Source organism: Haliotis rufescens, unplaced genomic scaffold (genome assembly GCF_023055435.1).
Source record: "Haliotis rufescens isolate VD_foot unplaced genomic scaffold, xgHalRufe1.0.p SCAF_4, whole genome shotgun sequence".
NCBI classification, from domain to species: Eukaryota; Metazoa; Mollusca; class Gastropoda; order Lepetellida; family Haliotidae; genus Haliotis; species Haliotis rufescens.
In genome coordinates, this window is record NW_025964112.1 from 62,464,116 (window position 1) to 62,575,788 (window position 111,673).

At 43.1% G+C, this 111,673-nt stretch overlaps 5 protein-coding genes across 8 annotated transcripts; 3 read left to right on the forward strand and 2 right to left on the reverse strand.

Annotated features, from left to right (window-relative positions):
* Window positions 1–2,067: 2,067 nt before the first annotated feature.
* Window positions 2,068–39,312, forward strand: LOC124116777 (bifunctional purine biosynthesis protein ATIC-like). 2 transcript variants are annotated; one of them, XM_046478280.2, is made up of 19 exons: window positions 2,068–2,200; window positions 8,979–9,105; window positions 9,667–9,743; window positions 10,382–10,448; window positions 16,632–16,720; window positions 18,172–18,250; window positions 19,191–19,263; window positions 27,292–27,448; window positions 30,069–30,194; window positions 30,688–30,792; window positions 31,231–31,316; window positions 33,042–33,131; window positions 33,936–34,064; window positions 34,625–34,717; window positions 35,597–35,670; window positions 36,794–36,902; window positions 37,535–37,594; window positions 38,320–38,415; window positions 38,839–39,312. In XM_046478280.2, exons 1-19 carry the CDS (start codon window positions 2,083–2,085, stop codon window positions 38,956–38,958), a joined length of 1,875 nt encoding a protein of 624 aa, XP_046334236.2. In that variant the 5' UTR covers window positions 2,068–2,082; the 3' UTR covers window positions 38,959–39,312. The 2 variants fall into 2 exon arrangements, with proteins under 2 accessions (XP_046334236.2, XP_046334237.2); XM_046478281.2 differs by lacking the exon at window positions 2,068–2,200 and adding an exon at window positions 7,217–7,350 and having other exon boundaries at window positions 38,839–39,311.
* Window positions 39,313–42,079: 2,767 nt separating this feature from the next.
* Window positions 42,080–46,777, reverse strand: LOC124116775 (ATP synthase subunit C lysine N-methyltransferase-like). 2 transcript variants are annotated; one of them, XM_048382426.1, is made up of 4 exons: window positions 46,389–46,777; window positions 45,461–45,598; window positions 44,978–45,028; window positions 42,080–42,453 (listed from the first exon to the last, which is right to left on the reverse strand). In XM_048382426.1, exons 1-4 carry the CDS (start codon window positions 46,650–46,652, stop codon window positions 42,271–42,273), a joined length of 636 nt encoding a protein of 211 aa, XP_048238383.1. In that variant the 5' UTR covers window positions 46,653–46,777; the 3' UTR covers window positions 42,080–42,270. The 2 variants fall into 2 exon arrangements, with proteins under 2 accessions (XP_048238383.1, XP_048238384.1); XM_048382427.1 differs by lacking the exon at window positions 42,080–42,453 and adding an exon at window positions 42,725–44,251 and having other exon boundaries at window positions 46,389–46,775.
* Window positions 46,778–51,794: 5,017 nt separating this feature from the next.
* On the forward strand, window positions 51,795–64,279 carry LOC124116773. Of its 2 annotated transcripts, XM_048382671.1 has the most exons (11): window positions 51,795–52,034; window positions 52,298–52,389; window positions 52,789–52,948; window positions 53,573–53,634; window positions 54,100–54,259; window positions 54,929–55,095; window positions 55,504–55,615; window positions 56,765–56,779; window positions 59,718–59,886; window positions 60,458–60,542; window positions 64,168–64,279. In XM_048382671.1, exons 1-11 carry the CDS (start codon window positions 51,932–51,934, stop codon window positions 64,171–64,173), a joined length of 1,131 nt encoding a protein of 376 aa, XP_048238628.1. In that variant the 5' UTR covers window positions 51,795–51,931; the 3' UTR covers window positions 64,174–64,279. The 2 variants fall into 2 exon arrangements, with proteins under 2 accessions (XP_048238628.1, XP_048238627.1); XM_048382670.1 differs by lacking the exon at window positions 56,765–56,779 and having other exon boundaries at window positions 59,685–59,886.
* Window positions 64,280–66,441: 2,162 nt separating this feature from the next.
* On the forward strand, window positions 66,442–82,652 carry LOC124116772 (von Willebrand factor A domain-containing protein 7-like). The gene is made up of 17 exons (XM_046478270.2): window positions 66,442–66,732; window positions 72,070–72,192; window positions 72,981–73,154; window positions 74,629–74,692; window positions 75,120–75,217; window positions 75,590–75,781; window positions 76,394–76,606; window positions 77,686–77,805; window positions 78,178–78,339; window positions 78,490–78,581; window positions 78,742–78,895; window positions 79,217–79,266; window positions 79,388–79,541; window positions 80,082–80,248; window positions 81,097–81,208; window positions 81,425–81,623; window positions 82,478–82,652. Exons 1-17 carry the CDS (start codon window positions 66,480–66,482, stop codon window positions 82,566–82,568), a joined length of 2,418 nt encoding a protein of 805 aa, XP_046334226.2. The 5' UTR covers window positions 66,442–66,479; the 3' UTR covers window positions 82,569–82,652.
* A 925-nt stretch (window positions 82,653–83,577) lies between these two features.
* Window positions 83,578–105,961, reverse strand: LOC124116765 (von Willebrand factor A domain-containing protein 7-like). The gene is made up of 20 exons (XM_048382085.1): window positions 105,402–105,961; window positions 104,024–104,146; window positions 103,613–103,786; window positions 102,017–102,080; window positions 101,809–101,906; window positions 99,430–99,621; window positions 97,447–97,662; window positions 96,066–96,191; window positions 95,708–95,881; window positions 94,964–95,082; window positions 93,836–94,004; window positions 92,505–92,584; window positions 91,910–92,066; window positions 91,099–91,268; window positions 89,378–89,489; window positions 88,961–89,162; window positions 88,256–88,349; window positions 85,575–85,813; window positions 84,729–84,918; window positions 83,578–84,260 (listed from the first exon to the last, which is right to left on the reverse strand). Exons 1-20 carry the CDS (start codon window positions 105,652–105,654, stop codon window positions 84,093–84,095), a joined length of 3,120 nt encoding a protein of 1,039 aa, XP_048238042.1. The 5' UTR covers window positions 105,655–105,961; the 3' UTR covers window positions 83,578–84,092.
* Window positions 105,962–111,673: the final 5,712 nt, after the last annotated feature.

Consider the following 111,673-nt stretch of genomic DNA (forward strand, 5'->3'; position numbering starts at 1 on the left):
ACAAACGAAACATGTTTCTTTGTTGCATATGGTAGAAGGAATCCCGATTTCCCCGTTGTAACATATGGCCCCCAAAGACACCTGTACAAGGATTAAGATTGGCATTGCCATTTTACATTTCACAGTCACGTCCAATCCAGGTCCGACAACACATATAAATTTCTATGATTATCTTCAGATTTATTTTCAGAACATAAGATCTGTGTACAAGCAGGGGTGGCCCAATCGCCTCCACTATTCGCTGTGCAGAGTTGCGTCCATTAGGCGCACCAGGAACCTGTGATCATGCTTAGAATCCCAACTTCGCCCTGATTATGATCCTTGGGTTGCTAGCACCATATCAGTGCGCATGGATTTCACAATGTTGTATACTAAGGCCTATATACCACTTCGGGCTTTCATCTCACATTAAGCCGACACGCCGTGAAATATCTGGAACACTCTTTAAAGTGACGCTATACCCAACTAAGTCACTCACAGGATATAGTAGATGCACGCAGACCAGAGATCAGTAGTTCATTGCAACAACCTGTGTTGCGTCCTTCTTAGATGTCACCTGATATTGGTCCACGTACACCTAAAGCTGTAGAGTTAACGATGGACCAGGCCTGTGCAAATTGGCAAGTCAAGCACGTGTGGGCGATGTTGATCTACTCATTTAAATATTAAGTTTCTTTGAGAGGCATTTAGAAGTTGGAGTACTAAGTAAGGATAAGAAATAAGGATGAACAACTTATACAATTAGGAGCTGTAGGTACGAGGGGTTTGTTGTCTCTGCATCGCATCAGGAACGTAACCTTGTTGGAAGAGTGGATGTACAGTAAACTACGGTTATTACGAACTCAAAGGGACTACTAATTTTAGTTCGTTATAACCGTAGTTCGTTATAAACATATATACAGCATAACTACAGCAAATAGTCGGGTCCAAAAAGTAAGTTCGTTATATGCGTCAGTTCGTTATAAGCGTGTTCGTTATAACCGTAGTTTACTGTACTTGTTCTCATGGTTGTTGAGTCGGTTGATGGTTGCGATTGCCACGTCTCGATGAAGACGACGAATAAATTCTTTGAGAGTGAGTGAGTATGGTTTTACGCCGCTTTTAGCAATATTCCAGCAATATCACGCCAGGGGACACCAGAAATGGGCTTCACACATTGTACCCATGTCGGGAATCGAACCCGGGTCTTCGGCGTGACGAGCGAACGCTTTAACAACTAGGCTACCCGACCGCCCCACTTCTTTGAGAGGCATTTAGAAGTTGGAGTAGTAAGTAAGGTTAAGATTTATGGATGATCAATTTCTTTATTACAATTAGGAGCTCCTAATTGTAATAAAGAAGTTGTTCATCCATATATCTTATCCTTACTAAATATTAAGTTGCAATAAGTCTAACTGTTAACGAATACCTTAATTACACAGATACTGTCTCAGATGCACACTGGGCATAATTACAACGTCGTGATAAAGATCAGGGTGTGGGGCACCTCTTTAAGATCTGTTTGACGAGTCTCGCTCTTTCACTGGATAAAGAAGCTTCATTTTAGGAACGATTCTTTCGAATTTTCTCTGTTAAAGGATATGAAAATGAAGTTGTATAGTGCTAGCCCACTGAGATACCATGCCGCAGTTTAACATAAATACCCCACACAGACACAGTATTCAGACTCCGAGTCCTTGATTAACCCCTTAATTCCGGGTGCCAGGCAGGGCAACAACAATTCCAATCGTATTGCTTCTTGTTATGACGCGGCCGAGGATCGAACCACCGACATTCCGCTCTCCATGCATACGCTCTACCAACTAGACCACGCAGGTGGTATTTCTGTCTAACATACCATAACACCTATTCGAAATTCGGCCACACTAAATATGAACTATTTTCGCCGAAACAAGGAGTTAATACGATTTCAGTGACAGTATGTAATGTCACTTCACCGGTATTGCCCGAAGTATTGTGTGGGTAGCGGAATAAGCCGAGGGCATCCGAGTGGATCCGAGTGGTGTCCTCGCCAGTGCGAGGCAATTTCATAGCTTAGAATTTATTTAAAAACATCGACAGTGCTTCATTGTATGAAATTTAATGAGGAAATTTCCCGGGGCACCGTGTCACAACTTTCTGTGCGGTGTCAAGTTACACGGAGACAAGATAGTGACCCACATTACACAACACAGCATTGACTCGTGGGGCCGCGGTTGGGGTCAGTATCAAAACCTTCATAGTTCTTTATTAAACAAGATGTGTAATAAGGGAGAGGTGTCCATTATCCGTGTTATGTAAATAATATCACAGTCCTACGTAAACCAACTATAGATTGTAACGTCAATATGTCTCAGAAAAGGAACACATTACGTCTTTACAATCTAACCAAAAGCGCATTTAGGGTAGGACTATAAAACGTATGGGATGACCCCGTTGTATTGTCATCTTTCACACGTTCTACTGGCCACGAAATTACCTTGAAAAAAAGACAGTGTTTATTTATTGTTATTACAACTCCCCATGACTGCTGGCCCCGTAATGCAAATGTACAATCCATTCATAAAAATTGCTGAAGGCGTCACGTGATAATGTCGACACCTTTCCCTTTTGAAAAGCGTTGACCCCAGAGATCCCCCGCCCGTATACTTATAAATATACATATGTTTTGCTGTGCTAGTTAAAATATGTATTACTCTCGGTGCGGGCTGAATGAAGCTGTGCACTGGGGGTCGTTGGTTAGACTTTCTCACGACTTCAGCCTCGGGGGAGGCAATCACGCACAACGGTAACACACATTTAATAAGTCTGACAGAACGGTGCCTACAGTCATCATGTCATTAAATCGTTTGATAGTTTCTATACGAGCTACTTAGTCGGATTGATTGCAAAGTGTGGACAGACCTTGTATGACAGTGTAACGTTGAAGAAGTGGAAAAATAAAAAGTGGAACGGCAGCACTGCCATACGTACGCTATTAACAGAACTTTATTAATAAAAAATGGTGTCGTTATTTTATTACTTGTAGACCGGATATATGTAATTGTGTTTGAGGGCAGAACACCAGACAATACCCTACACGTGGTATGTAGACACTGAACATGTCCAGGGCCCACTTGCACAAAGCGATCTTAGCGCTAAGACTATTTAAGCCAATGTTAAAGTATGGGCGTTACGATCATCTTAGCGCTAAGATCGCTTTGTGCAAGTGGGCCCAGACCTTGAATTGATCTACATTCCCTTACAATTATGACAGACCAGTAACTCAAATGTCGCCATGAATAACACGGGTTTGGTATTCGTTCTCCAACCACGAAAAACTTGATTACATGCTCACACAATTAGCAAATGAGTACGGGAGTAGAAAGGAAAGTGTGAAAGGACATTTTCTAAATCTTCATAATTATTTGATGTGCACATGAGCATAATATGGAAGTTCTAGTACAGAAAAACAGACCCGTGAAGATCCGGTGTAGAATAGGTCTTCAGCAACCCATGCTTGCCATAAAAGGCGATTATGCTTGTTGAAAGAGGCGACTGACGGGATCGGGTTGATGCATGTCATCGTCTCCCAATTGCGTGGATCGGTGCTCATAATGTCAATCACTGGATTATCTGGTCCAGACTCGATTATTTACAGACCACCGTCATATAGCTGGAATATTGCTGAGTGCGGCGTTAAACAAAAAAACAGAAAAACTGGACAAAATGCTACTGGATGGTAATGCTTTCATTGACGATGAACTTCATTTACTTGCAGTTCTATTTGAATTAAATTGATATTAACTGGTAAATATTTAAGTATCAGCTGTAGTGCGAATGATTATTGTTTATTTCCCCGGGGAGTGAAGCTGTGTTGGCGGCGAGTGAGCCTTGTGAAGCGCCGTAAAATCTCATCCTTCAACACGGTATTCTCACTATCGCGCGTAGACGCCCGGCAGTACCTGCTAATTTTATATTCGGTTTTATCTTTCATACTCATTACCAACAGATATCAACTTTGATAAGAGGTTATCTTTCCTCGACAAACAGCCATTATGTTAGCGTAAAAAGTAGCTATGCATCGTATATACGATATGAATGCCCAAGGCGCTATAGCTGAACAGCTTCACGGCGTTGGACGATATTCACTACTGTTACCTCTGTATATACAGTAGGTTTATCGTGTTTGCATAAACATTTGCGAATGATTAAAGTTGTGTGTTTGTTTAAGTGTCATTATTGATAAAAATTTAAAATGAGCTATTTCAGTTATTAATATTCATTTTAAATATTCAGTTTCAAATCAAAAATAGAGGTTTCGAATCTACAGTGAAGCTATCTCAAATTTATTTATCTCCTAATTGGGCCAACTCGATCACATTAATCAATCACATAAGTAGTATTTGCCCATGTCGATGGGCCTATTAGTAGCAAACATAGCTCTGATTAAGAAAAGAGTAACATAAACATATCACAAATGTCCCCGTTAAATAACGGCTTAACTATTAGTCTTAACTGATAGTAAATATATCATTTTAATTCCACATCATTTCTTCAATGTCGCCGTGGCAGAGGACTACATTCGTTCGCCTTCGGTGCGGACTTTGCGGGTTCGAATCCGCTGACGAAACACGCTTGGAAATTGTTCCATCATCAAGTAAACTTAAAGGGGGAAAAGAAGTCTCGCCTTTGCCAAGTGGTGTTTAACTAACTATCAGTTAATGCACAATCAAAGACAAGGTGCCATGGTTTAAAGTACAGATAAAGTGGCTGTTTCCTTTGCTTCTCGTGTGGTACACTATCTCGGCGAGAAACGGGGAGAGTTGGACAATGATATCATTGTAGTCGGCGTGATAGCCATCAGTTGCATGCGGTTTTGTCAGTCGCGTGTTTTGAATTATTCATTTGTGCACCGAAACCAGTGTCAAAACATTAACACCTGCTCAGCGGGATTGAAACAAGATCACACCCACAGCAAGGAGTCTTCCTGTTATATAGAGACATAGTATGCACGCGTCAAAATAAGAAATTAACAGTGACATATTAATACCATTAGAATATTTATGCGTATAATTTGAAACTGTAGATAAAATATTCTACCATGACCCAGAAAACAACATACATCGGTTAAGAAAAATAACAGGATGTGGTTTATCGCCTTGGCGGATGTCGGGAGTTTTAGTCTTTTAGGAGTTCGGTAGTCCAACGATCCAAATATGCATAAGAAGAACTGGATGAAAGATAAAACACTACAATATAATATGTATGGTATTGAATATTAAATGAACACTGAATGTTGTTTTACTTCCAAACAGCATCGAGTTCTTACATAATCTATGTTTACATCAATCGGAATGGTTGTACAGTGTCTGCAGGACGACATATGTATCATGGTTTGTTTATTTATTTATTTGTTGTTTAACGCCACACTCAGCAATATTCCAGATATATGACGGCGGTCTGTAAATAATCGGGTCTGGACCAGACAATCCAGTGATTGACATCATGATCTACGCAATTGGGATACGCTGACATGCATCAACCAAGTCAGCGAGCCTGTGGATTTTTTATAGAAAACATTTTTCCTTGTCAAATATAATTAACTACGGCCTTGATGTGGAATGCCACTTGTTAATAACGTCCTGTGTTCATCATGGATTTGAACTGAACATAGTCATTACATTGGAAAGATAATTCCAAAAATGCCAGTTGGGATAGAGATTATCTGTTAGTCTTTGCTGAAATTCATTTAGGAATAATGTTATACTGCCGTTTTCCTGTTGTATCCAGACCGTCCAAAACCTCAGCTGAACGAAATGTTTTTTATTGATGTAGCCCCTTGCTATCTGAAACAATGTTGATTACGAGATACATGAAAATATCATGTCAAAGAGTTCATCTTGAAATTTGAATTTGACCATGGGATGTCCAAATGTCCAAATGTCACTTACGGGTCGCACCCGTGAAAATCCGGGATAGAATAGTTCTTCAGCAACCCATGGGATCGGGTGGTCAGGCTTCCTGACTTGGTTGATGCATGTCATCGTATCCCAGTTGCGTAGATCGATGCTCATGATGTCAATCACTGTATTGTCTGGTCCAGGCTCGATTATTTACAGATCGACGTCATATAGCTGGAATATTACTGCGTGCGGCGTTAAACAACAAACAAACAAACAAACAAACACACACGGGTTGACAACCTTGACCAATGTGGACAGAGTTCAAACCCTTGGGTTACACGTGTGTCACTCCGTCCAAACTCGTGTTTATGTTTTGATGATACCACTATGAAATGATCTTTAATATCCTGTATAGATAAAGTACGTGATTTATTACTTCGACTGACTTTGAACATTTTGTCGCCACAAGCTCCCAATTCTCCAGCGGCTCTTGTGGTATCATGTGTCAATTACCGCGAGATTTGATTGATCGGAGAATTGCGTCAGTCCTCCTACGCAAGAACTGACATGTTTATTTTGATGAGTGGGTCAAAATAACAAGGACGTCGAAGGTGTTGACGAGAGAACCCATGGGTAATGGCTTAGTGGCCTTATGTAAACACGTGTTTTTCCGATATGATATGCGACTCTTACAATAACAACAACACACACAGCCACGCATGAACACAACATGGAGCAACGTTGATAAACATTTTCTTGACTAAAAAACTACAGCATCACTAAATACATGATTTTAAGAGTAGCAATATAAACTACGACTTTGCCTACGTTAGCCTCGTTCTTGTTTAGATATGAATATTCATGAGGCCTCATTAAGAATGGTCTTATTGTTTCTGTTGGACAATGTGTTAATTGGTACCAATACAACGGTATCAAGTGACTTTAATACATGCGATCCTATTGATTTCCCGGAAACTTACACACACAAAATAACACACTAACTAAAATCAATTGCTCGTACAAGTAATGTATTTCAATCAGTAAATCTTGTATATTACATTTCACCCAGCTCTGATTAATAAACCTTATCAGGGGCGTTGGGGTAGCCTCGCGGTTCGTCATGTCGAAGGCCCGAGTTCGATTTCCCCACATGGGTACAATGTGTGAAGCCCATTTCTGGTGTCTCCTGTCGTGATATTGCTTGAATATCGCAAAAAGCGACGAAACCTATACTCACTCACTGATAAACAAAACGCACCGTGTTAATACGATGGTAAAAGGGGAATAACTCTATTATAGTGCATGCCCATGATGGTTGAACGCAGAGAATGGTTTTGATTGGTGGATATTGAACAAAGGCGGGTAACTCTAAATCACTGAAAGTTGGTAGCACGTGGTCACACGTGTTGGCTGTGTGATCGCAGTGTGTGGCAGGGGGTAATCGACGAGCTTTTTCACATTCCTCTCACTATGGCTGCTAACCTTGGTAATGTATTCGTCATAAGAAAGAGAATATTATCAAATTTTATAAGCAGCAATGCTTGTCATTTGGAATTGAACACTGCGTTTATTTTCGTTAAAGCTCATATATAGGCTATATAGCAACGTAAATACTTACACCTTAACTATGCCGTATCTCTTTAATTTAACAAAATAAAATAAAATCATTTACTTTTCTTGTTCTATAATCAACCCTGGAGGCAGTACACATGCATAAGCTAACGTTTTCTATTTTTTAATCCCACATCAATGCCCTTATGTATTGTCTCTCGTTTTATTTTGAGATTTATGTAATGTATTGATGTCACAGTTAATATTTGTTGTAAATCAAATTCTTGAAATCAACATATGCGTTATTGGGTGGATGGTCAGACTGCAGTAGGTAGTTCAGTAGTTGGTCACGCTAGGCCATCATGACCGAACCTACCCGCATAGATCCGGGGCAGAAAAGGTCTTCAGCAACCCATGCTTGTAAGAGGCGACTAACCGGGTCAGGTGATCAGCCTTGCTGACTTGGTTCACGAATGTCATTATGTCCCAATTTCATGGATCGATGCTCCTGATATCAAATCACAGGATTGTTTGATCAAGGCTTGATTATTTACAGATCGCCCTCATATAACTGGATTAATGCTGAGTGCATCGTTAAACAAGAAACAATCGAACAAACCGAAATAAGAGGATTGCTGATTGAATAACTTTCATTGTTTTAGTAAATTGTTTTGGTCCAGACTTTATTTTTAACACATTGTGTAACAGATTACCTTGCTAATTGATGTGCGTTAAATCATTTACTCACTCACTACTCATAGATAGTTCATATCCCGGGTCACCCCGATTATATTTCTAGGTATGTCGGCATGGGAACTGGACAAACCGTCCCCATCTGTACCCAAACTTTTGTTGGATAACCTGTACTCTTTCGCACCTAATCAAGTGGATGACTCATACCTAAAGAAGGGAATCTGTACCCAATGAAAATATATATGATCTGAAACAATAAACATGTTTTCAATTAAAACTTTCTTTGTTTTGGGTTTCATATAACTACACATGAGTAGTCTAATCACCGACTGTGTAAACTTCTTGTTACACTGGCTGACTTACAAGAACTTATTATCTTAAATACTAAAACAACAACATGCCACCAGTGCCAATTCAGTCAACTCAATCCTCATGTTACTGTGTATTAGCCATTTTCGTTGAGTATGAATTTCCGTGGGTGCTGATCGTCTAGTATACGTCATCACCATATCCATGGTCATGGGTTTTACCAAAGTAGTAAATGTCCGAGACCTGCATCTCTTCTGGTTCCGCCCACATTTAGCTGAACGCCGTGTTATAACTGGAATACTGTTAAAAGCGGTGTAAAATCAAACTCACTCACTGATTATATGTCATACAGAATAAATAAATTATAAACCAGGATCTCATTAAGTAAGATAAGTTGGGACTGTTTAGTGTTCTCATGCTCTGCTGTATGGATCAGATGGGAATAGGGTGATAAAATCTGTTCATCACAACACTAGATTTTAGTGGAAAGCTTCCTTTGTGAAGAGAAACTCATGATGTTTTACTTGCTCCTCTTCTAATGGAGTTGTTTTACACAAGCAGCCCTGCTGAGCGTCTCTGACAAGACTGGACTGGTGGACTTTGCTAAGAAGTTGTCTGCCCTTGGTCTGGAGCTGGTAGCATCCGGCGGAACAGCCAAGGCAATCCGGGATTCTGGCCTTAGCGTCAGGTAGGATTCATTCAAAATGTCTGTTCCTCTTACTACAGCTCTCCTGTACATGGTACTCATGTTCCAACCACTGATGATACCAAAATGTGTTGTAATGTTCGAGTTGTTTCATACTTTTTATTTTTTGAAAACTGTCAACAGCTTTAGAAATTGGCACTAGTCCTAGAGTCCTTGTCAAATTGCCTGATATTTAAGGTATCATAAGGACTAGTAGAAATGTGCCATTTTTAAGGGTTTTGTTATGTGTTATCATTATTTACAGACTGCCATCATATAGCTGGAATATTCCTGAGTGTGGCATTCAACAACAAACAACAAAAAACAACTGTACCCAGCCACATACAACAAATAAGGGGTGTCCAATGTCACAGGGTGGCTGCAATATATTAACCAAATATCCAAAAGAATTTCTAGTATATAATATATAAGATGATGCCTTATGTCCCTTAATAAGTTAATATGTAACTGTTGGTTAAATAAGATCTATAGTATGCCTTTCAAAGTTTGCAACAGTCATTACGCTGCTTCAGTGACTTAAGTCGTGATATAATCTTGTTGTAGGGATGTGTCTGAGGTGACCGGCGCCCCGGAGATGCTGGGTGGCCGGGTGAAGACACTCCACCCAGCTGTACATGGAGGTAGGTACAAGAGACCACAAGATCCGGGCTAGAATAGAATGCTTGCTGTACGAGGCGACTATGCTTGTCCTAAAAGGCGACTGACGGTATCAGGTGGTCAGGGTTGCTGACTTGATTAATGCCCGTCATCGTGTCCCAATTGCGTAGATAGATGCTCATGATATCAATCACGAGATTGTCTGGTCCGTCATATAGCAGGAATATTGCAGAGTGAGGCGTTAAACAACAAACAAACAAGTAAAGGGACAATATCATGAATATGTCCCCAGTGATTTGTGCTAGTTTCCCCCTGCGATTGTGGAGCACCTCATGTTAGCTTGACCTGGGGATTGTGGAGCACCCCATGTTTGTTTCACCTGGGGATTGTGGAGCACCCCATGTTTGTTTCACCTGGGGATTGTGGAGCACCCCATGTTTGTTTCACCTGGGGATTGTGGAGCACCTAACCATTGTGCCTTGGTACCTGATGTTTGTCGTGAATGCTATTTCCAGGCTGCCAAGATATTGCAGATCTGTTCAGGCTCAAGCTCCACAAAGCAATGTTACAACTTACATCATGACATCCTTGCTTCTACTTATTTGAAATTGACTATTTATTTCTTCTTTTCGAATGTGAGTATTGTTGTTTGATGTTGTAGGAATCCTGGCCCGGTGTACTGAGTCTGATCAGGCTGACCTTGACAAGCAGGGCTTCAAAATGATCAGGTACCTACTACCTAGGCCAACTGTGTGCACCATCAGACGCCCACCGTCCATCCCTATCCACCCCCTATCCACCATCAGGCACCCCCGTCCACCCGCTGTCCACCATCAGGCACCCCCGTCCACCCGCTGTCCACCATCAGGCACCCCCTATCCACCATCAGGCACCCCCGTCCACCCGCTGTCCACCATCAGGCACCCCCTATCCACCATCAGGCACCCCCGTCCACCCGCTGTCCACCATCAGGCACCCCCTATCCACCATCAGGCACCCCCGTCCACCTGCTGTCCACCATCAGGCACCCCTGTCCACCCGCTGTCCACCATCAGGCACCCCTGTCCACCCGCTGTCCACCATCAGGCACCCCTGTCCACCATCCGGCACCCGCTGTCCACCATCAGGCACCCCCGTCCACCTGCTGTCCACCATCAGGCACCCCTGTCCACCCGCTGTCCACCATCAGGCACCCCTGTCCACCATCCGGCACCCCCGTCCACCATCAGGCACCCCCGTCCACCCGCTGTCCACCATCAGGCACCCCTGTCCACCCGCTGTCCACCATCAGGCACCCCCGTCCACCATCAGGCACCCCTGTCCACCCGCTGTCCACCATCAGGCACCCCCGTCCACCATCAGGCACCCCCGTCCACCATCAGGCACCCCTGTCCACCCGCTGTCCACCATCAGGCACCCCCGTCCACCATCAGGCACCCCCGTCCACCATCAGGCACCCCTGTCCACCCGCTGTCCACCATCAGGCACCCCCGTCCACCCGCTGTCCACCATCAGGCACCCCCGTCCACCATCAGGCACCCCCGTCCACCCGCTGTCCACCATCAGGCACCCCCGTCCACCATCAGGCACCCCCGTCCACCATCAGGCACCCCCGTCCACCCGCTGTCTACCATCAGGCACCCCCGTCCACCATCAGGCACCCCCGTCCACCCCCGTCCACCATCAGGCACCCCCGTCCACCCGCTGTCCACCATCAGGCACCCCCGTCCACCCGCTGTCCACCATCAGGCACCCCCGTCCACCATCAGGCACCCCCGTCCACCCGCTGTCCACCATCAGGCACCCCCGTCCACCATCAGGCACCCCCGTCCACCCGCTGTCCACCATCAGGCACCCCTGTCCACCTGCTGTCCACCATCCGGCACCCGCTGTCCACCATCAGGCACCCCCTTCCACCCGCTGTCCACCATCAGGCACCCCCGTCCACCCGCTGTCCACCATCATGCACCCCCGTCCACCATCAGGCACCCCCGTCCACTTGCTGTCCACCATCAGACGCCCACCGTCCACCCCCTATCCACCATTAGGCACCCCCGTCCACCCGCTGTCCACCATCAGGCACCCCCGTGCGTGCTTGCTGTAAGAGGCGACTAACGGGAACAGGTGGTCTGACTCAGTGACTTGGTTGATGCATGTCATCGTATACCAATTGAGTGGGTTGATGCTCATGATGTCAAAATTTGGATTATTTACAGACCACCATCATATACCGGTAGCTGGAATATTGCTGAGTGAGGCATTAAACAACAACAAAAAAAACCAAACAAACAAATAGTTTGGAATCCTATGTCAATCTTTGCTCCTTCATCATCATCCCCCCGCCTCCAATCTTATATTGTAACCTCCCCCCTCCCCTCCTTCCTATCTTGTCAACCCCTCTATTCACTCACCATTCCCTCTGTCCTTTCTTCTTTCTTGTCACCTTCCCCTTGCTCTTCCCTCCATCCCATCTTGCCACCGCCTCACATCACCGTATCACCCCTTGCTCTTCCCTCCATCCCATCTTGTCACAACCTCACATCACCGTATCACCCCTTGCTCTTCTCTCCATCCCATCTTGCCACCATCTCACATCACCGTATCACCCCTTGCTCTTCCCTCCATCCCATCTTGCCACCATCTCACATCACCGTATCACCCCTTGCTCTTCTCTCCATCCCATCTTGCCACCGCCTCACATCACCGTATCACCCCTTGCTCTTCCCTCCATCCCATCTTGCCACCGCCTCACATCACCGTATCACCCTTGCTCTTCTCTCCATCCCATCTTGTCACCGCCTCACATCACCGTATCACCCCTTGCTCTTCCTTCCATCCCATCTTGTCACCGCCTCACATCACCGTATCACCCCTTGCTCTTCCCTCCATCCCATCTTGCCACCGCCTCACATCACAGTATCACCCCTTGCTCTTCCCTCCATCCCATCTTGCCACCGCCTCACATCACCGTATCACCCCTTGCTCTTCCCTCCATCCCATCTTGCCACCGCCTCACATCACCGTATCACCCCTTGCTCTTCCCTCCATCCCATCTTGTCACAACCTCACATCACCGTATCACCCCTTGCTCTTCCCTCCATCCCATCTTGTCACCGCCTCACATCACCGTATCACCCCTTGCTCTTCCCTCCATCCCATCTTGTCACCGCCTCACATCACCTTATCACCCCTTGCTCTTCTCTCCATCCCTTCTGTCACCGCCTCACATCACCGTATCACCCCTTGCTCTTCCCTCCATCCCATCTTGCCACCACCTCACATCACCGTATCACTCCTTGCTCTTCCCTCCATCCCATCTTGTCACCACCTCACATCACTGTATCACCCCTTGCTCTTCCCTCCATCCCATCTTGCCACCACCTCACATCACCGTATCACCCCTTGCTCTTCTCTCCATCCCATCTTGTCACCGCCTCACATCACCGTATCACCCCCTGCTCTTGCTTTGTATTTTATTTGGGTATAGATCTTTTCTGAGCAATGATGAGTTTCTGTCTCGTTCGTATGAACTGCCCTTGATGGTTTGTTCTGATTTGAGTACAACATCCTGAGCCCAGTGTTGATGAGATTGTTTCATCAATATCAAGTTCCCTTTAGACTTGTTGCCAATGTCCACTGAATTTTACAGATATATTGTGACAAGCAATACCTCTAGTGTTTTTAGTTTGGATCGAAGAGTTGGTACCTGATGTTGCAGACATTGAGCTTGATGCACAAGCAGGATCAACCAAGCCTTCTATGACCTAATTTAAACATGACATGATCCTGAATATCTAACACTACATTTCCATTGTTTCCAAAGTACTTGTAGTTGTACGCTCAACATCTGTGTGTGGTAGTTGTCTTTCTTCAAAAGGGAAACAACCTGTGAACTTCTGGGTTAGAATTGGTTCAATGACTATGCTTGTCGTATGAGGCGACTAACAGGATCGGGTGGTCATAATTGCGGACGTGGTTGATGCATGTTATCATATCCCAAATATGATGCTCATGATGTCAGTCACTGGATGGCAGTAAATGGGTACCTGGTAGGATGAGATGGCGATGTGGTTGTTAACATTCTAGTGCCTAACAGGCAGCATAGGCTGTATACTCCCCATGGAGCTGAGAATGATTTTTGAGTGCACATTGATCCAGTGACCAGGGTAATAATAGTGCTTTGAGCATGCCCCTCTGTTGTGTGGAAATATGCACAATATAAATGGCCTATTAATATTGTCTGGTCTTCTCATTTATTTAGAGACCACTGTCATATAGCTGGATAAATCTGAGCTTAAACAACAAACTAACAATGGGAGAGTGTGACAGTGTGTTGACCTTGTGGTTAAAGTGTCCGACAGGTTAAACGCAGGTGTGGTGGCAACTCATGGTAGTTAGTGCTTTGATGGTAATAATACAGAACTAAGACTCACATTTCAATAACAGGAATAATCAACATGCACACAACAAATGCCAGTGTGGTTGGCAGGCTTGTATTTTGCTGTCATGTTTTGTGGTTGTCTGGTAGAGTCACTTCTTGCACCTATACATGCATAGTTTATACAGTGTTGACAAGTTATTTCAGGCCCCAATAGAAACTTGCCTGTGCATGACCCACCACTATAAACTTGACTCAAGGACTCTTATGAGATTTCTATACTTTAAATATTTTTGTAATTGACGCATTTTGACAACATGAAAAACTTTAACTGTTTATGATTTTCTGAGAAGTATCTGAGCAGTGATGAGTCTTTGTCTCGTTCGTATGAACTGTCCATGTTGGTTAGTTCTGATTTAGCAATAACAACCTGAGCTCAGTATCGACAATGTTTTGTTCAAGATCAAGTTCCATAATTGTTGCAAATATTACTTACTGGTGCACAAGTGGTCTAAACGAGGGGCTGAAGTACCGGGGCTGCTTTTGATACAAGTTTCTAGTGTGTGAAACCTAATCTTGGTGTCTAGTGCCATGATATGGCTGGAAGTGCTCAAACTCACTCATACCATTGGCTAATTAGGTTGGTTGGTTTGTTGTTTAACGCCGCACTCAGCAATATTCCAGCTATATGATGGTGGTCAGTAAATAATCGAGTCTGGACCAGACAATCCAGTGATTGATATCATGAGCATCGATCCACGCAGTTGGGATCGATGACATGCATCAACCAAGTCAGCTAGCCTGACCGGCCGATCCCGTTAGTCGCCTTTTACGACAAGCATTGTCACCTTTTACAGCAAGCATGGGTTGCTGAAGACCTATTCTACCCCGGAATCTTCACGGGTCTAATTAGGAGATAACGCTACTGTGTTTTCAATGCAGAGATCAGGTACCTGTACGTTCAACCATGTTAAAGTGATTCTGGAACCGTACACACTGAACACTGACAATCATCATGTGCTACAGATGGCATTCTGCCTTGCATGTTATTACTACCTACACTGTTTGCGTACCGCACATTTCAATAAAATAATACCCCAACAATATTATGATTTTTTTAATGACAAACTAAATGTCAATACTATGTAGATTATATAACAATTATGTTAGTCTAGCATTTGGATGCAATCGGAAAATTGCATATTTTCAACAGAAGCTGTGTCAAAGAAAGAACCCTGCACAAGGTCTTGAATGTTGAAATCTCAAATCTTAACTGACTGCCTCTGTTGTTTAGTGACAAACCATCCGCCTGGAGAGCGGCTGCATCATTCCAAAGCCGTTTAAAAAATGGTACTTGTTGTTACCCTGCCTGGTGATGGTCATTAAGTGGCTTAAACAAGGACTGGTCGGCTCAGAGTTTGTATACTCTGTCTAAATGGAGTATTCATGTTAAACTGTGCCATGGTATCTCAGTGGGCTTGCACTATCAATCGGCATCAGTCCGGACAAGTACAAACAGGCACCCACATGTGCATGCACGTTGCTATATAAGTTCAATAATTTTGGACGCATCGTTAAACCCCATTTCACCTCACCTCACCTCAAAACTTAACTGCCCATATAAAGAAATGAACATTTCATAGATGACCCCCAGCCAGGCTTTGTCATTAACAGCACTCAAGGAATGCTGGGAAACCTGTTCTATATTTAAGCCTTTGCCTGTGAAAATTGTTGAAAGAATTATCGGAGCAATGATGAGTCTTTGTCTCGTTCGTATGAACTGCCCTTGTTGGTTAGTTCTGATTTAAGCAAAACAACCTGAGCTCTGACTGACATCATTAGGAGTAGACTGTGTATGGGTCCTTGTACACAATATCAGTGTTCGCGGTAGGTTTTTGTACAGTGCGTGCAGAAATGAAATAATAAATTTTCAATTCAAATATTTCGCGTGTGAAGTTTTTATTTCAATAAAATCAGTACTAGTACAGCTAATAATTATGACCAAGCTTTAACTTAAGGTCCAGTTTTGATATAATGAACGTTCAAACATTAATAAAATAAATATGACTGTTGTTAGCACATGCCCATGTGTGGAAGTTTTCTTCCATCCCTCTGTTCATGATCGTTCGTATTACTGACTATGACTTGTAAGCTGGGCTCTGATTGGATGAAACGAACGACTTCCGGGGAATTCCATCGATAGTAACGAATGACGTCCTGTGTATGAGATTAGTTATTCCATTGCCCAAAGACCATATATGGAAATATAAAGGACGTGATTGAAAGCGCCGTCTGGCCACATTCTATTTTTAGCAATGGGAATTTCCAGGTTTTGATTTATTTTCGTCTGAACATCGTAAGCAGGCTATCAGCTTTGAATAGTTTTTTATTTTATGGTATTAATACAAAATTAAGTATATCAAGCAAAACACGCATGCAAAATATTTTTTTTGTGTTTATATGATTTTAATGAGTGAAAAACGCAGGTTTCTGCGTTAACGCGAACACTGAATATGTCTGTATGTCATTCCAGAGTTGTGGCGTGTAACCTCTACCCCTTTGTGAAGACTGTAGCCAACCCCGACACCACTGTAGCCCAGGCCGTGGAACAGATCGACATAGGTGGGTCTTATTGCACCAGAACACAGTTTCTGTAGCTGCACATGCTTTCTGTAGATTCAATAGTAAACACTTTCTGTAGATACCCAGGACCGATTCCAACACAGCATCTTTCCGTTAACTGACTATGAAAGTCCAGTTTCCACCCTTGCCAAACTAAGCTGGAATTCCAGAGTTACATTTTGGCTGGAATAACGAGTCTATGCATAGTCCAATCAAAATTATGTTACGAAATCGACATCCAGTTAGTACACTGCAGTGCAGATTTCGGTCGATTACGGGATTTGCAAAGCATGTATACCGTCAACTTAGCATCAACAGATATTTTTCAAATCTTTTCATGTTTTTAATCAAGGTTCTCACCTGATTAGACGCACTTCTCAAAGTAAGACCCATTTTATTACAAATTGATCTTGATTATCAATCAGATCGTCTTCACTGGGCGCCAACATTATGTTTGAAGCAAATGCAAGTGATATGAGGGGTGGAATCTGATTGGTCAGTAGGAAAGGCATAGAAGGGACATAACTCGAAAATAGCCACTGGTGGCGCTACGATCGAAGCCAGAAATTTCAGCCTAGTTTGGAAAGGGTGGAAACTGGACTTTTTCAGTCAGTTAACTCCCTTGCCCACACGGGTCCAGCGTGTTAAGCTTGTTACATGGTTGATATCAGGTGATTGTACCCTGAGTATGATAGTGTTGTTACATGGTTGATATCAGGTGATTGTACCCTGAGTATGATAGTGTTGTTACATGCTTGATATCAGGTCATTGTACCCTGAGTGTAATAGTGTTGTTACATGCTTGATATCAGGTCATTGTACCCTGAGTATGATAGTGTTGTTATATGCTTGATATCAGGTCATTGTACCCCGAGTATGATAGTGTTGTTACATGCTTGATATCAGGTCATTGTACCCTGAGTATGATAGTGTTGTTACATGCTTGATATCAGGTCATTGTACCCTGAGTATGATAGTGTTGTTACATGCTTGATATCAGGTCAATGTACCCTGAGTATGATAGTGTTGTTACATGCTTGATATCAGGTCATTGTACCCTGAGTATGATAGTGTTGTTACATGCTTGATATCAGGTCATTGTACCCTGAGTATGATAGTGTTGTTACATGCTTGATATCAGGTCATTGTACCCTGAGTATGATAGTGTTGTTACATGCTTGATATCAGGTCAATGTACCCTGAGTGTAATAGTGTTGTTACATGCTTGATATCAGGTCATTGTACCCCGAGTAAGATAGTGTTGTTACATGCTTGATATCAGGTCATTGTACCCTGAGTATAATATTGTTGTTTTTGCTTTCAACCACTTGTTCACCTGTCAAGAATACATTGACGTTAGGCCTTGTGAGCAGCATTAGCGACATTCACTCACTCATCCTAACATTCATTTATTCCAAGAAGCGTATTTATGGTATGCATCATGTTTCCAGGGGGCGTCACCTTGCTGAGGGCGGCTGCCAAGAACCATGCACGCGTGACCGTCGTGTGTGACCCCACAGATTACAGCAAGTAAGGGCAACCTGACTAATAAACATGTCTGAATAAGTGAGTTTGTTAACATACCATGCTGTGCCGGGTGTATGTGGAGGGAAAGCCTGAAGGTATTACAATCCCAGGTTGTGCTTCATGAGGGCAAATATATGTGGGCAACACCGCCATTTTGTTTCTACAGTTCATGTTTCTGTTTCTGGATGGGTGTTGAAGACAAGTTAAGTTTATTTTGCCTGGGAGAATCATCTTCTCGAGGCAAGGGAGTTAACTGACTCTAAAGTCCAGTTTCCAACCTTGGCGAACTTGACTGGAATTCTGGAGTTACATTTTGGCTAGACTAACTAGTCTGTGCATAGTCCAATCAAAATCATGCAAGGAACTAGACATCCGGTTTGTAAACAACATGGAATTCAATGTGCAGATTTCTATGCAAATGCAAGTGAGGTGGATTCTGATTTGTCAAAAGGAGGGACATACAAGCGACATGACTCATAATAGCCACTGGTGGCAATATGATCGAGCCCTCAAATGCCAGCGTAGTTCGGCAAGGGTGGAAACTGGACTTTTGTAGTCGGTTAACATCCTTGCCTCGGGAAGATGGGGAGAAATCAGTCAAAATGACAGAATTTACATTTACATTCACATTCAATTCTGGCTTTTTTTGTATGTGTTTGTCCAGCAATGGAAGATGATTGAATATCCGTGAACTAATTCTTTGTGATTCTTGTTCTGAATAGTTACTAATTTAATGCAATTTTTCGTTGTTATTATGATGGTCTTGATTTTGTTACTTTGTGTTGACCACTGTGTGACCTTGTGTTGACCACTGTGTGACCTTGTGTTGACCACTGTGTGACCTTGTGTTGGCCACTGTGTGACCTTGTGTTGGCCACTGTGTGACCTTGTGTTGACCACTGTGTGACCTTGTGTTGACCACTGTGTGACCTTGTGTTGGCAGGATCTGTGACGAGATGAGTAGCTCCAATAACAAGGACACCACAGAGGTCACGAGGCAGCAGATGGCAGTCAAGGTGAGCGGATGATTAGCAGGCTGATACTGGGTACAACACGCACGTATATACACACACGCATACACCCACACACACACCACACCCTGACGCATACACTCGCCACACCCACACCCATACGCACACCCACACCCATACACACACCCATACACACACCCACACGCACACCCTGACGCATACACACACCATGCGCACACGCGCGCACACACACACACACACACACACACACACACACACACACACACACACACACACCACACAAACACATACTGTATATCGCCTCTATAAAGCGACACCACGTATAAGGCGGTCCCCCTGTACAAGCCTTTAAAATCGATGATAATTTATATACCCCGTCTATAAAGCGAATCGGAATGAAGCACGTCACCATCGTATTCACCATCCCAACATTTGCAATAAGAACGTTTTTGTCTTCCGCAGAAAAAAATGCATCGTAGATCTAGCCCTTCAGCGAATCCAACGATCATAAAGTTTTAACTTGGTCAATACAAATTGGATATGTGAGATTAAACATCACTAGACATGACGATTTACTGATTAAATTGTATTTCCTGTTTTGTTGGGCAATGTGTTATATGCAGAGATTAAGATTATCGTTTGTATTTGTCTCTAAACTAGGCTGGAAGTAGCGATCAGCTGTGCACACGTTTCTTGGAATCTACCAGTGATTCGGTTAAAAATTACCCAATAATATAACTTTAAAGAATTTTTTAGACAATGATTGGAAGAATTGTTTTTGAAACTATTATTTTATCAGGCATAATTTCTTCCAATTTCATGTTATTTTAGTTGCAGCTTTTCTATATATATGTGAAATAAATTAAAAACCATAAGCATAGCATTTTGGTACAGCTGATCGCTATTGCCAGATATTTTTTCATATGGAACAATTTAACCAATCATCGTCAATGCTCCTGCGCTAGCGAGAGCGAAAATTTTATGTTGACATATACCAGTCAAACTACAACAAATATGACTTTCAACGAGTCAATGTATGGCATTTAGGATCTTTATATCCATTCTCTATCCACTAAAGTATGTTTCAAGGCGTCAATAGCAGTAATCTGACCATGGTTGTTGTAAATAACGGTGAGTTGTGCGATCTTCTAATCACTTCACATACGATTTCACCTTAATGAATGAAACAATATTGAATGAAATTTTGAAAAAAATTGACAAAATGTGTTGCAAACATAAGTCCATCTATACAATGAACATTTTTTATAACCAGGCAGTGTAAATTTTTTAACTTATCCTGCATTACTCCGTATTGCATTTACTGCTATGTTTGACAGAGAGACGAACTGTGTGAGATCCAGCTGCTGAAGAAAGTTGTCCCAACCAGCCCAGGAGGCAGCGCCCTCTCACAGTCGGCACGTGACCCAGATGTCATGACGTCACACCAAAAGACATAACTGCTTTGTCACCTCCACGGACGGACGTACTTTGTATCCCTTGTGGAAATTAAAGCTTATTATTTGTTTTTTATATTTTGCGTGTTTCTACATTCATTATATGCTGCTACATTGTTACCTGTTATGGGCCGTGACCTTAGGGTCTTCCCATTCGTAAATTGTAACGTTTATCGCTCGTCTGTGGCTCACGTCACAGTAATTTACGGGCGCAATGTTGTTCCCGCCATTTTGTTTTCTTTCCCGCCATTTTGGCCATTCACCACGTGGCCACGTAATGTCGTGTTCTGCGTTTTGAATTCTCTCTTTGGCTTGGGTAATACATTACATTTATGTATGTTGTTTTGGTGTGCTTAAAGCCTTGCCTTTTCGCTACCTCTCAGCGTAATTGTTTCTTCTCATAAACTTCAATATAATACGAAGTTTATGAGTTACATTATGTCTCCCGTACTCTGTGGTTTTGCCACATGGTTACGTGTTTGCTTAAGGCTTTGCCTTTTCGCTCCCTTTTAGCGTACTTGTTTATCTCATAAACTTTAATAAAATATACTGTTTTTGAGTTACTTTATGCTTCCCATACTTTGTGATTGGCCACACATTATGCTTCCCGCACTTTGTGGCTTTGCCACATAGTTATGTTTTGCTTAAATTCCAGATTTTCTGCCTCGCTGCACTTGTTGCCGCGGGAACAAATCTGGTCGGGGCCGCCCCTTTCTGCCGTGATTGTACGACGCCCTGTACTTTCACAAGGCAGTGCCGATGTTGCAGTCATTCGTCGCTGTGATCCTTCAGCTCATGCGAGTATCCAGGACACACCTCGCTCACGTTGACGGCAGCAGTGCTCAGCGGAGCTTCACGGCGGCTCCCAACGTAGAGTCTGCCTCCCATGGCACGACATACGACCGTTCACGGTCTCCTACTCCACTGGCGGCTCCAGCGCTCCCAACGTAGAGTCTGCCTCCCATGGCACGACATACGACCGTTCACGGTCTCCTACTCCACCGGCGGCTCCAGCGCTCCCAACGTAGAGTCTGCCTCCCCTGGCACGACATACGACCGTTCACGGTCTCCAACACGGTCAACGCTGATGTCTCCGGCGCCCCCGGCGCCTCTGATGACACGGCGCCTCCGATGTCTCGGCGCCTCCGATGACTCGGCGCCTCTGATGACTCGGCGCCTCCGGCGCTTCCAATGACTCGGCGCCTCTGATGACTCGGCGCTCCCGGCGCCTCCGATGACTCGGAGCCTCCGGCGCCTCCGATGTCTTGGCGCCTCCGATGACTCGGCGCCTCTGATGTCTCGGCGCTCCAGGCGCCTCCGATGACTCGGCGCCTCTGATGTCTCGGCGCTCAACAAGCTTCATGACTTGTTCATGACAAGCTGATGACTCGGCGCTCCCGGCGCCTCTGATGACTCGGCGCCACCGGCGCCTCTGATGACTCGCTGATGTCAACGCTGATGTCTCCGGCGCCTCCGATGACTAGGCGCCTCTGATGACGCGGCGCCTCTGATGACACGGCGCCTCCGATGTCTCGGCGCCTCTGATGTCTCCGGCGCCTCTGATGACTCGGCGCTCCCGGCGCCTCTGATGACTCGGCGCCTCTGATGTCTCGGCGCTCCCGGCGCCTCCGATGACTCGGCGCCTCTGATGACACGGCGCTCCCGGCGCCTCTGATGACTCGGCGCCTCTGATGACTCGGTGCTCCCGGCGCCTCCGATGACTCGGGGCCGCTGATGTCGCGTCTGATGTCTCCGCGCTCCGGCGCCTCCGCATCCTCTGATGTCTTCGGCGCTCAACAAGCTCAGATCAACGAGCCGACCATCCGATCTTCTACTGCGGCTTAAGGGGCACCATCGGCAATCGCCTCCCCGGCGCCACTGCCCTCTTCTCTTGCTGCCGTCTCATAACTCGTCACACGGAGAAGCATGGTGAAACAACTGTCGCCGCTCCTGTCGCTACTCTCCCGTCGGTCTTCGGGATCGTGACTATCGTTCTACTTCCTGGGTGGAATCATTTCAACCAATAGACAGTTGGTCTGATTCAACTTGCCCACTGAGACGTTATCCATAATCCCGTCGTTTAAACCGCTATGATTCCGGAGAGATGACCTGCGGGTTTCCATCGAAACAGAGCGTCATGTGAACAGCGTCTGTATCAGATTCGACGACGACATCCACTTACAAAGAGTTTACTTCGTCGACATCGCAGACATCAACGCTGTTCTACCCTACCCTAGCGCCAGCGTTCCTGAGAGAGACTCTTCCTCGGCGCTCCCCGGGTTTTCCACGACGCCCATGGGGTTCCGTGTTTTATCGCAAAACTCGGGTACACCACTTGATCGTCTCTCACACAGTTCATTGAGGATTGTCTGTGTGTGGAGTTTGCACCTCAGTTCCGACTCCAAGGGGGTTTTCTCGGCTACTGCGCAGAGTGATTTACATGTCACGTGTCAAGTACTCGGACTGTCAACAACTCCGACCGGATTTAGGTCAACTTACCATGGCAAGGGGTGCCATGTATTTCTACAGATTGGTTTCCATGTCTACCTGTACGCTTGGTGATACCACTCAACCAGGCGCCTGTCGCAGTCCATCCATGCACGGATGTTGGAAACAATAGACCTCCTCTACCAACACGGCTGTCACGAGGAACCTTGTTTCATCAACCCTTCGCTATAAGAACGATAGCGCCTATAGGCGTTCAAGGGATGGAAAAGATCGCCTTCCTTCGTCCGGTTTGATCTTTTCGACTACGACACCTTCCTATCTTCCGCCTTGACTACCGGACACAGTGTCGATTTGATACTTAAAGTCCCTCGGCCGTCCCACTGACCCCTGTTGCATACCTGCCTCGTATCGTGTTGTCGTCCTCCATCGTCACCTCGATATAAGAACGGGAGTACTTATACGCCGCTTCAGGGATGAAAACGATCTCATTACTTCGTGCAATGGCCATATTGCCTCGACTTCCTACTACCCGGTTACGTCGATGCCCCGGCGGTCGATTGTGAAGCTGGTTTACTTCGTCTACTTGAGGTTGGCTCGCAGGCGATCACACCTTTTTCCGAATCGTACCGACGGTACGCAATCGCAGACCCCTGTTGCTGACTACCTCCCCTGCCACCTTGTCAGTGGCTAGTGGCCCACGCCAGCCCACATTGTGACCACCTGTGATCCAGAGATCAACACCATTGGCACAGCAACAGCCTCGAGATAAATGCTTATCCAGGACGGCACTTGCTGACAGTGCATTCTCGGTCACGCCCTGTTGATCGTGTCCACTGACGACGTCATCGTAGTGTGGTGTTTGCGGACCCAGAGTTCTCGCCCCTCTCCCGGCGCTACAAACTCGACCGGCGCCCCCGAGAATCACCATCTTCGGCGTTCCAGGCGCCTCAAGCTCTCCGACGCCTCACGCTCTCCGGCGCCTCGGGCCAGACTATGTGAAACAGTCGACACCCCAACCCTAGATCTGTTTGCCTCATATTTGAATGTGGCCAGCTGTCGTCTTCCATTCCACCTGTGCCGGATACGACCGCTGTGGCAGTCGAAGCCTTCCATCGTTCCTGAGAAGGATTACGCGCGTACGCTTTTCCGACTCCGGTTCTCCCTCCCACGGTTCTTCAGAGATCCAGGCCACTCGACCCCTGCCATTGACTTTGGTCTCGCCTTATTGGTCAGCCAGAAGTTGGGTTATCGACCTCCGAAACATAGCCAGAGACAACCCCTGGAACTTCCGGTGTGGTCCAACCACACGGTCTGTTGCCACACCCTCATACCCGCATGTTATCGTCTGCACGCCTGACACGCATGCAGAAAGCCAAGGGCTATTCGGCTAGAGCGACCAAGGCTATTGCTTCAGCCCACCGTCCATCTACAGGGGGGCTGTATGCTGATAAATGATGCTTGTTCCAGGCATGTTGTTCTGACAAACACCAGGATCCGATGACAGCGTCACCGCAGATCCTGGATCAGTTCCTTCTGTACTTGTGTAGCACCCGTCGGTTGAAGGACTTACCACCCCCACATACCTGGTCGCCATCTACTCCGTTCTGGCCATCCCGGACGATCGGAGAAAGACGAAAATTCCCGACCTACGGGCCTGGCTGCGCTCGTTCAGTCTTAAAGACCTGAAGACCAAGTTCGGACCGCCTGCGTTGGATCTGAATGTGGTCTTCAACGCCCTTCGAACCACTCCTCTCGTCTTCCTTCTACGACCTTAAGTAGAAGACGGGTGTTTCTACTGGTTTTGACTACTGCCGCTCGAGTCCATGTACAGCACGCCCTCGACGTCTCCCATGCCCGGTTCGAATGCGGTACCCAGGGCGCCGTTCATCATGGACCGTACTGGGACGTCAGCGTAAAGACTCAACTCCCAGGACAGCCTGATAGATCATTCCTTGTCCCCTCCCCCCTCGTCCAGTGTGGGTGCCGAGGATGAGGATGAGCGTCATTATGCCCAGTAAGGGCACTGAAGGTTATTCTACGATCTAAAGACTGCCGCAAGTCTAGGAAACACCTTTTTCTGCCGGTCTCCCCTTCGTCGCTGTCGTTGGTCAGCCGGAATACTTTTCCCTGTGGCTCCGGGCGGTCATCCTTAAAGCGTATGAGCCGCCGGATTGGACCCTCCCCCCAAAGGCTATTACCTGAAATAAAATGAGATCAGGGCGATCGTATTTACACTGGTTCTTCACGGTATACTGTTCCATCCCGTCGTTCAGGGAAGCCTGTTCGTGGCGATCGGACACCGCCTTCACCAACCACTACTTCCGTGATGTAGCCTTGAAAGTTGTCGCCGGCGTTCACAGTTTTGGTCCCTGGTTGTAGCCCAACAGGTCATCTATCTCCGACGCCACTGATTCTCCGATACCCTGAGCGGGGCCCGTTGACCTCTCTGGTGTTTATCACCCCAGACGAGACGGCTCTCTTGCGTTCCGCATTCGCTCTTAGGTCAGTTTTAGTTTTGGGTTACCCGACTCATTCTATTGCTGTCACCTATCCGGGTTTTACTTTTTGCATCAACTCTCGTTTCCTGACGACAGGAATGGTAGTAGATGTGGACACCGGCGCCGACGCCAACGCCGCTGCTCCTCTGGTACCTGAGCGGTGCCCGTCGACCTCACCGGTGTTCCTTGCCTCCAGCCTAGAGGGCTCTCCTGCGTTTCGCATTCGCTCTTGGGATTGGTCGTAGATTTTGCCGCCGACGCCGCTGATTCTTCGATTCGTCGAACTCTCTGGTGTTTATCACCTCAGATTAGAGGGTTCTACTGCGTTTCGCTTTCGCTCTTCGGTAAGTTATATATTTTGGCTACACGCCTCATTGTATTTCGGTTACCTATTCGGGCGTTTCGTTTTTGCAGCGACTCTTGTTTCCTGAAGACAGGAATGGTCGTAGATGTTCCGGTCATCACTTGTATGCGGTGCGGATTCATCGGACCTTGACGAGGGTTTAATATGGTTCACATCTGCAGGTATGCCCACCGGCCATGCCGTCTGATAAAGATGCAATACGGAGTAATGCAGGATAAGTTAAAAAATTTAGTAAAATCTAAATATTTTTAAATTTGTATACTTATCCTGCATTACGAAGTCTAAGTGCCCTCCCTTTCGCTACGCTACCTCCCCACGAAGTTTCAGATGTTATGTTTAAAGCAGTTATGTCTTTTGGTGTGACGTCATGACTTCTGGGTCACGTGCCGACTGTGAGAGGGCGCTGCCTCCTGGGCTGGTTGGGACAACTTTCTTCAGCAGCTGGATCTCACACAGTTCATCTCTCTGTCAAACATAGCAGTAAATGCAATACGGAGTAATGCAGGATAAGTATACAAATGTAAAAAATATTTAGATTTTACTAATATTATGATTAATTTGCGTACTTCAGTATGAATTTGTCGACATGGTATTTCCGGTGTTTCATGCTTGTAGTAATGTCATTGTGTTGGGGGGGGGGGAGGAACTATCAAAACTTTTCAACCCTGTGTATAAGACGACCCCCCTCCCCCATTGAAAGCCCCCTAATTCTAGGTACAAAATACTCGCCTTATACACAGCGATATAAGGTACTTCACAAACACTAGCACACACGCACACATGCACGCACACGCACACACACACACACACACACACACACACACACACACACACACACACACACACACACACACACAATACAGACACACATCAGTGATATTATTTTGTTAGTTCTTCTGTCGGTGTCAATTCAAAAGAAATCAGAAGACATGTTACCCTGCACGTATGTGTATGCACGTTGCTTTATAAGTGCAATAATCTTGAATGAGATATTAAATCCCATTTCACCTCACCTTATTGTATTACTGTGACTTGTTCAGATGGGCGATTGTGTTTAGAAAAGATAAAACAAGTCGACAGCTATTTTAGGAATGACACACATAATACTGGGAACAATCACTAACACTGAAGCACCTAGGGTATCCTTGCCTAAAGATATTTGCTGACAATTTGGACCCATGACTAATTTTTGTTTATTTGTTTGCTCTTCAACGATCATGTTTGTGCATACACTCCATTTTAATATTTGGTGAAGCAAGTATGGCAAATAGTAGTTCTCTTGTTACAGGCATTCAACCACACAGCTGAGTACGATGCGGCCATCTCCGACTACTTCCGACGGGAGTATGGCAGCGAAAGCTCCCAGCTGACACTCCGGTATGGGATGAATCCTCACCAGAAACCCGCTCAGATCTACACCCCCCTGCCACAGCTACCTCTCACAGGTATGAGGCCCCTCACCTGAAACCCACTCAGATCTACATCCCCCTCACCAGAAACCTGCTCAGATCTACACCCCCCTCACCAGAAACCCGCTCAGATCTACACCCCCCTGCCACAGCTACCTCTTACAGGTATGAGGCCCCTCACCTGAAACCCGCTCAGATCTACACCCCCCTCACCAGAAACCCGCTCAGATCTACACCCCCCTCACCAGAAACCCGCTCAGATCTACACCCCCCTCACCTGAAACCCGCTCAGATCTTCACCCCCCTCACCTGAAACCCACTCAGATCTACACCCCCCTCACCAGAAACCCGCTCAGATCTACACCCCCTCACCAGAAACTCGCTCAGATCTACACCCCCCTCACCAGAAACCCGCTCAGATCTACACCCCCCTCACCAGAAACCCGCTCAGATCTACACCCCCCTCACCTGAAACCCACTCAGATCTACACCCCCCTCACCAGAAACCCGCTCAGATCTACACCCCCCTCACCAGAAACCCGCTCAGATCTACACCCCCCTCACCTGAAACCCACTCAGATCTACACCCCCCTCACCAGAAACCCGCTCAGATCTACACCCCCCTCACCAGAAACCCGCTCAGATCTACACCCCCCTCACCAGAAACCCGCTCAGATCTACACCCCCCTCACCAGAAACCCGCTCAGATCTCCCCCCCCCTCACCAGAAACCCGCTCAGATCTACACCCCCCTCACCAGAAACCCGCTCAGATCTACACCCCCCTCACCTGAAACCCACTCAGATCTACACCCCCCTCACCAGAAACCCGCTCAGATCTACACCCCCCTGCCACAGCTACCTCTCACAGGTATGTGACCCCTCACCTGAAACCCACTCAGATCTACACCCCCCTCACCTGAAACCCGCTCAGATCTACACCCCCCTCACCAGAAACCCGCTCAGATCTACACCCCCCTGCCACAGCTACCTCTCACAGGTATGTGACCCCTCACCTGAAACCCACTCAGATCTACACCCCCCTCACCTGAAACCCGCTCAGATCTACACCCCCCTCACCAGAAACCCGCTCAGATCTACACCCCCCTGCCACAGCTACCTCTCACAGGTATGTGACCCCTCACCTGAAACCCACTCAGATCTACACCCCCCTCACCTGAAACCCGCTCAGATCTACACCCCCCTCACCAGAAACCCGCTCAGATCTACACCCCCCTCACCTGAAACCCACTCAGATCTACACCCCCCTCACCAGAAACCCGCTCAGATCTACACCCCCCTGCCACAGCTACCTCTCACAGGTATGTGACCCCTCACCTGAAACCCACTCAGATCTACACCCCCCTCACCTGAAACCCGCTCAGATCTACACCCCCCTCACCAGAAACCCGCTCAGATCTACACCCCCCTGCCACAGCTACCTCTCACAGGTATGTGACCCCTCACCTGAAACCCACTCAGATCTACACCCCCCTCACCTGAAACCCGCTCAGATCTACACCCCCCTCACCAGAAACCCGCTCAGATCTACACCCCCCTCACAAGAAACCCACTCAGATCTACACCCCCCTCACCAGAAACCCGCTCAGATGTACACCCCCCTGCCACAGCTACCTCTCACAGGTTTGTGACCCCTCACCTGAAACCCGCTCAGATCTACACCCCCCTCACCAGAAACCCGCTCAGATCTACACCCCCCTGCCACAGCTACCTCTCACAGGTATGTGACCCCTCACCTGAAACCCGCTCAGATCTACACCCCCCTCACCAGAAACCCGCTCAGATCTACACCCCCCTGCCACAGCTACCTCTCACAGGTATGTGACCCCTCACCTGAAACCCGCTCAGATCTACACCCCCCTCACCAGAAACCCGCTCAGATCTACACCCCCCTGCCACAGCTACCTCCCACAGGTATGTGACCCCTAAATCGTCTAAACTCCTCAGAAGAGGTCCCCGGCAACCCATGCTGGTGATGTAAGAAGATACCAAATGTATCGGGTGGACAGACTTGGTGGCTTGGTTGATTATATGTTATTGTCTCGAGACTTGATCGTTGATATCAATATCAATTACTGTATTGTCTTGTCCAATCTTGATTATGTACAGGTCGCCATCATATGGCTGGAATATAGCTGGAGTGCAGTGTTAAGCAAACGAACGTGAAACAAAAAACCCATTCAGATCAACTCACCCTGCCACACGTGCCTCTCAGATAATGTAGTGAACCCTCAAAAGAAACCCTCTCCCACCACACTCCCTTCCCCAACACACCCAGTTCCCAACCAACCCTGCACACAATCACCCACACACTCTTCCCCCGTTAATCAATGCTCCAGCTGCCACTCACAGGATTGTAGTGAGCCCTCCGGAAGTCAACCCTGATTCCACTTGTCTCGTCTCCCTACATGCAACATCCAACCCACCACCCACCCACCAACCAGAGAGTCAACTTTACACATTTTTGTCTTGCAAAGGGTGTGAAGCCCATTTCTGGTATCCCCCACCATGATATTGCTGAAATATTGCTGAAAGCCTTGTAAACCACTCACTCACTCTTGCAAAGGTGTGACTTAGTTGTATCCAGATTTCGTTGCTACATGTGAGTGTTTAACACAAGTGTGTGTTGTCCTCCAGTGCTGAACGGGGCCCCGGGCTTCATCAACCTGTGTGATGCCCTCAATGGCTGGCAGCTGGTCCGGGAACTGAGGCAAGGTCTGGATCTCCCTGCTGCCACGTCCTTCAAACACGTCAGTCCGGCAGGTAAGTCGAGGCATCACCTGGCTCCATTTCTCAAGTAGTCAGTCAGGGATCAGTTTCCACATGAAGAGAGTATCCAGATTGTCAGTTCTTCTTAATATGTGTCATCGCTTTAACTCAAGACTAGAATATAGCATGTGATGTGTTGAAGAAAGTTGTCTTGGCATTGAGCTATTTAAGCTTGGGAACACATTTATGTTACAATACTGAACTGCTGCGTTTTATAATAAACCCATTATATCCATATTTGTGTCACTTCATGGTAGTTAACATTTAATTTGGATACAGACTAATGTCGAAACCGAATACATCCACAAAATGCATTGATATTTTCAGTGAGAAACTTTCATGAATTATTTTCATGAAATGTTTCTTTTGCTGTTCAATATATAACAATATATCAAAACCTGGGTGTAAAAACCCTATATAGAAACCAGTCTAAAAATCAATGTGATATTCTAACGTTCTTGAAGTGTCCATGGCTGTCTGTCTGTAGGTGCGGCTGTGTCCACTCCACTCACACCAGAACAAGCACGACTCTGCATGGTGGATGACATGGCAGAGTTGTCTCCCCTGGCTATAGCATACGCAAGAGCTAGAGGTACGTATTGTATTGGAAAGGGTAAGGATGGGTACTACAGGTGAGAACTGGGTGGTCCAGTCATCTAAGGTACCACAATTGGTTGTGCAGAGTTCGTCCCTTAGTTGTGCCAGAAAGCTTTGGTTGTGGGTTCCTCTTACATCAAGCTGACAAGCCGAGATGTAACTGGAATACTGTTCAAAACGGCATTAAACCAAACTAACTGACTCACTCAATTCAAGTTAGTTTTAAAACTGATTGTGTTCATCTGTAACCATAAGTGCTTTTCATCAGCTGAGAAACCAAGATATTACATTATGGTGTTGATGTAAGTTAATTTGATGAACTGAGACATGAAACAACATATGCAGTCACAAGACAATCAAAGAACACTACTTCATGTAGGATTTCATCGCCTTCATTAAAAAACATAAAATGATAAAGATGTCTCATTCCAAGGTGCCGACAGGATGTCATCTTTTGGAGATTTTGTTTCCCTCTCTGATGAGTGTGACGTATCTACAGCAAAGATTATATCTCGAGAAGTAAGCATCAGGTTTGGATGTTATTGAAAAGAACATTAATGTTGTTTTGTCAATGAAATTAAAGTAAATGTGAATGAGGATGGTGTAAATGTGGATGACAGGGGTTGTAAATGTGGATGACGGAGATGTAAATGTGGATGACAGTGGTGTAAATGTTGATGACGGAGATGTAAATGTTGATGACGGAGATGTAAATGTGGATGACAGGGGTTGTAAATGTTGATGACAGGGGTTGTAAATGTTGATGACGGAGATGTAAATGTTGATGACGGAGATGTAAATGTTGATGACAGGGGTTGTAAATGTGGATGACAGTGGTGTAAATGTTGATGACGGAGATGTAAATGTTGATGACGGAGATGTAAATGTTGATGACAGGGGTTGTAAATGTTGATGACAGGGGTTGTAAATGTTGATGACAGGGGTTGTAAATGTTGATGACGGAGATGTAAATGTTGATGACGGAGATGTAAATGTGGATGACAGGGGTTGTAAATGTGGATGACAGGGGTTGTAAATGTTGATGACAGGGGTTGTAAATGTTGATGACAGGGGTTGTAAATGTTGATGACAGGGGTTGTAAATGTGGATGACAGTGGTGTAAATGTGGATGACAGGGGTTGTAAATGTTGATGACAGGGGTTGTAAATGTGGATGACAGGGGTTGTAAATGTGGATGACAGGGGTTGTAAATGTGGATGACAGTGGTGTAAATGGGGATGACAGGGGTTGTAAATGTTGATGAGGGGGTTGTAAATGTGGATGACAGGGGTTGTAAATGTGGATGACAGGGGTTGTAAATGTTGATGACAGGGGTTGTAAAAGTGGATGACAGTGGTGTAAATGTTGATGACAGGGGTTGTAAATGTGGATGACAGGGGTTGTAAATGTTGATGACAGGGGTTGTAAAAGTGGATGACAGTGGTGTAAATGTTGATGACAGGGGTTGTAAATGTGGATGACAGGGGTTGTAAATGTGGATGACAGGGGTTGTAAATGTGGATGACAGTGGTGTAAATGTTGATGACAGGGGTTGTAAATGTGGATGACAGGGGTTGTAAATGTGGATGACAGGGGTTGTAAAAGTGGATGACAGTGGTGTAAATGTTGATGACAGGGGTTGTAAATGTGGATGACAGGGGTTGTAAATGTTGATGACAGGGGTTGTAAATGTGGATGACAGGGGTTGTAAATGTGGATGACAGGGGTTGTAAATGTTGATGACAGGGGGGTGTAAATGTGGATGACGGGGTGGTAAATGTGGATGATGGGGGTTGTAAATGTTGATGACGGGGATGTAAATGTTGATGACGGGGATGAAAATGTTGATGACAGGGGATGTAAATGTGGATGACAGGGGGTTGTAAATGTGGATGATGGGGGTGGTAGATGTGGATGATGGGGGTGGTAAATGTGGATGACGGGGGTGGTAGATGTGGATAAGGGGTGGTAAATGTGGATGATGGGGGTGGTAAATGTGGATGAGGGGGGTGGTAAATGTTGATGAGGGGGTGGTAGATGTGGATGATGGGGGTGGTAAATGTGGATGACGGGGGTGGTAAATGTGTATGAGGGGGGTGGTAAATGTGGATGACGGGGGTGGTAAATGTGGATGAGGGGGGTGGTAAATGTGGATGACACTCTGCAATATTACTGAAGTACTTTTATTTTTGAAGAATTAATCCCCAAATTGAAAAAAAATAACTTTGTCTTGATTTATTTCAGGTTTCTGATGGAGTTATCGCCCCAGCTTATCAACCTGCAGCACTGGAGATTCTCAAAAAGAAGAAGGGTGGAAAGTATTGTGTTTTGCAGGTAATTGAAATGTGGCAGATTATCCAGATACGTTAATCACAAATTTATTGTAAAAGATGACTGAAAATAGTACTAGTGAATCAGGGATTAGGGGAATGAAACTATGTTGTTACCATGAGAAGCTAGTGTGACAATTAAGTCAAACAGCTGCATGTGAGTTGCATAATGTCATGAACGAAAATTGTTTTAGCACAAAAGAGGATTGTCATGTAAAGTCCATCTAAGATAATTAGGCATAGTTATAGCTAACTGGCTGGAGGCAGTGCTAACTAGTAACTAGTAACTATTCACGGGGCACGGGTGGCCCAGTCGTCTAAGGCGCCGCAATTCGCTGTGCAGAATTGCGTCCCTTGGGCAGGCCAGAAACCTATGATTGTGGGTTCGAATTCCGGTTCGCCCCAATTATGTTTCTAGGTTTGTCAGCACCATACCTGTGCTCTTGGGTTTCCCTGAAGTGGTAAACGTCCGAGACCTGCATCACTTCGGGCTTTCTTCCCACATTAAGCTGACACGCCGCGATATAACTGTAATACTATTAAAAGAGGCATTAAACCCAACTCACTCACTCACAAGTAACTATTCAGTACAACAGCCTGCAGTGTGTGTGAGGCATAATTTGAAGCAGTTGTAAGCAGGAACAACTGGGCCATGATGAGTTTGTCTCGTTCGTATGACACGCCCTCCTGAAGGGTTGATCTGATTCCAACGTTTCACCTGAGCCCACCTGCTACACCACACGACGTAGTTACTGTATTGAGGGTGGTTCACACCTATCATACTTCAAGATGTGTTGATATATTTCAGATTGACTGGACGTACAACCCTCCGGAGCTGGAGACCAGGACATTATTTGGGCTCCAGATGCAGCAAAAGAGGAACGATGCTGTTATTGACAAGAACCTCTTCTCCAACATCACCTCTAAGAGGAAGGAGGTAGGGTTGTGTGTCCATGTACACAGGACTTGTGTTGAGCATCCATTGTCGGAGGGGGGCGGCAGGGTAGCCGAGTGGTTAAAGCAATTGCTCGTCATGCCAAAGACCCAGATTTGATTCCCCATGTGGGTATAATGTGTGAAGCCCAATTTTGGTGTCCCCCACCGTGATATTGCTGGAATATTGCTAAAAGCGGCCTAAAACAATAATCACTTACTCTTCCATTGTGGGAGGGGCCTTGGGTGTCAGTCATCACAGTTTCCGCAGTTTGTGATGTCGAGTTGTGTCCCTTAGTCGAACAAGGATGTTATGATTATGGGGTTTCCTTGATTAATGAATTTATTAATGAAATGATTAATTAGAGGCCATCATCCAATGGCTAGATTAGCACGGATGCAGAGTTATCCAGCAAACAAACTAAAGCTACTCTCGGTTATCCTCCCACAGTAAACAGAAGCATGACGTGTTTGAAGTATTGTTGAAAGTGACATTGAACCCAACCCACTTGCTCTGTATTGAAAGGTGAGCCCAGGCCTGAAGTGTTGTGTTGAATGTTTCAGCTGCCGGAGGAGGCTGTGCGAGACCTGATAGTGGCCAGCATTGCTCTGAAATACACTCAGTCTAACTCTGTGTGCTATGCCCGAGATGGTCAGGTAGGACTTTCTAATCAGTCTAAAAATTAACCTGGAAATGCTTGTAGCTTAGATTAAGAGGCTGAAGGTATTTGCCTGTTCTGTATTGTAAACCACTGAGAGAAGTTTCCAAACTGTCCTGTGAGTTTTCATAATTTTTTAAGTTGAAATAGTTATTGAAATAGTTGCTTGCAAAATTCCTTAAGTCCATATTAGATAAAATTAGGCATGTTTTTGGCGAACTGGCTGGAGGCAGTGCTAAGTAGTAACTTGTCAGTATAGCTGCCTTGCGTGTCTGTGAGATGGAAGAAGTTGTTAGCAGGAACTGCTGGGCCATGATGAGTTTGTCTCGTTCGTATGACACGCCCTCCTGGAGGGTTGATGTGATTCCAACATTTCACCTGAGCCCCACTGCTACACAACATGGAGGACAGTAACTACAAGCCTTGTTGATATGTGTTAAACTGACCCTTGCCATGTTTATGTATAAACAGGATAATCCCATATATGTTGTTTCAGGCACAAGGACTCTAGCTTGAAACTATTTCTACCCTTTTTTATGTTAAGATGATGCAGCAATCAATATATACTACTCAAAAGAAGTTAAAGAACACCTTATTCTTTCATATTGCTATAATTAATCTGTCATTGCGAGACAGATTAACTACAGTAATATGAAAATATTGGTTAATCTGTCATGTTGTGACAAAGCTTATACTACTGAAAAGAAGCTTAGAACAACATGATTCTTTTCATATTACATGACATGACAGATTAACTTTAGTATGTGAAAGAATCGGGTGTTGTTTAACTTATTTTGAGTTGTACATTTAGATCATAATAGAATGTTGAGGTGAACTACCAGACAGGTTGTTGAAGTTTATTGTGGTTGTTCTCCAGGTGATCGGTATCGGCGCCGGCCAGCAGTCTCGCATCCATTGTACCAGACTTGCAGGGGAGAAAGCCAACAACTGGTAACTAGAACACTGGGTCTTGTCTGTGGACACACAGTCTATTAGCACACTCATGGACCCCTTTGGGGGGCGGTCGGGTAGCCTAGTGGTTAAAGCATTCGCTCGTCACGCCAAAGACCCGGGTTCGATTCCCAACATGGGTACAATGTGTGAAGCCCATTTCTGGTGTCCCCCGCCGTGATATTGCTGGAATATTGCTAAAAGCGGCATAAAACCAAACTCACTCACTGGACCCCTTTGGGATATGGAGTGATTGAGTGAATTGGGTTTAACGCCGCTTTTAACAGTATTACAGTCATATCGCGGTGTGTCAGCTTAATGTGGGAGGAAAGCCCGATGTGATGCAGGTCTCGGACGTTTACCACTTCGGTGAAACCCACAAGTATGGGTATGGTGCTGAAAAACCTAGAAACATAATTGGGGCGAACCGGGATTCGAACCCACAATCATAGGTTTCTGGCCTGCCCTAGGGATGCAACTCTGCACAGCGAATCGCGGCACCTTAGACGACTGGGCCACCCGTGCCCCCCTTTGGGATATGGGTTAGAGTAGGTTTCTGTCAACCTGAGCTGGTCGTAAGAGATGACTTAAGGATCAGTAACTTGGTTGATTGCATGTCATCGGACCAAGATGGAGTGGATCATTGCTCATCATACCAATCACTGGATTGTCTGGTGGGTAGGATTATATGCTGCTTTTAGCAATATTCCAGCCGTATTATAGCAGAGGGACACCAGGGGCGGTCGGGTAGCCTGGTGGTTAAAGTGTTCGCTTGTCACGCCGAAAACCCAGGTTCAATTCCCAACATGGGTACAATGTGTGAAGCCCATTTCTGGTGTCCCCCGCCATGATATTGCTGGATTATTGTTAAAAGCGGCATAAAACCTTACTCACTCGCCCAGAGGGACACCAGGCATAGGCTTCACACATTGTACCCACCAACCGAAACAATGGGTTCACACAGAAGACTCGGGGATCATATCCCCGCGTGGGTACAATTTGTGAAGCCCCTCCTAGGGAGTTGACGGCCGACTTGATGATGTACCTCGCAGTGGACCTGTGGTACCTGGCCGGACTGCTTAGTGCTGTCTTGAGACAATGTTATGTTTGCTCGTTAACACAGGTGGTTGAGGCAGCATCCCAAGGTGCTCGGGATGCAGTTCAAGAAGGGCGTGAAGCGAGCAGAAATCTCTAATGCCATTGATGTCTACGTATTGGGAACAGTGGGTCAGGTAAGTCGCACCTGTAGTATCTGTGTATTGAACGAGTTGGTCAGGTGTGTCTTGCCTGTAATGTCTTTGTATTGGGAACAGTTTGACAGGGATGTCACCAGTAGCCATATCTCTTTAGTTAAACAACTAATTCCCTTTCAAGATAGGGTAGACATTTTGTCTTACACCACCAAAACATTACCTACCCATTAAATAAGAAACTTTCATTTGGAGGCTTGAAAGAATTTCCAATTTCTTGTTACAAATTACTCATATGAAAAGACATTAACAATTCACCACTACTATAAAAGTGTGAAGACCGTGATGACAGGGAAATGCAGTTCAGATGCAGCTCGGGTATCTCTGCAGTCTGTAACAAACTGTGGAATTGTTAGACATTCTGTCATTAAGTTAGACATTGTCATTGTTAGACATAGTCAGTCATTGTGAGACATTGTCATTGTTAGACATTGTCATTGTTAGACATAGTCAGTCATTGTGAGACATTGTCATTGTTAGACATAGTCAGTCATTGTTAGACATAGTCAGTCATTGTTAGACATAGTCAGTCATTGTGAGACATAGTCAGTCATTGTGAGACACAGTCAGTCATTGTTAGACATAGTCAGTCATTGTGAGACATTGCGCTGCAGGACATGGACCAGGCAACATGGGAGAATCTAATGGAGAATCCACCAGCGCCACTCACAGAGGTGAGACTTGCTGGAGATTGACATTAACACTCAGGGCTCACGTTAAGGAACCTGATTTAACTTGCACCAGGTGCATGTTGACCCGAAAACCTAACTGCACCAGACAAAACCAGGTTGCACCCTGGTCCCATTCATTTATCAAAGTTGAACACAGATGCATTAACTAGTCTGAATAAATAAAACGTCAGTTCTCTGACTGTCATGAATTACACAATACACAGGGGTTAGTGAGTGATGTGGTATGGTAAATCAAGTTTAAAGGTATTGATTGTGCTCGGACAAGTAACCGTTATTCAAGGGGTGGGGGTTGATGATTTTCTTTTACATGCACTTGGTGCATGTACACATTAATATTAGGTTGCATTTTTCAAAATAGATTGCACTGGTGCATATTTTACATTGCTAAATCGAGTCTGACACTTTATCACTCGTGAGTAACAGTTGCACATTAGGAGCCATAGCTGTACGATTTGTTTTCGCCATGAAACAGGATCTTCCTTGACTTTGTTGATTGAAGTACTTGCTAAGCAGAACCATAGTGTACCATCGATCACAAATAGCTGCTTTTTTTTAGTTGCTCAGGTCTTGACCAGTAAAATTGTATTGAAGTAACGTGACGTCACTTACACTCTGCAATTACATAAAAAATATTCCGAATAACCATTGTTTGGTTCCCGCCCAACAGCACGTGTCTGAATGTGTGTTCCAATGATGCTTGTTTACAGGAGGACAGGACAACGTGGGTCTCAAAGTTGAAGGGCGTGTCACTCAGCTCCGACGCCTTCTTCCCCTTCAGAGACAACATTGACAGAGCTTTCCAGGTGATCATATGAAGCTGATGTAATAGTGATGTCTGCATCAGTTTGACTTGTACTGTAGTGAATGTCCGTATCATTGTGACTTGTAATAGTAGCACCTGTGAAGATCCGGGGTAGAATAGGTCTTCAGCAACCTATGCTTGGGGTAAAAGGCGACTGTGCTTGTCATAAAACGTGAATAATGTGGTCAGGTGGTCAGACTCGGTGACTTTGTTGATGCATGTCATCGTATCCCAATAGCGTGAATTGATGGTCATGATGTCAATCACTGGATTGCCTGGTCCAGAGACGATTATTTACCAACCACCATCATATAGCTTGAATATTGCTGAGTGTGGCGTCAAACAACAAACAAACTTGTATAGTAGCCGTCATTTTGACAATGTTTCTACTTGTTGATTTCTAGCCCTGAATTCCTTTTTTCAGAGTGGCGTGGAGTACATTGCCTCTCCCGCCGGGTCCACCAATGACCCTGCCATCATCCAAGCTTGTGATGACCACAACATCACCCTGGCCCACACAAACCTTCGTCTCTTCCACCATTAGCGCTGACTCGGCATGAACATCCGGCTGGGATAGTGAGTCCTTCTTTGGGAGATGGTGCTGCCAGTTTTGTCCAAGAGGTCCAGATCTGTCTCGTTAATCCAAAATATATTCTGTGTATTCATTCCGCAGAAATGGTGTCTGTTTTCACATTCCGAGTTGTCATGATTTAAATGAAGCGGTGTATTTTATGACAGCTGTTACTGTGCTTGGCTTTTTGCAGACTACAGGTTACATGTTATTATCCCCCGCCACGAAGTGGAAGGGGGATATAGGAATGGGTGCTGTCCGTCCGTCCGTCACATTTCGTTTCCAGAGCAGATCTTGAAAACCATACTATATTTCTTCATCAAACTTAGCACATAGATAGGTCTAGTGGTGAACTGGTGCCTTTTGATAGTTTGGGACTTTTAGAAAAATTAAATTTTGAGTTTCCATGGCAACGACTTTGATTTAGACTGAAAATGGCGGTAGTCCTCGTTTCTGGAGCAGATCTTGACAACCGTACCATATTTCTTCATCAAACTTGGCACATAGATGGATCTAGTGGTGAACTAGTGCCTTTTGATAGTTTGGGATTTAAAAAAAAATTTTTTGAGTTTCCATGGCAACGACTTTGATTTAGACTGAAAATGGCAGTAGTCCTCGTTTCTGGAGCTGATCTTGAAAACCCTACCACATTTCTTCACCAAACTTGGCACATAGATAGGTCTAGTGGTTAACTGGTGTCTTTTGATAGTTTGGGATTTAAAAAACAACAACGTTTTTCGAGTTTCAATGGCAACCAAACTTGGCACATAATGTCATCTCACAGTATTGAATACATTTCCTTTTCTTGTTGGTAAGTTCTGGATTGCTTGAGTGTATGTTCCTCCAAAAGTGTCATGGACACAGTTGTTGCATTCACTGACTAACTTCATGCAGAAACACAACTCATTACAAATACAACAGTGTAACTGATCTTAAACCTACTCAACTGTATAAACACTATATATTCTTGTCAACCATACTCTGTACTTCACTTGCTTGATAACGGTGTTACAACCTACAATGAAACCATCGCTCCTAATTGTAATAAAGAAGTTGTTCGTCCATATGTCTCATCCTTACTCATTACAAATACAGTTACATATTCTATCATAATCTGCAGATGGCAAAACAACACCAGCAATAACCTTTTTAGTGCAGCAATTAGGCCATTACTAAAAGGCACAGTGAACATAGTTCACAGGAGCTAATGCATTGCATACAACCGGACATGTAATATTGGTGGGGGATATGAGTATTTCATGCTTGTTCAATTTAATTCAGCACCCATGGTGGTGTTCCGGGGATGCCTTGTGCTAGGGTCCTCCACTGGCATGTGAGTATTTCATGCTTGTTCTGTTAGTTACCAAAGTCATTTGACAGGATTCATATGAGCATATAGAATCAAATGTTGTTGTTTTAAAGATTTGAGATCATGACGAAACATTTTGTCAATTCACCTCTGTGACAGGAATAATCACATGTTGCTGCCAATGTGTTACAGTATTCCAATGTGTTACAGTATTTGTTGCAATGTTCTATGTTCTTGAGATTATTTTATGTTTGTTTCTTGATGTGGATATCATGTCAGAATTGTGCATGTTGTGAGCTTCAGTGCTTATGCAACTTTGAAATAACAGGCATAAGTATACAGACTGTTATCCATACATGTACTTGATTTCAATAAAAATAAAATATTTGTATATAGATGTTTGTTACTTCATTATCCAGTAGAGAATCGTCCAGTGTATTGCATCTCCAATACATTTGCACCCGGTATACATGTATAAGATAAATGGTAACCTCCCAAAACCCCTACATCCCATTTCCCCTACAGCTTAAGACAACAAAGTTCACGGTCCATGGCACTGCTAATCCCTAGTCTGTTACCTATTTCATACAATGGAACAACCCAAGAAACTCGAATAGATTGAGATAAATATTTAATTACGATTACGATATTATTCAAAATTCATAATACATTATAATAAAATGTTCATTTTTCAAAATTCATAATACATTATAATAAAATGTTCATTTTTCAAAATTCATAATACATTATAACAAAATGTTCATTTTTCATCTCAACTGTAAATCGTCTCATCTCAGTTTCTCAGCGTAATAATTGTTTCTTCCTGTTGTTATTTTTGTAATTTCTAAAAATTGTCTTCTCATCATACAGGCATCTTTCATCACACTTACATTAATTCTTTTTTTTTTAAACTTTCCTTTAAGTCCCCTAATCCCCTATAGCTCTACCCCTTTCATTTCTACTACCTCTACTCCAGACCTTAATCTCTCCTTTAGGTGAGTTCATAATGCCAGACAGGTAAATGCCGCGTGTTGTTTTAACTAATTGTAGGGGAACTGGGTTGTAGGGGAAATGGGTTGTAGGGGTTTGGGGAGATAACCAGATAAATATCTGAAGACCAAAATACTAGTAGCATCTTTTTTCTCTCCTTGTCAGTATATCTATCACAAATTTGCATTCAATATTGTGGCATCATACAAGTGAGTCCTCTCGGAATTTAATCAACAGAAGAATGTTACAACTGTTTTAGCTGACAAAAAATTCAATGTTTTTACTGTAAACCTCACAGAAGCCATATTCTCTATGTATATACCAGTAATTCTACTGGGGATGGGGGCGCATTCATATTGAGTTGCATTCTTGGCTAGGGGCCAGCAGTCGCATTGATTTGGAGACATTTATTTCAAGATTTACAGTACTGAGACATGGGGAGGGAAGACTACACACATTTCCAGGTGTATTTGTGACGGTACGCAACACAAGCCGGGTACTGGCGATATGGCCACGTGTTTCAATCATGAAGATCAAGGTGATGTGACTGGAAGACTGTTTGGTGTTGTCATTCGAACTGGACTCGAACAGAGTACTGGTTGCAAATTGGTCTTGGGAATATATCATAATAGAACGGAGATATAGCACACTGTTTAATCATGGGTAGTCATTGGTTCAAGCCACAGCTTATTTGGGACTAGTTGCTCTTAAAAATATCTAGATTTTGATAGATTGGTCAAGGGGTGCACATAGGAGCAAGGCACATTATAATGTTAAACATGATAAGACGAGAAGTGTATGAAGATGTATTTATTTACATTCTCTTGGCATACGAAAGAAAGATTATTGCTATCATGGCTATTTTCATTTGTCATTTCTATGACAAACCAAAAGGCTAACAATTCACAAGATCTCCTTTGTCAGGTGTCCACGCACAGCAGTGTGGAAGTCACCAGACACAGGAACATCACTCTTGAACACAATGTTTATCTTGGAGTGTCGTCAAGGCTTGACTTAAGGAACTGGATTTTACTTGCACCAGGTGCATGTTGACATGAAAAACCTAGATGCACCTGACAAAACCAGATTGCACCCTGGTCCCATTCATTTATCAAAGTTGAAACATAGGCTTGTCTGCTGCCAGTGTCACATAAATTTATGAGGAGTTGCTGTAAAACATAAATGGAAGCACCCACAGTTTCATGTCAAACCCATGAAAGCATGGAAAATTTCACACAACACAGACTATTGATGTAGTACGACAGATATACCTTAGAGGTATTGAATGTGTTCCAAGATCGTCGTGTGGAAAAATAATAATGCAGACACAATTGTTTTTACATGCACTTAGTGCATGTTGACAATAAAATTAGGTCATGTTTTCCAATAATGGTTGCTCTAGTGCATGTTTTATATACATGTACCTAAATCAAGCCCTGATCATGACTGACCGATTTATTAATTCATCACAAATTCACTGAAGATATAATAAGTATAATAATCAACATTTGCCGAGGAACACACATTTTTTATCCCTAACAGATGTTGAGTAGTATAGTTTTCCCGTGAAGAAAACAATCGTCTGAATCTGATTTCATAGTACAGTTAAAAATAAATCCAAACTTGTAGATAGCAATGACATATTTTCAGCTAGTCCCATGGAACAGATAACCAGCACAAATAAAGTATCAGGATACGTATTGTATCATGAGGTAGGTGTATCGGGCCGCCATTAGTAGAGTGGTCAGAGAGATCTTAGTGCTTGTACATCCACACTGCATCCACACCCCTCGTAGATGCTGTACGTGTAGTCAGACAGGTCCTAGTGATTGTGCATCCACACTGCATCCACACCCCTCGTAGATGCTGTACGTGTAGTCAGACAGGTCCTAGTGATTGTGCATCCACACTGCATCCACACCCCTCGTAGATGCTGTACGTGTAGTCGGACAGGTCCTAGTGATTGTACGTCCACACTGCATCACACCCCTTGTAGATGCTGTACGTGTAGTCAGACAGGTCCTAGTGATTGTGCATCCACACCCCTCGTAGATGCTGTACGTGTAGTCGGACAGGTCCTAGTGATTGTACATCCACACTGCATCCACACCCCTTGTAGATGCTGTACGTGTAGTCGGACAGGTCCTAGTGCTAGTACATCCACACTGTATCCACACCCCTCGTAGATGCTGTACGTGTAGTCAGACAGGTCCTAGTGATTGTGCATCCACACTGCATCCACACCCCTCGTAGATGCTGTACGTGTGGTCAGACAGGTCCAAGTGCTTGTACATACACACTGTATCCACACCCCTCGTAGATGCTGTATGTGTAGTCAGACAGGTCCTAGTGCTAGTACATCCACACTGTATCCACACTGTATCCACACCCCTCGTAGATGCTGTATGTGTAGTCAGACAGGTCCTAGTGCTAGTACATCCACACTGTATCCACACCCCTCGTAGATGCTGTACGTGTAGTCAGACAGGTCCTAGTGCTTGTACATCCACACTGTATCCACTACCCTCGTAGATGCTGTACGTGTGGTCAGACAGGTCCTAGTGCTAGTACATCCACACTGTATCCACACCCCTCGTAGATGCTGTACGTGTAGTCGGACAGGTCCTAGTGCTTGTACATCCACACTGTATCCACACCCCTCGTAGATGCTGTATGTGTAGTCAGACAGGTCCTAGTGATTGTGCATCCACACTGTATCCACACCCCTAGTAGATGCTGTACGTGTGGTCGGACAGGTCCTAGTGCTAGTACATCCACACTGTATCCACACCCCTCGTAGATGCTGTATGTGTGGTCGGACAGGTCCTAGTGCTTGTACATCCACACTGTATCCACACCTGTGCCCTGTGTTCTACTTGCCTCCCATGTGTGGAATGGAAACCGACACGCTACGATATGTCCATCTTTGCACAGATCCGTCTTTAGCTTCGCCTCTAGAGGGGGCATCTAGTAGGAAATACAGCAATTCTCTTGTTAATGTTTAAACCTGACCATCCAATAAGAATAAAGCTTTTGTTCATTAGGATCGTAAAACACATTTGTCATGTTTGAGCAACATTTACACATGTTAAATACATGACTGCAAGTCTAGAAAATTGCTGTGGTCAAACAGTTTACAAATAGGCCCCAGTTATGTTTGTTATTATTCACTGGTTTCAAATCAGCGGTAAAGCATATCACCAAACTGATTTTATAAAAAGTGACGATATGGGAACACATTGTGAATGATTTTATACAAACAGGTATGCAGTGGATCGAATGAAAATGTAAGGCTTTTTTAAAATGGACCCATGAAGATCCGGGGTAGAACAGGTCTTCAGCAACCCATGCTTGCCGTAAAAGATTACGATGCTTGTCGTAAGAGGCGGCTAACGGGATCAGGTGGTCAGGCTTGCTGACTTGGTTGATGCACATCATCGTATCCCAATTGCATGGATCGATGCTCATGACGTCAATCACTGGATAGTCCGTCCAGACTTGATTATTTACAGACCGCCGTCATATTGCTGAGTGTGGCATTAAACAACAAACAAACACTTAATCAGTAGAATGCTTGGGACATTTTCTAACACTGGGCCTCCAAAGTACTGTTCAATAGCGAGTTGGCTGCCTTGTCACTAGCAATGGAACAAAATGTCAACATATTTCGCAAGTAATGATATGCATTCTTACCATCTTCTCCACACCAAACACAACCACGTTGTTGTACTTGGACAGATCAGTCTGAAAAACAAAGCTGTGTTCATAAAAATATTGACTATATTAATACTAAATGAATATTAACAGGTAACCTTTCTGTAACATGCCGAATGTCAAACACCTTTTTATTTACAAAGTTTACAACTGCTGACTTAACCTATTCCATTAAGTTGTTTTCTTAGAATTCATTATTTATTACAAATATATGTTGATATGTATAACACCCCTGAGATATTAATGGAGAATTTTAGATTAGGTGTAACATTGCATTGCACATCCAAAAGCTAGAAATCTTGTTTTTCAGACAAGAGGAGTTTTCAACAAAACACTGCTAAAGGGCCAATAATGCTTCAGTTGGGACCATAAAGTTACTTCGTCTAAAATGAAAAACCTCAATTTAATAGAGTTTTTTTGTGAACAAGAGTTAACTGTGTTAGTTCTGTTTAGTCAGGCTACCTTCCAGAGGTCCTTCCTGAAGAAGTGTGCTGTGCCACTGACGCCATGCCTCCAGGCTGTCCATCGGGAATACAGAACCAGCCAGTAGTTGAGCTCAACTCCATAAGCATTGAAACCTTGCTTAGCTGCTTCGATCACCTGAAGACAACATACACCACAATGTCAGGAGGCAATAATATAGAATATATACCAACACACTATATGCATAATCAACTCAAAGGATAAGAAAACGGTTGTAGTTGAGCTCAACTCCATAAGCATTGAAACCTTGCTTAGCTGCTTCGATCACCTGAAGACCACATACACCACAATGTCAGGAGGCAATAATATAAAATATATACCAACATACTATATGCATAATCAACTCGAAGGATAAGAAAACGGTTTTAACAGTAAATATTCACAAGGAATGATGACCGTGTGACAACATGATGTTTTATCATCTCATGGCTAAATACACAACTTAATTTGACTTGAGTTAGCAGACAACCCTATTATGGTCACTTGAACCTCATTACATGCTGTCAACCGATTAGACAAGCTTCAGAATCAGTAAGCAATGGTAAGTCAGAATCCAGTAAAGTGCAACTCGCACTGTATGAGTCACCAAGCATATGTCATCCCATTTTATGTTCTGAGATAAAGTCATGGGCGGCACAGTGGTCTAATCTACCGCAATTTACTGCTCGGACTTGCGTCCCTAAGACGGGCCATGATGTGTTGAACGTTGGCCTAGTGTAACATGGCTACGAATCCTAAACTCGTCATTATATTGTCCCGGTTTGTCAGTCAGCGCGACGTTTCATCAGAGTGGGTAACATTAACAACCTACGCTATTCTCGACATGCCGTGATATCAAACCGGCATGAACCAAACCCACTCACTCAATCGAACGTTTACATAAACACTCTTGACTGACCCTACTTACTATTCTTCCGTCGCCGCTGCCTATATCAATTAGTGTGCCAGATCGTCCTTTCAAAACCGTAAAAACATTCTTGACTTGGTCTGTAGTTGCTGGGACAAAAGGTAAACACACCTTTCGTAATGCCGGTGTGAGAAATGGTGCCGCTACGGCATAAATGCCGACAAAACATGCACCAGAAATACCGAGTATCACCGCTCCTGTTCTTGTTAGAGTTCGTTTAGTTTTCGGTGACTGTTCTAAAGCATTTTCTATTACTTCTGACATCTAGATGCGATTATCTAAGGTGCTGTATTATTTGTAGTAATAACTGATATTCTATATGGAATAGAACTCAGATGATACTGTTATGGGCGCAGACATCTTTCTAAGGGAGGCCACTCTGAAATCTATGGCTATGTTAGTGGCCGCTAAAACTTGAACTATAAATTATAATTGAATTCATTTTGTTTGTAAGTAGAAAAAAAACTGTTATAGTTAGCATTTATACCTAACTGATCAGAAAGTTCGAAAGTTCCACGTCGCTTCTAACTTAATTCCCTCTACGAAAAATATTTTTTTAGGAAATAGAAACCTTAAAAGCCTGAGTTTGCATTAACTTTCAAGTTCATATTTCATTGTTTGGAAAGCTGAAATTACGGTGTCCTTTTTCGGCAATTAACTACCTTCTGTCAGAAACGAGAATATTAGTTTTTACGACATACATTCTCTGTGCTTATATGCTTTGATATATAAATGCAATTGCAGTATTGGTAATAAATAAATTACCTCTCATGTATATAACAGAAACGAAATTTCAGAACAAGTGTATGTCCTAAAGTGTGTGAATATATACTTTTAAAGCTTAAACTTAATTTTTTTAAATTTTATATCGCATGATATCAAATGTTTTATGTTCGCTTCAATCACTTTAAATTTATCTTTATATTTTGGGCGGGTGACCTTCAAATACTGGATAAAAACCGTCTATCTGCCATCTGTCTGTAGTTGTCATTAGTCAAAATAATGTATTTAAAATAAATATGTTTCTTCTTCGCACACGTTCTGTAATAACTGATGTGTTATATATGACGGTAGATGAACCGTTCAGAAACACATGATAGTAATAGTAATCAGATAAGGCTTATCTTGATTTTTAATGAATATGTTCATGATATTTATATTTTTTAAGCTCTGTACACACTTGGATCAACAACCACTTGAACTCCGGTTTTTTAAAGAAAAGTTCTGAAATAAAATCGTAATGAATATTAATGGACAGTATCGTCAATGATATAGGCTTTTCCCTTATATAAAACTCGGACTTCTATGCAGAAAATAAGACCTTCAGGGAAATTTCAAATTATCCTTCATTAACAAAATAACGTATTATGAATATTATAAACTATGTCATCATCATATGCACATACTGCAAACCGTCGAGAACCTGTTGGCTCGCTACAGCAATAAACTATACCTGCGTCCATGTCATCCAAGCTTTCACAAAATTAAGAGTTTGTTGTTTTTTTTAAAAGAGTTATGAGTTATACCAGTATTGTTGAAATTGTTTGCAGGGGCATTCAGATAGCGGCAGACAAAAACAGATAGTTGTGTCATTTCTACAACCACAAGCGCGATGCCGTTTATTCTGACACGACATTACAAATAGACATTCGTGACAACTCGTCCCATTCCGGGACAAGCCGAATCATTCGTGACCAACTCGTGTTATTCCGGAACAAGCCGAATGCATGTTACGGAAATATGCGAGTGGTGACGAATGTATAAATAGTCGAATTTTATATCAATCCGTTTTGATTGCCTTTGTTGCAGTATGCGATTTCTCATTGATATCAAACCTTTACGAAAAATAGAAGCTGTTATAATGAAAACGGCCAATTGACCGTACATTATGTCTTATATAGATTCGCGCCATAGCAAGATTACAGCAATACATTGCGAAATGTTTCGTTTAGAATTACTTGAATTGTCAGCCGATATCGAGATATTAAAATATACTGTTTTCTTGACAAGGGTAGGCTTATTTAGACAGTAGAACGAGATATCTTAAATTGACACTTAGATATGAGAAAATTTGTTACACATCAAATGTAAGGATGCAATTCGAATGTACTTTGCAGTAGTAGAACAGCAAAGGCGGATGTAGATCTGCCCCCCCCCCCCCCCCCCCCGTCTCTCTCTCTCTCTCTCTCTCTCTCTCAAAAACTGTCGTACGTCGTACACTTCATCATTTCATAGGACGAGACCAGAAAAACGAAACTAACGCCTTCGTAGATTTAGCTTTCCAGATTATGAAATTTAAAGGACATGTGCTCAAGTGGTTAGTGAGACCCGATGGAGAGTTTTCCATCTTTCCAAAACAGTGTAACTTACGAAGTTGGTAGCGGTGTTGAGCTTTAAAAGTTCCACCTTTCACAAATACGTTTTAATTTCATTTTGCCAACAACTAATGTTGTGCTTTGAAACATATGGTCATATGTGTTCCTTGTCATTTTGTCTGAATCGTTCGTAATATATCGAATATATGACAAGTCTACAATGGTTTTAACAAGTGATTGTATTGATCATAATTCCGAATATCATATTTTTTATGAACACGATTTCGAGTGGCGAAAGAATCTTTTCAAGTAAGATGGTCTGCAATGTACAAGCATATAAATATGTCTTATATCTTTACTAGCCCAAATATATTTGCTAATATCTGACCAATTTAATATAAGCTATTGGAATAGAGGTGTGGTATGTGAATCAAATCAGAAATATTCATGTATGCTATACTTTTACTATAGTACCATACTCGATATGATGGTAAAAGCAGAGGTATGATCCCCAGTATCTGAATGGATGGATGGATTGATGCATGATGGACGAATGGATGATGGATAGACAGATTGTTGTTTCGAATCCCAGTTCGCCCCGATTACGTATCTGGGCCTGTCAGCACCATACCCGTGCTCGGGTCTCTCTCTCTCTGTCTCTCTCTCTCTCTCTCTCTCTGTCTCTCTCTCTCTCTCTCTCTCTCTCTCTTTCTCTCGCACGCACGTACACATACTGACTGAATCGGGCAGTGTTGTCAAACAATATCAGCGCTAAGACTATTGTAAGTCTACGATCGCTTTGTGCAAATGGGCCCAGCTCTTGAGACATAGACCCTTGAAAGATGTATGGTGTATCATTGTTTAGGTAAGATCGAAGGCTACTGAACCAATATTTGTCCCAAACCATTAAACTTTGAACGTAGACCTCGCCGGTGTCAGGAAGTCACGCTACCTACATACGTATATATGTACTCCTCCAGGTGTTTATCACACACGTACACGTAGTCGTAAGGATGTAGCGTGGAAGTCGCTAATGTTGATGTTTGGAGGACAGTGTTCGTGAGAGGCTGTTTTACCTATACACACAAAATGTCAGACGCAAACTGAATAAGTCTGTTGTTATACACAGCCCCATTATCCAGCCATGACCTAGATTAGGTTGATCTGGTTATGTAGGGATTTCCATGATTAATGGATGTGTTTGCAAATCGACTGAACGTTAAAGTCGGATTCACATTCCATTACTCGAGACTCCGCTTTGAAATAACATAACATTTATCACGTTTGTAACATAATGCGTTTACATTATGTCTTTTTAGGCATTGATGTTTCACTATCTGTTTATGTATCCCGAAAGCGTCCGGGTTCTTCGCGTCAAATTAGTTGATAAACACATTGCTAGATAAATACACTCCTAGATAAAATATATCTTGTGGGAATTAATCGAGGCAGGAGTCGTCTTTACTCAAATTTACCCTGAAATTGTCAATTGTTTTATGTCCTTGTGAACAGTTTTCGTCAGATATGGCAAGTGTTACAATTGATCATAAAGATTAACTAGTATATACATGTCTTTCGATTGTCCTTAACTATATGCATTTGTATATTGATCAGTGAGTGAGTGAGTTGGGTTTAACGCCGCTTTTAACAGTATCCAGTTATATCGCGGCGTGTCAGCTTAATGTGGGAGGAAAACCCGAAGTGATGCAGGTCTCAGACGTTTATCACTTCGGTGAAACCCACGAGCACGGGTATGGTGCTGACAAACCTAGAAACATTATCGGGGCGAACTGGGATTCGAATTCACAATCATTGGTTTCTGGCGTGTCCAAGGGACGCAACTCTGCACAGCGAATCGCGGCGCCTTAGACGACAGGGCCACCCGTGCCTCCCATACATGTAACAAAATATCAAAGTCGAAAATGTCAACTGGTATCAATTGTTTACTGTCATCCGTTGAATAGCGATAGCATTTTCAGCAGGGGAGAATTGAATGTTGAATTCAGATGTTGTAGTTTAAGTAACTGTATTTATTTATTTGTTTGTTGTTTAACGCTTCACTCATCAATAGTTCAACTATGCGACTGCGGTCTGTAAATAATCGAGTCTGGACCAGACAATCCAGTGATGAGCATGAGCATCAATCCACTCATTTGGGATCGATGACATGCGTCAACCAAGTTAGCGAGCCTGACCACCCGATCCCGTTAGGTGCCTCTTGAGACAAGCACTGGTTGCTGAAGACCAATCCTAACCCGGTATCTTCACAGGTGTAAGAAACTGTGAGATACATAGAATCACGGTGTTATCAAATATCCCCACATGCAAACTTTAAGCTTAATAATATACAGTACGTATACTACTCAATAGAAGTTAAAGAACACCCGATTCTTTCATATTACTATAGTTAATCTGTCTGGGCATGTGAGATTAACTATAGTAATATGAAAGAGTTGGGCGTTCTTTAACTTCTTTTGAGAAGCATATATGTTTTCTATGATAAGATGGCCAGATATTATCAAGGTGTGAAAATGTGTAATCCTGCAGGTGTAAATGTATGACGGGCATGGACACGTGAATGAGTGGTTGAGTTGAGTGTAACGCCACTTTGAAATTATTTCAGTTCCATCAAGGCAAGTCCGCTTAATGTGAGACAAATAACACAGGTCATGGTGGTATAACACTTTGGTCAGAACCTCGAGCACGACTGCAGTGCTGAATGTTGTACCGAATCCGGAATTCGAATCAAGGATCATCGGATTCTGTCACGACCAAGGGAAGCAACTCTGCAAAACGAATAGCGTCACCCTGGAACCACTGGTCCCCACACCTGATGTATGTCCTGTAAACCGGCCATTGATGTTGATGTGTATGTAAACATCGTGTTTTCTTGGGCGCGGACCGCCACTTAAAGGAGGTCACCAGTGACGTGACCTGGGCGGACATACCCGATTACAAGAGAAAACTTGATCTCAAACTAATGTTACTCCCCAAACCATATCATCCTTCTACCATTTGTTTGACCAGCAAGGAAAATGTCCGATAAAGGATGGGCGTCAGTGTATATATAAAATAGTCTTAAAGAAGGTTCTCTCATTAAAAATCTTACTAAGGACAAGTTGTAATTGTAGAAGGGTCCTGCATATACGGAAAACTGCTAACTGTTTGGCTGGATGTGCAATACGGAGATAGATTCAAGCTAAAGCGGGTTGTGTTATACAGTGCATAATGATGGCCCATCGGGTCTCCGCCATTTTGTTTGTTGTGTCTGTAAGTGTCCTGTGCGTCCAAGGCTTGCTGCCCAACCAGAATAGGAAAAAAAGAAGCGCAGGTAGAAATGAATTTTGTTTATTGAATATATCATTTTTGATCATTGGTTTCATCTGAAACATTTGGTTTTATCAGTAAACATGTCACCTACCCATGGGTAATCTGCGATCTTGACAGAGGTGAGTATGTTGTCACAACTAAGTTAACTCCTGTTCCAGTTTTGAAAACTTGTATTTGTTATCATTCTTAAGGCTTACGGCGATATTGTAAAACATTGTCTGAGTCTCAACACTGTCATCTGTTGTCCTCGTTCTACCACACCAGATTCAGTTTACGAGCAGATCGCGCAATCATCAGGCGGAAATGTCTTCAACACTGACAAGACCAACGTCTCGCAGGTGGCCGGCATCATCAAGGTAATGACTGAGTGAGTGAGTAAGACTTTACGCCGCTTTTAGCATTATTCCAGCAATATCACGGCGGGGGATACCAGAAATTGGCTTCACACATTGTACCCATGTCGGGAATCGAATCTTATTCATCTGCAAATGTCCATGAATAATAGTTTCAATAGATCCATGGCTTAGACCCGTGTCTTCCTCAAGTTCAGCAGTGGTAATACGTCTATCTGACAGTACACGTTTTTATGTCTCCTTGATTGAATCTTTAATGATTGAAGTTGAAGGACGTCCAGATACTGGCACGGTGAAGTGACCAAACTATACATGGTTCGTTGTGGTGCCTTAGCTAGATCATACCATGAAAATGTGAGTCTTAAGTCTTTCAGAGAAAAGAATATTTATGTTTTGTTGCAGGATTCTGCGCATGCGTATGTCCTCCTTGCCGCCTTCTCCATGTCTTCCAGTGACGCCAACAGCAACCTACAGGTGGACAACACAGTCAGTCACGTCAAAATACGCATCATGGAGACGACCAAACAAGCCAAGCCAATAGTCAAACTTTATTATCCACAAGGTGAAGTTGCTCTTATTTCTTTTTACTTTAAATTATATTTTTTGTTAGCTGTGCCTTGCCGCTTCAGAACATTAAGGAAACAAGTTTCACTGGAACACTCCATGTCTTTGAATGAACTCTTCTTTTGCTGTATATCCCGTTAACGTACGGATTTAGAGACGCGACGTGTTCGCCATGTTGTAAAGGGAGTTGTGTGGTTGATTCGTGGATAAAGCATGGTCTTGTTGCGCAGATTTCAAATAAAGGTACAATGTTGGTAGTTATCTTTCAAATGCTGGAATGTTTAAAATTGCCATCTCTTTCTGCATCATTTTAACATTTATTCTTTGTCGTGATTAATCTGCTCAGGAGAAAGTAAATGTTGTCATCCCGAATATGAAAAGTAATACCATAGTCTCACTCCTGAACACCAGGGGCGGCTGGATAGCCTAGTGGTTAAAGCGTTCGCCCGTCACGCCGAGGACCCGGGTTCGATTCCCGACATGGGTACACTGTATGAAGCCCATTTCTGGTGTCCCCCGCCGTGAGATTGCTGGAATATTGCTGAAAACGACATGAAACCAAACTCACTCACGAACTCAGTTAAACATATCAACACCTTTCATTGTGTTTTCATCTACACAGGCACCCCAATACTTGTGTCGGAGGATTATCTTGGAAATGGAGCCCTCGAAATGGTGATACCGGTAAGATGAAGATCCAGCAGCTGGTAGACATGGGTTATATCATGTCATGTATATTATAATTATTGGTTGACGAATCTGTCGAGCCGTGTTGCACAAGTGAAGAAAACGATTACAAGTTTGAGAACATTATTATTTGAACTTCCCGCCGTGTCTCAGAAGGAGTACCTCTTTGACTTCACTTTTTTCACCGTTCGACATACTTTAAATAAATCTTTTGAAATGCATCTTATCATAATTTTGTGCCCTTGCCGTATGCTTTGGATCTTTTTGTTTTGTTCTTTTGTTTTAAAACAGCTCCTATCGATATATATGATATTTGCCATATTTCCTTTAATGAATGTTCTGCACACACAGAAGATGACGTAATAGTGACCTTCCGTTATTGTGATTTGTATACTGTAACGCTAGCGTCAGTCGACAAGTGTCATAATAGATCCTCACAGTGCATCCCACGTGTCATCTCAGGCATCACAACAGTATGGTGAGTGGAGGCTGCAGAAACAGGACACCCACAACTGGGACGTCAGCGTCTACGGCGAGACCATCGTGGACTTCTCCGTCATGTTCCTCGAGACCCACGCCGTGACAGGGTACAGCATGCAGATGGAGGGAAGGCCCATCATAGGTCGGTAGCATTAGGAATGTATGCTTGTAAATTGTCGTAGGGAAGTACTATTTTCTTTCTGCTAATGGTTGTTTAAGTTTTTAAAGAGTAATTGAGACTAACTCTTTTTCCGAACACTTGTTGTCATCACTAATTTTCAGTGATCCACTCGTATATGTACCCCATTCTCTTGGCAAGAACCGACTGTAATGAGGATTGTTTGTTAACACTGGATGACCTGCTGAGGTGAGGTGAAATGGGGTTAAACGTCGCGTCCAAGATTATTGCACTTATATAGCGACGTGCATGTGTGTGTGTGTACTAATCCGGACTGATGCCAATTTATAGTGCTAGCCAACTGAAATACCATGCCGCAGTTTAACATGAATACCCCACTCAGACACAGTGTACTGACCCCGAGCCGAGCGCCAGACAGGGTAAAAACAACTACCATCTTTAAATGTCTCTTGGTATGACGCGGCCGGGTATCGAACCCCGGACCTTCCGCTCTCCGGGCGGACGCTCTACCACTAGACCACGGAGCAGGAGACCTTGAGACGGATGTCTTATCGTGCCGTTACTCAAGAACTGTCAACTTGTTTGCCCTGCACTGACTCGGTTCTCTACTGGCTGGAATATTGTTGACTGCGGCATAAAACAACCACCACTCACTCATGTTTTACTTCTAAGGTGCAACCACGCCTGTCGTAGTCCAGGTCTCAGGGGAGGATAAGGAGGGCTCTGTAGACGACATTGTGTTTATGGATGAGAAAGGCATCGTCTTGTACCGCTCCCCTGTGCTTCCACAAGGTCACAGAGGCGACACCTTTCGGGCACAGACAACTATTCCTTCTATCGTGAGTCTGCTTCTCTTGTGTCTGTAGTGAGGGGCGGTCGGATAGCCTAGTGGTTAAAGCGTTCGCTCGTCACGCCGAAGACCCGGGTTCGATTCCCGACATGGGTACAATGTGTGAAGCCCATTTCTGGTGTCCCCCGCCGTGATATTGCTGGAATATTGCTAAAAAAGCGGCGTAAAACCATACTCACTCACTCACTGTGTCTGTAGTGTGGCAGTAATATGTAATTTCCGAGTTTGTGGAAGAAATAAATGTTTTCTCAACTCAAACTACCATCTTGATGAACGAGAGCAGTTTTTCTAAATGATGAAATTTGCGTTAATTTTGCTTGGCAATGAGCTGCAACTCCAGAATAGCGATTTGCAGTTAAGATATATAAGGCTCACCACCCTTTGTTGTGAATTGTAGCCATTCCGCGTGGGGGTCGAGGGAAAAGACAAACTTGGAAATACGTTCAAGAGAGCCAAGATGTCGTTTATCAAGCCAAGTGCGCTGGACCTGAAAATACAGGATATTAAAGGTACAGTCACGTTTTACCTTGCATCGTAGGACGGTTATTGTTTGTTGTATTATAGCATGGTTATTGCTCATTGTATCACAAGAAAGGTTATTCTTCATTTTATTATTGGAAGATTATCTTTTATTGTATGTTAGAAAAGTTATCGTTCATTGTATTATAAAAAAGTTTTCGTTCACTGTACCATACACAGATTATCGTTCTTTGTATTATCGAAAGGTTATCGTTCCATGTATTATAGAAAGGTTATCGTTCCATGTATTATAGAAAGGTTATCGTTCCATGTATTATAGAAAGGTTATTGTTCATTGTATCATGCACATTATCGTTAACTTTATCAGGCACAGGTTATCGTTCATTGTGTTGTAGAAAGGTTATCTTTCATTGTATTACAGAAAGGTTTTCTTTCATTGTATCATTGAGGGGTTATCGTTGATTGTGTCATGGAAAGGATATTATTAGTTATGATGTATTTAGTTGCCGTATACGGTGTTATATTAGGATAGCAGAACAAATATTGGGCGAGGCGTCAATAAAGCCACGAACGTGATCTAAAATACAGATTAATGTCCTTGCACATCACAATTAATTATAGTAAAACACAAAACAGTGTCAAATAACGAATTTCGGTACCAGCATTTTCATGTAAAATATGTGAGGTGGGTGTTGGAAAATCCAAGATGGCTGTTACTGACGGTATACGGTCTCATAATAAGTCAGTAACAACCATCTTGGATTTTTACTGACGGTATACGGCTCATGTGAGGTTAGTAGTTCTACTCTCTGATTGGTCAATCTCACTTTGAGGCATAATAAAGTAGATTATTTAAGCTGAAGAATAATCAACAGAAGTCACTGCTCCTGGTTATGTTTTACGTAAGTCAGGTGGCTCTAATTCAATCAATTGGCACAACTTGTATGACAGTGAATTTTGATGTCTGCCCTTTGTATCGATGTATAGGGTTGTTCCAATATTGTTTGTACTGTTTATAGATGATTCGCAGGTAAACTATATTGTTTATACTCTCCATAAATGGTCTATATGTAAACAATATTACCAATTGTCTCTACATGTTACATAAAGATAAACAGTATTGTTTTTCTCTCAACGGGTAATCTACAAGTAAACTGTAGTGTTTATAGTCTCTACAGGTGAGCTGGAGGTACACAATATTGTTTATACTCTCTACAGATGAGCTGGAGGTACACAATATTGTTTATACTCTCTACAGATGAGCTTGAGGTACACAATATTGTTTATATTCTCTACAGGTGAGCTGGAGGTACACAATATTGTTTATACTCACTACAGATGAGCTTGAGGTACACAATATTGTTTATACTCTCTACAGGTGAGCTGGAGGTACACAATATTGTTTATACTCTCTACAGGTGAGCTGGAGGTACACAGTATTGTTCATACTCTCTACAGGTGAGCTGGAGGTACACAATATTGTTTATACTCTCTACAGGTGAGCTGGAGGTACACAATATTGTTTATACTCTATACAGGTGAGCTTGAGGTACACAATATTGTTTATACTCTCTACAGGTGAGCTGGAGGTACACAATATTGTTTATACTCTCTACAGGTGAGCTGGAGGTACACAATATTGTTTATACTCTCTACAGGTGAGCTGGAGGTACACAATATTGTTTATACTCTCTACAGGTGAGCTGGAGGTAGACAATATTGTTTATACTCTCTACAGGTGAGCTGGAGGTACACAATATTGTTTATACTCTCTACAGGTGAGCTGGAGGTACACAATATTGTTTATACTCTCTACAGGTGAGCTGGAGGTAGACAATATTGTTTATACTCTCTACAGGTGAGCTGGAGGTACACAATATTGTTTATACTCTCTACAGGTGAGCTGGAGGTACACAATATTGTTTATACTCTATACAGGTGAGCTGGAGGTACACAATATTGTTTATACTCTCTGCAGGTGAGCTGGAGGTACACAATATTGTTTATACTCTCTACAGGTGAGCTGGAGGTACACAATATTGTTTATACTCTCTACAGGTGAGCTGGAGGTACACAATATTGTTTATACTCTCTACAGGTGAGCTGGAGGTAGACAATATTGTTTATACTCTCTACAGGTGAGCTGGAGGTAGACAATATTGTTTATACTCTCTACAGGTGAGCTGGAGGTACACAGTATTGTTTATACTCTCTACAGGTGAGCTGGAGGTACACAATATTGTTTATACTCTCTACAGCTGAGCTGGAAGTACACAGTATTGTTTATACTCTCTACAGGTGAGCTGGAGGTAGACAATATTGTTTATACTCTCTACAGGTGAGCTGGAGGTACACAGTATTGTTTATACTCTCTACAGGTGAGCTGGAGGTACACAATATTGTTTATACTCTCTACGGGTGAGCTGGAGGTACACAGTATTGTTTATACTTTCTACAGGTGAGCTGGAGGTAGACTATATTGTTTATACTCTCTACAGGTGAGCTGGAGGTACACAATATTGTTTATACTCTCTACAGGTGAGCTGGAGGTACACAGTATTGTTTATACTCTCTACAGGTGAGCTGTAGGTACACAATATTGTTTATACTCTCTACAGGTGAGCTGGAGGTACACAATATTGTTTATACTCTCTACAGGTGAGCTGGAGGTACACAATATTGTTTATACTCTCTACAGGTGAGCTGGAGGCACACAGTATTGTTTATACTCTCTACAGGTGAGCTGGAGGTACACAATATTGTTTATACTCTCTACAGGTGAGCTGGAGGTACACAATATTGTTTATACTCTCTACGGGTGAGCTGGAGGTACACAATATTGTTTATACTCTCTACAGGTGAGCTGGAGGTACACAATATTGTTTATACTCTCTACAGGTGAGCTGGAGGTACACAATATTGTTTATACTCTCTACAGGTGAGCTGGAGGTACACAGTATTGTTTATACTCTCTACAGGTGAGCTGGAGGTACACAATATTGTTTATACTCTCTACAGGTGAGCTGGAGGTAGACAATATTGTTTATACTCTCTACAGGTGAGCTGGAGGTACACAATATTGTTTATACTCTCTACAGGTGAGCTGGAGGTACACAATATTGTTTATACTCTCTACAGGTGAGCTGGAGGTACACAATATTGTTTATACTCTCTACAGGTGAGCTGGAGGTACACAATATTGTTTATACTCTCTACAGGTGAGCTGGAGGTACACAATATTGTTTATACTCTCTACAGGTGAGCTGGAGGTAGACAATATTGTTTATACTCTCTACAGGTGAGCTGGAGGTACACAGTATTGTTTATACTCTCTACAGGTGAGCTGGAGGTAGACAATATTGTTTATACTCTCTACAGGTGAGCTGGAGGTAAACAATATTGTTTATACTCTCTACAGGTGAGCTGGAGGTAGACAATATTGTTTATACTCTCTACAGGTGAGCTGGAGGTAAACAATATTGTTTATACTCTATACAGGTGAGCTGGAGGTAGACAATATTGTTTATACTCTCTACAGGTGAGCTGGAGGTAAACAATATTGTTTATACTCTCTACAGGTGAGCTGGAGGTAGACAATATTGTTTATACTCTCTACAGGTGAGCTGGAGGTAAACAATATTGTTTATACTCTCTACAGGTGAGCTGGAGGTAGACAATATTGTTTATACTCTCTACAGGTGAGCTGGAGGTAGACAGTATTGTTTATACTCTCTACAGGTGAGCTGGAGGTACACAATATTGTTTATACTCTCTACAGGTGAGCTGGAGGTACACAATATTGTTTATACTCTCTACAGGTGAGCTGGAGGTACACAGTATTGTTTATACTCTCTACAGGTGAGCTGGAGGTAGACAATATTGTTTATACTCTCTACAGGTGAGCTGGAGGTAGACAATATTGTTTATACTCTCTACAGGTGAGCTGGAGGTAGACAACATTGTTTAAACTCTCTACAGGTGAGCTGGAGGTACACAGTATTGTTCATACTCTCTACAGGTGAGCTGGAGGTACACAATATTGTTCATACTCTCTACAGGTGAGCTGGAGGTACACAGTATTGTTCATACTCTCTACAGGTGAGCTGGAGGTAGACGGGCGCATGTACCTGTACGTGGAGGCGGTCAATCGCGGGTCGACGTATCAGAAGGTCTCAATGAGCATCAGCGATGACCAGGGCCTCGTGGCGCCACCTACCAACAAGACGGTGTACTTGTGGACAGGTGTCAGTGCAACTGTATACTTCGAACTTCAAGGTGGCCACGCTGCGGGTGTGTCCTCGTAAGTGAAGTTGTCCGCCGTGTTTGTACACTTGATATTTCACTGCACGTACAGAGACTGTCACGATAAACTCTTTATCCTAATGTTGTTTATGTCACCTTTTTGACATTCGGGCGAAAACAAAGTCTTCTTTTCAATATGTGCTGAACACATTTATTTTCTTATCCATTTTAAAAATGTCATAAAATTATGACGATCTCAAACCTGCACATGGATACAATGTGTGAAGCCCATTTCTGGTGTCCCCCGCCGTGATATTGCTGGAATATTGCTAAAAGCGGCGTAAAACCATACTCACTCACTCACTCAAACCTGCAAAACTTGCACGTGAATATATTTTTCAAATAAAGGCCCTGTTCACAAAGTGTTGTTTTCTAAAATTAGACACATTTTTGCTTTGTGAACTGAGTCGTCCAAAATTAATCGAGAATTTGGAAAATGCACTAAAATATTTTTATCAATAAAATGATTTTATATAAGTTGTTATTGTTTATACATGAACTTTTAGAGACAAAGAATATAACATTCAATTTCACTTTTAAAGTGTGACGTTACTAACTGTAAATTCCAGGAACGTTATGATCAAGGCCGCCCCTGTTGGTGCAAGTGACAACTACCAGTACGTTATGAGGACATTTACAGTGCACGCATCACAGGTAGGTGGGAGGGAGTGTCCAGTACGTTATGAGGACATTTACAGTGCACGCATCACAGGTAGGTGGGATGGAGTGCCCAGTACGTTATGAGGACATTTACAGTGCACGCATCACAGGTAGGTGGGAGGGAGTGTCCAGTACGTTATGAGGACATTTACAGTGCACGCATCACAGGTAGGTGGGAGGGAGTGTCCAGTACGTTATGAGGGCATTTACAGTGCACGCATCACAGGTAGGTGGGAGGGAGTGCCCAGTACGTTATGAGGACATTTACAGTGCACGCATCACAGGTAGGTGGGAGGGAGTGTCCAGTACGTTATGAGGACATTTACAGTGCACGCATCACAGGTAGGTGAGAGGGAGTGCCTAGTACGTTATGAGGACATTTACAGTGCAGGGGTCACAGGAATGTGAGAGGGAGTGCCCAGTACGTTATGAGGACATTTACGGTGCACGCCTTACAGGTAGGTGAGAGGGAGTGCCCAGTACGTTATGAGGACATTTACAGTGCACGCGTAACAGGTAGGTGTGAAGGGAGTGCCCAGTACGTTATGGGGACATTTACAGTGCACGCATCACAGGTAGGTGGGAGGGAGTGTCCAGTACGTTATGAGGACATTTACAGTGCACGCATCACAGGTAGGTGGGAGGGAGTGTCCAGTACGTTATGAGGACATTTACAGTGCACGCATCACAGGTAGGTGGGAGGGAGTGTCCAGTACGTTATGAGGACATTTACAGTGCACGCATCACAGGTAGGCGGGAGGGAGCGTCCAGTACGTTATGAGGACATTTACAGTGCAGGGGTCACAGGTAGGTGAGAGGGAGTGCCCAGTACGTTATGAGGACATTTACAGTGCACGCATCACAGGTAGGTGAGAGGGAGTGCCCAGTATGTTATGAGGACATTTACAGTGCAGGGGTCACAGGTAGGTGAGAGGGAGTGCCCAGTACGTTATGAGGACATTTACAGTGCAGGGATCACAGGTAGGTGAGAGGGAGTAACCAGTACGTTATGAGGACATTTACAGTGCACGCATCACAGGTAGGTGGGAGGGAGTGTCCAGTACGTTATGAGGGCATTTACAGTGCACGCATCACAGGTAGGTGGGAGGGAGTGCCCAGTACCTTATGAGGACATTTACAGTGCAGGGGTCACAGGTAGGTGAGAGGGAGTGCCCAGTACGTTATGAGGACATTTACAGTGCAGGGGTCACAGGTAGGTGAGAGGGAGTGCCCAGTACGTTATGAGGACATTTACAGTGCAGGGGTCACAGGTAGGTGAGAGGGAGTGCCCAGTACGTTATGAGGACATTTACGGTGCACGCGTTACAGGTAGGTGAGAGGGAGTGCCCAGTACGTTATGAGGACATTAACAGTGCACGCATCACGGGCAGGTGAGAGGGAGTGCCCAGTACGTTATGAGGACATTAACAGTGCACGCATCACGGGCAGGTGAGAGGGAGTGCCCAGTACGTTATGAGGACATTTACAGTGCAGGCATCACAGGTAGGTGAGAGGGAGTGCCCAGTACGTTATGAGGACATTTACAGTGCAGGGGTCACAGGTAGGTGAGAGGGAGTGCCCAGTACGTTATGGGGACATTTACAGTCCACGCATCACAGGTAGGTGAGAGGGAGTGCCCAGTACGTTATGAGGACATTTACAGTGCAGGGGTCACAGGTAGGTGAGAGGGAGTGCCCAGTACGTTATGAGGACATTTACGGTGCACGCGTTACAGGTAGGTGAGAGGGAGTGCCCAGTACGTTATGAGGAGATTAACAGTGCACGCATCACGGGCAGGTGAGAGGGAGTGCCCAGTACGTTATGGGGACATTTACAGTGCACGCATCACAGGTAGGTGAGAGGGAGTGTCCAGTACGTTATGAGGACATTAACAGTGCACGCATCACGGGCAGGTGAGAGGGAGTGCCCAGTACGTTATGGGGACATTTACAGTGCACGCATCACGGGCAGGTGAGAGGGAGTGCCCAGTACGTTATGAGGACATTTACAGTGCACGCATCACAGGTAGGTGAGAGGGAGTGCCCAGTACGTTATGGGGACATTTACAGTGCACGCATCACAGGTAGGTGGGAGGGAGTGCCCAGTACGTTATGGGGACATTTACGGTGCAAGCGTTACAGGTAGTTGAGAGGGAGTGCCCAGTACGTTATGAGGACATTAACAGTGCACGCATCACGGGCAGGTGAGAGGGAGTGCCCAGTACGTAATGAGGACATTTACAGTGTACGCGTCACGGGTAGGTGAGAGGGAGTGCCCAGTGCGTTATGAGGACATTTACAGTTCACGCGTCACAGGTCGGTGGGAAGGGAGTGCCCGGTACGTTATGAGGACATTTACAGTGCACGCGTCACAGGTAGGTGTGAAGGGAGTGCCCAGTACGTTATGAGGACATTTACAGTGCACGCATCACAGGTAGGTGTGAAGGGAGTGCCCAGTACGTTGTGAGGACATTTACAGTGCACGCATCATAGGTAGGTGTGAAGGGAGTGCCCAGTACGTTATGAGGACATTTACAGTGCAGGGGTCACAGGTAGGTGTGAAGGGAGTGCCCAGTACGTTATGAGGACATTTACAGTGCACGCATCACAGGTAGGTGTGAAGGGAGTGCCCAGTACGTTATGATGACATTTACAGTGCAGGGGTCACAGGTAGGTGTGAAGGGAGTGCCCAGTACGTTATGAGGACATTTACAGTGCACGCATCACAGGTAGGTGTGAAGGGAGTGCCCAGTACGTTATGAGGACATTTACAGTGCACGCATCACAGGTAGGTGAGAGGGAGTGCCCAGTACGTTATGAGGACATTTGCAGTGCAGGGGTCACAGGTAGGTGAGAGGGAGTGCCCAGTACGTTGTGAGGACAATTACAGTGCACGCATCACGGCTAGGTGAGGGGGAGTGCCCAGTACGTTATGAGGACATTTGCAGTGCAGGGGTCACAGGTAGGTGGGAGGGAGTGCCCAGTACGTTGTGAGGACATTTACAGTGCAAATTACACAGGCGAGTGCCATGAGAGTGCCTGAAACAACCGTTGAAATATATTTGGGCACGTTTACACTTACGACTACGTACATATAAGCTACAACATGTTTCATGTGAATTGGTATGACTTATTGATCTTATATATCTTGTTTCGTTTACGTCATTATTGAGACCCGTGAAGATCCGGGGTAGAATAGGCCTTCAGCAACCCATGCTTGCCATAAAAGGCGACTATGCTTGTCTTTAAAGGCGACTAACGGGATTGGGTGGTCAGGCTCGCTGACTTGGTTTATACATGTCATCGATCCCAATTGCGTGGATCGATGCACATGTTGTCAATCACTGGATTGTCTGGTCCAGACTCGATTATTTACAGACCGCCGTCATATAGCTGAGTGCGGCGTTAAACGACAACCAGCCAGCCAACCAACTACATCATTATTGAACTGAAGCAATGTTTTCATGCCATTATGTAAGCCAGAAAAGGGGTATGGATATATTCAATGAAAATCAGAGAGAAAATCAAGTAGTTCAGTTTTTATTTGACCCACATTCACATGATGCTTTCTCCACAAACATATCAGTGAAACTATATTTATGTATTTCTGTATTTTTCAGAAATGAATGTGCTATTGCGGAAGCTACACAAGAGGCATTTTCAAACAGCTGCGAGCTATAAATACCATGACCCAATATACGACGTACATTAAAGGGCTATTTATGTCACAAAGTATGGTTTTGTTTTCATTAGATGTCACCATAGTTGTCTCATTTCATGAGACTCTTATCCGTATTTAGACTACCAACAAGCACAGGAGACATTACAAGCACAGGAGACATTACAAGCACAGGAGACATTACAAGCACAGGAGACATTACAAGCACAGGAGACATTACACGCACAGGAGACATTACAAGCACAGGAGACATTACACGCACAGGAGACATTACAAGCACAGGAGACATTACAAGCACAGGAGACATTACAAGCACAGGAGACGCACTACACATACGGAGAGGGTTTGCCATCAGCGACCTTAATATGCCATAGGTAAATTTACGTATAAAAAAAAAACTATTCTTTTATTTGGGTGCAAAATACATAATATAATTTGTATTACACACATCAGGGTTATAAGGTGACATAACATTATTCCTAACTTCATGTTTCTGCATGTGCAGTATTCATTGCACCGATGCGCTTTTACGTCATTCAACCTTTCGCATCACTGCCCGACGTCATAGATGTTGATCGACAACTGGACGTCATCGAGGCAGATATAGGTCGTAGACAAAGTATCATTGTTTGTTTAGGAGTTGGGTAGCCAAGGGTCTAAAATACCGTAATTAGCAGTGTGTCCTACAGTTTTAATCCTCCGTTGTACGTTGTATGCGGGGTTTGAATCCCGGGATCACCGTTATCATGCTTCTTGGTTAATCGTCGTGACTCACTCACTCAGTCACTCACCAGTTTTGATGGGTACACGTTTCTATGGTAACAACGTGCGTAGGTCACCATGAGATTACAGCCCAGATAGGCGCGTACACTGCCAGCTGCCGCATACACATCCTAGTAATGGTACATACTTATCGCTAGACCGTTCAAAGTCGTTACGGAAATATACTTTCCCTAGGTGGGATACGACAAATAACACATATTAATACATTAAAACCATACTCTTCTGCAGAGTGTCCCGTGTCAAACTCGAACTGTCCAACTGTCGAAACATCTTTAAAAGCGATATCCGCTTTCTCTGAGTGATTATGTAACCTTTTGCATTCCAACTTCACGAGAAAGGAAATTGTCTAAAGTGTACGTTAATCGACGAAAATCTTATCTTCTTTAAGCAGAAATAGTGTATTAAAGTGCGAAATAACTATAACTATATAACTATATAACTATATATATAACTATAACTATAACTATATATATATATATATATATATATATATAAAATATGTTTACAGACATCAATGATGATGTTAAACATTACTCTCTCAATTCACTGGTTTACAAAAAGTGAGGACTATCTAGAATCCACAGGTATATCTAAAACCGACGTGGAACGTGTTACACTATGTGAATTATGTGCAGAGACCCCCTGTTAATCCAAACAGTACAGTTTCCAACGAAAACATAGTGAGTGAGTGAGTTGGGGTTAACGCCGCTTTTGACAGTATTACAGTTATATCGCGGCGTGTCAACTTAATGTGGAAGGAAAGCCCGAAATGATGCAGGTCTCGGACGTTTACCACTTCGGTGAAACCCACGAGCACGGGTATGGTGCTGACAAACCTAGGAACATAATCGGGGCGAACAGGGATTCGAACCCACATTCATAGGTTCCTGGCGTGCCCAAGAGACGCAACTCTGCACAGCGAATCGAGGCGCCTGAGACGACTGGGCCACCCGTGCCCCATTGATCCCCAGCAACCCATGCTTGTCGTAAGAGGCGACCAAAGGTACCGATGGTCAGGCTCAGTGACCTGGGTTGACAGCGTGACCTCGTACCACGATGTCGTGAATCGTTGCTTATAATATCAAGCACTAGATCGTTTGGTCCAAACTTGATCATTTAGATGCCGCCGTCATATAGTTGGAATATTGCTGAGAGTGGGGTTAAACAACAAACAAACGAAAAACAAAACAACAAAGTAATCGTCAGGGAAGCAGGATGTACTTGCAATCAAGAAAAGCTACAGGTTTAACCCAGCACATATGAGACCCTTTCCACAAAGCAATTTTAGTGCTACGGTTTTCGTAAGTCCATGTTAAAGTATGGAACTGAGTATGCTGCAAGGTTGCTATGCGGAACGGGACCGAACCATAATAATTGTCACATCATTCTCAGAACGCGCTCTAAACGGAAGCAGGGTTATGGTTATAATGTGCCAAGCAGATAAGGAACAGTTGCCCAAAAGGGAACACCATGTTATTCAAGTCGTTGGCCGTGTTAACGCTGATATCGTGGCCATGTGCCCGGGGGTTCCTCCCCAACCAGTTCACCCTCCTGTCCTCCGGGTCGGACTACACCCACCAGGACATCACGGAGATCGGCATCCTGTATGCTGTCGCTGAGTTCTTCGAAACCCACCCTTTACCTGACAAGTCCATATCTCCGGGTGAACTGACCGGCATTAAGGACATTACAGCTAGGAAGCTCTTCGATAAGTATTACGGAGGTATAACCTAGAAACCACTGCATCTTCAGATGATAGTTGGGAGCATTTCTCGTCAATGTTTAACACGGGTTGTATTTTGTTTTATTATGTATTAATAACTGATAAAAGATCTGTTTTATTATTATTAAACACTTAATATATACTTTGCAAGTGATCAAAGTAAAGTCAGAAACTATCTTACGAGGATTGATGTTGACGGATTTTCTTTCTCAAGTGAATGATGAATGACCTTGTCAGAAAAATAGGTTGAATCCGTTTCTAACGCTGCTTGATATTTCATGAGCTGAAACTAAAATTAAAAGTGGGTTATACAGTGGGGCCCGTTTCGTGACATTTATAGGATCAGTTGTGCACTTTGTGATAAAAGCATGAAACTTGGCCGATTTGTAGGTAATGACATTCAAAATATTTTTAGATATGGGACCACCCCAAAACAAAAAATCCAATATGGCCACCATGGAGGAATGCAATTCAAGTATATCTCGTTTGAGCATGACCCACAACCTAAGTATATAAAGTAAAAATATTTTGGAATAGATTTCCTCAACACTACATCTGTAAAGTAAATAATGTTATCACAAAAGACTATTTATGTTGATTTAGGTAAAATAAAGCGTGAAAAAATATATACATATGCATTTCTTACTTTTTCGGCATATCTTTAAGACATACTTCATGAAGGCCAATTAATTATACCAGTATTGTATACTCATATGGTGAATACAATGACAACAACAGAATATTTAAAGAACAAAATTTGTATCTGTTGAGATATGCAGTAAATGGCTAATGGTTTTGGTTGGTCAGGGACAATTAAATGTGATCACAGTTGCCACCAAGTTTGCAAAGTGGTGTACCAATTGAATATGCCACAACGCAAACACACCTTGCTCTGCCCCCATTCTCAGACTTACAACTACATATCAGAAGCTCTTGGCATGACTTAGAAGCTTGTGGTAGTGTAGTCCACAAAGGGCCCATAGCTATGTGCTACAGATATTACCCATCCTCTCTCAGTTGGTGTGTAAAGGCCTGTTTCGGCCTCCAGACTTGATCGCCAACGGGGGCCAGCTTGAAATGAGCTCCATGTTGGTACAGTGCAGCTGACGTAGAGGAATAGAATCAGTTGATCTACCTTTCTTGGTGAAAACGTCTTTGCGTTGACATCGTTGGGGACAAGTACAGTCTCACACTAACAGCAAGAAGCAAACAAGGAAACAGTCACACTTTTGAGAATTGACGAGAACAAGACAGAACTGTTTGAGTTCAATCAATCTTCAACCAATCTTTATTCATGGTACTGATGAGGCCAAAGGCCTAAAGTACATTGTCTGGGGCGTATTACAAAGTCATACCTTTTCTTAGTTTCATAGCATGATAAATGAGCATTGATAAATGTCTCATAGTTTCTGTACAACCACAAGTCATTAATTTACAAAATTTACATCTGTACACAATATACTTTGCTAGCAGTAGTAAAAAATTCATCAAAGTACACTCCTCTGTGCCTCCTTCTATACCATACAATACAATATCTCTGTAATTATCATAAATCTTCGCCCACTTAAAGAATTCTATCCAAAAGGGTAATACATTTAAACAGTAAAACATGTAATGTCTAACAGTATCTACACTACCACAATGTTCACATACATTACTTTCTTTAATGTTAATTCTATTTAAATACTGATTACAAGGAATGATTGCGTGTAGAATTCTGAATGGCAGTTGCTTATACTTGTTTCCAATTCTCATGTCTCATGTAAAGTAACTGAAACTGACTGCCTTTTTAGAATTTTTAAAAGAGAACTAGAAATACAATACAAAGTACTACAGTATAACAATGTTAATCTTGAAGAAAAAATTAAATGTCTACTGAATAATTAGCAACTCTAACCCAAATATAAACCCTGGTATGCCAGTCCACGCGGCAATGTACAGGGCCATGTAAAATCGTGGACAATAAACATGAATAAATGACGTCAAAAACCAAAAAAATAAAAAAAATAAAAATAAAAATAATAATAGTAAAAAACATATATAAAAAATAAATAAATAAATAAAAAATTATTATTTTTATTTTTTTACAAAATTTGTTACCGTTTTGGTTGTGGTTGAAATATTTATTAAGATATGTTGCCTTAAATCATAATACACTGGACATACATATAAAAGTGATATTCATCTTCAATACAATCAGTTCTCTTGCAATACCTTCATATCTGCCTTTTTCAATAAATAGATCATATGAGCCACAACGAAATCGAGAAAGAGCTGTTCTAAACTTATGTAATTTTACACTTAATAGATAAGGTCCTAGTAATCTTAAATGTAGTGTAGTAATTTGCTTTTCTAGAGTTTTCTGTTTGTGTCCTTGGCTTAACAAGTTATTTCATAGGCATGTTGGGATAAAAACAATTATACGCACTTACAGTAAACAGGTTCTGTGCAACAATGGGTCAGATGTTGTCATTGATCTGCATCAATATTCAGTTTAAGAAACTGACACGAGGCGTTTTGCACATGTCTGTGGCTGCCAGACAGGGTTTGAAAGGAGTTCGATTAGAACTGTTGATACTAATGTCATTGCCTTGGTCATTGCATTGTTTGACAGAATAGATGTGTCTCACATCTAGATAGCTTTTGGAACAGGAAGAAAATGAAGATATTTGGCTGTTCATGTCCTAGTCGGATTCCATGGACCAGAGAAAGCCTGATCACTTTGAGCTTCACTGGCTGTGACCTGACATCTTTCTTTGTTGGCAAAGGCAAACAAAAACCAGATTACATCTCATGTGCATGATGAATCAGCAGAGGTTTACATCTCATTGGTGATGTACCAACCAAACAGGATGTGGGGAACCTGATGCCAGTCAGTCAACGTTTTGTGGTCTTCATAAATGACTGGGCCAGTTTTTGTATGAGGCACTCAAAGGCTTATGAGGGCAGGTCAAAACGTTCTAAGAATAACAAACAAAGCCAACAATTGTGAAAGTGTTTTTATTTTATTTTTCAACATATTCTTCCTGCTTTTCAAAACACTCATATGAATAGTGAAGCTTTTCAATTCCAGTCGAAGTTTTATTCTGAAGCCACCCCGGAAAACCCATTCACGGTAGCTTTGAGGTCATCGTTGTCGTCATCGAAATAGGTGGAAATCACTTGGTGCCAGATCTGGCGAGTATGGAGGGCGATGAAGCTCTTGGAACCCACATTGTCGCACAGAAGCGGCAGCAAGTCGAGACGGAATTGTCATGAACTCAAGCAGTCAGCATTCTTTGCCAGTTTTCTTTTATAAAATCTCTCAGGCGATGAAGCAAATCAGCATAGTAGGCACCGGTAATCGTCTTTTGACTTTCTAAGTAATCAACAAGAATCACACCCTTTGCATCCCAGAATACAGTGACCATAACTTTCTTCACTGGTCTTGAAGACTTGAATTTCTTTGGTGCCGGAGAAGTGAAATGGTGCCATTCCATGGATTGACGTTTTGTCTCGGGATCATAGTGATAGACCCATGTTTCATCACTCGATACAAATTTCATTTTGAATTTGACGAAATCCTCCCCAATTCGCTCTACATTTTCTTTGGCAATGTTATTTATTTTCCTTACATATCAAAATTTAGACACGTTGGCACCCAATTATATCTGTAAATGTTCTGAATAATAGTGTCAATGGATCCATGGCTCAGGTCAGACCTGTGTCTTCCTCAATTTAAGCAATGATAATACGTCTATCTGACGTTTTATCTTCTTGATTGCATCTTCATTGATGGAAGTTAAGGGACGTCCAGACCTAGGGTCATCATCAAGGCTTGTACTCCCAACCTTAAACATAGCTGCCCAACGTTTAACAGTGGAAAAGCTCGGGCACTTATCCCCTTACACTTGTGACATGGATTTCATGGGGAGTACTTTTCTCTAAAGTCAAAAACTTGATGACTGCTCGATACTCGTTCGCTTCCATTTCTGTGGCCATTTGGACACCTATCACGTTCAACTGTCACTAATACACAGGGCGGTCGGGTAGCCTAGTGGTTTAAGCGTTTGCTCGTTACGCCGAAGACCCGGGTTCGGTTCCGACATGGGTAAAATGTGTGAAGCCCATTTCTGGTGGCCCCCGCCGTGATATTGCTGGAATATTGCTAAAAGCGGCGTAAAACCGTACTCACTCACTAATACACAAACGGCCTCAACAGACCAAATACACTTGCAATAAACTACTCAAACAATGTACTACATTGACATAGTTCACCTTGTTATGGCCCATAGTTGAAAGTTAGCCAGGCTTAGAACTTTTTGACCTGCCCTCGTATTCACCAAGAATGGTAGATCAATTGATTCCATTCCTCCTATGTCAACTCCTTTGTACCAAAATTTCGAAAGAGTTCATTTCAAGCCGATCGAGTCTGGAGGCCGAAACAGAGCTTTCCACACCAACTGAGAGAGTATGGGTAATATCAGTAGCACATTGGGCCTTTGTGAACTAGACTACCACAAGCTTCAAAGTCCTGCTAAGAGCTTCTGAGATGTAGTTGTAAGTCTGAGAGTGGGCGCAGAGCAAGGTGTGACTGCGTTGTGGCACATTTGATGAGTACACCACTTTGCAAATGTGGTGGCAACTGTGATCACATTTAATTGTCCCTGACAATTTACCATATAAGTATACAATGTTGGTAATGTGGTATTTCTTCACACATTAGATTACCTAAATCAAAACAAATAGTCCAGTACAATATAGTTATTTACTTTAAAGATGTTCATTTTTCATAATATATTTAATACATCTCGGCTCACCCGAGTTATACGATAAGTTCGTTCCTCCATGGCGGCATTATTGGATTTTTGGGGTGGCCCCATATCTGAAAATATTTGGAATGTCATTACCCACAACTGTGCCAAGTTTCATGCTTTTGTCACAAAGTGCAACGAAACGGCTCCACCAATATACAATTGAAAGTTACCAACTAAAACTACAGGTAATTTGACTCTCGTGTATTCATGTTGTAAAGGTTGAAAGATTAAAAAAAACATTTGGCGAAATCTGGGATGATTGGTCAGTTAAAGCAAAATGCCGGCTGGACTATCGCTGTGTACAACGATAAGACGTCACCCATTATTATTGCACCAACGTGGATAATATAACATCACCAGATCTAGAACACTAGCTCAATACATTTTATAATGTTTAATATTTCGTAAAACCGTTTTAGTATAAAAATGACAATGAGATTTGTAGAATGAATATTGCGATACTTATTTTTCATAATTTACAAAAGTAAATAATTCCTCGTAGTTACTTGGTTGTTGTCTGATTGCGTGTTACTAATGCCAGGCACTGTGTCGGAGAAGCGGTTCCAGGAGGCCATCGATGACATCGTGAAGGCCAACAACAGAGTGGACCAGGACCACTACACGGAGGCTGCCTGGCATGTCAACGGGGAGGCCATTAAAGAAGGTGATATTGACACATTGAGCAAACAAACATTACATACATCTCATTAAAATCAGATGTTAGCGCTCTCTACCGCCACACAGGACCTGAGGACATCCCATTACAGGTCACGTCTGAATTACCTTTCGCGAACTTTGACCGACCAATGAAATGATTGACAAGAAGTCGACATTAGCTAACCAGAAAGCAGTTTTCTCGAGTTGTTTACGCACAAGTTTCAAACTGGCAATTTCCATATTACGCTTTGAAAAATATTGAGTCAAAGTTTGAAGAGTAAACAAGATAAAGTTCTGGAATGTCTAATAGCTGACCGAGACTGTGTGTGGAAAGTCACTTTCGTTCAGATGTTTCTCCCATTGAACACGAGAGAAAGATGATGATCTTGACGAAATTTGTCGAACGGCCCGTAACTGTCATTAAGAATACCCCGAGTTAACCTTTTGGGAGGTTTCACCTATCTCGTAAGCGAAGCTCTGATTGATCCTTCTGACGTGACCCGTAATGAAATGTTCTCTTTCTTTGTTTAACGTTGACGTGAACAGATTTTAAAGAGATTGAGCAGAGAAAATGATTAAACCCATGTTGTTTCAGCTGTACATGTGACAACTGGTGGTAAACTGGTATGCTGATGCATCGTGCTTTCAGAACACGATCATTCGTAAATGAAGATAATACACCTGCATTATAGCATGCTATATAATAGAATGTTAACAAAATATTACAACTTATTAATGTGTTATTGAAATGCATTGGCTCTTCGCATCACCTGATGTATGCGATAACAACTGCAGGTAACGACAAGATCACGTTGCTACGGGAAACAGCCATCAATGTTCTAAACAAGACCAATCCCAACCTCGATGCGGCTCGAGAGCAGATTGGTCAGTTTCTACACATTGTCCAGATGTTCTACAGCAACACCAACTGGCCGGAACTCAGTGGAAAGGCGGCCTATGAATCTCTAGGTATGCTTTCATCATGTACTAATGTACATGTATATTAGTAGGTACATTCAAACATCAATGTACAGAGTTGTAACCTTCACATTGGACCTCGGTATACACCAAACAGTTCGAAAATAGCCGCACACAGCAGGACTGTGTTTTGTGAGATTACTTACACTCGACTCCTGTTGTCATCAATCTTGTTTACGTAAATCATCGCACATGTTGCCCACAGTGGAGATACTAGGTTGAATAGGTGCCCAAAAGGATCCAAAAGGATCGGGTTGTTAGACTCGGGGACTTGGTTAATAACGAGTCATCATTGCTCACGCTCATGGCCCAGACTCCAGTATTCACACGCCGTCATATAGCTGGAATATTGGTGAGTGCGGCCTTAAAGAACAAACACACAAACAAAATCACAATATTGACCACTAGATTGTCTGGCCCAGACTCCATTATTCACACGCCGTCATATAGCTGGTATATTGCTGAGTGCTGCGTTAGAAAACAAACAAACCAATGAGAATGGTACACCCTACTTTGGACCTGTTGATGACTACAGCCCCATATACCATGTTTTTTCTAAACAAGGGAACTGACATGAGGTTACTGCACTCATATAGCGACGAACATGTTACATGAATACCCCACTCATACACAGTATAAATCCGAGCCGATCTGCCCCTTAATGCTGACCACCAGGCAGGGTAACAACAAGTACCATCTTTTAACGTCTTTTGATAAGACGCAGCCGGGGATCAAACCAGCTGGAACCTGGTCCTTCAGGCGGTCCTTCTCTTAAGAACAGACCAGGCGCAATGTTTGACCTGACTGAGGGTGTGTCATGGTTTCTGACTGCTGTTCATGTCTCGTATGCAGCAGCTGGTTTCATTTAAAAACTGCCGTAATAGAGCTGCAATATTGCTGTCGGGTGGTCAGGCTTGCTGACTTGATTGATGCATGTCATCGTATCCCAACTGCGTGGATCGATGTTCATGCTGTCAATAACTGGATTGTCTGGTCTAGACTTGATTATTTACGGACCGCCGTAATAGAGCTGGAGGTGAGGTGAGGTGAAATGGGGTTTAACGTCGCGTCCAAGATTATTGTACTTATATAGCGACGTGTGTGTACGTGTATGTGTGGCTGCTTGTACTAGTCCGGACTGATGCCAATTATACCATGCCGCAGTTTGACATGAATACCCCAGTGAGACACAGTATACTGACTCCGAGCCGACCAGTCCTTGTTTTAGTCCCTTAATGCCGAGCGCAAGAAAGGTTAGCAACAAGTACCATCTTTTAACGTCTTTTGGTATGACGCGCCCGGGGATCGAACCCAGCACCTTCCGCTCTCCGGGCGGACGCTCTACCTCTAGACCACGGAGGCGGTCTCATATAGCTGGAATACTGCCGAGTGCGGCGTTAAACAACAAACATGCTGACTGCAAACCTACTTACTGACTGACAACAGTACACGCGTCTGTCTTCAGGGATGCGGGGGAAACCATTGATGGCCCAGGCCCCTTCCGCCATGGACACGTGTCGCAGCTGTGGGTGAGTACAGCTGTACTCACGCTGTCGAGTTTCCTTGTGTATGTTTGACCTTATATTATTATTCAGCTGTTATCAACTGTACGCTACAGCTGTAGCTTAAAATATATTTGAACGCCTTCAGCGATGACCTTGTATCCAGACAGTATTCACGTATATATTACGCGGTATATTTGATCATCAATCAAGTGATTGCATAGCATTACAAACAATCATACGACTGGGGAAGAATGATGCTGGAGGATATATGGGGGTCTGTGTGTTCCGATTGGCGACTAATGCTAAAACTTGAAATTAATATAAACCTAAACTGGCCATTTTAAATTCACAATGCTGACACAGGGTTATCAGATAACTGTGAGATTAATATTATATTATCTTCGTACATTCGATATGCGCATCATTAACAGAAAACCGTTTTGCCTTTCAGCTCCTCAACTGGGATCCCATGTACAGCTAACATCATGGTCCAAGGCCCGCTTCTGACCAGTGGGTACCGTAGTGGACAGGACAGGCGAAAGCCGAGCAGTAAGTTCTTTCAATTATTAAGTTACCAGTACTGATATAACGAACACAGTTGCTGTCCCAAGGGCTAGTAACAGGGTGAACAACGAACTTCGGATATAACGAACATAACTGTTGTCCCTAGGGCTAGTAACACTGTGAACAACAAACGTCGGATATAACGAACACAATTGTTGTCCTTGGGGCTAGTAACACTGTGAACAACGAACTTCGGATATAACGAACACAATTGTTGTCCCTAGGGCTAGCAACACTGTGAACAACAAACGTCGGATATAACGAACACAATCCTTGTCCCCAGGACTAGAAACCCTGAAGGGTCCCATGGGGAATGACTATGATGTACTTTATCTAACTGAAACACATTATTTACAGGGGACCCAGCAACATTCAAGACTGGGAAATGTAGCCATGGCGGCCCGTATGACCAGTCTGGTAGAACCATAGCGGCTATCGGGGGCATCAACAAGGACACTAGCGACTCCAGCATGTCCCCCCACGCCCCGCTTCACGACACCGCGGCCCAAGGGGCGATCCTGCATACCAGGTTCCTCTTCGCACACCCTGGTAAATCCGCAACTATCCCACATTAAGTGATCCATTCACAGAGTCTCATTCATTGGAGCCTCAGAAAAGTCTCTTGTGTCACAATAGCTACAGTCTTTATTTCGTCCTTATTACAGTTTAATTCTTGTTTATCTTATTTAGTTAATATTCACCAGTTGTAGATTTGCTACAACATATTGTACTATAAACTGAAGCTTTGTTCACGCGAAAACCGTATCTACCTGTGAAATCTATTTTGTACATGACATCCATTCATACACAAGGTAGAAGTAGGATTAGGCCCATTCTACAATCGTTTGTTCAACTGTTTTCCTAAATGTGCTGTCACGTTTGATAACTTCAGAGGAGAACCATGAAACAAAACTAATTTATAAGGCTCATTTTGAACTTAATCAACATTTAGTTACATGTAGTCCGATTGACGACCCTACGTCATATGTTCTGTACAATTATTTCTCTTGTTGTGGTGGGAACTCACTCACTCACCCTAGTTGTGGTTTGGTTCTAATGTTCGGCAATGGTTCCAGGTAATTATTCCTCTAGTCTTGGTTTGGTTCCAGTGGACTGCTGATGTTCCCTACAATTACTTATCCAGTTGTGTTTTGGTTCTAGTGTACGGTCTGCATTCCCTGATTGGAGATGAGGTTTTTCAGGAACTGTTGCAACTGACGGCTGGAAACTCCATGGTCTTCGTCATCGACACCACAGGCTCCATGGGAGACGACCTTGCCGCCGTCATAAAAAAGACGCAGGAAATTATCAAGGAAACACTTGGCACAATCAAACAACCCTATAATTACATCGTCGTTACCTTTAACGATCCAGGTAATATTGGGGATAACAGCTAACAAGGTCGTTACCTTTAACGATCCAGGTAATATTGGGGATAACAGATAACAAGGTCGTTGCCTTTAACGATCCAGGTAATATTGGGGATAACGGATAACAAGGTCGTTACCTTCAACGATCCAGGTAATATTGGGGATAACGGATAACAAGGTCGTTACCTTTAACGATCCAGGTAATATTGGGGATAACAGATAACAAGGTCGTTACCTTTAACGATCCAGGTAATATTGGGGATAACGGATAACAAGGTCGTTACCTTTAACGGTCCAGGTAATATTGGGGATAACAGATAACAAGGTCGTTACCTTTAACGATCCAGGTAATATTGGGGATAACAGATAACAAGGTCGTTACCTTTAACGATCCAGGTAATATTGGGGATAACGGATAACAAGGTCGTTACCTTTAACGATCCAGTTAATATCCGGGATAACGGATAACAAGGTCGTTACCTTCAACGATCCAGGTAATATTGGGGATAACGGATAACAAGGTCGTTACCTTTAACGATCCAGGTAATATTGGGGATAACGGATAACAAGGTCGTTACCTTTAACGATCCAGGTAATATTGGGGATAACAGATAACAAGGTCGTTACCTTCAACGATCCAGGTAATATTGGGGATAACAGATAACAAGGTCGTTACCTTTAACGATCCATGTAATATTGGGGATAACAAGGTCGTTACTTTTAAAGATCCAGGTAATGTCGGCGATAACAAGGTCGTTACCTTTAACGATCCAGGTAGTGTCGGCGATAACAAGGTCGGGGCTGGGATAGCTAATTGGTTTATCATGATTCGATTCCCCACGTTGTAGCAATGTGTGAAATACGGCTGCAATACTGCTAAAAGAGGCCTGATACCTCACTCACACATTCACTCATGGTTACAAGATCACCCCACCGCACAAACAAAAAAGCTCGATCATACAATCTGAATCTTTAAATGGGCACAATATCATTCAAATTTCCAAAATAAAAGAAAGTTGTTGTGCAAAGTGTGGATCTGGAATGAACTATGGTCATGACATATCTTCTATACCCTTTTGGCAGGTAACAAGACGGATATATTTAAATCCAAGAATGGAACGGCTGTGATTACTTATCTCAGCAGTCTCAGGGTCAATGGAGGAGGAGACTGTCCAGAGTTCTCCCTCACAGGTCTACAGGCAGGTACGTCATATACACAGCACAGAGTTCATAGGGTAGAGACAGGTACGTCACATACACAGATCAGAGTTCATAGGGTATAGACAGGTACGTCACATACACAGTTCAGAGTTCATAGGGTATAGGCAAGTACGTCAAATACACGGATCACTCTCTGCGAGTCCAGTCCATACAGTCCAGAATTCCACCCTAGTTCGCTATGCTCGTATCTGACATAAACTCTTGATAAGGTCTGTAATTTCTACGACCCTTGGAACCTGTTGACACTTCCTTTTGCGATAAATGATGACTGATGTATTTCTAGGCATTTTTATAACACTACCATGAATTATTTTCAATTATTACAAATAACATTTGTGGTTCCTACATCAACAGCGGCTACAGTTGCTAACCCAAACTCAAAAGTATACGTGTTTACCGACGCCTCGCCCAAAGACGCGGCCAAGATCAACTACGTCACGAGCATGGTGACAGAGAAAAAGATCGCAGTGAGCTTCATCCTGACTGGGGACTGCTCACGGCGGAGAAGAAGCAGCGGCAAGTGTCTACACCTTATGTACTCTATATGACGTGATTTTAAATAAAAGTGATAACGTCAACAAATAACAATGGTATTAATCAATGTCAATAATAGTACCAACTATTAATAATTTAATACGATTGAAGAACATTTCTACATGTCCACAGGTTCTGGCGCTGTCCAGTATGACCACATCTCCAGGACTCCTGGGTTTGACATACACTATTTAACGTCATCATATCTAGAAAGCCCATCTAAGGTAATACATACAGATGTACGGTGGCGCTGTTTGCATGTTATCGATTCCTGAGCATAAAACCGTAGCTTTATACATATAATATTGTTATGGCATTAGGTCATTACAGTGAAATACATTATGACGTATCTGACCTCTTCCTGTATGACGTATACCTTGTCAGGTTCCTCGGAGCCAGCTGCCTCTCTTGAGTGAATTCTCCCTCGGAGGCCTCTCACTGAAGACGTTCCCCGTGGACAGCACAGTGAAGACGCTCCACCTGCAGATAGGACCCACAAGTAACCACAATGCCAACGTGAGAGTGTTTAACCCGGATGGTAGGTGCCTTGAATGTATTACAAGATGGATTAGACACATCCTTCTATCCTCCTTAAAGAAGGATATTTTAGTGATACGTTTATCACAGCGGACAAGTTATGATTTACGCAAATGGTATGTACACAACATGAACGAGACAAAATGGAATCAAAACAGAAAATTACAAAGAAAGTTTGTCAACCTAAATGTCAGAACTGACAGAATTTCTTTTGTGTATTTTTTAAAAGTTTTTTTCGATGGTCGGTCCATCAAATAATAATATTGAGTATTTATTATTATTTAAATTGTGTTCAAATATTTTTGATAAATTGTGTTCGCAGGTGAAATGGTTCCTGTCACCCAAAACGAAGATGGCGAGATTATAATTGAGGTAGATACACTGTCACTACTCCTTATATTTTCATCTACCTAGGGCTTGTGGTTGAGTTATATATACTTGTACTTTGCAGATATTCTTTACTAACTCTTTGCCTGTTCTGTTACATACCTAGGCCCCCAAACCTGGCGCGTGGGCTGTAAAGAACAACGGCAAGGGCGTTGTTGAGGTCAGCATCCACGGCATCACTGTGGTAGACATTAAAGACTATCTAGTGAAGACTAATGACAACGGACACAGTATGTTCATCGAGGGGAAACCGGTAGAAGGTAAGTTTTGTATTTATTTATTTGTTTATTTGTTTATTTATTTATTCATTTATAGTATTCTATGACGTCATGTAAATGCAGTAACTTACGCATTTTGTACATGACTCTTTTATCAGCGGTTTTATTTTTACTATTTTTCAGTCACTTTAATATGATTATTTTTCATATGACAGTAAGATTATCCGAACAGACTTTTACTGATGTCGCTGTGCAGAGTTGCGTCCCTTAGCCGCCCGAGGATCCGCAGGTTCTAATCCACAGTTATGATCACATTTGGGTGAATGTTACCACAATTCTGTCCTTGTGGGGTATCCCTGGCAAAGTCGACCAGTGGGGATCGAGTGATCGATGCCTGATTGTGTGTCATTGTTCTCCGACAGCATGAGTTGCTGTCCAAGCTATCTTCAACCACAGGTCTGCCTTGACGCCGTGACAGTAGTTGGGGAGTCTACTCGGGAGACAACCGCCTGCAACCTGAGTATGTTCAATCTCCTTGTAATTCGATGGGATTTTTAACTGGTTCTGAATATGTTTCTCCAGGTGAAACTGTGACCCATGCTGTGGCAGTGACGGCGGTTGACGCCGTATCCTCCATAGACTCTCTGATCTTCTATGACACTCTCGGCATTGAGATCCACCGCTGCAGCCTGACATATCGAAAGAAGAGAGGGCACAACTATATTGCCAATGTCGCTGTTCCAGATCAGGTTAATGTCACAGTGCACATAGTTTATTACTAGCACATTGAAAGCCTTGATTTAACTACAGTAAACTACGTTTATAACGAACATGCTTATAACGAACTGACGGATATTACGAACTGTTTTTCACTCGGCCATTTGCTGTATAGAGTAGTCGAAATGCTTATAACGAACTACGGTTATAACGAACTAAAATTAGCGGCCCCTTTGAGTTCGTTATAACCGTAGTTATATAACTGTATCTTTATGATTCTGTTTTCCTTAATGATTACGTTTCAATTACGCATAATCAAGTTATAATTATTACAAGTTTACTGCATGGCTTAAGCTGTTATCCATCTTGGCCAGGAAGAGAATGTGTATCCGGTGACATTTGAATGTGCTTGAATAAACCATTGGAGTCAATATGGCTTAACGCCGCATCAGCAGACTTGCAGCTACTTGCGGCAATATTAAACTATAGGATGAGTAGCAGTAAAATACTGGACATAAGGATACTTCAGAACGAAAGTCATACTCGTCTTTGCCTGGCATTGTTTTCAGCAGGAGAGTTCATGTGTGTCCCGACAAAGTGCTGCCGCTCGTCCTCTGTCGATTATAGACATACGTACATAATAATTAAATCAAGGGGTTGTTGTATGGACGAAATTACTATTGGGTCTGACCTCAACTGCGAATGATCACATAACGTGTCACTTTTTTCCAGTGATCCATTCAAATCATTTTTAGAGCTATTTTGCCTTTTTCATCCTGAATCTGTTTCGTCGGATAATTTTGACTGGTAAAGCTTTTCCATGGCATATACAGGTAGTGCTTCAAATGAGGCATACAATGGATAATGTTATTACTTTCAGCCTTATCGTATGGTTATTGAAGGAAGGGACAAGGACGGGCACCCGTTTCAACGACAGAAGCCTGGTCTAACAAAGCCCAGTACCCTGTCCCTCAGCGTGGAACGAGTTGTTGGTCAGTATTTGTCGTAGTCTGTCTTTCCATCGAATTCAGTGTGTCAGGAACATTTTATTATTTGAAGCTGGGCGAAAGCATTCTTCGTTCTCAGTCTCCTTCCTCATATGCTTGTGGTTCATGAATCTTTCTTGAATGGAAGGGCGTTTTGACTGTTTCTGACTACACGGAGCGTACATGATCGTATAACTGTTGATTTTGATGTGTGTATAACAGGACATCTTCAAGTCGGAAGTCAAACTCACATAAATGTGAAGGTCACCAACAAGGGAGGTAACTCCGAAAGAGTGAAATTGGACGTAGCAGACGGCTTGAGGCTAGCCGGGACTTCTGGCGGCACACTGAATCTCCAGCCGGGGGAACACACGAGACGTACAGTTGTTATTAACGGAGGCAGGACGGCAGAAGTGACAACGTAAGCATTCGTCTACATACAACATCACCAGCATACTTCTTGAACGTTGTTTGTGTGAGCAAATTGTTCTGAAAACATCATTGTTGCCATTACAAACTAACCAACGAAAAATTAAAAAAACATTACGACCACGATGTTTATCATAATCGCCTCTTCTGTTTTTTAGAAGATTTAAGAAATTTGTCTTTGTCATATAACGTCCGTAGGATTTCTTCGTCTGTTTTTATTTAACGCGGCACTCAACACTATTCCAGATGTTTGACGCCGGTGTGTAAATAATCGAGTCGAGACCAGGGAATCCAGTGACTAATGTTATACTGCGATACGATGGCATGCAATCAAACACGTCACAGGGCCTGCCCATCCGACCTATTGAGGCGCCCCTTATGACCAGCATTGGTTGCTAGGGACCTATTCTAACATGAAATCAATACGGCTTTTACTGTAGGAAATCAGTAGGAAAGATGGCCACGCCCATGTTACTGGAAATTCTACCTACGATCTCCAACATATTGAGAGGAATAATGGATATGGATAGAAAAGATTATGTTTATAAACACACGATGCCATTTAGAAAGTGTTCAAATGTCACATTATAAGTAAAAAACAAATCCTAGTACTTGTTTTGGGTTGAGTCCCATCTGGATGTGCTGGCGATTAGGTGTCTTTCTCTGACAGTGTGGGTTCGAATCCCGGATGGGACTTCCGAAAATTACTGGATTCTGTACTTTACTAAGAATGTGTTATCCCAAATATAACATTTGTTACATTTGACAACTTTCTAAAGATTTCGGCCATGGAAGGCGTGCCACTTTACACTTTACACTCTTCATGTTTTCGCTATGTCTTTCCAGAACTTTGACAATAATGGCGACTGTGATAGACGACCCCGAGGACTACCAATATGTCAGAAGAACGTTTACTGTGCACTCGACCACACCATAAGCGGTCAGTAACTGGTTGTAATCTGTCGTACATGTGTTCTTTGTACAAACCGGGTTCAATAAAATTACTCATTTTCAGCTCGTTGACATTAGTTGCAAACTCGTGATCACTAAAGAAACAAACAACATAGATGTACATGAGTGGATGTGGAATGACGCATGTAAGTTCCATTGTTTTTCAAACACACTTTTTTTCAAAGTGATTTAGTTTTCTATACAAACTCTCATGACTTAGCAGCTGCTGTTTTACGACGCAGCAACGATGAAGCTAAAACAAGGTGGTCTGTAAATATTCTAAGATCTAGAGACACTGCATAAGCATCGGTCCTTGTCGAAGATGGTATGGTGGCAGGTAACACATTATAACCGCCCCACATGAACTCGATGATAGCGTGTATAACATAATATATTCGTATTGAAAAAATCACACCCTCTATATACAAAGAGACAAGGAGTGACACCCGCCATCTTGTTTCTTATTCAAGATTTCGCACTCGGTTCGAATCAGCACGATATCGCATGAAATATGAATGTCACTTATTTCAACCTATTGGCACCTCCTAAACAAACCATAGGGTACACAACCATGTTCATCTGTGATCACGTTACCTCCTATTTATTTTAAAACAACCATCAAATGTCAGCTCTATGCTGCGCCGCTGAGGTAAACAAGAAAAAGGTAGCCGGAAATTACGGCGCTACACGGGCTTGAAATCAGCAAACGTTTCACGATACGCTCACCTTTTCGCGAACACCTGGTATCATCACTATTTCACACTGATTCATAAACATATGTTTATGATATAGTCAGAATCGTACTAACGACTCTGATCTATGCAGATATTTGTATTGGATATGGAAAGGGTTTTGTCGCTTTTTTATTATTATTATTGATGTTGTTGATGATGATGATGATGATGTTGTTTAGACTCACGTCTAAAACTCTCACCATTTTGCGGTTGTACATTTACGAACAAGCAGTTCGGACAAAAAGACAGATAGGTTTCATAATCTGACATCGAATATTTATTCAACCAGGACAAACCTTACGATATACAGCATATTGTTTTGTAAATTCTGAACACAAACCCTTGTCATATTACTGCAATAAACAAAAAAGGTAACTGCGTTAGTAATAACATAATCGTATTCTTTGAACGGATCGTGCGAAGAATTAACTTGAAAGAGAAAATATATGACTATCAATCCGGAAGTAAATATAAAGAACAATTTGTTGAAACACATGGAACCTTTCTAAATGAATTAGATGCTACAGAGCTTCGTGCGTGTGTTCGAAACTTCCATATATGAAAATTAAATGTGCTTAGGTTAGTGCTCCAGTTCAATACTTTGGTATTTCCGTGTTACAACACTACATCTGCATATGATAAAGATAAAACAAAGAGGTTAAAGATAAAACAACAGTTTAGAAAGAAAAGGCATCAAATCATATGAGAGTGTTGTGACTACACTGTAGGTAGACGGTATTTAGAATGTCAGACAGTTTACATTTGGCGACACAGTGTTACAATGTATGGCCGGTAGGAGGCTGACTCGTCTTCACTTTGCCGCTTGTCTTTGTGATGCAGATGAACCTCTTGCCGATAAGTACAGCTGTGACTATCGTGGCAGCCAACACCGCTGTCACACCCACTGCTATCCCTACAATGGCGCCAATTCCCAAGACCCCATCCTGGTGCAATAAAACAAATATTATTTAATCGAAATCACGAAAATGTCATTAATAAACACATTCACACTGAATGAAAGGTATATACCAATGTACGGTCAAATCATTTGGCACACATACATACATGCAAACGAGGTACAGTATTACCATCAGAGTCTAGGGGCGGTCGGATAGCCCAGTGGTTAAAGCGTTCGCTCGTCACGCCGAAGACCCGGGTTTGAAGCCCATTTCTGGTGTCCCCCGCCGTGATATTGCTGGAATAATGCTAAAAGCGGCGTAAAATCAATCTCACACACCATCAGAGTATGTTATGTAAACTTATGTAGTTTTTTTATTTGTTGTTTTACGCCGTACTCAGCAATATTCCAGCTATATGACGGCGGTCTGTAAATAATCGAGTCTGGACCAGACAATCCAGTGAGTAAACTTATGTAACTATGCAATGTGTAAATGTAGGTATACTCTTCGTACCACATCCATGCTGGATGATGTAGTTGTGTTGGTAGCGGCTGTTGTCGTCGTTGTCGTCGTCGTCGTCGTTGTCGTCGTACAGTCGTACACGGGTTTGGTGAGTCCGGGAGCCAGGTCAAACGTACACTGCGCTGTGTTGCTGGCCATGTCGACCACGTTGATGTAAGACTCGGGGTCGCAGCAGTCGCTCCTGTAGAACACAAACGTTAGTATTTCTGTTGGAGGCGTGAGTTTGTTTGTTTGTTTCGTATTTAACGCCGTACTCAGCAATACTCAAACATATGACGGCGGTCTGTATATAATCCAGTCTGGACCTTACAATCCAGTGATTGTTATCATGAGCATCTATCTACGCAAATGGGATGCGTTGGCATGCATCAACCAAATCTGAGTCTGGCCACCCGATCACGTTAGTCGCCTCTTAAGTATGGGTTGCTGAAGATCAATTCCAACCGTGATCTTCACGGGGAGGCGGCATGAGTAACTTAGTCATCTTAAAAGATACATTCACTTTTCATAGTGCCGTGCCTTATCTGTGCCAGGATTAGAAAGTCGCGGAGCAGTCGGTACCATTGGGTTTCACCAGAGTGCTAAATATGCCAGCTCTATGACGGCGGTCTGTAAATAAGCGAGCCTGGATCAGACAATCCAGTGACTGACATCATGGGCATAGATCTACGCAACTGGGATACAATGACATGCTTCAATCAAGTCAGCGAGCCTGACCAACCGATCCCGTCAGTCGCCTCTTACGACAAGCATTGGTTGTTGAAGACCTCCAGAAATGCGTCTGACCCTACAGATCTGTGTTGAAAATAATGTAATCGATTTCAATAAATCTCCTACCCTATATATGCCTTCTTGGCCCCCTTGTCAATGGTGTGCCCCAGGGTGAAGTTGTCATACGTGAAGGTGCCCGTCTTCCCCACGGTGGACGAGATCTGGAACAGCCCGAAACCCACATCCCCGAACTGTGCCGTCCCCGACCACGTGTACAAGTGACAACTACACGGGTCCATCTGAGCCATACTGCAGCTTCCGGTCACCGAGGTCACGTTACACTCAGGGGTCATGTTGTCCACTTTCTGGAACAGTTCAAACATGAAGAAAATGAAAATTCAAATTATACTCGGGTGTCAATGCTTATTTAAAATGTTCCTATGTTTTGTTTGGAGGGATGGGACATCTAGGCCAGGACTAGGCATCGCCATGGGCACCAGTTGTATTATACTCCTTCCTGATCTTTTCTTTATACATTGACAAAACCAAACAATGGAATTTCTTTAAGTTTAGCTTCAGGTATATCGATGATCTCATATAGTTCAACCCATGCTTGCCGTAAAAGGTGACTCTGCTTGTCGTAAAAGGCGACTAACGGGATCGGGTGGTCAGGCTCGCTGACTTGGTTGATGCATGTCATCGATTCAATTGCGTGGATCGATGCTCGTGATATTAATCACTGGATTGTCGATTATTTACAGACCGCCGTCATATAGCTGGAATATTGCTGGGTGCGGCGTTAAACAACAAACAAACAAACAAATGAAAGACCAGCGAAACCGTCTCATCGGTTTCATATTTAGATCTACGCATAAAGATTCAGTTTCGAAACTCTCAACAAGACTGTAGGACAAGAGGGATGACTTCCAACAGTAAGCTTTTCCTTTATGTCGAGCAACATCCCAGAAGCTCCTTCCTTTGGTGTCCACGTTTCACAACTTTTGAAGTACAATACGAAACTTTCAAAGACTGTCACACGACTCTTGCTCGAAAGTTGTTTGATCAGGGTTACAACATTCAAACCTTAGTAAAACTTTCAATAAGTTTAATGGTATACATGTGGAGGAGACGAAGCATCGGTGACACAAATTATGCCTGATGCGATTCCCTATCGTATGTTTCAGTTACAAAAGAGGGGCAGCATACGCTTATTTTTTCGCAAACTCCTGGTAACCATACTATTTGATAGTGATTCATGTACACATGCTCATGATAGAGTCGGAATCGTTCAATCGGCTCTGCTTTTGGCAACGATTGTGGAAAGGGGTTTATCGCTTTTGTTTGATGTAAATATGATCCACATTCGGCCTGTTTGTTACTGAATTGTTATATTTTATATGAAGATTAATCTGTATGTGACTAGGTTAGACACATCAACGCCAGAGAACAATGAGTCTCGAGTATCTACCAAAAATGATTACACTGAAGGTAAAAATAATAATATGAAATAAAGTGATGAAAATTATATGCATAGGTCACGGGAAATCTGTGAAGACACTAGGTGTTCCCTAAAAGGCGAAGTATGTCCTGCTCTACAGGCAGAACATGCCACTCAGACACTTTTCATAACGAAGTAAAGTGTTTGTTGCCTAAGCAATCGCGTCTGGACCAGACAATCCAGTGATCAGAATTATGATCAATGATCCACGTCGTTGTGGCACGACGCCATGCTGTCATCCAAGTCGTGAAGCATGACCACCCGATCCATTAATATCCAGTGAGTAAGGAGATGCGAAAACTACCCTATAAAGGTCACAGAATGAGATAGCATCGCGTGTTGACAAGTAACGTGTCATATTTAGTAAATTTGTTATATAATATTGCTATAACCGACATCTAGAACTGTAAAAAAACCTTTTGATGATGCGTGCCTTTGGAAATCTTATTATATTTCTAATTGCATTTTGTTCTTTCATTAATAAATTTACAATAAAAAATGTGACCTGCATGTCTACATTCACATATACTCAAACATAATAGAAACTACTATTTCATGAGTTTATGTTCTTATCCTATATCTATCAAACAGTTGTTTTAAATATATTTATGGCAGTTCTTTTTAATACAGTTACAATTGGGTAGTTTAATACATCTTACAATAGTCACCTATATTCCTATTACATCCCTATTAGTTACCACCAGACTATCAGAAACAGCCACCCTGTGAATCACGTGTCTTGGCGTCATGCTTAGCATCCTTCATATCTACTCAGTGTAAGATCCGGGGTAGAATAGGTCTTCAGCAACCCATGTTTGCCGTAAAAGGCGACTATGCTTGTCGTAAGAGGCGACAAACGGGATGTGGTGGTCAGGCTCGCTGACTAGGTTGATGCATGTCATCGATCCCAATTGCGTAGATCGATGCTTAATATGATCTCATTCACTTGGTTGTCTGGTCCAGACTCGATTATTTTCAGACCGGCGTTCGAACAAACAGTGTAAATAAGAATAGGCCGGGAGAAGTCCTCATATACTGCACATCAGGAGAGTACAATGTGGTGGCATGTATATCCACTCACCCTGACGCCCCGTGAAGATTCGGGGTAGAATATGTCTTCAGCAACCCATGCTTGTCGTAAAAGGCAACTAACGGGATCGGGTGGTCAGGCTCGCTGACTTGGTTGATGCAGGTCATTGTATCCCAGTTGCGTGGAGCGATGCTCATGATGTCAAATACTGGATTGTCTGGTCCAGACTCGATTATCTACAGACCGCCGTTAAACAAACAATCGAACAAACAAACTCACCCTGACAATGTGTTCCTCCACAGTGATCCTGCGGGTATCAAACTGCGGACTGTGCCCTGATACTCCAGAAGGTTGTGCTGACACCGTCACTGTGCTGAAAGCAGTGATTAGATAGAATAAAGACGTATTTGTGGTTTATTCCAAACGCCTGATCTCTCAGTTGCACATCATGGCGCATCTGACACGTGAGGAAGGATTCATGGAGTGTACACTATGATATCGTCACCTCACCTCACTTCAAATAGAAAAGGGGGCACGGGTGGCCCAGTCGTCTCAGGCGCCGTGATTCGCTGTGCAGAGTTGCGTCCCTTGGGCTCGCCAGAAACATATGATTGTGGATTCGCATCCCGGTTCGCCCCGATTATGTTTCTAGGTTTGTCAGCACCATACCCGTGCTCGTGGGTTTCCTCGAAGTGGTAAACGTCTGATACCTGCATCACTTTGGGCTTTCCTCCCACATTAAGCTGGCACGCCGCGATATAACTGAAATACTGTTAAAAGTGGCGTTAAACCCAACTCACTCACTCACTCACTCAAATAGCAAAAATAAGCCGCTGATAAATCAAGCGATTTCGGTATCTATGCTTTATCATTTCAAGTGTTTTCTGTTCAATTCATCCCCTGAAGTAACCCTAAAACCCTAATGAGAAATATGGTTTCACCCGCATATAATTTCTTCTCAATGTGAATCTGTTGTGTACATACGTGGTTACTCCAACCGTGCTTCCAGCATGCAACGTAAAGGTCCCAGTGGCGCTACTGTTTCCTGCTAGTGTGAACGACTTTTTTAACGGACTGACAGCAAATCCCTGATCGTCTGTGATGTCCACGTCTATGGTGGTCCTGCTGTCCCCGGTGTTGGTCACAGTGAAGGGGATCTTCAGGTCTTCCTTGATGTACAGAGACCCTGAATGAAAGAATAAATGAATAAATGAATGAATGGATAGTTGATGGATGATGGATAGATGGATGGATGAATGGATGATGGATGGGCGGATGAGATGGTTTAACAGATCATAACACCGTACATGGCGCCCTCATGTTGATCCGCTTAAGGTTGAACCTTTTGAATAGGATGCAGTGAAAATGTTTTAAGTTGCGAAAATTAACGGAAAATCTCACCTGCAAGTGTACCGATCTCCAGCTTAACAGCTATAGGAGTTATCTTGGTTGGTTCTAGTCGCTGCAGCATGTTCCCCAGCTCGTCTGTGCCTCGTATCGTCACTTGGAATGCCTGAAAGGTGACATTAGTGTTACCCAAACTGTATCTCCACTTTCACTTTCTCTCCTCAGATGCTCAGACCATTTTTACATTATGTTTTACATGCTAAAATATTAAATTTCCTTCCATGTTATTAGAAAGAAAAAAAATTCCAGTTGTATATTAAAGAGTTGTGATTATATTTACTGATGGAAACTGGTGAGACACCAACAGCAACGGAAAGTTGGCACTGCTGTTAACCCGAGATTGAAAGGCAGCGACGTTAACACGAGGCTGTAAGGCAGCGACGTTAACCCGAGACTGTAAAGAAGTGGCGTTAACCCGAGACTGTAAGGTATTGACGTTAACCCGACACTGTAAGGTAGTGGCGTTAACCCGAGACTGTAAGGCAGTGGCGTTAACCCGAGACTGTAAGGCAGTGGCGTTAACCCGAGACTGTAAGGCAGTGATGTTAACCAGAGACTGCCAGGAAGTGGCGTTAACCCGAGACTGTAAGGCAGTGGCGTTAACCCGAGACTGTAAGGCAGTGACGTTAACCCGAGACTGACGTTAACCAAAGACCGTAAGGCAGTGACGTTAACCCGAGACTGTAAGGAAGTGGCGTTAACCCGAGACTGTAAGGCAGTGGCGTTATCCCGAGGCTGTAAGGTATTGACGTTAATCCGAGACTGAAAGGCGCTGACGTTAACCCGAGACTGTAAGGCAGTGGCGTTAACCCGAGACTGTAAGGTATTGACGTTAACCCGAGACTGTAAGGCAGTGACGTTAACCCGAGACTGTAAGGCAGTGGCGTTAACCCGAGATTGAAAGGAAGTGACGTTAACCAGAGATTGAAAGGAAGTGACGTTAACCAGAGATCAAAAGAAAGTGACGTTAACCCGATACTGTAAGGCAGTGACGTTAACCCGAGACTGAAAGGCGGTGACGTTAACCCGAGACTGTAAGGCAGTGGCGATAACCCGAGACTGTAAGGCAGTGGCGTTTACCCGAGACTGTAAGGCAGTGACGTTAACCCGAGACTGTAAGGCAGTGGCGTTAACCCGAGATTGAAAGGAAGTGACGTTAACCCGAGATTGAAAGGAAGTGACGTTAACCAGAGATCGAAAGTAAGTGACGTTAACCCGATACTGTAAGGCAGTGACGTTAACCCGAGACTGTAAGGCAGCGACGTTAACACGAGGCTGTAAGGCAGTGACGTTAACCCGAGACTGTAAGGCAGTGACGTTAACCCGAGACTGTAAGGCAGTGGCGTTAACCCGAGACTGTAAGGAAGTGGCGTTAACCCGAGAGTGTAAGGCAGTGGCGTTAACCCGAGACTGTAAGGCAGTGGCGTTAACCGAGATTGAAAGGAAGTGACGTTAACCCGAGATTGAAAGGAAGTGACGTTAATCCGAGACTGTAAGGCAGTGACGTTAACCCGAGACTGAAAGGCGATGGCGTTAACCAGAGACTGTAAGGAAGTAGCGTTAACCCGAGACTGTAAGGCAGTGACGTTAACCCGAGACTGTAAGGCAGTGATGTTAACCCGACACTGTAAGGCAGTGATGTTAACCCTAGGCTGTAAGACTGCAATAAGTATGTGTGTTTGGGATTATGAAAGTAGATGTTGCAAGTGAAGTACCTTTGCTGGGAGGGTGAATGTGCCTTTGAATATCGATGAAGCGCGGCCTCTTCCCTGAGTCAAGGGAGATGACTCTAGTTGTGCACCATTACTGTCAGTGAGAACCACCTGAGTTATTCCCCCTATCTTGTCAATCGATAGGACTGTTATTATAACAGTGGCCTTTTCACCTGAAATTATGTTGGATATAAGATGATGTTCAAATGACAGTCCACTTCGGATATGGCGGTCTCAAAAATGCTTGACAGCTTAGTTCGTTTTATCCAAAATTGGGTAATCAAATAAGCAATCACACTGATTACAATTCATAAGCATTTGACTATAGATTCGCAATAAACAACGTTTCACTTTTCCCGACGTGATAAAACTTGCAGATTACTGTAAATGCCTTTATTACTGTATTGCGCATGATACATGTAAACATTGCACAGCAAACGTAGGCATTTACTTGACTGTACATTGTTGTTAACTTTCCAGCGCCCAACATGCAGCTTGGGTTGTATACTCCCCAGGGAGCTGAGAATAAGTGTTGAGTGCACACTTATCCAGTGACCGGGGTACAAATAGCACGTTGAACATGCCCCTGTGTGATGTGGACATATGCGCAATATAAATGGTCTATTATTATTATCATTATTATTATTTTTACTTACTTACTTACTTACTAACATTGGCATACACTTTGTTGGAATAATCGTCTTTTACAAGCATTGGCCGACATATCGTCATATACTTGTTTGCCAAACCTGTAGGGAAAGTCAAAAACATTTTGTCACAGACGGACTGCAAAAGGAGAACATATAGGAATCACCTGCAATGGGTCTTCCTGTGATCTCATACTGGAATCCGTTCAGGGGGTTTGTCTGTACAAACTTGGTGCTGAAGTCGATGGTGCTCTGTGCGGTCACCTCCAAGGCCCAACGGAAACTGTCCTGCTTCGTCAGATGCCACACGCCGGGTTGCGGAGACTGGAATACACAATATAAAACCTCAACGTCAGAGAAAGACCATCGATTAACCACCGAAACAGATAATATTGGGCACAATAGCAGTGAAGGTAATATAAATTGATCACCGAAAATCAGTGCTGATACCGGGTGTTCGCGAAAAGGGCAAGTATGCCCTGCGCTACCGGTAGCACCATCCACTTTCCATGTAGAAAACATTTGGCTTTGAAAGATAACTTCATGTTGAAAACTGGATCCGTATATTGTTGAATAGGCAATACTTAGAAATTGACGGATGTCATTGTAGACAGAATGCATGGATAACAATTTCTTTAATAATATAAGCGGGGTTCCACTGAACATTTGTACGTATTTTAAAGACATTGTTATCCATAAATTGTGACTACTTTTGATCAAAACAATAAAGAAACCTGTTGCAGAAAGGTCAGGTTTTCAGACCTTTATTTTAATTAGTCTAACTCCTCCTCCTAGATCCTTCAGGGTGACGTTGCCTGAGGTTGTCATGGCAACAGCTGTTTCTGAAAAGATTTGTAAAACATTTGTTGTTATTTTCAATTTTGGAAAATAAAAGACAACGCAATACACTCCATTCATAATGTTTGTTTGCTTGTTTGTTGTTTAACGCCGCACTCAGCAATATTCCAGCCATATGACGGCGGTGAGTAATTAATCGAGTCAGGACCAGGCAATCCAGTGATTGACATTCAGGGCATCGATCTACGCAATTGGGATACGATGACATGCATCAACCACGTCAGCGAGCCTGACTACCCGATACCGTTAGTTGCCTCTTACGACAAGCATAGTCGCCTTTAACGACAGGGCGGTCGGGAAGCCTAGTGGTTAAAGCGTTCGCTCGTCACGCCGAAGACCCGGGTTCGATTCCCGACATGGGTACAATGTGTGAAGCCCATTTCTAGTGTCCTCCGCCGTGATATTGTTGGAATATTGCTAAAAGCGGCGTAAAACCATACTCACTCACTCACTCACTTTTACGACAAGCATAGGTTGCTGAAGACCTATTCTATCCCGGATCTTCACGGGTCCCATAATGATTGGGATACATGTATCAACATATGGATGCAAGACATCATGCGTGGATGCATATATCAACATATGGATGCATTCCATGAGACGAAGATGTGTTGCTTGCATCGCAAGCAGAGGTGGACACACACGCTATTGATTTGTAAATTGACATTTTGGCATGTTCATGTTTTTTATGAAATCACGCATTTTCTGAAGTCAGTGAGGCAAATTAAACCATTTGAACACTTACAGGAGTCTTTCATCTGTTGCAAACCGAAATTGTTTCAGATTTGGTAAAAAACATAACTTTGCATTAAATCTTATTCAATGTCACAGGAACTTTTGTTGTTCAGTATACATATATTACTCACTGTGTGGGTCGGTCAGTGTGACGTTATAGTATATAACTCACTGTGTGGGTCGGTCAGTGTGACGTTATAATATATAACTCACTGTGTGGGTCGGTCAGTGTGACGTTATAGTATATAACTCACTGTGTGGGTCGGTCAGTGTGACGTTATAATATATAACTCACTGTGTGGGTCGGTCAGTGTGACATTATAGTATATAACTCACTGTGTGGGTCGGTCAGTGTGACGTTATTACACAAAACTCACTGTGTGGGTCGGTCAGTGTGACGTTATAACATATAACTCAGTGTGTGGGTCGGTCAGTGTGACGTTATAGTATATAACTCACTGTGTGGTTCGGTCAGTGTGACGTTATAGTATATAACTCACTGTGTGGGTCGGTCAGGGTGTTAGTGGGTTTGCCTGTGGGTTTGCCGGTATCTGCTATGATCTTGATAGTCACTTCCCGGATTGTGTTATCAATGGGGATGTCAATCAATCTCCCCGTCGCTGTACCCACAGACATCTTCAGAATCGTCGTGCCGGATGTTGTAGATTCCTACAAAGTAGGTAGATGGATAGATACAAAAGTCCAAAGATGAGCCAGATGAGATGTTTGCATACATACATACATACATACATACATACATACACACACACACACACACACACACACACACACACACACACACACACACACACACACACACACACACACACACACACACACACAGGTAGGCAGTGGCAAGTTGAAGGAATTAATTCCACTTGTCTGAAATACCTTCTGTGAATATAAAGAAAGTCCTTCCTTGATTGTATTAAGGATTATTGTTAGTCTTTGAGACTAGGATTCGGTGGTACCCAACAACATATCTCTCTTTGTACAGATTTTTATGGAGCTTTTGAATTTCAGTACAAATGAGGAATGGACGTGTGTTCAGGTTTTAGAGTCAATTATAAACAAACAATCTTAGTACCATATAAGTTGAAAAACATTCAATGACATCATCCGCAGATGGGACATTCATAGTAAGCTTTGACAGAACCTTGTTCTGCGACGGTTTGTTAGAAATGTAAACATGTAAACATCCCATTTCCCCTCAACCATCAGACGCATCTCATGCCTTGGGTTTACACCTTTAGCCAAGCCCCCTGGGTCGTGTTACATTTGGTACACGAACTGCCGGCAAAAGAAAGTGTACACTTGTAAATTGGATGTGATCGAAAAGTTACAAACGTTAGTAAAACGTAACTAGGCTGAAAACAGTCGCAGAACATTGCAAACTTAGGTCCAAAACATAACTATGATACCCGTATCAAATACATCTCCTTCGAATAAACATTTCTTGTTTGTGTCATGTTTAGCCACCTTCAAACATGGGTGTATATTTTCTTTTACCCGGCAGTTTATATACAGAAAGATGCTGATAGTTTGACAAAAGAAAAGTATTATTGCACTTTTTCTATGTATATAATAGCTGTTAACCACAGCAACCTCAGCAACTTCAGCAACCTCACCTTAATGATGTCTGCCATTTTCGCGACACCCCCCTTGTCTGTTGTATAGACGGACCCCCCAGAAGCTGTAGCAAGGCCTGAATAAAGGTCCAGACCCGCTGATCGCCGACGTCGGGCTTCTGGAACAAACAGATGACCATATTTGAATGAAAGCCATGTTGGAATCTCAATCATAGAAATGACAAGAAACCATTTTCGCTCTACGGAAAACGTACACAGAGCCATCAATGACTTTACAGGACAGGTTCTAGTACACTAGCGTACAATGTTCAATATCTTCTGTCTTCCCTGAGGCGTGACTGCCCATACCCTTGCAGACCTACACTGGCAATAGCGTCATTATCTGGTCAAGGGGAACAAGAAGGGCCAAATTCACAATGTCATGGCTCGAGTAACGTTCACAAAATGGTCCAAACAGTGTCTAATGGTGATGGTACTATCATCTAATGTGTTTGCAAGACGAATGCCCCCGACTCGCCATTGTTTTAAAAATCGGTCAAAAGGTCGACAAAGTTCTTTTAATTCTTTGATAGCAGTATTTGCCCCGCTTACGTCTTAGTCGGATATGTCGAAATATATGATAAAGGAATTACGCAAGTCATCATCATCATCAAGTTATAAGATTTTTGAAAGCCAACATCCAGTCTGGTATATGTAAGTATGTACATTGGAGATGTGTTCGTGTTCTGCGTGTTTCAGGTTCTCCTCTAATCAACATAAGGCTAAACAGTTCTATACGTCTACCTCCGTGCCGCCCCTTCCTCTCTCCCTCGCACGCCCAGTCTCCAGTGAGAAGGAACTCAACCGTTATTCTCTTCTCTGTCAAGATCTTGATGACGTCATTTGCTCTCTCTGTGTCTGTTGGGGGAGCCTTTGTGAACACGTAGACCCTAGAATCTGGGTAGGCGAAGTTCGCAGCTAGCAGCAAGGGAAAAGGTGACATGGAAATGATAATATATGTTAAAATCCAGGCAATCTCACAAGCATGTTCTTTAGAATTACAAATAAGTCGTGGAAGGTGTGGGCTGCAGAGACAGGAGGCACTTCAATAGTCACTGATGCCGTGACGAACTAACATATGGACCTCTGTTCCTGTACTTGCCTGCTTCTACATTGTGCAGGCTGAACTGCCAACATGCTGGACCTCCATCCACAGGGAGAGCATCCAGGTAGCGCAGAGCTCCTACAGAGCTTCCAGATCTGTACACGTTCTGTACACTTCCGGTTCCTTGAACACAAAGCATCAATTGAATACGAAACAGAACTGTGGTCCTAATGTTGTGAACATGTTCTCTATTGGGTTCAGATCCACATCGCACCTTAACATTTTATAGTTCATTTCAAAAGAAATCGGCAAAGATGCACTTATATAGATGCATTGTTCTTATATTTTACAGATTAAAACTAATTAATGCAGCAAAGAGGGTTCGGGTGATCCTGGCACAGTCAGGCTGGTTAGGCTCATCATCACCTCAGGGCCTTTGCCCCCTTTACACGTAGACAGTGCTGCCTTGTGAGTGCCATGGAGAATGTGAAGACTCCCCAACACTGCAGCCTTCTGCATTACCCAGATTGTCAGAAAGGCTCCTGGCAGCAAACAAGCGTACTCTCCAAATATCAGCCAACAGGTTAGGGGGTACCAAACATAAGGCACAGAGAACAATGGGGAGTCGGACAACTCGGTACTTGGGATGCAAGCGTTACATTTCGCAAGCGAGGTCCGCATATTTACCATGAGAATTCAATATAGTATTAAGGTGAAATGGGGTTTAACGTCGCGTCCAAGATTATTGCACATATATTGCGACTTGCATGCACGTGTGTGTGTGTGTGTGGCTGCTTGTACTAGACATGACTGATGTCGATTTATAGTGCTAGCACACTGAGATACCATGCCGCAGTTTAACATGAATACCCCCCTCAGACACAGTATACTGACTCCGAGCCGACCAGTCCTTGTTTTAGCCCCTTAATGCCGAGCGCCAGGCATGGTAACAACAAGAACACTCTTTTCACGTCTTTTGGTATGACGCGGCCGGGGTTCAAACCCCGGACCTTCCGCTCTCCGGGCTGACGCTCTACCACTAGACCACGGAGGCGGTCCAATATAGTATTTAAAATAATAACAATTATAACCCTATAGTTTAGGAGGTAAATTAATCATTCATAGATTTAAAAACGTTTAGTTGTGCATGCATCTACAAATCCTTCCTTACTCTACGAAAAGGAAAAATGATATATACATTAAACTACGGTTATAACGAACTCAAATGGACCACTAACTTTAGTTCGTAATAATCATAGTGCGTTATAAGCATATATATAAGTTCGTTATATCCGTGAATTCGCTATAAGCGTGTTCGTTATAAAGTAAGACAAGTTCTATGGATGAACAACTTTATTACAATTAGTGCGACGTTTCGGTGTAGATCCTATCACCTTTATCAAGCAAGTTATAAACGTAGTTTACTGTTTTGTCTTACCTGGCTCACTTTCTATCATAATGATGTATTCTGTGCGATCGTTTGTGTATTCTGACGATGTTCCCTCCATAATTACAGTTGTCACTGCTTTGACAGAAGCCATGTCTTTCTTCGTAAATCCGAAAGAGTCTATCACAAACATTATGGAGCTATCCGCCTTGATTTGAAGGAGTTTTTGGAACTTATCATCCCCCACTAGATGGCGTAATCCATAGACTGAAAAAAAGCATTATAACTATGTTTGTGTGGTTGAAATAATATAAGTCAAGTCTCGTTAATCCGACACTCGTTAATCCGACAATCGGCTTTATCCGACACAAATGATGGGAACCGATTAAATGGTAACCTCCCAAGACCCCTACATCCCATTTCCCCTACAGCTTAAGACAACAAAGTTCACGGTCCATGGCACTGCTAATCCCTAGTCTGTTACCTATTTCATACAATGGAACAACCCAAGAAACTCGAATAGATTGAGATAAATATTTAATTACGATTACGATATCATTCAAAATTCATAATACATTATAATAAAATGTTCATTTTCAAAATTCATAATACATTAAAATAAAATGTTCATTTTTCAAAATTCATAATACATTATAATAAAATGTTCATTTTTCATCTCAACTGTAAATCGTCTCATCTCAGTTTCTCAGTGTAATAATTGTTTCTTCCTATTGTTATTTTTGTAATTTCCAAAAATTGTCTTCTCATCATAAGGCATCTTTCATTACACTTACATTAATTATTTTTTTTAACTTTCCTTTAAGTCCCCTAATCCCCTAAAGCTCTACCCCTTTCATTCCTACTACCTCTACTCCAGACCTTAATCTCTCCTTTAGGTGAGTTCATAATGCCAGACAGGTAAATGCCGCGTGTTGTTTTAACTAATTGTAGGGGAACTGGGTTGTAGGGGAAATGGGATGTAGGGGTTTTGGGAGATAACCGATTAAATCAGTGCTATTTAGACCCGTTAATCCGACATTCTCGCACTCCGACTCCGGCACTACCAATTTGCAACGAATTACCGAAATAACTCATTAATCAGTCTCGTTAATCCGACACAGTGATCAGCGTACTCCGTGGTCATGTGCCCGCGAGTACACAGTCCGTGTTTTGATGCGAGATGAATCGGCTGGTAGCTGCATATTACAACGGCTGCAGAGATAAACTTGCTTAACAATAACAATTAATGCTTAAAGCAGGATTAATCACATGCTTAGATTACCTCAATCTCATCAAAATAAGATACAAGCGTATATACATCAAGGTCATCCCATTACAGCTGACGTGAGAACAACCTTTCGCGAACTATGACAGACCAATGAAATGACTGACAGGAAGTCAACGTTAGCCACTTAGGAAATAGCTTTCTTAAGCTTTGCGGTACCAGTTTCAAACTTGCGACTTCCATTCCAGACTCTTCTTTTTCAAGTGTCAAGTCACTTTAATCCAGACCCGTGAAGATTCCGGGGTAGAATAGGTCTTCAGCAACCCATGCTTGTCGTAAAAGGTGACTATGCTTGTCGTAAAAGGCGACTAACGGGATCGGGTGGTCAGGCTCGCTGACTTGGTTGATGCATGTCATCGATCCCAATTGCGTTGATCGATGCTCATGATATTAATCACTGGATTGTCTGGCCCATACTCGATTATTTACAGACCGCCGTCATATAGCTGGAATATTGCTGAGTGCGGCGTTAAACAACAGACCAACCAACCAACCAACCAATCACGTTAATCCGACATGGTTGGTTGCATATGATTATGTCGGATAAACGAGTATGTCGGATAAACGAAATTAAGTAGTATCAACGTTCGTGATCGAAAATCGGACAACTACACGCTAGATAACGATACAAACACGTAATAAAAAATATAAATGAAATATTCATATGTATGTGCAGTTTCATCGTAACGACTGTATTACAATATTACACACGTGTAATAAAGAAAAAAATGACTGTTCTTCCGTATTACCCGGATCATCCAAAAAGAACTTTGAGTGTCGTATAGCGCCCTCTGCCGCCTGGTGGTGGAGGTAGTAGTGGGGGGACATGTTGGGGTCGCTGCTGTCCTTGTTGATGCCGCCAGTGGCAGCAGACGTCGTGCTGGACGTGTCGTTGGGGCCGCCGTGACTACATTTGCCAGTCTGGTGCGTCTGTGGCTCTTCTGAAATGTCATCCTTCCAGTTATAATGCACCACCCATATCAGTATGGAGGCTCCCTCCACCAGCATAGGGTATTTACTGAATGACACTTGTTATATGGCAATGTAATTTGTCGTTTAACAATGATTATAACTGTGTTACATTGTTTCTGTTGGGATTCGGTAGACGCTCGTTGCATTGCATTTGTGCAGTGATCAGTCGTCAGGAAGTTACTATATTTAGATGCTAATGTCGTTTGTAAACTTCCGGCCCGTATACCGCGGATGGTGATAGTATGTTATAGAAACAATTGGACATTTCTGTAATGTTCTATGTAATGAAAGCACTGTCTTGAACTTTCAAGTGGCTGGGTAGGTTGTATGTATGGGGACAGTGGCGTGTTTTCGTATCTCTCACACATTTCGTCTCTCACGCATTTTCATTGCTTTGGAGACAGATTTCATGTGAGGATCGCTCCTCATCCCTGATTCCCTGCCTAGCCCATCTCGGAAGCTTGACCACTGTCGCCGCTGGGTGAATTTATATTATTATTATTACTGACTTTAACTATCACAACTATATTTTTTTGTATTTGATACTGACCACTGACTATCGTGCAATAAGTTAAGGGACATTTGAGACGTCGCGAGTTTGGTCATGGCAAGAGACCATCGCATTTGGTTTAGCACGTCTAACTTTCGACCCGCGAAATGTTATGATGCGATACTTTTCCCATAGATTGATGACGCCATCAAGTATCGCGTGCTCCGTTTCTCACGATTTCTGCCATTGACTATGATGGTTCGGGGAAGGAATATTCTGTCGCCGGTCAAAAAAAAGAAGTTGTCATAGACCAGCATTTAAATGGTAAATCCTGCAGAGAAATTAGTCAATTGATACATCTACCCAAGAGCACAGTGCACGGTGTGATTCCTCGCTTTAGCTTTAGGAAAATCAGCATCGACACTACCGAAGATTTGCAAGAAGAGATTCCTGCCATTTGGGAATCTTTTACTTTTGTTGAATACATCTAAAACGTATACATGAGCATTCCACGCAGGCGTTTGAGAGTATACACAGCAAAGGGCTACATCACCAAATATTAGGTACGTCAGTTTTATACTTAGTCTTTGGCGAGCCACAACGAATAGAACAAATGACACTTCACTCAAGTGTCCGTTTACTTATGGCACGGTACTGTGTATTGCCATTGAATATCGTACTACCACTCCATTGTGCACTGCCATTGTAATTACTGTGCAGTAATTTGCATCTATTTGTAAACTTAGTAAACTTTGTAATAGATTTCCTGATTGCATACTGCTTGTTGGTTGTTTGTTGGTTGTTTGTTGGTTTCACACTAAGTTCTTTTACATACAAATTTCTGGATTAAATTGTTTCCATTTGTGAATCGACACGTCAACCACAATGGTGTAACCCTGATCGATGAAATTTGTGCTCACAGCTCACTCTATCTGTTTATAACGTATTAGACTTATCACCCTCAATAGAACCGTGCCTTCAGCCGTGTCATTATTTAAAAAAACACTCATCTCGCCAGGCGCAAGTCAATCTCTGTAGATCTTTGGACAGAAAACCATTCCAGCAATATAAGGACGAAGGACAATGAGCTTCATACTTCCCGCCCATGTAGACAATTCCCCGGGTCCTTGACGAGAGATCGCTACTACTACCTACTAACCCAGAATTGATGAAGACGAACGTGTATTCCTGTATATTGTTTGTTTCTTATATAGTTCAATCACTCTGGTTAACCTCACTGGCAAGGGGCAAGAGGGTGTATATACAGCCTGTATTTAGACTGCATGCACGCAGTGAACAGTGGGCAGTCTGTATGTACGCTGCATGCACGCGCTGGACAGTGAGTAAACAGCCGTGACATAAACTGCATGCACGCACTGGACAGTCAATGGGCTGCATCGAGACTGCATGCACACACTGAGCAGTGAGTATACATCCTCGAATTAAGACTACCTGCGCGCACAAGGTAGCGAGTGTATAGCATAGATTTAGACTGCGTGCACGCACTGGACAGTGGAAGGGCTGTATCTCGACTGCATGCACGCATTGAGCAGTATATAAACATCCTCAAATTAAGACTACTTGCACGCTTAAGGTAGCGAGTGTATAGCCTGGATTTAGACTGCGTGCACGCAGTGTGGTCACGTGTCCACGAGGATACACTCACTGAAAGGTTTGGTCCTGTCTTGTCCACTTCTGTAGCCACTGGTCAACATTGGGCCCCGAACTAGCATGTTGTCCGTGCAGTTGTTTCCGGATGTGACCCTAGGACACAACCAACACAATATCAGTGAGAGTATACAGTTCTCTTGCTTGCGTCACAAAACAAATCATTGAACGAAATAAGATTGTTTTTGTTCTATAGTCATACTTACCTACACGATTTGCACGTGTCCATAGAGGAAGGTGCTAGCGCCATCAACTGTTTGCCAGGAATGCCTGACAAAAGAGTAAATACAGACAATTATACTATTTAAATAATCATAAGATATTTTGCTAAAAGCAGAGTCCACTGTAGGATTCAGACAACGTCGTAAGAATAAATTTTTGAGTGACTATCGAATATTGATACCAGCTGTTCGCGAAAAGATTAGCGTATCCTGCACCACCGATGGCACCCGCCATACACACATGCAAAGGCAAGTCTTCTGAACAAACACGAGAACAACGTTTACAAGTCAAAATAGGGAGGTTGCGTCAGACATCATGTTTACCACTGATGCGTCAAACACAGGACCAAACAGTCATATAGTATAAGGTATATTTAGTCATTTATTTATACTACCATCCGTCCTTGTTTGTTGCTGTTCTAGTCTGGTTGTGTATATAGAGAATCTCACCCGAGTGTCTTTTGATATCAAATATATCAACACGAGTTGATAATAATGGAAAAATTCCGAGGCTTGCCGAGGATTTTTGCCAATTTTTTATCAACGAGTGTTGATATATTTGATATCAAAAGACACAAGGGTGAGATTTTATTTATCATCCAACATCATTCTTTCAACTTTTTCAATTTGTAGACAGTAATTAGCAGTGTCTTCAGTGTAAAAAGTACTGCAAACTGCTTTAGTAGCAGAGTCATTCGTGATGTCATTTGATTGTGACGTCACAATGGTCTGCAAAGCATTGTGATGTAATTTCATTGCAGCGATATCTACAGTGTAGATATCGCTTGATCTCATCCAAGCGATATCTCCTGTGGGAGCCAGTTTTGGATGATAAATAGAGAATCTCACCCGAGTGTCTTTTGATATCAAATATATCAACACGAGTTGATAAAAGTGGAAAAATCCGAGGCTTGCCGAGGATTTTTGCCACTTTTATCAACGAGTGTTGGTATATTTGATATCAAAAGACACGAGGGTGAGATTTTATTTATCATCCAACATCATTCTTTCAACTTTTTCAATTTGTAGACAATAATTAGCAGTGTCTTCAGTGTAAAAAGTACTGCAAACAGCTTCAGTAGCAGAGCCATTAGTGATGTCATTTGATTGTGACGTCATGGTAACCAGTGATGTCACAATGGTCTGCAAAGCATTGTGATGTAATTTCATTGCAGCGATATCTACAGTGTAGATATCGCTTGATCTCATCCAAGCGATATCTCCTGTGGGAGCCAGTTTTGGATGATAAAAGGTTATATATATGTATCTACCTACAAACATGACTGTCAGTTACGTCGTAGCTAAGCAACGCAATTCCATCAGTAGCTTGACAATAAGTTCATCTCAGGGGCAGTATCAGATCATGTCCCGTCATTGGTGGAGGGGGAGCTTTTGTGGGCGTGACTAAATAACGGTCACGTTTTACCTAATGACTGTACACTCACGTGGTCATTGTAGGAACGTGTTCTATGCCCAAATGTTTCATACACAGCTATTCTGCTGATTTATACTTGTACTGATACTGCTATCAAAACTACACCTATTAATACTTTAATACTTTAATACAGGATTTAAGCATACCTAGAGAGTCATAGACAGCTGTTCCCTTGAGTTCCGGCCAGTTGGTGTTGCTGTAGAACATCTGGACAATGTGTAGAAACTGACCAATCAGATCTCGAGCTGCCTTGTAGTCTGGCATGGTTTGGTTCAGGATGAAGATTACCGTTCCCCGTAGTGATAGGATTTTGTCGTTTGCTAAATAAATATTACCAAATGTGATTACTAACTGTTGGAGTTTTTCAGCTGTGTTTCGCATATTGTTTGAGCGTTTACTGTAATGCAGTAAATTACATATTATCAAATTGAATATATCCCGTTGACATACCTGCTAATCATATGTTATGAATACGCCTCGGGTCATACATGGTTGCAACAACAAATACAAATTATTTTGCTTATGATACATGATATGCTAAATAATGTCGATATCACCTTCTTTAATGGCCTCCCCGCCGACGTGCCAGGCAGCCTCTGTGTAGTGGTCCTGGTCCACTCTGTTGTTGGCCTTCACGATGTCATCGATGGCCTCCTGGAACCGCTTCTCCGACACAGTACCTGGCATGTGATGTCTTAAGTTTTATCACATCCTAGATAGTGTTATCGATGATATCAGATCGATAAACTGGATATCACGATCCAAAAAGTATGTTAACAAGGCCATCTAGCATCTCTACAGCGGTCCCTATGTGCTCAAAAATCTGTGAATAACTCTCTACCTGTCTGAACATGGGCAAGAGGCCTACATTCTTTATGAATAAAGACCCAGAAAAGTTAAAATAGATGTTTGAGTGCGAGTGACTGTGTCAACAAGCATGGCTGCAGATTATTTGGCACTATATAATAAATGTGGTGGTTCACTCAGGTATGTGTACCCGTCGGTGTCTGTTGTTATTTAGAATAAGTCTCAAACTTGATATTAATCAGATTGAAATTATATGATAAAGCTATCGTAAATATCCTATATTAGAAATTATATCATATACATTATTCTCGCCAAATTCCCGTTATTTCTTCCAAACACATTTACTATACAAAAACACACTCGACTTATAGTCCCTAATAATGATATACTCCCAACCCAATCCACAAACAAGTATCTTCTTGATATCGGTGAGCGAGTGGGAGTTAGTTTTATCATCGTTTTGAAAAGTATTTCAGTTTAGTTATATTGCAGTCTGAAAAATCAAGTATATTGTTAACTATTGATATATCCGTTTATGTTAGTGTAGTTAAAATGTTACAACGCCACTTCTCTCCTACAAAATAAGAATGAGGTTCTGTGCTTCTTTTAACAATATTCCAGCAAAATCACGAAAAGGGACAACACATATTGTACACATGGGGGACTCGCATTTGGGCCTTCGACGTAACGAGCAAACGCTCTAACCACCACGTTACCCAAACGCCCCAAAACTATATTAAAAGCATGAACAATACAATATGTTGCTTACAGCATCTGTGATTGAAAGCTTTGTACACTATGACATGTTATTAGTAGTAGATAAAGTGGAAATAGGTTCACATAACGACCTTCTATATGTTGGCAAAACCAAACACTTCCAAATGTAGAAATAGGTTTATATATAAAAAAACTAGTTATAGGAAAAATACATTGATAATAATAATTATATGTGAAAATTTTCACATAGTTTCTTTAGTTATTCCGTGTATTTTTCATGCCTGGAAAAGTACCAGTCTAAAAGTTTATACATTATTTGAACATATTATTTTAAATATTAATATTATTTTTCCTGAATTTGTGAAATGCTCAGCTTTAAGTTACATATTATTTTATACTATATGAACATACCATCATAGTACGCATCAAACAATGTGCTGGATGTTATGTCTTTAAAGTCTAGGAGTGTTCCAGATTTTGAAGACTTCCCAGACAAAGTCGTCCCCCGAAACATCTCCGCCACAGATCTCAAGATGGCGGCCTCTGTGATGTCCTGGTGGGTGAAGTCAGACGACACAAGGTTGAACCTGTTAGGCAGGAAGCCCAACACACATACGACACACAAGAACATAAGACACAAAATGGTTACGATCTGTGACGCCATTATCGTACACTATATCTTGTCCAATCTACAAAAGATTTGGACTATTATGTTGACACCAATTTTCTTCAAAGTCGGTGTCTTCCCCCGATTGTCTCCCGTGAGATTGTTTCTACGTCTGACTAGGTATATGCATTCATAATGCTCATTCACTGTATTAAGATAATCCTTCTGTGCCTTCCGATTGGCAAGGCATGATCCTTGTATCTTTACCTTTGATGTTACGGGTTCCCCACTCGTAAACTGTTGACAGACGCACCCTTAACACAATACTACGAGTTGCAATGTTTACTGTTAACTGTGGCTCGACATAGACATGTCGGTATTTATGTGGAGTATCCGTACCTCCAGATACACTTACATCAGACGTATGTATAGGTTGCTAAACACGTCAGTCACATGGAATATAGAGACATAAGACTTTGGAATGCGTCACTACACTGGTCAAGGGGGTAGTTTGGACAAGGGGATCTCGTGTCACAGTGTGAGGAGTAGAAGTGCCTGGTTTGATACTCATCACACAGGTGTTTCGTTACCATGGATGGGTGTGTGTGTGTGTGGGGGGGGGGGGGGGGGGGGGTGTTGGCTTGCGCAATACTTTAATGTACTAGCACAATGGAATTTGTTGTAGGGGGAATATGTACTGGGACAATGTCATGTGAATATGTACAACAATGGAACCTGTCGGGGGGAATATGTACAATAACACACAGGGACAATGGAACCTGTTGGGGGAATATGACCAACAACTCAATCGGACAATGGAACCTGTTGGGGGAATATGTACAACAACACACTGGGACAATGGAACCTGTTGGGGGAATATGTGCAACAACACACAGGGACAATGGAACCTGTCGGGAGAGTAGGTAGATCACCACACATGGACAATGGAATCTGTTTGGGGAATATGTACAACAACACACTGGGACAATGGAACCTGTTGGGGCAATATGTGCAACAACACACAGGGACAATGGAATCTGTCGTTGGAATATGTAGAGCAAAACAATAGGACAATGGAACCTGTCCGGAGAATAGGTAGAGCACGACACAGGGACAATGGAACATGTAGGGACAATATGTGCAACAACACACAGGGACAATGGAATCCGTCGGGGGAATAGGTAGAGCACCACACAGGGACAATGGAACCTGTTGGGGGAATATGTACAACAACACACTGGGACAATGGAACCTGTCCGGAGAATAGGTAGAGCACCACACAGGGACAATGGAACCTGTTGGGGGAATATGTACAACAACGCACAGGGACAATGGAACCTGTTGGGGGAATATGTACAACAACACAATGGAACAATGGAACCTGTTGGGGGAATATGTGCAACAACACACTGGGACAATGGGACCTGTTGGGAGAATAGGTAGAGCACCACACTGGGACAATGGAATCTGTTGGGGGAATATGTACAACAACACACTGGGACAATGGAACCTGTTGGGGGAATATGGCCAACAATACACAGGGACAATGGGACCTGTCGTGGGAATATGTAGATCAAAACAATAGGACAATGGAACCTGTCCGGAGAATAGGTAGAGCACAACACTGGGACAATGGAACCTGTGGGGACAATATGTGCAACAACACACTGGGACAATGGAATCTGTCGTGGGAATATGTAGAGCAAAACAATAGGACAATGGAACCTGTCCGGAGAATAGGTAGAGCACCACACAGGGACAATGGAACCTGTTGGGGGAATATGTACAACAACACACAGGGACAATTGAACCTGTCCGGAGAATAGGTAGAGCACCACACAGGGACAATGGAACCTGTTGGGGGAATATGTACAACAACACAATGGAACAATGGAACCTGTTGGGGGAATATGTACAACAACACACTTGGACAATGGAACCTGTTGGGGGAATATGTACAACAACACACTAGGACAATGGAACATGTTGGGGGAATATGTACAACAACACACAGGGACAATGGAACCTGTCGGGAGAGTAGGTAGATCACCACACATGGACAATGGAATCTGTTTGGGGAATATGTACAACAACACACTGGGACAATGGAACCTGTTGGGACAATATGTGCAACAACACACAGGGACAATGGAATCTGTCGTTGGAATATGTAGAGCAAAACAATAGGACAATGGAACCTGTCCGGAGAATAGGCAGCACGACACAGGGACAATGGAACATGTAGGGACAATATGTGCAACAACACACAGGGACAATGGAATCCGTCGGGGGAATAGGTAGAGCACCACACAGGGACAATGGAACCTGTTGGGGGAATATGTACAACAACACACTGGGACAATGGATCCTGTCCGGAGAATAGGTAGAGCACCACACTGGGACAATGGAACCTGTTGGGGGAATATGTACAACAACGCACAGGGACAATGGAACCTGTTGGGGGAATATGTACAACAACACAATGGAACAATGGAACCTGTTGGGGGAATATGTGCAACAACACACTGGGACAATGGGACCTGTTGGGAGAATAGGTAGAGCACCACACTGGGACAATGGAATCTGTTTGGGGAATATGTACAACAACACACTGGGACAATGGAACCTGTTGGGGGAATATGGCCAACAATACACAGGGACAATGGGACCTGTCGTGGGAATATGTAGATCAAAACAATAGGACAATGGAACCTGTCCGGAGAATAGGTAGAGCACCACACAGGGACAATGGAACCTGTTGGGGGAATATGTACAACAACACACTAGGACAATGGAACATGTTGGGGGAATATGTACAACAACACACAGGGACAATGGAACCTGTTGGGGGAATATGTACAACAACACAATGGAACAATGGAACCTGTTGGGGGAATATGTACAACAACACACTTGGACAATGGAACCTGTTGGGGGAATATGTACAATAACACACTGGGACAATGGAACCTGTTGGGGGAATATGTACAACAACTCAATGGGACAATGGAACCTGTTGGGGGAATATGTACAACAACACACTGGGACAATGGAACCTGTTGGGGGAATATGTACAACAACACAATGGAACAATGGAACCTGTTGGGGGAATATGTGCAACAACACACTGGGACAATGGAACCTGTTGGGGGAATATGTGCAACAACACACTGGGACAATGGAACATGTTGGGGGAATATGTACAACAACACACAGGGACAATGGAACCTGTTGGGGGAATATGTACAACAACACACTAGGACAATGGAACATGTTGGGGGAATATGTACAACAACACACAGGGACAATGGAACCTGTTGGGGGAATATGTACAACAACACAATGGAACAATGGAACCTGTTGGGGGAATATGTACAACAACACACTTGGACAATGGAACCTGTTGGGGGAATATGTACAATAACACACTGGGACAATGGAACCTGTTGGGGGAATATGTACAACAACTCAATGGGACAATGGAACCTGTTGGGGGAATATGTACAACAACACACTGGGACAATGGAACATGTTGGGGGAATATGTACAACAACACAATGGAACAATGGAACCTGTTGGGGGAATATGTGCAACAACACACTGGGACAATGGAACCTGTTGGGGGAATATGTACAACAACACACTGGGACAATGGGACCTGTTTGGAGAATAGGTAGAGCACCACACATGGACAATGGAATCTGTTTGGGGAATATGTACAACAACACACTGGGACAATGGAACCTGTTGGGGGTGTATGTACAACAACACACATGGACAATGGAACCTGTTGGGGGAATATGTACAACAACACACTGGGACAATGGGACCTGTTTGGAGAATAGGTAGAGCACCACACATGGACAATGGAATCTGTTGGGGGAATATGTACAACAACACACTGGGACAATGGAACCTGTTGGGCGAATATGTACAACAACACAATTGGACAATGGAACAGGTTGGGGGAATATGTACAACAACACACTGGGACAATGTCGGGGGAATATGTACAACAACACACTGGGACAATGGAACCTGTTGGGGGAATATGTACAACAACACACTAGGACAATGGAACCTGTTGGGGGAATATGTACAACAACACACTGGGACAATGTCGGGGGAATATGTACAACAACACACTGGGACAATGGAACCTGTTGGGGGAATATGTACAACAACACACTGGGATAATGTCGGGGGAATATGCACAACAACACAATGGAACAATGGAACCTGTCGGGAACATATGTCCAACAACACAATGGGACAATGGAACCTGTTGAGGGAATATGTACAACAACACACTGGGACAATGTCGGGGGAATATGTACAACAACACACTGGGACAATGGAACCTGTTGGGGGAATATGACCAACAACACACAGGGATAATGTTTGGGAACTTTGAGTAACAATACACTGGGACAATGGAACGTGTCAGGGGAATATGTGCATTAATACACTGTGGCAATAGAATCTGAAAGGCCCAGCATGTTTTTGCACATAGTCCACCGAAGGGTTCCATTGCCCCAGTGTGTTGTTGCACACACTCCAGCCCACCCATTACCACCACCATGTCACATCAGTGTGAAGACGTTAGTGTCAAAACAGTCCATTGAGGCAGCTCCCTTGCAATAACCAGAGCAACAAACGTCCCACCAGGCATGCGTAATTACTCTATAATCCACCCATACACTCCACATAAAGTATTGATTCAAATACCCTCCTCCCGGGGTGAGGGAGACAGCTTATGTCACTTTCAGATGACACGGGGGTTGTGTGACGTCATCAACTTGAGGTGCATTAATGCAATAAAGCTAACCCCAGTGTCATAATCCGCGAGATAAACTGAAGAGTCAGGGGAATGTGGGGGACAGAATGATACCTCTTGAAGTCACATCTACTTGTTAATGTGACACCTTGAAGAAAATATTCAATAAATCGGATTTAAGGTTGGTTTGAACCGTGAAAATGCACTGTGCAAGACGTCGGCAGTATCTGAAGTTGTTCGTGTTTGATGGATACGTGTGTAAGCGTGTTGGACATTAAAGAGACACCTACTTAGAGTTTCATGGCAGTGGACGTCTGTCTGTATGTAATGTAGGCTCTCGCTGGAAAAAAAGACATCATCAAACTTCATACAGGACCAATTAAGTAAACTCGCGATAACAAACTGACTTCAAAACAACAAAGGTAAGCATGTTTTTTAATCTGTCTTTGAAGTAATTTAGAACTACTTAACGTTTTATATTCAAAGTAAAACCATAAAAAACAGATCAAAGTGTTTGGTTTTACAGCGAGGAGATATGTATTGGTAACAGTCTTCTGAAAACATATGTGACGTCATCTTACAATAACTTTCTTTTAAACAGATGGTTCTACGGGGAGAAACTTTCAAACATTAAGGCTGTGGCAATACACTATAGAAATATCATAGGAGTATTAACAGTTTTCATGCATTTTATATTCGGAATCATACAATGAGTTGGGTTAACGCCTCTTTTAACAGTATTGCAGTTATATCACGGCGTGTCAGCTAAATGTGGGAGGAAAGCCCGAAGTGATGAAGGTCTGCACTTCGGTACAACCCACGAGCACGGGTATGGCGCTGACAAAACTAGAAACATGATCGTGGTTAACCGGGATTCGAACCCACAATCATAGATTTTTGGCGTGCCCAAGAGACGCAACTCTGCACAGATAATTAATCTTAAAAGACTGGTCCACCCGTACCCCTTCTGATTCTGGAAAGGGTTTTGTCACTTTTGTTTATATGTGTTCGTATTCTGCTAGTAAAATATAACACATTCATGCAAATAAAAGTTAATGCAGAATCGATGCGTGGGGTTCGAACTCGGGCCTTCTTAGTCGTTATTCCCCAGGGGGAAGGAAGGAAGGGCGTAATATGTAGGGCGTTCAGTGCTGCAAGACTCACACAATGTGTTGCTCTGGCAGAAGGTGGCGTGAGGTGAAATAAGGTGTAAAGTCGCGCGCGTGCGTGTGTGCGTCCGTGCGTTCGTGCGTGCGTGTGTGGCTTCTTGTACTAGTCCGGAATGATGCCGATTTTAAA

Bases quoted from the DNA above. Each gene is read 5' to 3' on its own strand.
- LOC124116777 (XM_046478280.2), top strand. From the start codon at position 2,083: ATGAGGAAATTTCCCGGGGCACCGTGTCACAACTTTCTGTGCGGTGTC. The intron at 33,132-33,935 runs GTAATTGAAATG...GATATATTTCAG, and splicing joins GAAAGTATTGTGTTTTGCAG to ATTGACTGGACGTACAACCC. The intron at 34,718-35,596 runs GTAGGACTTTCT...GTTGTTCTCCAG, and splicing joins GCTATGCCCGAGATGGTCAG to GTGATCGGTATCGGCGCCGG.
- LOC124116775 (XM_048382426.1), bottom strand. From the start codon at position 46,652: ATGTCAGAAGTAATAGAAAATGCTTTAGAACAGTCACCGAAAACTAAA. The intron at 45,029-45,460 runs GTAGCCTGACTA...TTTGTTTTTCAG, and splicing joins TCAGGAAGGACCTCTGGAAG to ACTGATCTGTCCAAGTACAA. The intron at 42,454-44,977 runs GTAAGAATGCAT...TATGTTTTACAG, and splicing joins TGTTTGGTGTGGAGAAGATG to CAACTCCTCATAAATTTATG.
- LOC124116773 (XM_048382670.1), top strand. From the start codon at position 51,932: ATGATGGCCCATCGGGTCTCCGCCATTTTGTTTGTTGTGTCTGTAAGT. The intron at 53,635-54,099 runs GTAAGATGAAGA...GTGTCATCTCAG, and splicing joins CCCTCGAAATGGTGATACCG to GCATCACAACAGTATGGTGA. The intron at 55,616-59,684 runs GTACAGTCACGT...TACTCTCTACAG, and splicing joins GAAAATACAGGATATTAAAG to GTGAGCTGGAGGTAGACGGG.
- LOC124116772 (XM_046478270.2), top strand. From the start codon at position 66,480: ATGTTATTCAAGTCGTTGGCCGTGTTAACGCTGATATCGTGGCCATGT. The intron at 75,782-76,393 runs GTAAATCCGCAA...TTTTGGTTCTAG, and splicing joins GTTCCTCTTCGCACACCCTG to TGTACGGTCTGCATTCCCTG. The intron at 78,896-79,216 runs GTAGGTGCCTTG...TTGTGTTCGCAG, and splicing joins GAGAGTGTTTAACCCGGATG to GTGAAATGGTTCCTGTCACC.
- LOC124116765 (XM_048382085.1), bottom strand. From the start codon at position 105,654: ATGGCGTCACAGATCGTAACCATTTTGTGTCTTATGTTCTTGTGTGTC. The intron at 103,787-104,023 runs GTGATATCGACA...ATATTTATTTAG, and splicing joins CGGGGAGGCCATTAAAGAAG to CAAACGACAAAATCCTATCA. The intron at 88,350-88,960 runs GTATGTACACAA...CACTGCTTTCAG, and splicing joins AGCACGGTTGGAGTAACCAC to CACAGTGACGGTGTCAGCAC.